The sequence below is a fragment of the Mchenga conophoros genome, linkage group LG15, assembly GCF_057382185.1.
Source record: "Mchenga conophoros isolate Kocher_MC1m ecotype Shallow Benthic linkage group LG15, M_conophoros_male_GT1.1, whole genome shotgun sequence".
Taxonomy (NCBI): Eukaryota; Metazoa; Chordata; class Actinopteri; order Cichliformes; family Cichlidae; genus Mchenga; species Mchenga conophoros.
This window is the reverse complement of record NC_140540.1, coordinates 38,391,838-38,517,721: the sequence shown is the minus strand read 5'-3', so window position 1 is coordinate 38,517,721 and position 125,884 is coordinate 38,391,838. Positions and strand designations below refer to the sequence as shown.

The 125,884-nt window shown below is 42.2% G+C and overlaps 4 protein-coding genes across 10 annotated transcripts in view; 3 read left to right on the top strand and 1 right to left on the bottom strand.

Annotated features, from left to right (window-relative positions):
* Nucleotides 1-5,849: 5,849 nt before the first annotated feature.
* On the top strand, nucleotides 5,850-47,379 carry rnf13 (ring finger protein 13). Its single transcript, XM_085245945.1, has 10 exons — nucleotides 5,850-6,064; nucleotides 11,284-11,523; nucleotides 11,666-11,746; nucleotides 19,833-19,955; nucleotides 35,617-35,704; nucleotides 37,463-37,553; nucleotides 38,277-38,382; nucleotides 39,187-39,280; nucleotides 45,834-45,914; nucleotides 46,106-47,379. Exons 2-10 carry the CDS (start codon nucleotides 11,410-11,412, stop codon nucleotides 46,471-46,473), a joined length of 1,146 nt encoding a protein of 381 aa, XP_085102071.1. The 5' UTR covers nucleotides 5,850-6,064; nucleotides 11,284-11,409; the 3' UTR covers nucleotides 46,474-47,379.
* A 3,098-nt stretch (nucleotides 47,380-50,477) lies between these two features.
* On the bottom strand, nucleotides 50,478-58,366 carry LOC146558855 (profilin-2-like). 2 transcript variants are annotated; one of them, XM_085246382.1, is made up of 3 exons: nucleotides 58,015-58,366; nucleotides 54,867-55,059; nucleotides 50,478-52,586 (listed from the first exon to the last, which is right to left on the bottom strand). In XM_085246382.1, exons 1-3 carry the CDS (start codon nucleotides 58,141-58,143, stop codon nucleotides 52,489-52,491), a joined length of 420 nt encoding a protein of 139 aa, XP_085102508.1. In that variant the 5' UTR covers nucleotides 58,144-58,366; the 3' UTR covers nucleotides 50,478-52,488. The 2 variants fall into 2 exon arrangements, with proteins under 2 accessions (XP_085102508.1, XP_085102510.1); XM_085246384.1 differs by lacking the exon at nucleotides 50,478-52,586 and adding an exon at nucleotides 52,821-53,014.
* Nucleotides 58,367-84,035: 25,669 nt separating this feature from the next.
* Nucleotides 84,036-117,653, top strand: tsc22d2 (TSC22 domain family 2). 4 transcript variants are annotated; one of them, XM_085246360.1, is made up of 5 exons: nucleotides 84,042-86,351; nucleotides 102,497-102,568; nucleotides 104,211-104,228; nucleotides 113,930-113,981; nucleotides 114,303-114,917. In XM_085246360.1, the coding sequence occupies exons 1-5, from the start codon at nucleotides 84,805-84,807 to the stop codon at nucleotides 114,591-114,593; spliced, it is 1,980 nt and encodes a 659-aa protein (XP_085102486.1). In that variant the 5' UTR covers nucleotides 84,042-84,804; the 3' UTR covers nucleotides 114,594-114,917. The 4 variants fall into 4 exon arrangements, with proteins under 4 accessions (XP_085102488.1, XP_085102489.1, XP_085102486.1 ...); XM_085246362.1 differs by lacking the exons at nucleotides 113,930-113,981; nucleotides 114,303-114,917 and adding an exon at nucleotides 104,453-104,889 and having other exon boundaries at nucleotides 84,036-86,351; XM_085246363.1 differs by lacking the exons at nucleotides 104,211-104,228; nucleotides 113,930-113,981; nucleotides 114,303-114,917 and adding an exon at nucleotides 117,602-117,653 and having other exon boundaries at nucleotides 84,037-86,351.
* A 6,166-nt stretch (nucleotides 117,654-123,819) lies between these two features.
* rubcn (rubicon autophagy regulator) overlaps nucleotides 123,820-125,884 on the top strand; it is a 24,365-nt gene continuing 22,300 nt past the window's right edge. Inside the window, exon 1 of one of the 3 annotated variants that reach the window (XM_085247389.1) lies at nucleotides 123,820-124,243. In XM_085247389.1, coding sequence (XP_085103515.1) covers nucleotides 124,206-124,243 — 38 coding nt within the window. In that variant the 5' untranslated portion in view covers nucleotides 123,820-124,205. The remainder of the gene's footprint in view (nucleotides 124,244-125,884) is intronic. The other 2 variants (XM_085247391.1, XM_085247390.1) reach the window with 2 other exon arrangements.

Sequence of the window (125,884 nt, the reverse complement as noted above, 5' to 3'; positions counted from 1 at the left end):
TGATCAAAAAGTGTGGTTTTTTTTGTCTTTGAGTGTGTTTCACTTTCATTAAAAGAAATGAAATCAAACAGACTACATTCTTAAATTTCATTGTGACTCAGAAGACACCCAGTAGTTGTTTTTCTTAGTTGATTTATGTGAACAGCGATATGCTAAATTTGCTCTTAATAGAAACCCTGTGACAGCCATATCAATGCAGTCTCCAGCCTTAAAGTAAAGTAATGATGGGTTGTCCAACTGCAGTTATATACAGCACCTTCAGTTACATAGCCTTGTTGCCTAAAACTATTTTACAGCTGCTTCCTTTTAAAAAAAAAGGCAACTACTGTCTTTAACCGTTACTGTAAGTGTGTTACAAAACTGTGCAATGGTGACATGTTGAGTTGTGTCATCCCTGATTCAAGGCCAGTCCTGACTTGGACTTTTGTCTCATAATATGTTGCATTCACAAACACATTTTCAGCTCTACAGGATAACTTTATATCCGTGACTTCAATCTTTCTGTCCTTCTTTTTAATAAAAGGCAGAGACACAGGGTGGCAGCCTCACTAAACCTGGGGGTAAAGTCTCTGTTTCAGTTCTTAGTTTGGTCTTAGGCTCCCTGGGTGGTTGAAGCCATCTACCAATAATTTACTCCCTAGCATGGCTCTGCAGGCAGCAGCAGTGTGCTGGGATCGATTGCAGGCTGCTTTGTTTTGCCCCAACTGCAGCAAGTGTTTGGATGCGATGGGAAGGCACATATTTCTAAGAAATACAAGTGAGCCCAGCTTGTCAGCTGCAAAGAGCGCACAGTCCTTGTGACCATGCTGAACTGCAATTTTCAAAGGTTTACAGCCTCCAGGGTCCCGAGAAGCCAAGCTCAAAATGCTTTTGGTGATAAAGAGTTCAAGGCTGAGGGTTTGGCTGCTCTCTGCAGCTGCTTGGATGAGACACTTTCCGGTGTCTTGGTGTGCTGTTGATTGGCACCACAGTCAGTAGGGACGAAGTCCCACTGGTTTCCCAGGATGTGTCCCCTTCTCAAGCAACCAACCCAGCAGATTCAGGTGGCTGGAAGTGGTGGCAACATACAGCGCCACCCACAGCTAAAACTAAAACTAATTACCTCTACAGCACTCACCATAAAACCACACACTTTACAGAGAAGCACAGAAGAAAAGCCTGACATACCTGTTTCAGTGCCATAGTCCAGCCAGTTGCATGGGTACAGTTGGACACCAGCAGGTGTGCAGAGTCTGCACAGATACCATTGTTTGCAGTTTGGTCACAGACGTACAAAGTCCTGCGACTGGTAACAATCCTCCTGTCACAGTATTGAAAAGGCACATCATAGGCCTTTGTTCACTCGGAAACAATGGCACAAAGACGTGGAAGTTGAGGCAAAAGCACAACAGCAGTCATAATCCTCGTCCTTCTATTAGTGGAAACGTTGCAATCTGTAATAGAAATGTCGACTAAACTAGCACAGATTGTAGTCAACGCCTTAAAGTGGCATGTTTTTTTTTTTGTTTTTTTTTAAAGGTTATTTTAAAAACTGAACACAGGGAGGACACAAAGTATCATTATAAAATGATTCAAGAGTTTGGTGCCACACAGTGGTTGTAATTATACAGTAACATGGAGAAAAGCGCCACCTTTTTTTGACTAAATGGACTGGATTATACTGAATGTACCTGAAAGGGTAAAGAACTGCTTTACTTAAAATGAATGCTTTTTATTTACTTACATTATAAACAGAGCTCTAATGTGGATGTTTGTTTGTTTTTTTCATATACTAAATGAGTTGTTAGATGTAAAACAACACGACAAAGTGAGCCGGACCGAGGCCGACACTATAAGATGCACACAGGTGTGTGTGTGTGTGTCACCTACTAAAAATAATGAGGACAAACTAGAGATTTTACACAGCTGTAACTGATTTTTCACTCACATTGTAACATCTTGATTTTTCTGTATTAGCGTAGCAGTCGGACATAAGATCTACTAATTTCAGCACCTGCATTTAAGTGAGATGATTAATGATAGTGTGCAGTGCAGGATCCTTCAATAAAGCTTCTGTGGTAGAAAGCATTAGACCATTAACAAGTTTTAAATCCTTTCCATCTTCTCCACACCAGCATACGTCATACCTTATCATCTGCAATCTGTTGGACACACCCAGCAGTCTATAGCACCACCCTACCTTTTAATTAACCAATTACCACACAGTGTAAAGGGATAGTTCATCACTTGAAATTCTATTTTATGTTACATTAAATCCTTGAATTGTTACCTATAAAGAATATGGAAATACTAAGAATATATAACATTCTAGACTGGTTACATTGAGATTACAATGTTAAGATTACATTGTGTACATTATAAAGTCTGGTGCAGTAGAAATCTGGGCTGCACGTGACAGTCCAAACTGGAATTTGATTGATGTCACCTACACAGCTGACCTGCTTCTGTTTTCACAGTGATGTCACCACATGTGACTCTTGGTCACAAAGTTCAGATGGAGTTAAATATTTGTTGTCTGACACTGCAGTATGAGCACAGTGTGGTCTACATCAGCATGTTGCTGTTCTAATTCTTGATTTTCTTTAACTTTAGGTCAGCAGTAAGCCTGACTTCATCACTCAGCCATTCTTTTGTTTTCAGCTAAAGTGCACAAGCGAACCAAGAAGGGGACGGCCGCGAGACAAAAGGTTGCGTGGGCTCGTTTGGAAACACGTCCCCGACCCCCAGCACTCTGATGTCAGCTCTTTGCTCTGCTATTTATTGAGAAACTAAAGAACAGCCCAAGTGTGTTCAAGGTTGGAGTAATGTGAAACGTTTTCTGGATTTTATAGTTCTGTGAGGTTTAACAAGAGGCCGCCCATTTACATTTGACCTTTCAAAGTCTAAAGGAGATCCTGGTTTTCCTTTTGTTCACTGCTGACCCAAATGAAACAGTTTAACGAGATTCTCGACCTACATTTTATAAATATTCCTGTTTATAGACACAAATCAGGACACACACATACTGTCTGAATGTGGAGACATACATATATCAAACAAAGAAAGCCACAGGATTGTAAAGGTGGATGCTTTTATGGACCACACATGCTCCTCTTAAATTTTTTTTAAAAGCCCATTTGTATTTCTTTTTAATTAAACCATGAAAACTTCAACCATTGCAGGTTTCAGTTTTTTCTTATGCGTTTTTAAAAATTACTTATTTAATAAATACTCTTATATTTCTAAGATATCCCCCAAAATATTTTAATTATATATTAATCCTTCCGTGCTGGTTGATAAAATGAGAAGGGAGCACTGTAGTTCCCCTATTTTACTGAGGAATAACTTAGATCTTAAAAAATATGTAAAAGCTGTTTTAACTGTTTTGTAATAAATACTTTTTACTTGCCGATTAAATTGTGACGTTAAGTAGACGAAAAAAAAGAAATGAAAAGTGTTCATTAGGAAAAGTATACCCTTTACTGGTGTGATACTTTAGGCCTGGGTAGTAATTTTGGAGGTGGTATTTGAGATGACAGGCTGAAGTTTCAGCTTGTTCGTGGCTTGGGGGGAAATTTTTCTACATGCTGGTGTTTGTGTGGATGGATTTCTGCGTATTGCTGTGAGCAGTTCTTGTATGCACCTCAGATGGAATTCATTTCCTAATGTTTATGATGCATGACACATACAAGCTATTACTAAATGATGCACACACTTTGCCTGTCCTATTGTTGCTTTAGACAAAGGCACATAATTGGCACATGGAAGAGGGCATCATTTTTTATTATCCTGGTTATAAAACAAAATTAAAACGCGTAACACAAACTTGAAACAGGCTTTGTTATTTAGTCATTAACATTTTCAAAGGGTCAGCAGGGAGCTCCATTTTTGATTTAGCAGAACTACACACTGGATGCCATTCATTTTGCATCCCCAAAGGTATTTGTGCACTAACTGGAGATCTTTTGCTTGTTAGCCAACTGTGTGAACCACTACATTATGGAGCCATTTACTAATATACTGACTTCATGTGATTCTATTCCTGTCAATAAACAGATTAACCTCTATTTAACAATTAATTGCACAATGGATTTTATGGAAGAATATGCCACCTGTAAAGATGCTGGTAGCAGAACTTCTTTGAGTAATGTGCCCCATCACTTACCCTGAAGATTCACTAAGATAAAAAACTGAAACAGGCATGCCTCCTTCAGTGCATCTATCAACACATGACTCTAACCTGTCCTTTATGGTTGGGCTTAGCTTGAGGCAGAAAGGAAACAATAACATAACTGTAGGTTTGGAAAGGCAAATAGGTGTAGAAAATGAAAGAGCAGTTTAAGATCTAGGTAATTACAATTTGGAGTCATGGTGCCCTCCTCCCTCTAGGTGCAGAACCACTGTCTTTCTTTTTTACAACTCTTTATATTCTACTCGTCTCTACCTCTCTCTCTCTCTCTTTCTCTCTGTGTGTGTGTGTGTGTGTGTTGTGACTTTTCCAGGACTAGGGTGTGGTCCCATCTCCACTTACTGCCCTCTGCACTTATTGGAAGACTGTTGTTCTGCTCCATGTGGCAGTATACCTCAGGGCCACGTTCTACTTTAAAACACTTACCTGTCAACTTGCTGACCTTGATCTTGGGACTTACTTGCTTGTTTTCTTCCTCCTTCCTGCCTGTTTAGAAACTTTCCTGAATATCTGCGTGACCCACTCTCTCTCAGTCTCAATTGGAGACTCACCTGTTCACTCTGGAACCACAACACTCCAGAAAAGATGCAGAATACTTACCTGAGTGAAGTCCTGGTCTTTGGAAAACCACCTTTGATTATTCTCTTGAAACTGATCATTTAAACCTGTTGAATCATTCACCTGTGTCCTGTCATTGCGTCCCCAGCAATCTTCCATCATGGTATGAAGAGTGACGAAGTTTGGCCACATAAAACAAAGTTGTGAACATGTAGTAAACGCTTTACCCCCAATATTAGGTTAAGGTAAAAGCATATTTCTGTGCCTCTGTTTTGACATCTGTGTCTAATATTTTTTTGATCTCTGTAACCATCCTAAAGCCCAATTAGCCCAATTAATGAGCTTCTCAGTCAGGAATGATTGCCTTCAAATTGTTTGGAAATACCTTTATAAATCCTTTCTAAGCTGATGGGCAGCAGCAATTGTTTCTTTCAGATCACTGTTCTTCTTTGGCATTGTGTTATCTGGATGAGAAAACAGCCAAAACATCTGCTTTACTAGAGGTGCTTGCCCTCGTTGACGATCAGTCTAATGAGATGGTGTAATTAATATGTCATGTGTTGTAGCTGTGGTTTATCAGAAGCGAGATAAGGTAAATAGAAAATATTACTTAAAGTGGCATTTCTCATTATAAATCGTTTATTGTTTTAGTCAGTGATGTATACAGTACTTTACTTTTAGTGACAACTATTTTCTATTTCACAACTATTTTCTGGCATGTGTATAAAAACGTACAAATAGATAAAAACTACAACCAATGATCCTTTGAAAAAAGAAAAGATGCACCCCTTTTTCTTTAGAGGGTGCTAGAGTTTTAAAAGTGAGTCCATTGTATTCTGAGGGGCGGATGCTAACTTCTGTGGCGATAAGAAGAACCGTTTGTTTCCCCGGTTTAAAATATATGGTTTCTTCCAATTTTGACTTCTGTTAGCAGGAAATCTTCTAAAATCTCTGAAGCCACTGCAGTGCAACTCTAAATGTAGCCTGGCAAGCCCCCCTCATCCGAACAAGGCTGTTAACGGCAAATGATTGTACCGTCACGTGGATCTGTTTACGTCTTGAGTCACTTCCGGAAAAACTGACGATTGACAGGTGCTTTATCCAATCAGAAGCTGGAAGTAGAGTAGCGGAAGTGTGCGCTATCGCTTGAAAGAAGAAGCTAGCTGAGGGATTAAACTGTTTACGGTCGGGTTTTTTAACCCTCCGCTCTAACGGAATGTAGTATATCAAAACCTTGAACTTGCATATGTATCTTTACACAGCTTACAGTAGAGGAAAGCTATGTCGCTGTCAGCAGCTCAGTTCCTGGACGAGATAAACGCGCAAGCAGAAATAAAGGTAAACACCCGGGAGAAGCGGACTAGCCACCCATGCTAACCTAATGCTAAGCATTGTAGAGGGACGCTCTGTTTTTGTAGCTAGCTGCACACCTTTTAGGGTGTCCTCCCTGATTTATTTATGTACACAGCTACATCCGCAAAAAGCGTTTCTATTTTAAAGTGCTTGACATTACCGCTGTCATTATCGTGGGAGGAACTGTCTTGTGTGTAAAGGGTATAATTATTCCCTGGGGGTTGGTTAAACTGTTTTCTGATGTGTCGCTGAAAAAATTGGGGAGTGTGTTTCCTCATGTCACTCATGTCAGGCACACTAATAATTAAATATGTCCACCTTGCTGTCATTGCACGAGGTTTTTCCGTAAAATGCTGCTGTCATTTGATGTTTAGTCATCATGTGCAGGTCCCCGCGATGTTGCTTTCACTTCCCCTTTGAGCTTTTTTTTAGTTATTAAGAAAGAAAACTACTATTTTACTCCAGTTTAGTCTTTTTTTTTCTGGCTATGCTGCCACAGTTTTCACCTTACTTGCTAATAATTTGTTGGATTTGGATCTAATAGTTGTAAGCAGCTGTTGTCGTTGAGAATGCAGACTGGTAAGAAAGCATGTTTGAACATTTTTTTCTTTGGATTAATCGATAGCTCTATCACGTTGTGCAAATAAACCTTAGTGTTGGGTTACAAGTTTATGTTGTACTGTATGTACCGCCATAGCTCATCTTTTCTATGCATCACTGAGATAGGCGGCTTTAAGTCTGTATGTCATGGATCATTAAATAATAATGCATAAAATTATTTACCTTGTGAATTCATTAGGTGTAATGGCTAATTTTAAAACACATCGTGTTGGGTGGAGTCCTCAGAGATCCAGGACTAGACCCAGGACCAGGGCACAGTGTGATGACAGCAAAAATATCATGTCATATTTTTATTTCATCTTGATGGATGAAATTCTTGGAGTGGATTTAAGCGACTTTTCTTCTGGCCAGCGAAAGCTGGCCACAAAGTTATGAGGCTTAGTATCTCTCTGCATCACACCACTTTATTGATAGAATATCCTCCACAAACCATGCTCTCAGTTATACCTAATACAGGTGACGGAAGTAGGATTTGACTTCAGTGTGCAGCTGTGGGTGTGTTTGGTCTTCACACATTCAACCTTGATTGCCATCTCCTCACCGTTGGCATGTTGGTGCGGATTCCCAACTCTCAACTCCATGGCTTCACCTTTGTCACCTGTGTTAGGTTTGTGTGAGAGCTCAGTTTGTGGAGGTTTCTCATGGGATGGTTGTCAGTCAGACAGAATGATGGAAGCGGATTCTGGCAGCTCTTGTAACCCCAGCTCTTAGCTCAGTCTTTAGTTGCATTCCTTGTTAATCCTTTAACACCCAAGTATCACACATGCTGCCTGGAGTTATTTTGTAAGTTTGGCTGTAAAATGAAAAAGTAATTCTCATCATTCAGGAACCATTTGAATTTCCTCTCTAGCCCAATGTGGTTGAGGGGTTATGATAGTGTGAAGTACACACGGTAAACTGCTGCAGAGCTGATTTTTCTGTGTGTAGACAGCAGTACCATGTGAATGCTTTGTGCTACCGTGACACAACGTAAACTAGTCTTCTCTTCACAAATGTTAACAGAGTTAAGTTACTTAAAGAGTGCTTGTAAATAGGGCTGTTCGATATAACAATATATATTGGATGACGATATAAAAAAGTCTATCATTTCATTTTACGCTATGGCAATATTTTTTTCATCGTTTTGATGGTCACTGTAGTGGCTATATTAATTTCTTAAAGTTCTCTCTTTCTCTTATATTTAATAATATACCACACTACAGACAGACAAGCGCTTGTTTCTATGTGTTTAGCAACAACAACGGTAACACCATCGCGTGTCCGCTTGTTTATGTTTCACGTAAACCTTTCACAATAAAGCTCAAGATCCTGTTGAGACTTTTCAAAATAAACTGAATCACTTGAAAGAGCAGATTATTTACGGATGAGAAGTAAAAAAGAGCCGCCAGGTGCTAAAAAATAAACCTTAGACTCAAACGTTAGAATAGGCTTTCTAACGTTTGAGAAAGAAAACGGAAGCCGTTAAAACTTATGTGTAAAAATGTATCGTTTCATGCATCGGTTAAAAAACTCGACTCCAGCTACATGACGCACAGCTGGAAACACTTCCCGCAAGTCGAGCTGCCCGAGATTCACAGAATTTACAGAAAATGTTACATTTTTGTGATTTATATCGTTATCGGACGATAGAATTCTTATATCGGGATATGAGATTTTGGTCATATCGCACAGCCCTACTTGTAAAGTGGGCTCACTGGTGGACCCACTGGTCCTGGGTGGCAGAGCAGAATATCTACCGAATGAAAGTCAGTGGATCGATCCCTGACTTCTTCAGTCCACATGCTGAAGTAACCTTGGGCGAGATGCTGAATCTCATGTTGCATCCACTGGAGCGTATGTGAATGTTAGAAAGCTCTTAGGCATAGATGTAAGTGGTGTATGAATGTGTGTGTGATTGGGTGAATGACAATTGTAGTAGAAACCTCTTTAGGTCCTCAGCTGGGTAGAAAGATGCTATGTAAGTACAGGTACATTCCTGATTTAATATTAAGTGGATAGAAGAAACTGAATTTTTAATTAATGTAAAATTTTAAATAGTTTTTTGCTTCTTTTCAAGACTTGCATAGTAAAGGGGATTTATTATGCCTCTTTCTAGCTCTATATACACATTTCATGGACTCCACTAGAGGAGCTCTGCAAGTCATCGTAAACTAGGTTTTCATGCAGGCTTTGAGTATTCAGAGCTTGCGCCTCACGGGGATTACTTTACTTATGCTAACCTCATTATTTGAAATAGTCTTTAAAGAAAACATCTCATATTATATCTGTCTATCTAGCTCTCTAAAAGAGAACAAGACAAACTCGTAATGAGTCCTGATTGGCTGGAAACAGTTACTTAAGTAAAGGCGAAGCCATAGAGAAAGTACCTAAAGTTTCAGATCTCTCTGATTAAAAGTACTTTTGTTTTGAGATTGTTTGACTTGGCTGAGGGCATCAGGCTCTGCCCTCACAAAGCAACATGCTGTACTTGAGGTGCTCAGTAAAACCTTGTTTTGTGGGAAACGGCAGCAGCATTAGCAGGACAGTAGGGAAAGTTACATAACAGCACTTTTGTTTCACACAGATGTGATCAGAGCTCAGAAGTAAACAATTTAAAGTGACTGTGCAGATTGGACGGCTAAGATGGGCGTGATTCATGATTAAATCCACAATAGTTTGTTTGTAGCTCAGATTGAAAGAAGATTCGCCTGTTATTTGTACAAGCAGATATTTTTATGTACATTTAAATCACTAATTTTAGGAAACGAAAAAGAGAACGTTGTTATTATTATTAAACTCACTTTGTATTTCCAGATTATAATGATTAAAAGAAGTTTACTTCGAGGCAAAAATGCTACAAGTCTCAAGTTTACATATAGTACCTTAATAATAAGTGAGAACTGGTGTTGCTAAAGCTGTTAGTGCCCATCTGTACCCAGCATCGCTACTACAGTAATCTAGATAAACTAGACATGTGGCATTAGTCTGTCAGTGCGTTACATCTTAAGCATACACGTAAGATCAAAAGTTCACATCGCATACACATCCTTCTGACTCACACGCTCTTCCTGTATTAATCTGATTAGAAAACATTTTCTCTGAAAGGCTCACAGTAAACTCGAAACTCCTCATGAACTGCTCTTCCAATTTGGCAATAACACCTAAGCTTGGAAGGCCTTCAGCTCTTAGTTTCTCCTGACCAAATCACATGCTCCCCTCCACTTTGCGACCTTGATCCCTTTTAGCTCTGATGTTTGGGATGAAGCTCACTAAAAGAAAACAACATGATATTCTAATATTGACTTGCAGCGATAATCTAATGAAAATTTGCTCCAGCAGCAACCTGAAAGTCATGCTTTTTGTCTTTGTTTGCCCCCCAATAAGGGTCCCTCCCAGCATCCAAAAGAAAAAAAAAAAAAGATTTTCTGATACTAAACCTGGGATTTATACCCTGCTCACACTTGTCTGTAAAGTTTATTAATAAGAGCAATGAAAGGAGACACAGGGGAGGTGCTACAGTTGATAAGTTGTCTTTTTTTCCTTGACAAAAACATTAAGTGTATGATTCTTCAAAATTAACAGATATTACACAAAATTACACTCAGATTCAAAATGAATGCTTTGTGTTTACCGGATGTACTAGAAATGGAGTAAGGCTACACTCAGGCAGAGGCTTATACATTATGCTTATGCATTGCTGCAGCAATCTCGAAGCATTAGAAAGCGTCATCAAACAGTCTAATATGTCGATGGATGAAACCTGACAGGCACTGTAGCTCATGTGTTTGACAAACCTGATACTTGGCCACTTTGAACTCTGCTGTGGACTAAATTATGGGGGGGAAAAAAGCATTTTGAAGTTAAGAAAGCAGCGTCTGGTTTAGTTGTTGGCTTTCAGTGTTATTAAAGGATTGACTTGTGAACATATATCAAAGACTTGTCTGCTGATCTGTCAGTTCTCTTCTAAGAGAACAACCTGATTCCTAGAAGGTCTTTGGACATTAAGAGGGTCTAGTTTCTACGAACTGTCTAAACCCTGGAATAAACTTTATTCCCCGCTTTATTTATTTATTTTGTCTTCTGGCTGTAAGCATTTTCAGATCCATATTTTTGTTCTATAGGCCTCTATAGACCTAGAGGCTTTTTATAAAGCTTCCTGTTGACCTAATAGAAGATTTCATCGTATTGGGGGAAGGGTGTAAAATTCAGAGAGATATAATAATCAACCAGCAATATTCTTACATCAGTCCACTGTGCTGTAGTTCATACAAAGGCTATCACCTCATTCAAATCATTACTTCTGAGTAGACCCGATTCACAAAGTTTCTTTAAAGACTGGGTGCTTATGATAATGTGGTGATACTGAGCTAAAATCACAAATATTTTTTGCTAAGTCCATTTAAAAAGTATAATTTAATTAGGTCATCTAATATTGGCATGGTGGACAGTAAACCTTATGTGTGAAGCGCTGAGTTTCCTTGACAAAAAAATGCCATTTTCCGAGTTATTCCTGGCAAATTTGCCATTTTTCTGAAATTTGCTATGAAGCTGTTGGTGTTTAGGCTTTTAAAATGGGTCTAAGTGTACACCAATGTCGTTTCCAGGTGTGACCACAACAGTTGGCGTTTCGGGGTCCAGCTACAGGCCAGCGTGCGTGGTCATTTGTGTGCCTGCTTCGTGTTGTTATAAGTGAGTGGCTTAGCAGCTGGGGGTTGCAAAGTGATGCCAAGATGCTGCTGTCCCTGGGAATGCTGATGCTGTCGGCCACACAGATTTACACCATCTTCACCGTTCAGCTCTTCGCCTTCCTCAACCTGCTGCCCGTGGAAGCCGACATCACTGCTGTAAGTAATCCTTTACACAAATGCATTTAGAAGACCAGTTATGCTTCTTAAAGGAAAACGTTAGATTAAGAAACTAAACCTGCCTCTTTATGTTTTCATAAGTGTCTTGCACTGCTGGTGAATTAGTTTTCCTTTCTTTCAGTTCTCATTTGACAACAAAACGGACACCTTTGATGATTTGCCCGCAAGGTTTGGCTACCGGCTCCCCAGCGATGGACTTAAGGTGAGTGCAAAGAGGCACCAGGTTTGTTTTTATGACTTCTGGCTTAGATGTTTGCTGGGAATTTTTCACTTTACAGCTCCATTGGATTAAAGTTTAAACAGCTAAGATGCAAAGTTCCCAAACTCGAGGAAAACTATTTTACATGTCCCGAAATCTGAGCAAAGTAAAGATTGTTACATGTACAGTCAGAACAAAACCTGGTTGTACAAAACGTGTTGATGCATGTGACAGAAAAAACCTTTTAAATGCGTGTAATCTTTAATGCTTCTAAAATTGCATTAACATGACTAAGTTTATGAAAACAGTGGAAATATCAATAGAAAACAAAATAGTTGCCAACATGAAAGGCTGATTTTTATAAAACGTGCAACTCTGCTACAGAGACGTACAGATCACACCCCAGATGGGCTCAAATGAAGAGCTGTTAAGATTTAATTATATGTGGTGAAGGTGCTGTTAACCATTGTTGCTTAGTGTTGTTGTGAGGCTTCTGTATGACACTGTGCAACCAGCAGTCCTCTCAGTGGCTCTCCTACCAAGCTCACAAACAGAAGGGGTGATTCATGTCTGCTGCCTAAGCGGGTTATTGTGGTGCTTCCCACAGTGAAGAGCTCGCTTGTTGTTATCGTACAAAGGCTTTTCACACCAGACCAAGCTGATATTGACATGCTTTGTGCCTTGTTTCGTATTTTCTGTTTAATGCCCGAGTTAAATGATCTCTACTCAGTCGTATGTATTGATCACACTTATCTGAATTTAAGAGCACCATAACATGAAATGATTCTTGTAGGATTGCAACAACTTGAATATGAACTTGGCTAGTTGGGCGAGGCATACAGCCACGTGTTTGTAATTTGGCTTTCTTTTACCACCACATCCTTCCTTTTAACACGCATACAGTGCACCTTTGCACTTGGTGTTTGGTGTAAAACTGTTAGAGCCATTTATATACAAGCCTGACCTGTATTAAGCAACTGGAAATTATTACTTATTAAAATTCTTGCAATGGGGTCGTAGACTGCAGTGTCACCTCCAAAGTTCCTTCTGAATGCATACTGCTGTTACTTGCAGTGTTTGTTAAGAACTTGTTAGACCGTAAGACTCTTGCTCCTCTGCAATGCCAATAAAAACCTTTGGCATCACAAGGCAACAGAAGCTTGTTTCCAGAGGATTCCCCCTTGGGGCTGGACGAGGCTTCAAACAGAGCCTTCGCTGTTTCCACTTGCACAGCGTGGGCTGTTTACAGTCTCGATGCAAAGCTACTGCAAACATAGCTGTACCCACCGTGCAGGGTGACATAGAGGTGGGGTTAATGTGCAGCACGACAGAAAAGTTCTGTGAGATTTGAGGATGCAGAAACTGGTGAAGGTTTGATTTTTCCTTTTAATGCTAGTGTAGTCAAAACATTTCATTCAATAATTCAATTCAATAAAACTTTATTGAGGGGTTTGAACAGCCGGTTCCGCTTCCTTAATTCTTCGATAAGCCAGGGCCAAGCCAGCTCGATCAGCAAGAACCTGTTATCATGGTTCTGAATAGGTAGATATCTTCAGCACTCAGGCTCACCCGAGCCCAGACTTCTCGTTGAGAAGGGGTGTCAATTGCATTCAGAGACCAGTTGATCAAATCCATAATTGTCTTTTAGGTTTTAGAGAACAGACTGTGAGAGAGTGTTCCAGGGAACAGTAATACAAAAAACACGAGACAAGACAAGGACATTAGAGGCTAAGCAGGGAAGCTAAGGGAGAGGAGGAGGAGAGGAGAAAAGTGCAACCGCCTTCGTCAAGAGCAAGAGCAGAGCACGTGTATACATTCAAAGGTAAATGTATACATGTTTTGCACAAATACTTTTTTACTTGGTGATTTTAAGTTGTTTTTATGCCTTTTCTGCTGTAGACAGTCGTCGGCAGAGGTTTATGTTGTCTGATTCTCCATCCGTCCCATACCAGTGAATATTATACATCGGGATCACTCTGAGGGAATTTTTTGAAATTTGGTTATATTGATTACACTGGTTAGATTTCAAGTTTAAGTTCATTCTGACACAATGAAACATGTTTTGTTTTGTTAGCAAAACTCAAATTTTTAAGTGAATTTGACAAAGTTTTCACAGATTAAAGAATTTTACACCGGGTACCTTGCTGATGCAACCGCCAAGAGCTTTATGTCTCCTCCTGGAATGTGTAAACACTCCACTGTCTGATTGGTTAAAATGATGGCAGACATTGTATAGAAGAACACCCACTGAAACAATTTTAGTTTTAAATCTTTGGGAGAACTTTGCAACAGCAGAAATGGAAATGAAAGAATTACTTCGAGGAACAGGAAGCTCGACAAACTTCTTCTTTTTTTTTTTTTCATCGGGTTTTGACACATTTGATTGAAGATTCTATATTTCCTCTTTTTTAATGTCCCGTGACAACAGAAAGTGCCCGAAGGCGTTTGGAAATTGCAGCTGGATGTTGAGATTTGATTCTGTCCGGTCTTTGGTGATGACATTTTATATCTGAGAGATCAACGTTCACGTCTGGTCAGACCTGGATTAGAAGTGCAAGGTGACTGGTTGGCAGCAGCTTACGATTAGTTGTGATATTATTGCCGACACAACTGCTTTTGCACCGATTTCTCTGCGTGACTTAGAGGAGTTGGTGCTACATGCTAAGCCCTGTGGCTCCCCAAATGATGTTGTTACTCCCCGCTTTCTCCAAAAAGTATTTCCCATCCTTGGACCTTATATCCTGAAAATTATCAATACTAGTCTGTTAACCGGTCAAGTTCCTAGTGGGTTTAAACATGCAGTCATACACCCCTTACTTAAGAAACCTGGCCTTGATAGTTCTACTATGTCAAATTTTAGACCTATCTCCAAACTTCCCTTTTTAAGCAAGATCTTGGAGAGGATTGTACATACCCAACTGTTGGATTATTTGAGCGACTCGCAATTGTCTGAAATTTTCCAATCTGGTTTTAAGCCCTTTCACAGTACGGAGACAGCTCTTGTTAAAGTTATGAATGACATTCTTGTTGCTACTGATCGTGGTAAATATGCTGTGCTTGTCTTATTGGATATGACAGCTGCATTTGACACAGTGGACCACGACCTGCTGATCTCCCGCTTACATCACTGTGTGGGAATTTCTGATCTGGCATTGTCATGGATAAAATCATATCTTTCCGAAAGGAGTTTTTGTGTCAAGCTGGGGTTGGCCGCTTCCTCTGTGGCCCCTCTGCTTTGGGGTGTGCCCCAGGGATCTATCCTTGGGCCATTACTTTTCTCGCTGTATTTACTCCCCCTTGGTGCGATTTTTCGTAAACACGGAGTGTCATTTCATTTGTATGCCGATGACTGTCAGCTTTACTTACCTTTTAGTCATTTGGATACCTCCCCATGTCAATCACTGCTTGACTGTCTTAGCGATATTAAATTATGGATGGCAAATAATTTTTTGAATTTTAATGGTCGCAAAACGGAAGCAATTTTATATGGCCCGCATCGTTCTACTGATTCTCCAGATGTTGATTTTGGTGATTTGACCTCTCATCTGAAAAGTTCAGTCACTAATCTTGGTGTTAAACTTGATTCTGCGCTTACTTTTGAAGGTCATGTAAGTGGGGTGGTAAAATCAGCTTTTTATCACCTCAGACGCCTGTCGAAGGTTAAGCCTTTCCTTTCCAAACCCAATTTGGAAACTCTTATTCATGCTTTTATCACCTCACGTCTGGACTATTGTAATTCCCTTTTAATAGGGGTCGGGTCGGGCACCTTGTCACGCCTGCAGTTAGTGCAAAACGCGGCAGCGCGATTTTTAACCGGTAGTAGGAAATTCGATCACATCACTCCGGTTCTGGCTTCCTTGCATTGGCTTCCCATTGATTTTAGGGTTCGTTTTAAGGTCCTTTTATTGGTTTTTAAATCTTTAAATGGTCTGGCTCCTGTGTACTTAACTGACTTGCTGAAGTCACATGTTCCTCCTCGCTCGCTCCGTTCAGCTGAGCAGCTGCTGCTGTCGGTCCCTAAGTCGCGGCTGAAATGCAGAGGAGACCGTGCCTTTTCAATTGCGGCTCCGATGCTCTGGAATAACCTTCCCCTCCAAATTAGACAAGCGTCATCAGTGCAGGTCTTTAAGTCCAGATTGAAAACCTATTTTTATTCCCTGGCTTTTAACTCTGTAGGAAACTGACACCTTCTTATTTATTTTATTGTTTGTAATGATTTTATGGTATTTTTAATTTGGTTGTTGTTTTGATCTGTGTTGTTCAGCACTTTGGTCTGCCTGGTGTGTTCTTAAAGTGCTATACAAATAAACGATGATGATGATGATGATGATGATGACACGAGCAATTACAATACCATTTGGCAACTTCATGTGATGTGAAGTGAAGTATTATACAAAGTTCACCATCATGGAAAGTTTTAGTCTTTATCAGCTCTGCAGGTGATTCTGGAAGGAATCATCTGGGTACTGCGACCTCCTATTTATTTATTTATTTATTTTTTAAGACAACAATAAATCCAACTTGAAATAACTGCCCCCCCTCCTCCCCCCTTTTTCCTTTATGCAGTTGAGTTATTTGCATACCACCGCAGTTTCAGATGTTTTGTTTTCATTCCTTTTTTCATTTTATTTTTTTTTTTTTCACCCACTTTCATTTCCCCAATCCGAGCCTGGTCAGTAGTCACAGTTTCACCTCGCTAAAGTTTACTCTGGAAAGTCCGCGGTTTGGCTCATGCAGCAGCAGATGGTGACCGACTACAACTACGCCTGGCGTTGTTGTTGCTAAATGATCCTCAGGCACCCGTTTAAAAATAAACAGCTTTCTATTATTTAAATGGGTCTAATGCTGCATTCAAAGACTAATTGGAAAAAAAAATAGTCAAAAACCTAAAAAAAACTTATCGGTATTTGTTTAGATTTCTTTTTTTAAACTACAAATACAGCGCAATATATCATTACTGTAGTACATGTAGCACATAGTGATTACTGTACTATAGCTCAGTTTGCTTGTTAAACCACAGTAGAGAGAAGGCAGGAAAGCCGAGAGGACAACCAGGGAATGATCTCAGGTCAGATTCAGACCTGAGCCTTACAGCACATGGGTTGCACCAGATAGTTCTAATTATTGTTTGTGTCTGGATGACTTAATCAAGTTTTATACTCTTTCTGTGTGTGATGAGTAACTTTGTGCCTATTGCCTAACCAGGCCATAAATGGATCTGACCAGTCAGACCACTGCGTTTGACAACGAGTGCGCTCATAGCTCAAAATACAGCCTGGTACTGAATATACAATGATATGGAAATAGGGTTATTTTACTATTTTACCTCAGTCGCAGCTAGAAGCTGCTCTGGGTTGATTTCTCTGCCTCCTCAGATGTGATCCCAACAAGATCTCAAGAAGTTAATGAACCCAGAATCTCTTCTGTTCTGTCTAATTCTGGGACATACACATTTCCTCAGTAAAATGTGACCCAGAAACATACCACTTTTTTTTTTTTTTTTTTAAACATATGTACACTGCAGCTGCACTGCGTCAGCGTTATTTCTGTACAGGATGAGTGCAATAAGTTTCAGTAAGATTGTCCCAAAACCAAAATGTAACACTAAACAGGGTGAAGTCAGTGTCTGTCTGAATAAAAGCAAGCTCTCACTCAGACAGCATGACAAGCTCGCTGGCCATGCATGAGGTCGGGTTTTGAAGTGCTTTATGCAGGTGAACTAATAATAATCATCATATCTGAGAGTGGAATCACACAGGTTTTAATCTGCTTACAGAAAGCCTCGGTCGAGCGAGTTATTAATTGCTTTGTTTCTATCTCTCTCAACCCCGAGCAAAGCTGCAAACAAGCCCTGTGGTGAGATTTACACTGACGGGATTAAGTGTAATCACTGTGCAATCATTTGAAAGAGTTGGCTTGGCTCTTGAATTCTGCAACAACACAAAGTCCCACAGTTTGTTGGCACTTAGGCACTCTGTTAGCACTCTCTGCAGTTGTTTGTACTCTAGTCAGTAGGAGAAGAAATTAAATCGTTTTCTGATCCTATTTAACGCTGACTCTCTTTAAATGTAATTATCAGTTTTATTTTGGAGAGCGCTACTCCACTAACAGGTTTTATTAATTATTAGCCTTTATTTGAAGCGAGATTTAAAGAAAATGCTTTGCTGGGTTAATTGCTACTACCGCAGCAGCTCTGCAGTCCCACCTCTTCTTTGTGTTCTTTGTGACATTCGCAGCTGGTTAGTTGTGCAAAAGTGCTTGTAAGAATATTTGAACCACTGCATTCTTTCCATCATAATCATGTTAAATGAGTTGTCCTCAGATGGTGCTTCTTCCACATGTGGTTTTCTTGCTATGATGAGCTAAAAAAAACTGTTACGGAATAAATTAGTGCTTTTTAAGAGTTACTTTTAAAATTTCTTTTATCTATAATGTGTTTACCCTTTTTTCACATCTCTGGAAGCATCACAGCTGAGGTGCACTGTGTTTATTATTATTATTTAAAAAAAATGCCTAGATGTTGATTTAGTTAGACTTTAAGGTGATATCGTCTACTGGTTAAGTGCGGTCTTGTTGCACAAGCTGAACATTTGTGTCATCTCGGTTTGTATTTTCAGGATCCACCCCCAGGTATTTCCTGTTTCCTCCCCGGCTCCTGTCTCTGCATTCTGCAGTACTTGCAGATGTTTTGGGGGTCTTTTTTAAATTGCTTTTTATGTACAACAGAGGGCGCTCTTGCCACTGGTTTCAGGAGTCAGGAGGAATGTGAGGCAGTAGCACAGTGATGTCATTTAACAGCAAGGCTGGGCTGCGCTGGAGGCACCCAGAGGTGACGACAATGTGGGAAGCGGGTGATTCCTCACGTTCCTCCGGTCTGTGATATATCAGAGAGCTCCCTGGTCTTTGAATTTGATCTTCCCATTAATGTTAAACTAAAACCAGACACTGCCTTTAGTCAGCATCTTTCTCTTCCGTGCTGTCGTTAACTTCCAGCTGATTTGTTGGCATTTCCCGTGTTGAGTTCAGCCGGTGTTCTGGAGGCACAGAGGTGTGGCAGCTGGCAAGATGTGCACAAAGAATATCAGTTTCCTGCTGGTTGAAACTGGCCTTATGTGTGTGGTAGAAAGTGCTGACTCTCTTTGATATACTGGGCTGGCTTTGTATATGTGAGAGAGAGAAACACAGAGCGATGGAAGTGAAGGCAGAGTCCCAAAGTCCCACAGCAGCTCACACTTCCTGTCTACCACCCTGCCTTAGACACACACACACACACACACACACACACACACACACACACACACACACACACTGGTGTTAGTTACACTTCCATTAAAGCGGCAGAGGTTTTTGAAATAGCTCTCCTCGTGTTGATTTCTTCTCCGTGCATCTCATCTGGTTCTTTGCTTAGTCACTTCTATTTTTGTCTCCATTCAAATTTTTTTTCTGGTTTTCCTATTTTGTCCGCAGCTATCTTTTGTGTCTTTTGCTGTCTGTGCTTTTGTACATCTTTTATCACTCCCAGGCTTTCTCTTTCTTCTCACTATCTTCTTCTCGTCCATCACTTCAAAGCTGTTGTTGGCTATGTCACTAAGGCAGGAAGCAGCAGCAGAGAAGAAGAAAGAGGATCAGATTTTTGAGACAGTCTGAGAACAACAGCATCCTTGATATGTAGCTGACTGTAATATGTATGTGTCTTCATTCCAGTGGAAAGTTCTGCATTCATTATACATGCATCACAATGTCACATGAATATGGTGCATGTAGGGGTTGCGAACCAATGTTGCAAACCAGCAATTTATTTTCTCCAGCTTTCTTGATGGATGCTGCTTATCTAGGAGGACAAAGGTTTAAAGCTTTAGATTAAGGAACGAAACTCTGTTGTTGACGCATGTTAACCACACGCAGGCACACGCAGATCCCAGAAATCTCGCCTACAATGTAAATCTTGGAAAGAACTGAAAAAAGGCACCTCAGATATGTTTGAAGTTTGAAAACGTGATCTAATTCTTGTTTAACTTGTGATATAAGTGAACCAAATAAAGATAAATTTGGATGGAAGTCACATTACCCCTTCATAATATCCCCACAGGGCTTCCTGATTGGCGCTCGACCAGAAAATGCCTGCGAGCCCATCGAACCCCCGCCGAAGGAAAACTTGACGGGCAACTTCATCGTCCTCATCAAGCGGTTTGAATGCAACTTTGACATCAAGGTACCATATTCACACCAACGATCACACACAGTATATTACCCCAGTTATTGTGTTTGAGTCCTTGTCTGAACATCTCTAGTCCTGTTGTTAAGGTGCATACCCGAGCAGATCCTGTGATATTCTAATTGCACTGAATGATTTTGACTGCTTCCTGTGTGAATGCTCATTTAAAGCACTGAGAGCAACAGAAAACGCACGCTATTTCAGCAGCTGTAGACTGGTCAGGGCCCTGCCACTGTGTGCTTCACAGCGCATTCGTGTCAGCAGGTGGTGTTTCTGAGTGGATTCTTACCAAAACTCCTAGATCAGCTCATCGGGGCAGAAAAACAGGAAGAGGCCATTTCCCTAAACACAGTTTCCTGCCTCTTTCTTTTCCTCCTGCAGCTTTGTGATACCTGATGTGTGGAGTTGAAAAATGTTGGTTCCCAAAAGAGGCCTGAGAGCCGATCCTCATCAGTCAAGTCAAGTGTGTTGGGAGCATAGTTGTTTCCCTCGAATGGTAAAGCAGAGTTAGAGTAATGTCAATCATGTTGTAATCCTGACCTGTCAGTTTAAAGAGGAGAGGGAGCTTCTAAACTCGGATAAATCCAGACTAATCTATGTAATAAAGCTGCCCCCCTGGAGTTTTCTAGTTGACTAGTAGCTGCTAATTCAATGGATTAGACTACGAGTCGATTAAATACATTTCTGGGGTTAAAGAGAATGTGATTAAGCTTCATGTCGCTGCACCGAGCATCCAACTGGCTATTTCATGTGGCCAGCTTTGGGATAATTTATTGTTTTTAAGCTCAAATTGGCTTGAGGGGGCTCTATGTCATCTTTTAGCTTTTGAAAAACCCACATTTGGGGTTTCCTGTCATGTGTAACTAGGAGCTGCTGATAACGTCGCTCTGCGACTGACTGGCTTGAGTGTCCATCAGTGAGGTCACTGTTCGTCCTGTGACCAACCGACCAATCAAAAGTCCCTCTGTCCTCATTGACTGTTTGGGTGACTGTCAGGGGGAAGAGTGGCCTACAGTGACTCTGGGTTTAAGCTCCTTTTAAATGGCTCAGGTTTCGAACACATTTTATTGATTTGCGCAGATGTGGAAAACTATTCACCAGACTTTATTCCCTCCCACATAAAATCCATCTGTAAGATGAGAGCCAAATACAAATCACAAACATTATGTGCCCTTTTTTTCCCCAGAGGTCTTGAGGACACATTTTTGCTATATGAGTTTCCATAAAGACGTTCGTCAGGAACAGCATCTATCCTGAATCTCTGCCAAAAACTTTACGGTTCCTCTCTGAATAAAAAAAAACATCAACCTTGACATTAGAATAGCCAAGAGTAGTCATTAGAATAATTTGGCATTTTACTATTGATGGGGCATCCTGACCTGACTATTTTGGATGATCTGTGCCCAAATTAAGTTTTTAAGTGTTAACTCTGATATGCCTCACACTGCCTGTTGCTCACAGATTTGGAGTAGCAGAGAGGAGAGAAAAGAGATGCAGCATTAAGATGAGTAATGGGCTAAAGGAGAGGAAGGCATGCAGCCTCTTGGCCTCTTGTTCCATTTATCTGTCTCATTTTCTTTTTTTCTTGTACTGTTACCTTTTCCATTCCCCCCTCCTCACCCTCCCCGCTCTGCCTTATACCGTCTGGGTTGTGCCTTTTTATTCATTCAGTCTCACATTTCCTGTTTTCTCCCCCCCCCCCCCCCCCCCTTTTAAACTCGTTTTATTTTCATTTGCCATCTCTCTCACTTTTTCTCGCCTGCTATTGAAACTGTTGAGCAGCCATCAGCCATGTAGCCTTATAAGGTCTTACTGCTACACACACATACACACACACACACACACACACACACACACACACACACACACACACACACATAGAAACATGTTGACAGACAGGGCAGTGAGGTGTTTCCTGAGCTGGATTGTAACCAGACTCCACATAGTTGTGTGTCAGACACACACACACACGATATATACACAATGCACATATTCTGCTCCATCATAAGCTGCCATTTAACCCTCTGTGACCCTCCTATGGAGCAGCTGAGATTTTTAAATTATGTTTTTTTTTAACCGTGTGTGTTTCTTGAGAGACTGAATCATCAGCCATTAGTCATAATTAATTTTTTTTTTTAATTTTTTTGGAGCTGCTGATATTTCACAGCTTCTTCTGATTAAAGTGAAATTATTATTGTGTTAAAGCTTCACTAATTCTTGCCATCTTACTTTAAGCCAGAATTTCCCTTGTCCTTCCTAGCTGCCAACTGTGCATCCCACCACGCTTGTGATGTCAAACAGCATCACAAACAAAAAAAAAAAAAACCCAGTGATGAGTACAAATACTAAAGCTGCTGTACTTGGTGTCCCTGATAACATAATAATGAGTATGCCACCAAAACACGTATGATTTGACTCATGCACATGTTGTAATCATGTTTGTTGACATCTGTTCCATAAAAAGGACAAAAATATACATATATGAAAAATATTCATAAGGAAAGCTGTGGATGGATGGAGGAAAGGAGTTCTGATTCTTGTTGCTATAACCACATACTTACTATTTATAATAGTTTTAAACTTTACAGCAACACCATAAAGATAAAGGCTAAAACTAGTGAAAACTAATAAAGCCCAATTTGATAATTATGAGAGTAAACAGACATTTGTCAGTAATCTCTGGGTGTGGGTGTCGGGGGAGGTCGTCTTTATGTCTACTACTCTTTCTTTATCACCTCTCCAATCTCCTTTCCCCCCCCTCAGTCTCGCTCTCCCTCTTTCTGTGAGGTCTCAATTCGACCTTAATGATTGGTCATCTACACCATCATCACTTGGAGACACACACAGACATGTGGCTTGCCCCCTCCCCTTAGCACTCTCTCAATCACCCTCCCAGTTGTTTCTCTTTCTTGCATCCCTCCCTCCCTATCTCACTCACACACACACACACACACACACACACACACACACACACACACACACACACAACCTTCCACCCTTCCTCCCTCTTAGCCGGGCTCAGTTCCCTCCAGAAGCTGCAGGGAAACAAAGGAATAATAGATTCCATCTTGACTGAAACCAGGCGCTCATCTGTGGGGGTGTGTGTCTGCATGTGTGGGGTGCAGGGGTGTCACCCCTGCATGCCTGCAGTTTCGTCCTATTGCCCTCTATTTCTTTGTCCTTCTGCAGCCTCCTGCAGCTATTACACCTAGCCATTAGCATCCAGTGATCAACAACGCAGAGTTGTAATGGATCCTGTGGCAGTAATGCCAATAAAACAGACACTCGAACACTTAACCCTTCGTCAAGCGTTAGCACCGTGTGTGTGTGTGTGTGTGTGTGTGTGTGTGTGTGTGTGAGAGAGAGAAAGGGAAGGTCGTAGGAGTCTGTATTGAAGCAGGATCGGAGATAGGGAGGGGTGAAGGGATGTTAACAGGCATGCTTGCTCATCGTGTGTGTGTAAGAGCAAAGCATTCCTCCATGGCCTTTTTTTTTCTCTTTCTTTTTTGTAAATAAATCTCCAGAGAGCGAGGGTTTGCACTTCCTGTGGACTGGGATTCTTTGAGGTGGTGTGGAGCCCCTCATTGGTGACCTTTCTGGGAGGAGGAGAGAGAACGGGACAGGAAACTCTATACCCTTTTCCTCCCCCTCTCATCCATGAGCATCCCCTCCTTTTTTCCCGCATTTCATCCTTTGCTGAATGACCATCCATTCCCCCCCCCCCCCATTTCCCCTTCAGTAACACACACACACAACAAGTCTGTATATGTTGCGATATAATATTCTAGTTATGTAATACAGACTCTTCTTTTACTCCTATAAGCTGTCCTTTTGAACAGTCAGTCCCTCTGCTGCCCTCTGTGTGATTGTTTTCTGGTTTAAACGGTTCCTACTGATCCAGTCTGTGAATGTTTTCGCTCTTATCTGGTTTTGGGTAATGTTTGTGCAACAACTGTGGCAGGTAGAGCTGACAGCTTTCTGTCTGGTGGAAAATTCCCAATCATTGACCTAAGTCGTGCTATGATTCATTCGAAAACTTACCGCTCAAAGTCAACCATTCAGTCTGGTGCAAAAGCTCTTTGTTCTGTCAGGAAGCTGCTAAATCCAGGCGATAAGATTACACATCAAACATTAAAAAGCCTCTTGCTACCAGAGTTTAGTTAAACATAGCCTGTAACCCTGTACTGATGTGATTCAAGAGCATGGTTGGAGAAAACTGGCATATAATTAGGGCTCACATTGTTACTTTACTAATTGTAACTTTGGTTTGTTGTTCATGAACTCAAAAGTCATTAAAGAGTATTTTTAAGAAATAAAGGAAATTGGCACTAAAGGTTTCCTCTGAACATATTACATCTTCCTGAATCAGGATGAGTTCCCAGAGCATGTTTTTGTTTTAACCCATATCCATGTAATTCTACTTTTCAATTTCTTACATGGTTACTTTTTTAACTAATGCAAAGTTTTTTTTCTTACTAGTCTGAATAGAAAACTCAAAATCAAAGCCAAAGTTGAGTCTAACAATCTTGTAACTCTCAACAGTGAAGTACTGTCTTGAATTCGGGCATGTTTACGCTATTAATCCCTATAATAAAAACATTTGTAATGGATTTGTCTTCCTGTTCACTGTCACATTAAAAGCTTACACTGATTTTGAGTGGAAATGGGTTGTACAGAGTAAATTCGGCAGATGTTTTTTATGTGATCTGTGTCGATGAGAAGTTACAAAGTGCTTATTCACCAAGTCAAAATGTTGCTGCAGAAATCCAGTGAAGGAAAAGCGCGATAAACGGGTGACCGGTTAAACTTCATCGCTTTAGGCACAGTCAGATCATCCTAAAGATGCTGACGGGCGACCCCCGGTACCACGATTGGTTTCTAGGGAAAAATGTGTATTCCCCAACAGTTTGGTGAGTGGTTTCTGTAACGACTTTCCAATAAGCTGGCACATTGGTGTCACATCACCTAAGCAGTTTCTGGTGCGTGCCCCACATCTGTACGCAAGTCCAAACATCTTTGTGTCTGCTAGTCTTTTTTTAAATTCTGTAACAGTCATAACACAGCTCTCATTCGACTTATGCACCCCAACTCCAGATTGTCACTGCCGGCATACCTGCTGCAGAAAACGCGGTCAAAAACTGTTGCGCTTCACTGAATGCATGAACCTCTTCCTGTATAACTGCAGTAACTCGAAAGATAACGGCTTCCTCCTGTCCAAATGCACAACAATAGAAACAAACAATTAAATGGCTCTTACACTTGCTGAAGGTTGCTGTCTGTTATTAGGTGAAAGTCAGTCGTAAAGATGGACTGGGGAACCTCCTTGCGATTTCTTTGGTTGATTGTTGCCATGGCTGCCCGTAGTTTGATTACAGATATTAAAGAGGCAAACTTTTCTGAAAACACTTGCTAGCTAACCATCGAGCTGCAATGACTTGGAAACATAAATGGAGAATGTTTGCCTTCAATAGGCACAACTTCCATACCGCCTCTTCTGTACAAACTACATCAGTCACAGGGAGGGTTTTAATGCAACACTGTATCCATGTGCCAGTCTCCATGTGACAAATCTCACCTTGTAACAGCAACCCATCTGCCAGCAGGTGAAGTCTCTCCTTAAAGACCCTCCCACTTGGTTACCAGGGGATTGCTGACTGATCTTTAGCCCTGTGTGGCTGTGTGTGGAATAACACAGTCCATGTATTCCTGGATATGAGTACAAATATAAATACATTGAAAAGTCACAGTTCCTGACTTTTCCTTCAACGCCACAGTCAAAGTTGGTTAGCACTGGTTCTGGTGGCTAGTAATTCCCCTCCTAACCTTGCTTCCCACATCTGCCTTACAGTAAATACTTTTCAGTGCACAGCCTGTTTGTGTTGCAGTGACCTCACAGCCCCCAAGCCCCCCCCCCCCCCCCCCCCCCCACACACACACACACACACAGAGTCTTCAGTCTTTATTTAAACAATGATCTAGCTTCCTGCACACACTCACTCAGTCTTATGACAGGGCATGACTATGGCTGACTGGATGTATGACTAGCTCGTGTGTGTGTGAGAGGGTCCTGGTTTTTTTTGTTTTTTGGAGCTTGTTTTATATCCATTGCAGTTTGTTGCGGCAGGAAGCTGCTTAAGCTGCAGATCTAGACACACATCCATTTATATTCACATATAAAGGAACTGTAATGCACTTAATTGCACACAAATGGACTAATTTAGAGAGCTGATTTGGCTCCATGTTTCAGTCATTGACCTTTGTTCTCCTTTTCCACCTTTCTAGTTACAGGTAAAACTCTACACACATTTGTACATATCTGTATTAATACAAGCAGCTATTTAAAAAAACAACAACAACAACAACATCCAAACATACGTGTAGTTACAGACAAACACACTTCAATACCTTCAGTTCAAACATAGTCTCTTTCAAACCCAGGCTTGGATTGCACAAATTAAAGCTGTAATGTGTTATCAGCGAAAACATGGCCCCACCCTGCAGTTTGCAGATTTATTGAACTCTTTATCTAATCGCTAGTCTGGACCTTGAAACTAAAACCCAGCTCTGCCCAGCATTCCTCTGAAAACCCGAGGGGAGGGAGGGAGAGTGAGATGAAGGAAACCTGAGGAGTTGAATGAGATGAGGGCAGGGAGGTATAATAAAGGCATGAGAGTGGAAATATCAGCAAAGGGGCTGGGCATTTCTGAAGAAGCTGGCCATCGGGGTGATATAACAAGGGTAATGAGGGGGGAGAGGAGGAGGTTAAATTTAGAGAAGAGAAAGTGATGGAAATGAAAAATGTGGTGTTTTGTAGGGAAGGGATGGGTGGGAGGAGAAAACGAGGAGCAGGAGGGGAGAAAATGGGAGAGAGGCAGTTAAGAGCAGAGAGGAAGAAGGCAGTTAAGACCTGATTTGGAGCTGCAGTAATGGGAAGCTCACATTTGCAAAAAACTTGCATTGTCCAGCTTTTAAAATCATTTAAGGCAAGAAATGTGAACAAGATGTCCTGTGCTGCTCAAACTCATTTACACAGAGCTGAGGTCAAGACTGCTCCATGCAAATTTAGCGGCTCCGAACAAGCTCCGCGCTGTCGTTGACTGCACGAGACACGAGAGTGGAAGTCAAATAGATAAAGAGGCAAAAAGCATGTCTTCAGTATAAGAGGAAAGACAAGTCAGTGTTGTTGCTGCAGGACCGCATGCAGTGCTGGCAGCAGATAGATAAGAGTGAAGATGCAGTAATTCTTCACACGCACACGCAGTGGTGATGCAGCAGTAGTTAGTGATGCTATCAGCAGTCTCTTTCCACACTACTGTGTTAGAGATCCCAGTATGTGAGCAGAAAGAAGGCCGGTGTAACTGCAGCACAGCGGTATATACTTGGCTGTATTTTCTTTTCTTGAATCCTGCAAAAAATATGAATAATTTTTTTAAATTCATTTTTTTGTGTATTCTGTGACATGCATGTAACAGAACACATTCCTGATAGCTTTGTAAGGCAGCACAGTTTGGTGTACTGTGTCTCTCTTAGTGTCCAAACAAGTCAAGTCCAGCTCTGGCCAGTGTTTGTGCACCTTCAGTCAGCTGAGAGCTAGAAGAGAGAGAGTGTGTGCTTTTACACACACTCTCTCTCTTCCGCAGTAATCGAAGGTGCAGTGACCTGTAGTAGCAAGCTACTTTGAAATACCTTTTCCACCATTTTACGGTTGACTGGAAACACGTTTCTTTTCCTTCCCTCACATTCACACAGTCGGATTCATTCACAGGAAGCAGCTCGATACGAGAGCAGAATTCGGCTGCTGTTGGCCTCCAGGTGGCTTCAGCCTTCCTGCTTGAAGGTCAAATAAACTCTTAAAGCTGATGAGTCCGGAAGAAAGAAGACATTTGCAGGGAAATTTAAATTGTTCAGCTTTATTTGCATTCATCTGCGTCATTTGTTTTGATTGCAATCATTGATTGGATAAACACTCAAACAATTAGGCGATCTATTAATTTATTCAGCAGTGTTGATGAGAGGAAAATACCAGTCATTTGCTGGTTTCAGGTCCTCAGCTTCGAGGATTTGTTGCTTTTCTCTCTTGGAGATATTTTTCAGTGACATCTTTGGACGGTAGTTGGTTGGACAAAAGGACCAGTCGAATCTTCTTATGGTCAGAATCTTATTAGATCTACTTTTAGAAAAGATTAAAGAAATAATGAAGGCCAATATAAAAACTTCAGTAATGATGAGAAATAAAGATGGGAATTCATTAGAATTTGGTGGTTCCATTGTGAATATCTCTTATTGATTCGATTCCTTATCGATTCTCAGTGGGTTCTCATCGGCTCTGCTCGCAGAAACACTACCATCGCTAAGAATCATATAAAAGACATTACATTTGTACAAATTCATTACACGCTGTGGGTCAAATGTTTGTGCATGTTGGAGGTATCTGGAGCGTCTGGCTGCTGGGCTGGGGTTAGCAGTCAGTCAGCTAACGTCACTCTGGGTTCTTGGCTAGTTTAGCGTTAGCATGCTGTTTGTCCAGGTACTTGCAAAGACTCAAAGTTGTGTTAGCAACAAAATGCAGCTGTTTCTGTCGTGGATGCAGTTTCCACGTTACCATTGTGCTCCTGTCCTTTATAAATTTCATTTATAAAGACAAGACTAAAGATTCCAAGGAATTAAACTACTAGAAATCAGTTCTCTACAAGAATCGGTTCTTAATTCCCTAATGCTCAATATATTGCTTTGTCTTTGATCTAATTATATTAGAATCCATCATCAGTTCATGTGCATGTTTCACATCTGCGCTCGTATGCCACATTGTATTTTAACCTCCTGGATCTTGTTAAGTTCACTCGCAGCGCTCCAAAAACAGCAGCCTCTTAAGTCGAGTTTAATCAGCCTTTTTTTTTAAAAAGCCATAATTAGTCAGTTTTACAAATAAACCTTCACCGTCTGCACTGCTGCCCAGTTTAGAATTGGTTCGATGTGCACCACGGGGTGCCGAGAAGAGAAAACATGCCGCGCTGCGCTTTGTTTGGAATCCAAAGTGTGCTGGTACAAGAAAAGAAAATGATGTGAAGGTTTTGGAAAGCAGAACCGGGGGAAAAAATGACCAGAGCTAGAAGTTTCTAGAGCCAAGTCATGCCGTCACATGACGACAAAAAAATGAAGCGATACCCTTCAGAATCTACACTTGCCCTCTCTCTGTTTAAGTTTGCAACTTTTCCTACATTCTAACCAAATTGGATGTTTTTTGGAGTGATTTGATGCTTAAGTATCATCGCACGAGGATACCTGCTGTTATGATCACCGTGATCCTCCACAGACGTTTGAAAAAGAACAGAAATCATCATTTATCTCTGTTTCTCATCACATTGACTTTTACTACGAATTTCTGTTTTTCTATTATTCCTAGAGGCTTCTTATTTTCTGCCTCCTGTCGTCACCTCGTCTCACACACACACACACACACACACACACACACACACACACACACACACACACACACACACCTCCCTGTTTCTCTCCTTCCTCTCTGGAATGCACTGAATGTCCTTATCTTTGCCCATGCAAACACAAGGGTGAGCCAGCAGCAGAGGTTGAATTCCTCTGCAGATCCCAGGCCGACTGGCTGCACCACAAACTGGCATCTAGACAGCCTACAAGTTAAATGACTCCCTACACGCACTGAAGAATGCTCCGTAAAGACGAGACGTAAAGCATGACCTACTTGTTTATCTTTTGGCCATATTTTTGGCGTCTGGCAGCTGTTGCACTTTCCCATTTATGCAACTTCATTTCCAGCAACCTTAACTTAACAACTGAACCAGAGACATCCTCATAATTTCTATCCTGCACATTAGTCTGCCCTGTTAAAACCCAGCGCTTTCATTATACATGATGCATCTTTGGCCCCACACAGTTTGGTTGGGAGATTCAGAAGTGTTATGCTGCTAACTGCTAATGTGGCATTAGAGCTGCTGGCCTCAAGTGAAGATGACGAACAAGCTACAGAAATCACTTCTTTCAGGCTAAACATATTTTTATGAGCACTTTGAGTGTAATGGTGGCTTTCAGTGATGTTTCCTGTTGATAAATTGGTCTTAAACGTGTCCAGAAGAAGTTAATCCATCACATAAGACTGAAAATCACAGCTTTGTGATATGAACCAAAGTCACACACACACCTAGATGCAGTGTCTTGTATTCCGCTTCTCCAGACAGCTTTCCTCCAGACGCTCGCACACAGGAGCCATTGATACCTCCACACAATGCAGCCTCAGAGGCAAACACATGGAATCACAATGCGGCGGCTGCCATACACGCAGCTTTTACGTATGCTTGTGCATAAAATTACTATGACAAGGAACACACAAAAGACAGAGCTGCTCAGTGTTGGTGTCCATGCAGGCCACAATAACACACACACACACACACACACACACACACACACACACACACACACACACACACACACACACACACACACACACACAGGTCTTAATGGATTTGCTTGCATCATAGCGGAGTACAATGCTTGTCTAAAGAGCCCTACTTGAACAGCGCAGCTGGCACAAATACTCACGACCAATCATCGCTCAGATTAGTATGAGCGGCCCACCCCGCCTCCTCACCCCACCCCTTACCCCACTCCAGACGACTTTCAGATATTTTACACTGTGGCCCAAAGTCCTCTCTTTCTGTTCTCCTTCATGTTTCAGGTCACATGCTCTGACTCATTATTCACATCAGCAGTTCTTCAGTGGCTTCAGGTTGCGAATCGTATTTAAGAAAAATAAACCTGCGTTCTTTGCTTTGCCAAATATATTGTCTCTGCTTAGGCTCCATCATCTGCCAAATCCTTAAGAATACTGAGGGGTGAGCTGGATAGCAGGGACTATTACTTTGTCCCACAGAGAAACTTTGTCTTGCCAGTCATCCTCTCACCCACCTAAATATTGCAAACCAAACCCCACCCTCCCCACACCACCATGGTAGTTGTGACTGCCCCCAGCAGGACAGCACAACCAAGAATTGCAGATAGATTTAGTTTTGTTCCACTCTGCTAAATGAGATTATAAATGTATTTCTTGAGGAGCGGCAGCGCTGTGGCTGCTTTAGCTTCCATGACTCCCTCAGGATGTTACGTCATCTGACGCATGTTTTTTCCCCTCTAACTTTCAGAGGAAGCATCTACTGTCCCACTATCTCTGACCGTGTCAGAATACCTAATGATTCACTCTAAGATTATATCGTCACATCCCGTTTCCTTCACCACATCAGCCACAACAATGGCCGTACAGGATACTGTAGCCCATAAAAGCTGCCTCACAGACGAAAGATCGCATTACATCAGTTTTCCCCACATCCCCTAATGCAGCACACATGACTGCTGCAGGAAGGTTCCCTATTTTACTCTGTCTATTCATGTTTTGTGTGTGTGTGTGTGTGTGTGTGCGCGCCTCACACCTGTTGCATCTAGCAACCAGAGGCATTATGCCTGCTCTTTCCAACCATGAAGCTGTGCTGATTGTTAAGATGTTCTGCTGTATTGAAAGCGTGCGGTTTTCAGAAAATTATTTGTCCGTGTTTGAAATGTTGTCTGCTGTGTAGACTCACAAGTTTGTTTTATCAGAATCGGCTTGTTTGGCCCAACGTAAGTCTGTCTTTTTACCTTTTGACCTTTTAATTAAATTCAAAGTCTTGACCAAATAATATAAGAGTCTGGACAGACATCATAGTGATAATCTACAGGAGGTTCTCATGTGGTTTGTATTTCTGATTTCACCAGACAATTAAAGTCTAGTTTACTTTCTCTTTTTTTCTTGTTTTAAGCTGATGTCTCATTTATAATTGTTAAACCATCTAAATAAGTAACCCTTTAGAGTTCTGGATTGTCAGACGGGAGACAACCCAGAGTTTTTGGGGTCGGCCTAAACGATGGAGACTATCTATTCTGTGTGTTTGACTAAATGCTAAAAATCTTTGTCCAAAGTAACTGCGCAAAGCTGGCAAGTTTTTGGAAAAACCCTGGCCTGGGACATTTCTAGATTATGAAGAGGGGAAAAAAAGGTTTCAGAGCATAGCTGCTGCACTGACCTACGCAGAAAACACGTTACACACTAGTGCAGGCGTCTGTTTTGTAGAAGAGGTGGGCGGGTACACATCTATGATTAATAAGAGTGTGATGAGGGTGGGATGTTTATGCAACACTTTAAAAAACATACAAACGCATGATAATAGTCTTTGGCTAAAGGAAATGGCCAGTACTGTCTCAGCCTGGCTTAAATTAAAGAATTGCATGATAACGAATATCTGTTTTCAAACTCACAATATTTTCAGGATATTTGTGACGATGCAGGAAAAATCTGAGTGACCTTTTATTGCAGTTTGCAGAGCTTTTTTTTTTTTTCTTCTTCTTTTTTTTGTTTTTAATTTAAAAAAAAAAGGTGCCAGCAGCAGGATTATAGTGTAGTAGGTAATAGCTAGTGTTTTCCCTGGAAACTTTAAGTAAAAGTATAAAACACCTGTTTTATTTGAACAAAATAAAACTTGGGGAAAAAAAAAAGCCACCCGTGGGTGGCACTTTCTAACCAGCTGGTTAAAGCCCTGCGTTTCCTCCATATTACTGCATCAGTGATTTCCATGCACTGTTTGCTTTTCCCGTCATATGGATTCTAACTTCTGAGTGATGCAGTCATGCTTGGTTGAGTCATTTGTGTACGTTTGCATCGCACATCAGCAGCTGCTAGCTGCCCGCCTGCATAGGCTGATTGTACTCAACTGTGTTTTTTGCCTCATGGTTTCCACCTTCAGCAGGAAAACCTTTCAAGTCCTGTGTTTTGATGGAGACTGTTGAAGTCGCTTCCCTTGTAGGGGGAAAAATAATCATCATTTGACGCTGAAACGCAGCTCTTACTGTCAGACATGCCCGGGTTTGACTCGTCGTTGCTCACACAATATCGCGACATGACAGTTTTGCATCATGTAAGTTTATATTGGTATTAACGCGGATTAGACGATAAAGATAAGATAAGATAACTCTTTATTGTCATTGCACAGTCATACATAGTACAGTAGTACAATGAAATTGGAAAAACTGTCCTACGTCGGCACTACATATAACACAACACGACACGATATGACACATCACAACGTAACAAACAACACAACACAGTATATTAACTTAGTATAAAAAAGAAGAATAAGTGTATGTGTATTGCACACTGTTATTATTGCACATTAATTATTATTGCACCTTGTTATAAATATAAATATTATTGTTATCGTTTTAAACATTGTTACCTCCCCCTAAAAAGTCCAGGGAGGTATCCAGTCAGGTCAGCTATTTCCATTGATCAGGGCTATTGCCCTGTTGTAAAAGCTGTCCTTGAGTCTATTTGTTCGGGACCTCAGCAGCCTGAACCTCCTGCCAGACGGCAGCAGCTTAAACACCCGGTGTCCTGGGTGTGTGCAGTCCCGTAGGATGCTGCGTGCCCTCTTGAGACAGCGAGTGCTGTACAGGTCCTTCAGGGAGGGAAGAGGATGTCCAATGATTTTTTGGGCCATGTTGATGACCCTCTGGAGTGCCTTTCTGTGTGCTGTGGTGCAGCTGGAGAACCACACACCGATGCAATATGTCAGCACACTTTCAATGGAGCAGCGGTAGAAGACGGTCAGCAGCTCCTTCTTCAGGTCCATTTTTCTGAGGATTCTCAGAAAGTGGAGACGCTGTTGGGCCTTCTTTAAGACCGCAGAGGTGTTAGAGCTCCATTGGAGGTCTGTGTCTATGTGCACACCCAGAAACTTGAAACTGGAGACCCTTTCCACGCACTCCCCGTTGATGCTGACAGGCTGCAGCTCGGACTTCCTCCTTCTGAAGTCAACTACCAGTTCTTTTGTTTTGGTGGTATTGAGGTCCAGGTTGTTGTCTGCACACCAATCTGACAGCCTCTGAACTTCAGCTCTGTATGCAGTCTCATCTCCCCCTGAGATGAGCCCCACCACAGTGGTATCATCTGCAAACTTGATGACTGTGTTGTCTGGGTGGGAACTAACACAGTCATGTGTGTACAGAGTGTACAGTAGGGGACTCAGTACACAGCCTTGTGGAGAGCCGGTGTTGAGGCTGAGGGCTGAGGAAAGATGAGGCCCCACTCTAACTCTCTGTACACGGTCTGAGAGGAAGTCTCTGATCCAGCGGCAGGTGGTGGAAGGAAGTCCAATTTCCAGCAGTTTATCTATTAGTCTGTCCGGGAGTATCGTATTGAAAGCAGAGCTAAAGTCAACAAAGAGCAGCCTGGCGTAACGGCCCTGCACTTCCAGGTGAGAGATGGTGGTGTGGAGCGTTGTAGCAATGGCATCTTCAGTTGATCTGTTAGCTCTGTATGCAAACTGGAGCGGGTCGAGTGTGGGTGGCAGGCAGGACATGATGTGACGTCGGACCAGTTTCTCAAAGCACTTCATTATAACAGGTGTTAGAGCAACTGGTCGGTAGTCGTTGAGGCTGCTAATGTTAGTACGCTTTGGCAGTGGGACAATTGTGGCTGACTTTAGGCACGGCGGGATGCAGGACTGGGACAGTGAAGTGTTGAAGATCTTAGTGAAGACCCCAGCCAGCTGGTCTGCACACTCTTTTAGGACCTTTGCGGTTACCCCATCTGGTCCGGTGGCCTTCCTGGGGTTCACTGCCCTCAGTGTGCGCCTCACCTCATATTCCTGCACTATGAGGCTTGGGCTGCTGCTGTCCGATGTTTTTGCTGCTGCTGCCTCTGGTCATGTACATGCCTCTGGTCATAGTACATGCCTAATGCAAATAGTTTTTAAAGATTTACATTGCAAAGTATTAATAAATTGTCCAATTAGAATTGAAATGCAAAGCTTGTGTTTGTTACTACATGTTGTGTTCTTACTTATTCTTGATGCCTGATAGTCATGGCTTGTTTTTGTTGTAGAGCACAGAAAAGCACCTGTAGGGTATCAGATTGAACCATGTTGGCTGTTTGTTATAAATAAAATAAGAAATTGTAGCACATTTGAAGCAGACCAGGCATCAGGACACAAAGCCATTCCAGTCTAAATATCTTTTCTTTTCTTTTTTTATTCGTGCTGTTCATCTGAGCCTTGGTTGAGAGGGCCGCAGGCAGAGCATTGAAGCCCAGACTCCTCTCTCTCCCTGTCCACTTACTCCTTCTCATCAATTCCTACCAAGACTTTCCCAAGCCAACTGAGAGATGCAATCTCTACTAATATATGTAATATGTTTTTGTAATTACTATTATGGGTATCTTCACATCATTGGACTCTCATATGGTCTTTAACCTGTAGCCATTACAAATACTTTGTGGCTTTCTCTGTGCCCCGTTTCCCATCGTTTCCTTGGAAGCTTCCTATTTTGTATCTTCAGTTAAAGCTCATTCAGTGTTTATGCTGCTTGTCTTTCTAGAGAGTGAGCCACAAAAATGTTGAGCGGTACCACATGCTTCATGCTGCTCTGTTAAATAATGAAAATCTAATTTGGTCACAGTATATGACAGAAACTGCTGTTATCACATATACTGCTGTCACTTTTATCCACCTGACCCCCACCACAAATTTTTTCAGATTGACAATCGGATGAAAACGGTTTTGCCTTTTGTTTGTTTGTTTGTTTGTTTGTTTGTTTGTTTCAGGTCCTCAATGCCCAAAAAGCCGGCTACAAGGCAGCCATTGTTCACAATGTGGAGTCGGATGACTTAATCGGCATGGGATCCAACGATGGTAAGATGCTCCTGTTATCTAGTTCAGTGCTTTAATGGGTGCTTGTTGGGTGGCCAAACAGTCTGAACCTCCTTTCCTTTTTGGATGTCTGTCCTGTGAAGCTAACAGCTCAGTAATGCTAAAATTTGGGATTAAGTGTCGAAGATCAAGGTCACGCAGATCGCTTTTGTATTACAATATCATAACATGTTACACAAATGTGTGATAGGACAGAAATAATGAATGGGTGAATTTTCATAGCAAGAAGATCAGCTTCACTCTGCACAAACACTTCTCTGGTCTTTGTTCAGCAGCATAACTCAGCAGCTGGTGAACCTTTAAAATCTTTCCTCACCACACTCCCTGCCGGTGGCTGATGCCCTCAGACGTCGGTGCGTTGGTGGTTCTTGGTGTCTGGGGCTGGGTGCTCATGTATGTACCGGCTCACTCCTGGTGGCCGTTTGGCGGGGCCTGGCGCCTGTGGCCCAGCTGGGCCCCGGCGCCTGTGGCCCAGCTGGGCCCCGCCAAGCGGCCACCAGGGGCGTGGGGCGCCCTCTGGGCCTGGGGCCCGGTCCTCTCTGGCACAGCTGGCTGCCGGCAGAGCCCGCGGGCACATCACTGCAACCCCCTCTGGCCTCGGCTCCGTGGCTGCTGGGTGACCTCTCGTTTGGGGCTCTCCTCAGTTCTTCCCAGGAGGGTGGCACAGTTGCCCCCCTGGTGGTCCTCCTTGGGTCCTCGTACTCTGGGACCTCTGGATTTCTGGGGCCTGGATCTCCTCCATACCTACTTCATGCCCTCGGGGACGGGGCTATGGCTCCCCACACTCCCTAGCAGATCATTACATGGAGAAACCTTTTGAATACAAGCGTGCTGATGCACACAGGTGTACACACAGGTGTTCACAGACACAAACTACACCTTTCTTGGCTGCTACCTCAAAGCACACTGTGCGCTGTCGATCTTGCGTGCTGCACAATAACATTTAAAATTTAGTATCTACTGTCAGCTAGTTTATTGTGATGGTGTTGTATTTATTATGTTGCTCTTTGTTGTTTGTTTTCTCCTGTTTTTTCTTCTTCTCTTGACAGGTGATCCAGGTGTTTTTTTTTTTTTTTTCTTTTTTGTTTGTTTGCTTTTCTTTCTTTTTTTTCTTCCCTCCTTTCTCACCATCTCTTCTCCCCCCTAATTTGTATTTCTCTCCCTCTCTTTCTTTCATTCTTTCTTTCTCCCTGTCCTATCGTCCAGTCATGTCTGTCCCGTTTGCAACAACTGAAAATAAAATAAATACATAAGTATAATAATGGTCAATCAAATGGACCAATATGGCAGGGCCATGATGATCCACTTGGTAAAGTAAATCCACTGGGCATCTTTTTTTGGCCTTCAGACAACAATTCTGACGGCTAAAGATCCAAATGGGACAGGCAGAAAAAAAAAATCTTTCAAAAGGATGCATCGATGTTTGCAAACGCTCAGGTGTAAAGTATTTGACTTATTGGGGAAGTTGTTTTCTAATCAGAAGGACAGTGGTTCAAACCCTGGCTCCGCCAACCTGCTTGTCTCAGTATCTTTGTGCAAAATGCCGATCACCACACGTGCCTTAGATGCATCTATCAGCGTGTGTGAACATGTGAAATGTGTGTGAATGGGTGAATGAGACTTGCAGTAAAAACGCACTTTGAGTGCTCAGAAAGGAGCTTTAAAAGCTGCAACTGAAAGTAACTGAGTAATTCTAGATGTATGTAACTTATCCATTTTGTTTGTTTTGGGTTTTTTTAGTGGATATCATGAAGCAGTTGGTTATCCCGTCTGTGTTTGTGGGCGAGGAGACTGCCAACACTCTGAAAGAGGACTACATGTATGACAAGGGGTAAGCTCAAACCCAAATCTCTCCATTTTCTTCTTCTTGTTTTTTTCTTTTCCTGCCCATCAGTATAAATAGAAGCAGCTTCCTGCTCGGCTCCTCTCACACTCCACTATGAACAATTCTTACTTTCAACACGTAGAGGAGAGCTGGCTGCTTTATAAAGCTGGATCACTCACCGGCCATTCTTTGCTTTCCAGCCAGGAGTTTAATTTGTTGTTACTGTAAAACAAAATGCGCAGCGTGAACTGTAATATATCAAGGGGAGGACTTGTCGCTGCCGATCACATGAGCTCAGAGGTCACAACATTAACGTTTCATTTCTCCACCTTAACTCGGTTGGTGTTTGTGTCAGATACACCCTAATACGTGAGGGTTATTCCCACATGCTGCGCAGCCAGGGAACGAACACCAAACATGGTATTGGCATATTTGCATCAGCGTGGGCCAGTTTGGTTGTTACATATTTGCCTGAAGCACAGATGGTCTGCTGCAGAGAGACTTCTGACTGAAATAAAATGTCATTATGTTGATAAGGGGACCTTTATGTGACTGTCACACAGCTGAAAAGCACTAAAGGGAATCTCCTTAATGTGGCAGCTCACAGCAATGAGCTATAACAGAGTGCTGTTGGTGTAGGTCACAGTCAGCAGCATAATGCGTGTCTGTGAAAAGGAAAGGTTAATGTTTACCTGTCCTGCACCTGACAGCGCTCTGCTTTTCTTTTAGCGGCCACGTGGTCCTCCTGCCAGACTTCAGTCTGCCTCTGGAATACTACCTGATCCCCTTCCTCATCATCGTGGGAATCTGCCTCATCCTCATTGTGGTCTTTATGGTTGGTAAATTTAAGATGTCTTCATTTTAACTCAGGGTTAAAGCATTTTACAAAGGAACAACTAAACTTGTGTAAAGATGGATAGTAATTTGTTGTTTTACTGCCATCGATTTGATGATTAAGAAGTAAAAACAGTCAAATCCACACTGGTCTGATACTGAAAGGGCTTTTTTCCTCGTAAGGACTCTTACTTGCTGTAAAAATAATTCTAAATTATTTTAGGAAAACCAAGTTTTAATCCCAAAACGTTGTTCTTCATCAGGCACCAGACTTCAGCCCAGGTTGAAGTCGTTTCATTTTTTATGTTCCTGTAATAATTAATCCACCAGTATTTGCAAGCTGTTTCATTGAAATGTTAGTTTTAATGCTGAATTGTAAATATTGTTGTTAATCATGAATTTTTGAATTGACAGTTTTACAGAAAAGCAGAAAAAATAGTAAAGTGCATTATTAATTTTAATTAAAATGCCAAATCACATTAATTTACTTCCATCCCTGAACAGAAAGACATTGTTTTCATGGTTGAATGTTATGCTTGATTCATTTTTTTGGCTTCTCAAAAATGTCCAGCGTGTTAGCTCAAATTTTGGTACGAAAATAATAATTCAGTTTATTTGCTTAATAAATAGCAATAACATTAAAAAGTTTTAAACGTGTTTTTGAGCAGTTTCTTGTCTTTATGACAGGTGGTCTAATAAATTTCTTATGCACTGTAAATTTAAGCTTCTTTGACTTTACTTGCACAAGATCTGTGTGTGGTTTGCGCTCATTTTGACAGTTTTGCTCTATTTGTGCTTCGACTAGATCACCAAGTTTGTCCAGGATCGACACAGAGCTCGGAGGAGCCGCCTGCGCAAAGATCAGCTGAAGAAGCTTCCCATCCACAAGTACAAGAAAGGTAGGAAAAGATCAGTGGTTAGCATCGAGGCTTCACAGGAAAATCTCAATAATTTCACTTCCTGGCTCAATAAAGGTTAATTTAAGAGTTCTAGGTGGCTCAGTTTTTTGCTAAAGCTACTGTGTAGCACAACATTATCATTATGCCCATTATGTGGAACAGTGCTACATGTCTGTTAGCAAGGTTTCATTAAGTTTGTTTTCCTTTAGCAAAAAATATTCCAGCATTGTGTTGACTCCCTGAAGCAACCAGGCGTTTACACATCTTTTAGTCTGACCTCTGACCTTCGCGATCTGTAGAGATGCTATCTTTGCTCTTTCGCTCCTTTCTCTCACATGATTCGGCCAAGAACAGAGATGTCATCGATGCATTGCGACACACCACCGCTCCCTGGAGCTCTGCACCTAATCGGATTAATATGGACTTGATATTTTTCCACAAAGGCAGATTAGAGCTCCTCTCTGTTGAAACTGGACACATGACTGATGGTTTGGAATGTAATCTCAGTCATGCTGGGGGCCGGCTGGGTCGAAAGCTAAGTGTAATTTGGATTTTACCTGTCAGGCAGATGTACAGTAGAGCATGTACCGCTTGTTTGTAATAGGAGAGAAAATGTGATGAAGTAAAAATAGATCTCTGCTTTTATTTTTGTGTAAATATTTGAGTGTTTCATCAAAAACCTCTGAAAGCTTTTTAAGTAAAACTCTGTGGCTTCTCCTTCTTTCTAAGTATAGGTGTCAGGCTGACTATAGCATTGTTTTGAAAGGCAAATCCTCGTTGTGTGTTGGGTAAATAAGTTTGTCTGTGTATTTAGATGTTTGCCGGCTGTGTTACCTCCAGCAGATGTATTTTGCGGGCTGGAAAGCCCCGGACTGCAGTCGTCTGTGCAGGGAAACACCGGGGAGCTTTTGTAGAGAATGGGTGGTGCATAATAAGTATCCCCCTTGCAAAGCTGCTAATTGAGGGGGGGTTGAGCTGCAGAGCTGCTCCTCCCTGCCTGGCAGTAATGGAAGCACGTGCAGCAGACCAGCTAAAAGCAGCATGTGCTGCTCTGGTCACTGTTTCTGTCACGTTAGGCTCTGTGGTTTGTGCGCTGTCACGGATGCGTCTGCGAGCAGTGCCCACTCTGACTCAGGGTTTCCACCAAGCACCGCTGCAGTCACCCTTTACTGCTCAGGCGAGTTCGGACGTTCAGGAAACAGCCTCCGGGGCGGCGTCTGCACGCCTGTCAGCTGAGTCAGAGCGTTTAACAACATGGGAAGGGGACACCAAATCTCCACCTAATCACCTTTTGAGCTCTGCTCTTTGGAGCAATGCTAACCTGGCAAGAAACAAAGTGTCAGGTTTGAGGATGGGAGGGCTGTCGCAGTGGGACAGCACCCCTGTTGTCTGATTTTGTGTTGTTAGGCGGTGCTTACCTCAGGTAAGAGGAAGGCCTCAAACAGGATTTGGCCTCTGGATTTGGAATGACTGCAGCACTATTTCTGATGTTTGTGTCACGTAAAGGGAAATGGGCTGTTTTTGTAAGTGTTGTGAGTTAGTGATATACTAAGTACATACACCAGTGAACCTCTATGGCTATATGGTTTCCACACAAACCCTCATCTAGAATGCAAAAGCTTGTCATTTATTGATCATTGTTTACAGCAGCTGGTTGTATGTGTGTGTGGGAGGGGTTTAAGCGCCACATTGTGACTTGTATTATTTTTAGCTGTAGCCTTGCTTTGGGACAACTCGACTCCACACAATTCAATGTGATGCTAAGAAAACTTGCTTCCTGCACCGTTGCTGAAGTTTTTGGCACCGTGCCTGAACTTCATCGCTGCAACGGTGCAGCTTCAGACTGGGAAAAATGTCTAATGTTGCCCTTCTTGGCCCAAGTTGCAGCGGATAATGCTGAGCTCGGACTCCGGGGTGCTTTGATCAGATGCAGCTTTAGTGAGTGGGAGTACTCTGATGCTGTGTGGCTGTTGATCTTGAAGCTGCAAATCTGAAACCCTGAACGGTTTTGCAGAATATTACATGTTCAGGTGCTTATTTTGAAATGCAGTGGAAGTTGCAGTGCAGAACGTTTTTCTGCAAAGGTTCAGTGGGCATGTTCTCGTGTTAAAGGTCTTGTAAAACATTTAATTCACTGATACCTTTTTGTACTTTGTTTAAAGTGCAGTTACCTCGATCATTTCAAAGCTATTAAGGTTTTCGTCTCTTGGCTGATGTATCATTTAGTGCTTCCCTGTCTCAGCTTGGCTACAATAATCACACCAATGTGGAAGCAGCCAGCAAGCCTAAATCGATAGCTTACCATTTACTTCAGGAGGCTTGTTAGTGGCAGTCTTGGTATACATCTAAATCTGTAATGGCTTTGCTGTGTGTTACTGTGAGTCATAGGTCAGGGGAGCTAAGAAATGTAGCATGGTGTGGAGTCACTTTGGGAAGTGGAAAGATGCTTGCCAGCTAATAATCGTCACCGCAGCCTGAGCTGCTGCTGTGCTGGCAGGATGTCTTTCTGCTGATGAGAGTATCTGCTCCCCATCTGACAGAGGAGCTCGCATCGGCAGATATCTGTCCATCACTTCAGCAAATACTTTAGTAGAAATTGATTTGCAGGTTGTAATTTATTTTCTTTACACCTTTGATGGCTACTAAGGGGGCCAGAGTGTGCCAAGAAAATATCCTCCCCACCGTTACACCACCACAGCCAGCCTGAAGTGTTGATGCAGGATTGGATCAATGCTTCAAATTCTGACCCGGCCATCCGAATGTCATCAGACAAGGCAACATTTTTCCAGTTTTCTATTGTCCAGTTTTGTTGAGCCTGTGCAAACTGCTAACAGGAGCGGACCCTGGTGCGGTCTTATGCTTTAAGGCTTGATATGTAGGTGATCTTCTGCATAGCTTGGTAGTAACGAGTGGTTATTTGAGTTACTGTTGCCTTCCTACCAGCTTGAAGAGGCCATTCTCTTCTGACATCAAGAAGGAATTTTCTCCCATTTTTTTCCAGCATCCGTTGTGTGGGGAAAATCCCAGTAGGTCAGCAGTTTCTGAAGTACTCGGACCAGCCCGTCTGGCACTAACAACCACATTTAGAGTCACTTAAATCACCTTTCTTTCCCATTCCCATGCTCAGTTTGAACTTCATATAACTGGCATATAATTGGTTGATTAGATACTTGCATTAAGAAACAGTTGAACAGTTACTCTTAATAAAGTGGCTGTCGAATGTATTTAGACAAAATTGAATATTACAGAGTTTGTCTGAGTGACTGTGACAGTGATTTCTTCTAGGATGCCCATTAAGAAGGCACAATGGTCTCGCTTGATGGTTCAAGCATGAAAATGAGGTGAATGTCACTCTGTGGCTTCACAGTCACTCAATGGAACATTTTGGACCAACACACAAAATGCCAATTTACCAAAACATCAAATTTACGAAGACAGAACTCCATTAGAGTTCCAGACAGTCGGTGAACTGATGCCATGGCACATTGAAGCTGTGATAGCAGCAGGTGGTTGTCGTGCCGAGAGATAAAATGATAACATGGTAACCTAAATAGCATTTTTTTTTCTCATACCCAGCAGAGGACGACTTCTCTAGTTGCAAAAAAAGTCTGAGGAAGTGACCCGAGCAAGCGCCAAACACTTTCCTGATGAGTTTATGGTCTCATTGAAGCTGGTTACTATGTAGCTCCTTCCTCCATAAAGACAACATTTGATGATTTCCTGTGTACCCTTCAGTGTATATATATATATCAATAAAGACGTAGTTTGATGACCATTAGAATGGTTGGTGTGTGCATAGGCAGGGACCACCCTCACTAACTTCTAATACAAACCCAGTCATTTTATTCTATAGGCAGGTCTGAAATATATGACCGAAACCGCTCAGTTCAGAAAAGAGCTTTAAGGGGTAAAGAGTGAGGGCAGGTCATGTGGTGTTACCACGTGAGCGTGCAGCGTCGTTCGCTTGCTCAGTCACATCCGCTGCTTATTCATCACTTCAAGGCACTGACACGGTACAACCTAAAATCTACAGCTCAAGGCTTTAAGACGGGCGGGGCCTCACTGACCGGTGTGTGATGTCACGCTGTTTGTCCATCTTGCACATACAGTCTGTGGGCCCGGCACCTTATTGAGACACATGATGTTTTCTTTTTGTAGTCTGCTGTCATGCAGGTCGTTCGGTTAGATAAGTTCGACTGTTGCAGTTGGCCAGCAGACAGTGCTCGTAAAGATATGGGTCAGAGGGGGTGATGGTGGATAACGTCACTTGTGTGCATGGAAATGGGATTCCTCAGACTGAAATGAATAGTAAGCGAGACAAGGAGTGTCTGCACAATGCCTTAATGAAAGCCACAATACCCGTGCAATCAGCGCACAATGCCAGTATGTAACATAAGACCTGTGCCGGCATACAGCATTATGTAATTGCAGCTGTGCGACTGCCGGCTAAGCACCACACTGCCATTAACATGACATATGCTCCAGTTTGCTTACAGAACCTTGCATCAGCTCCACTGACAGCCTGACATTTGAAAGCGAGCTTTGACGCCAGTTTTTGTCAGGAGCCGGCGTCTGACAGTTGTATGAGTCAGAAAGTGTGAATGCACACGTGCAGCAAACTGACTGGAAAAAACAATAAATGAAGGGATTGATTTTGACCCTTGGTTTTACTCCTCCTGTGATCTTTGACCTGCAGTCTGTTCCTCCCTGTGTATGATGAGTCACCCCACCCCTCCCTGCAGCTTTGCACATTCAAACCAAGGCGAGCACGCATGCGCGCGCGCGCACACACACACACACACACACACACTGACTGGACTGAGCAGCTGCAGTGTCTCAGCCGTCGGTGTGTGAAGCATGTTGATGTCAGTATAGAGGAGCCCTCTCTGTCTCTGAGCTCAGTGGCCTCCTTGCCAGCTGTCCTTGTCTGGTCGGCGGTGACAAACTGTAGATGCTTCCCCCCCCCCTCGTCCTTTTACCCAGTTTCTGTCAGCCTCTCTTTCATTCGCCTGCCCGCTCCAGCTCTGCTGCTTGTCTGAAGTTCAGTAGGACAGCGTGATTCCCTTGAGAGCCAGGAATGCTGGCAGGCTGGCCGATTAATGGGGAAAAATGGAGGGGAGAGGAGCTGCACCAGCTCTCAGAGCTTTTTAACGTGTGCTACTAGCCCCGAAACGTAATTGCGAGGGATTCCCAGCATCTGAAAAGTTGCCAGATGTGGCCTAGATGTTTTTCCAGGGTCCAACAGCCCAACTTTTAAACTAGGATGAGGAGAAACCACCATCCTGATGAAAACCACGCTACTCTAGATATGTTATGTACCCCACGTAGCCTGAATCTCAGCTCACAGAAATTGCGTTATTGTGGTGGAATATTCGAGAAACGTCCCCAGCAGTTTCTTTGATCAGCTCATGGGGGTAATTTGTTCTGTGACGGGTGTCGACTCGGTTAGACTGTGTTCTGCTGCAGTGCTGTGCAGAGCCCTGGGCCTTCCTGGAGGAATCTCTTAAGTTTTCGAGTGAACAGGCCATATTTGGCCGTTCTGAGCAGCCTTAATAAAGTGCTAACAGCTTTTGAAGTGTAGCAGAAAGCGATCCTCGATGGCATTTTTATTTATTTATTTTTAAATGTTATCTCCCCAGTGCGAGGCCTCAGAGTTCACAGAACAGAGTTCAGAAAGCCACTGAACGTTTTCTCTGCTCCTCAGAATAGCTCAGTTATTGCCACAGTTCAGCATTTCCTGAGTGGATACTGGATCCTGGATCTGTGCCTGCACAAACTCTCCCTCACCCTGCGACTGTTCAGCACTGGCAGCGAGGAGAGGAAAGGATGGAGGCCGCCCTGGAGTCGTGTCAGAGGAGTGTTGGGCGAAAAGAAAATTCGCGATGATTGTGGTTGTGTTGGTGTTTTGAGTTAAAAACAAAGCTGAAAGTGAAACGGCCGAGGCGGAGCCGCAGTCGGACACGCTGCCTCGAGTTGGAAGTCGATGATGGAGGGAAAGGAAGGAGGGGCGGTTGATGTGACTCCCCGTCCTTATACGGTCACATGCGGCTCTGGCGCGGACACAGAGAGCTCAGTCAGGGAAAACATGCTCATTTAGAGCTTACATAAACACACCGACCCACAGCCCCCTGCTCTCCCGGCCTCCCTCCAGCTCAGGCAAGGAAAGAGGAAGGGAAGGAAAAGGAGAAGAACGCTGTGGAATTTGAGAGGGAGTGCGCTGATGAATTCCTGAGCTTTCAGTGCGCACAGGGAATGAGATGCTGCTCTGCCCTGCAGGCTGAGGATGGGATGGGTGGTGCAGGGACAAAGAATCGAAGGAAATCGGACTCGCGAGGCAGCCGGACTTTGTGAACCTGCTCGACCTCAGTGACCTTCAGAAACATTAGCACTGTCAGAGATCACAGTGCATTCATTCTCTACTATTAAGCATGCGGCATCTTTATCAATGAGTCCCATCCCTATTAGAAATTATGACTCTCAGGTGCTCAGAAAGCCACTTTCTTTCAAATGTGTTCAGTTAAAGGGAGAATATGGTTTCTTTCTCCCCCCCCAGGTGATAACTACGATGTGTGTGCCATCTGCCTGGATGAATATGAAGAGGGAGATAAACTCAGAGTCCTGCCGTGCTCTCATGGTGAGTGACTACAAAATACCCACAGTTACACTGACAGAAGCCAGTTACTCTGATTTATTCCGTTTGGATCGTTATCATTTTATTAAGTAGATAACGAGGTTCCATCGTGATCTTATTCTCGTACTTTAACCTTTGCTGTGACAGCCATCAAAGGCTGGGTTGCATAAACAGGATGCCCTTTGTGTTCTCAGCCTACCACAGCAAGTGCGTGGACCCGTGGCTGACCAAGACTAAGAAGACGTGTCCGGTGTGCAAGCAGAAGGTGGTGCCCTCGCAGGGCGACTCGGACTCTGACTCTGAGGAGGGGGAGAGCGGCCCCGAGAACGAGGAGGTGTCTGAGAGCACCCCGCTGCTGCGCTCCCTGGCCTCCACCAGCGCCCACTCCTTCGGCACCATGTCTGGGGCGTCGCGCTCCGAGCACGACCAGGAATCCTCGGAGTACGAGGACGACGAGCTGGACAGCAGCGACACCGAGGAGGAGGTCACCGTGGAGACCGTGGTGGTGCAGATGCAGCAGCCGTGCTCCGAAGGCCACGAGCACGACCTGCCCCGAGCTTGACCGACGTGTCGCTTAGAAGCTCCTCGGCCTGCCCGACCTCACAGCTGCAGAGACTTTTGTTGTGGGCACAATGCAGAGTCATCCCAGTTCTTCTCTCACTGCTTACAAATCCATTGTAATTTCCTTCTCACAAAATACAAATCTTAAGTTTTTGTTTTTTATCATGATTATGGACGAAGCTCCAGTCTGCATACCTTTGGCATCGCTTTGGCCAGACTGATGCGTACAGTACACTGCCATACTGTACTCTTTATTTAGTCGTAAAAAGATGACACACAAGCAGACGAGTCCAAAGGTCCCGGACACACGATCAGTAAATGTACTGTGTATATAAATATAGATCACAATAAAGGACATCTTGCATTTATTGTATATACATGTTCATGCTACAGTGACACAGGTTGGACCACTATGCACCATTGGTTTTATAAAATTAACACTTTGAGCCACAGTGATGTGGTTTGCCAATTTATTTCTATCATTAACCTTTGTTTTGTTTAAGGAGCTCTTGTGTTTTGTGCCACAGTTTGTTACAGTGATTCACACCAAGAGAAGCTCTAGTTAAACTGGTCTGAGTGACACACTGGAAGAAGAGGGTGTGCTCTCCGTGTGGTGTCACATGAAGCTGTGGGTTACACCAGTTCAGATTGTGAGAACTGTCCGTCGCCTGTGGTGAACTTCATTTCGTTAAACTCGAGCAGTTGCTGTTCGGTAGGCCTCATGGTGCACGCTCAACTGACCCGATGTATTTTTAAGACTGTTTGTAGTAAATAATCAATTTTTTTTTTTCATAACACAGCTTGATTTTTTTCGTTCGTGAATCCTGTTGCCTTCTCATTTCATGTATTTTTTGTTTTCCTGCTCAAACATCTCTGTAAAACTTCAATAAAACGCCTGACGAAGAAACTTGACTGAGCTTCATTACTTGAGCTGAAAAACATCCTGCAATTATAGGTTTCTTGGTAACATTCAATAGTCGTCCAAAACGGCCTAAAACGTGGCAGATCTGGTCTTGGTTCTTCAACGCTTCCTCGTTTCCAGTGGAAGGGGGAAAAGAGCTTGGTTTTTTCTTCAAAAATAGTCTAATCTCAGCTGTTCTGTAGCCTTCTAATCATCTTTTCTTTTTTAATTCATATTGAAGTTTAATGTGCTTGTATAGACAGTAAATTTACAACATTTACAAAGAAATAAAATGCTTTGTTTGGTATCAAGCAATGCCACAATATTTTTTTTTTTTTTTCGAAGAAAAGAAAATACTTCCCAAAACTTTATTTTTTTTTTAAGAAAGAGGGAAAAGAAAAACAGCGGGGAAGAGGGACGAGGATAAAGGAGAAAAAAAACAAAAAAGCAGACAATACATATCAATCACCTGTTGAGAAAGAAAGAGAGAGAAAACAAGCAGAAGAGCAACATAATAAACAACATCATGATCTATGGGAATATAACAGTAAATATTAAACATTATGCAGCACGTAAGATCGACGGCGCACAGTGTGCTTTGAGGTAGGAGCCAAAAAGGGTGTAGTTTGAGTGTGTGAGCACCCGTGTGTACACCTGTGAGCATGAACGCGCTTGTAATGATCTGCTAGAGGGTGTGGGGGGCCACAGCCCCGTCCTCCAGGGCATGAAGCAGGTATGGAGGAGATCAAGACTCCAGACATCCAGAGGCCCCCAGAACACAAGAGACCAAGGAAGAAAAAGCTGCGCCACTATCCCAGAAAGAGCTGAGGAGAGTCCCAGATGAGGGGTCACCCAGCAGCCGCGGAGCAGAAGCCAGGGGGAGTTGCAGTGACGTGTCCGTGAGCTCCGCCGGCAGGCCCAGGCTCCAGGCCCCGACAAGCAGCCATCAAGGAGTGAGCCGGTGTGTACCTGGACGCCCATCTCCGGACACAAAGAACCACCAACGCACTGATGTCTGAGGGCATCTGCCACTGGCAGGGGAAGTGGAGGGGGGAGATAGACCTCCATACCTTAGAGGGCCTGAGATGTCCCCAGAGAGGTGGCGTCTGATACCCAACCTGACATATAGACACAGACATACAGGCACACACAGATACAAACATCCATTCCCACCCTCATGCTCTCATATGCACTTACTCCACACTCACCCAACGTGGAGACAGACATAAAGAGACGCTGTACACACGATCACACTCCCCAAGTGTACTCTAAGCCCCAGGTCTAGGTACCCTTGCCCCTGGAGGGGGGAACTGCACCCAGACCCAGGTAGTGTTACCCTTTTCCCTGCGGTGGGGAGAGGCAGACCGCCCCGACTCCGCAGCAGCAGGGAGGCCCCACACTCCAGACCCCAATCGGACAGCCAACTCCTCCTCCCAGACCCCCCGCTCCAACAGGCCACAGAGAATGGGGGTGTGAGGACTCCAAACCTCCCTCCACCCGCTCATTGTAGTGTTGATGCATGTGTGTTCTAAGGTGCATTTAAAACCCAGGAGGGCATGGAGCTACCTGCCAGAGAGCAGCAGGTAAGTGCATGGTCCCTCCTGCTAGCCCTCAATGTCTACGTGTATTTAAAATTGAGAGGTGGGCAACGACGCCAGGGGTGAGGTTGTACACCCTGATGGTCTTTTTGGAGTCCATGTAGCGTGCCCACCCCCAAGGTCCTATATGTATGTGTTATGAAAGTCTGAGTAACGTGAATGTCTAAGTTGTGGGATAAAATTGAGGCACAGGCAGCCAGAAGGGGACAGAGGGCAGGGGGGGGGGGGGGGGGGGTAGCCTCCCCTGCACCCTGGTGACACACCTTTACCCCAAGGCCCTGCATGTGTGGGTGGTTGTGGTGGAGCGGGAAGAGGGAGGCAGCTGGAGATGGGGAGAGAAGGAAGGGCGGGGCAAGTGACCCCCTCCCTGGGGCCAGCTCCCCCCGCTGACCCCAGTAGGCACCCCCATACTCTGCAACCCACCAGGGAAAGGGGGCCCAGGCCCATCCAGACCGGGGTCCAGTTCAGCAGCGCCGCCCGGCCCCACAGAGCCCGGGACAGTCCACCCGACCCCACCACAGAGAAAACTGCACCCACCCCGTCATCCACTCATCTTCCAGACTACACAAGACAATAGACGCCCAGGCTGAGATCTTCCTCCACCTCTCCTGTATCTCCCCCTCCTGCAGAGTGAGTTCCTGAAGAGAGGAGACCTCCTGCAAGATGTAACAGCCTCCCCCACCTGTTGAAGAGCCCCCCAGGTGGCTCGATGCACTGGCGGCACCCTGCGCCAGGGCTGGGCCCCCCTTACACCCACAACCCCGGCAACACACCAACCAGGGCCCCAGCCCAGAGACAGAGCACCCCCAGAACCCCACGCCTGTCCCGGACCCACCCAGGCTACCAGGTCAGTAACCCACGTCCATCAGCACAGACCCTCCCCTACCCCTGCTGCACGCAGCCACGAGGAAACCGTCACCTAAGAGCCAACAGAGCCCTTAATAGGCCATGACCGCAATCCCGGGTTGAGCCCTCCAAGGAAGGTGCTCCTGGGGAATCCCGACGCCCCCAAGCCTGTCCGTACCCCCACACCAATCACAACAGCAACCTTCTAATCATCTCCATTAACAGGAACTGTGGACTTGTGGTAAGGAAATGTCACATTATGGTCTTTTCTTAGCACTTTATGGACCTTAAACATCTGAGAGTAAAGATGAGATGCGTTTTGATGGACCTTGAATGTCTGTTAAAGTAATTAAAAGCCACCTTAAGTTCCTGAACAGCTGTAATGAAAGCAGTAATGTCTCATGCCTGGTGTGACATAAGAAAATAAATTAAACTTTTCTGTAGAGGAAAACTCATTTGAGAAGGACTTCACAATCTTACACTCAGATCTGAAGAAACACTTATGTTCTGGGACTAGCCTTAACCCGTGTCTGGGAGCTCAGGCACCTTAGATGAGGCCTAACCTGACGGTAACACCTGCAGTTAGCTCAGTCCAAACATTACCACAGATTCACTGAGAGTAAAGTGTTCAGATCAACAGAGAAGACAGTAAACTCACAATCTGGTTGGAATAAATTTATTTGATCTGTCTGTAAACAAGGTGATAAATCAATTTATGGCATTTCTTGGTTTTATGCATATGAAATCAAATGCATTAAAGAGACTGTATCCCAGATGTAAGAAGAAAAAAAAATAAAAAAAAAAGTGGTGAGGAAAGAAAATGAATAGACCGGCAAACAGGACTTTAAACAATTTTTTTTCCTTTTTTTTTTTTAATGAGTACACATATCCCACAAGGCCTAAACAGTGGAGCTGAAGCTAGAAAAATAAAGAAAAAAAAAGTGCCAATGAAATGACCCCTTCATGGACAGTGGGTAACAATCCGTTTTACAACAGCAACAGATCTCTCTACGTTATGGCACAGGATACACAGGTTCTGCAGTTAAAGTTTCGACAAAACAGCCATGAGCGTCTTTGTTCCAACTAATCCCATCTCCCATTAAGAGTCATTTCTACTGTTATTTTTTATTCCCCCCACTTGGACGTTGTTAGCAGTGCTGAGCGTGGACAGGCTGATTCCCCAGAGCTCAACTGACTAGAGAAAAGGCAATTTATTCCACAGTATTATAGTTGTCAACACAGCATGGGGCTGCTGAAATGCAGTTGTGTTTCTTCTAAGAGGAAAAACAAAACCTAATGATCATTTTCTTCATAAACTCCCACCCTTACCTCCACTGATACTTCACTTTTTTTTTTTTTTTTTAAACTTTAGTATTACTGTCTGGTTAGTGTTTCCTTCATCAGAAAGAATAAAAAGCAGCCATCCTTCACATGATTTAGAGCGAGTGTACAAATACCCGACCTTCAACTATACTTGGTCCTATATAAAGAAAAAGAAATTCAAACTGGACACACTCCAGAAGGTTATATGCTGGGATGTCTACTGTCCAAAAAAAAAAGAAAGAAAGAAAAAGGCAGCCTTTAAAAAGAAAACAAAAAGAAATTAAAGAATATACATTACAGGAGCTGGCAAACAAAAGTATTAAGTGCCTGAGCCGTTGTTATTGTGGAATGTCCGTGGGTTGTCATTTTTCGTGTAATAGGGGAGGGCTGCTATGCCAGGAGGAGAGTCCCACACCACCACCACATTTGGAAGGACAGAGGTGATCACAAAAGTCCTCAGTTGGATCCCTTCTTACAATCTACTGTGGGCTCAAGATGATCTACAGGGAGTGGAGAGGGGCTGATCTCGCCAGGATCAAATAGTGATGCCCCAGAGCATCCTTGCATTTTTTGTTCGTTTTAAAAAACAAAACAAAACAGACTAACGGGTGATATCTGACAGGATGGGAGCCGGAGTGGCGAGTAGTGTTTGAAGACTGCCCAGTGAGGTTTAGTGTTTACTTGATTTGAAAAGGAAGGGGAGGAGCAGGGAGGGAGGAAGTGAAAATTTGGCAAGAGGGACTTTCAAAGATTGGGGTGGATGTGTAGTGGTGGATCAGAGAGGGGAGTGACGGTGGTCCAAGATGCACGCAGTCTCCCCACCAGGACGTGGAGGGGTGGGTGGGGGCAACGACAGAGGAAGACGTGACGAGCTTTAGTGCTCCAAAGGCATCGGCTGCTCGGGGAGGGAGTGTGTGTGTGTGATTAAGTGATGGGCACTAATGTGGACGAAAAATAATAAAAGAATAAGCTTCAAATTAACCACTAAAGCCTTAACTGTGAGTGTTCAGCGAGAATTTTTTTTTTTGCTGGTCTTTAAGTACAAATTTGTCATGACATCCTGTTAGCAACATGCTCATCTTTGCTATGGATCAACTGAAGAGTGCTTAGAGGGGTATTAAAGAGTACACAGAGCAAGTGCTTTGAGGGGGGGGGGGGGGGGGGGGGGGGATGAGTGGGTTGGGGTAATGACAAAAAAAAAAAAAAAAAAAACCCACACAGCAAAGACAGATAACAAATGGGGAGAAGAGAAGGGAGAAAAACAAAAACTACAAACTAGGACTGGAAGTAGTGTGAAATGCAACAGGGTGGTAAGGGTGAGCTGCTAGGTAGCTGGGTACAGGCTGCTTTAGTATCCGGACTTCCTCAGGTACTCAGACATCTGAAATGCTTTCTTGTTGAGCTGCCCTCCATGGACACCTTCCTTCCCCATGACAATAACCAATGCTGGAGTACACAAAGGAAAAGAAACAAAATAAAATGAACAGGCATGTTGATTGCAGGGCTGGAAAAAGAATAACACTCAATGCCATCTCGGCCAAATATGGGGACAGAGCTCGAACCCTGTGCCGTTTAGAAATGCTCCTGGGGTTGTTTAAACGGGACCGTTCGGGGACGCGGGGGAAAACATGGGCTCAACATTAGATGGAACAGATTTTTTTTTTGCTTTGTTTTTCCCCCCCAAAATTTTATGCTTTTTTTTTTAATTTTCCTTTGTTTTGTTTTTTTTATTTGTTTTTTTTAACCCTACACCGCATAAGCTACATCAAAACTAAACTAAAACCCTGAATCCCTCAAGTATTTTGCCATCGAGTATGCCTTCTTATTCAATCCGCCTCCATGGACCCCTTCTTTGCCCATTACCAAGACCAAGACTGAAAGAAAAGAGACAGAGAAGGGACATTTAGAGAAGGTGCGGAGATCACACAATGAAAAGAAGAAGAGCACAGAGCTAAAGCGGCAAAGGCAGACGAGACGGCTACAAAAGGAAGACAATGGCACAGAAAGCAGAGCGGTGCCTTCAACTCTGAAGGCTGTGCAGAGCTCCAACATTCATTTTCTTATCGGTGCTGCTGGTGGCGACAGGTCACGTTACAGTTAGGAAGACAGTAAGTGCAACAGGAAAATAAACGTGAAGGATGCATGCAAAGCCTTGTCGTCAGATCTGTGATGCCCAAACAAGCAGAGACACAGAGCTGGAGTTAGCACAGAGTCCAGTGCAATAGCAAACTGCCACAAAGACTCAATGTATCGTTTATTATTTTATAAACTATTAAGAGGACACTGCTCTCCCAGCATGCTGTGGTTTAACATGAGCTAAAAGCCAGATCAAGGCTTTACTACACTTTAAACTGCTAAACGTAGACCACAGAACTCTGAAACTAGTCCAAAGTCCCTTTACAGTGATGAACAAATTCAATGCAGAGAGGCTGAAGTTTATCTAGTCAGTGTTTTAGCCACTGATGGGAGTCAGTCTTTGTTTACCAGGTCAAATGGCTGCAAGAGTAGCTTCTATGTCCATTTTAGTTACATGAGTAAAATATCCAAATAATACCTGCTGTTTGGCCAAGAGGGTGGGGCACAAAGCCTAGCATTTCATGGCTGTTTCTGCTCCTATCAGTCTGTTTAATGTGTCATTATGCGCCATGACAGCAGCAAAGAACAAGAAAGTGAAGTTAGGAACTATTAACCATCACTAATGCAGCAGCATGCTTGGCATACCTCTCCTCAATACATGTGTTTAAAAAAAAACAAAACACCCTCATGTGCCTCAAGTACTAGGACAGAGTGGAAGCAAGTGGGAAAAACAGGTGATGAATTTGAAAGGGGGGGGGGGGGGTGTTAAACCAGAAAGGAGGAAGATGCATGCATTCCAGAAAGGATTTCCCAGAAATCCTGATCCCAAAAGTGAGCCCAGAAACTGATGATTCAGTCTGTTAGCTAGAGTACCTTGTGGCATGAACTGGGCAGGACAGGACATCGGGGCCCACACAGGCAACATGAAAACTGACAACTCTCAGGCAAGTCCTTAAAGACTCAACTTCAGCTTACTGAAATATTATCAAGGTTGTGACCCATGACAAGAAATACATTTTAAAAAGCCTTTAATTTAACCTACTGATGGTCACATTTAAGACTGAAGCTTAACAATTTATCTACTTTATAACCATTTCCACAAAGAAATGATACCCTTTAATTGTTCCGATTCTTGGCAGCTGTAAGAAGTTCTGAATAAACTGGAGGCAAAATTATTAAATTCACATATCAAAAAAAAAGGTAAACATACAGACACTTTACTAAACCATAACTGATTATGATTTTCTCATTTGTAAGCTGCTTAGTCTTAAAGTGTTAAAGGTAAACCATACCAATTAAACTGCAATATAACTCTAGCGGGGAAATAAACTCACTCTTGGATAATAGTCATAGCAATAATCTCTGAATATGAACTTCCTGAGCTCAAACAACCTGAATATGCATTTCTACATGGAAGCAACTGCGGCCTGTTATCGACCGTCACTGAAAGTAATATCCAGACATTTTACACCCATCTGTCATATATTGAGGAAAGGTGCAGTCAACATCTACCCCACATGCTTGCACAAGACAATAATATCGTTTTAAAAGCAAAAATAAACAGCTAAACTAAAATGGTAAAACTCAAAGCAGGTTACTGTGTAACTACTCAAGATTTATGCTGCTAACAGCAGTATACCTGATGCTTACCTTTGGCTGCTCTGCCTACAGAAACATTGTATGTGGGCTCTCCTCCTTGACTCTTTGTTCGGATGTCCATTGTCCAGTCGTTGTCAATTTGGAGGCTGTCTCTGATTACGGAGCACTTTTTATTGCCCAGGGTCAGCCCACTGGTGAAGAATCCCTCTCGGTCCTTTCCTACTAACACATCAATTTCTTCAGGCTAGGAGGAAGCACAGAGATCAGGAGGTCAGGTACATCGTCGTTAAGATCAATGCAGAATATTGCTTATGTGGAGACACTTGAGGGTTTCTCCACAAACACAAGTATTGCTCCATAATGTGGGTGCTGTGAAGCCTCGAGATTGAGCAAGAGCCACACACACACACACACACACACACACACACACACACACACACACACACACCAAATTATTTGGCTGCATTGTCCAGTGTTAATCTGTTGTCTTCGATCAAATTTTGGCAGTTTTAAAAATTGGTGCAAGATGATGCTGATCAAGAGCTGAAAGACGCTCATTACAGGGAAGTTACTCATTTCCTGTGTTTCCCTGGCACAAGAAGATCAGCCAAACTTCTTTTACACATCAGCACCAGCCCAGATTTCACAACTGCTCCATCCTCAAGTTTAATTGCCCAGCCTCCTCTCAGCTCAGAATCTGCTGTCCCTCCACAACAAAAACATCATTGCTTAATATATAAATTGAGAAACATACTGAAATAATTTGGAATTTATTGTAGTAAAATAGTTCTAATGATAAATGCCCAACTCTAATCTGTGAAAGCCTTGTGCCCAGAGCTTGCATTCATGTTTAACCTGCAGCTTTTAAATTACAAGAGGGTAGAATTAGTATTTATTGCCACTACTGCACAACATTCAACTATGACTGAATTTATGCACAAGATGTCCAGAGCTGGCTGGACTGTCGTGTAATGATTTCCCTTAATCAATCTATCTATCTATCTATATATAGTTAATGGGGGTTTCAACATCTAACAGGAAGTATATCCTAAACTAATCTGTACATCTTACGAGTTTGTTCTGCACCAGGACCCATTTAAGGCACCAACATAAAAATGTATTTTACAGAAGACCTCCAGGCTAAATTTGCATTATCATGAAGTATTTGGTTTGACGGATTACTCTGCAAGAGGCCCAAAATATACCTATGGGATATTTTAATTAATATGGTTTACAATTCAGTCATTAAAATGTATGAGGTCATAGTTTCCATCTTTGACAGATTGCCCTTTCCCCCCTCAACCCCAGTCAACAAATTTCAAACCACACTGTATTATTGATGTTTCTCTTTAAAAGATTAAGTCTTGTTGAAAAGTGCCCCCCCCCCCTTTTTTTTTAAAGTGTGTAATGGTTTTTATTAGTCATCTTAGCACAGAGGGCAGTATTTAGACTGATACAGAGGACCATCCAGCCCAGGGCAGATGAAAGCACGTGGTCTGTTTCAAGGAGTCTCCTTTATGCTACCGGTGGAGAAGTCCTGAAATCTCGACCATACCGCAATGACGAAAACGTTAAGCTGCTAATATTTCACTTTTGGGGACAACTTATTTGTTTTCTTTGAAACTCATTACAGTAAAAAAAAATAAAAAATATATATATACACACACATATACACATTTTCTTGCTCAAACTACTTTATTTGGAGCGAACTGCAGAACAAAAGGCGTTGCCCCTTGAGTCCAGAAGTGCAGAGTCATGGCACACAGTCAGGAAGGGAAAACGGCAAACTCAAAGCACGTCGTAAGATAACGATAGCATGGCGGCTACCTACAAGCCCAGGCCAGGGTTGCTAATTTGGTCACTTCAACCGGGAATGAAAAGCCGCCATCCCCACATGAAAACGACTTCAGATCCCCTGAAAACCTTCTGTATTCATTAAAAGGGGATTCCTTTTACCAAATGCAACCACCGGGCATGCTGGTTGACAGCCGGTAAAAGCAAGCTTCTTTTACACGCTAAAAAGTCCATTAAGGAAACTGCTGTATTTCAAAAGGAAAACGCTGCCGTTCCATAGCTCCGAGTGGGCACTCCCAGTTAACCTCAGATAACGAAACCACAGTCCCCGCCACATGAGCGGGGTTTTTTATTTTATAATAGCCAGCTAGAACTGCTAAATCTTCGTTATATTCACGTTGGAACCGGAGGAGTCCCGATTAAAAACGTAGATGACTGGCAAAATAAATTTAACGGACAAAATGGAGGATGAAGGAAAACCCCGAATGTGTCTGTTAAACAAGTTAGCTTTACTTTCAGTCGACTGAGTTTTATTTGTTGTAAAATAGGAGCATCCGACGCATGCTGTCCATAACACGGGGTGGCATGCTAATGAGAAAAAAACCGAGATCCGAGCCCAGACGTCTCGGTTAGCTCCCATGGACAAAAATGAATAAGAAACTGGGAGCGTGTCCGCCATCTTGGAAAAATGATGGGCGGTAGCGGTGGAGAGATTCACAGAAGCCGAATAGGAAAATTGAAAAGGACCAACGGAACGCCAGCACGTAAGGAATGCGTGCGAGCGCCGCCAACCCTGCGCCGTTAGCGTTAGCTAGTAATGACTGAGGATGATGGTGGTGGGGAGGGAGATGACCGGCCCGATTTGAGCTAACCGTGTAGTTCGCTAATCACTGGTAACACTGACTTAGTCTGCATGGAAAAGCTTATGGTAGCCGAAACTACTAAGCAGTTTTTAAACATGCGAATGACTAATAGGATACAATAGTTTTATAGGACTGCCGTTTAATTTTCTTATATTACTGTAGCTTTTCCAATGCGGCTAGTTACTGTTAGCAGCCAAGTTAGCCGCTTTAGCTCGAGTTCGCGGCAACGATGATCTCTAGCTTGAGCGCTTCGGTGCTGCACAGTTATTTTAAAAGGGAAAATGGCTTAAGCGTTAAGATAGTAGACGTACAATAAAAGCGGGAAAAGAAAGGTGGGAATTGCAGGCGACAGGTTGAAAAGCAACGGCGCACACATGCCAGTGGATCCTATGTGTGACCACCGGATACCATGTGTACCCACACTGCTTCGCTTATCCCCCATTCAACAAGGCCTGGCATGCAGACAAACGTATAAGCGACATGCAAAAATGTGCATTATGCTCATACACAACTAGGAATACCGACGTACAGCACATACGTACCGTTATGTTGGCAAAGGTACCGCCGACAAAAGATGCCCAGACATATTTGGCGTCCGCATACCCAACAATGGCCGCGTCCTGGCAGCTGCCATCGGCCATCAGGTTGTCCACGTAGCTTTGCCAGGACATGTTTGTGAAATTAGTTTTAAGGTGAAAAAAGTAAGCTAAGTCACGATCGCCTCTTGAACGACGAAGAAACTGTGAGAAAGCTGTATTTATCGGTGGTTACACGGGCCTCCAGCAAGCAAAAACCCCCCCGGCACCGTTACGTCCCGGCTTTCTTCTGGTCTAGGCAACGAAGAGGAGCCGCTGCAACCGGACAGGCGCTTGGGTGTAGTCCTGACTAAATCACTCCGCCCGAGTCGTTGTTCGTCTCTCCTCCCATTGTATAATATAGGAAGCGGCGGAGGAATATCATGCTTTATCGCGACAGCAATAAGGAAAACGGTATTTTTCTCAAGTGCATTAAAGATTTAGCCAATCTTCCAGATTTTTTAAGGCCTTAAACTTGATTAAAAAACAAGTTTACATTTGCAAAGGAGAATTTTAATGGTTTAAGGCTCATGTAAAGCTTAGACTTCAGTAAGTTAAAGTTTAAAAAGGCATTTTGTTTTTACACAGTTTATTTTTTTCACTTTATATTGATCATTTAAGACACGCTGGCACCCATCTCTTTATTTAAACACTGAATTAGAGTTTTTTGTTAATATTAAAAATTACATTAAAAGTTTTATAGTTCTTGATTTAACATTCCAGTGATGGCTACGCAGTCCAGTTAAGCATCTGAGAAAATTCTTCCTGGACTCTGTTAACTACAATGGTCATTTGAGTTACTGTGTCATATACAGAATGACACCTGCCAGAAGAAGCACTCTCAAAAGATCACAGGTGAAAACAGAGAGAGGTAACTGAAAATTATTTCATTGTTTAAGCTCTCAGGATCATGAGAGAAAACCTGTTGTACCTGTTGGGTAGTGCATGTGTCAAACCTGTATCTTATAATCCCAAGAGAAAAATATGAATGTAATATAATGTGAGGCAGCCATCATTAGCACTGTGTCAAAGGGAAAAGTTTTTTTCCATATATGTGCCTAATGTTTACATGTTAAGCATGGTTTATGCTCGAGAATGCATTCCAGTGAATACGGAGCAATCATGTTTGTTTACTTTTTTATGGGAGTTGCTCATAATTTTATTCTGTGTTACTTCTCTAGAAGTGCTCTTACAGTGTGGCAGTATGACAGTTGTCACAAAGTATGTAAATTTAGGATTTTTATGGTGGCAGGCCTAAACTGTCCTTTAACCTTTTCCAAAACTATTTCTTTGTTGCAATTTCACTGTTTATTTGGTGTTGCTTTGCAAGTTTAGCTCAAAGAAAAGAAAAGAAAAGCCTCACAGCATCTCACACAATAACCGCACCCACTGAAAACAAAGGGGAAAAAAACCATAAATAAATAATAAACATAAAACAAGCTCGTTCTTTGGGAGGCAGTTGGAATAAAAGGAATAAACACAGCTGTGTTTTTTTAAGAGTTCAGAGTGCACATGTGTGCATCTGTCCAGCATGCTCTGATGACCACAAATATAAGGGTGATGAGGACGCTGAGCTTCTACAGGTGCAGCAGTTTGGTTAAGGACGCGCACCAGCCAGTCACACACCTACGGATGATGTCAGCCGTGCGTCAGATCTGTGACTACGAGGCTGCTGTGTTTTGTATTTCTATCTGTTTGTGTTTGCTCCATGGAAACCATTAATAATCAGGCCACTCTTGTGATCAGTGTTCTTAAATTAGAAGACTGCTCTGCTCCTCCTACTCTGGTGATATGTGTGTGATCTTCATTCAGAGAACCCTTCCCTGGGGTTTCTTCTTCTCTTCCAGCTCTACGCAAACTAGCTTAAACGTATGTGCTCAGGCACCTTGGGTGGCCACCTTTATTTGGCAGGTGTACAAAAACAAACAGAGGTCAGCCAGCGTGTTCAGTGACAAAGAGTGAAAGGAGAAAGTGGCATTTGCCGCCCAGATTAACGTGACTCTCAGTGAAATGACATGTGTTAGGAAGCTGGCGTGCCAAAAACTTCCCAGAGGGATTCAAGTGAAATGAACTGGGAACTTGGAACCATTGCAGGATTTGGATATCAAATTGAAAACACTAACTGGAGATAAATTGTTTAGACTCAAACTAATGTGAAAAAAGATTAAACAACTGTAGGTAAAATGGCTTTTCTTTACATTGTGGGCATTTTTTAAGTGTGCCATATACACAGGTTCCTCATTCTGAGTCTTTTCAGCACATGACAGTCTTGTCTCTTTCTAGAAACATCTACTTAATCCTTGTTCTCTCTTTCTTCGTGCAGAAGAATGGGCGCGAAGAAAGTTATTAATTGACCAAGGTACAGGACTTGAGCAGGGCAGAATGACTTGTCAGTCAGGCCACACCCATATCCTCATCTCCCATTGGATGCCGACAGTTTCCATGGCCACCTCTGTTTTGCACTTCTGCTTGGGCAAAATAGTACCACTCACAACCACACCACTCAGCTTCCACATGAGTCATGGAGATACAGAAAAGAGCTTACTTGTTTGCCTTAGAAAAGGTTTGCTTTTTTGGACAAGAGCATTGTCATCATAGCTTGATATCGCCGCCCACCTCAGCCACCCCACTCCTTTTCCTTTTTGCAAATGTATGCATTCCTTATTTTTCAAGCATGACAGAACTTAAAGTTCTCAAGGATCAGTGTTTGTAATGGTATGAAAGTTTTTCATATGCTCTGATGAAGTGAATAAAAGCAGGATAAAGTTGCTGCAGTTTGTTTTTTGTCTCACTTTCTCACTGAAATGAATAGACTGGATTGGAGAAAAAAAAGTTTTCAGTGTTTTCTTGTAGTGTAGCGCACGCCCCGATTTCAACAAATGTGTTGTGGTATCCTGTTAAACAGGCTGTGTCGAGGCATTTTGAAAAAAGCAGGACATGTTCAGAGTACAAGGAAGCAAACATTGATATGATTATATGTGCACCAAATTGCACTGCACAGCCTTTTTGCATTTATTTATTTATTACCTGGACTTTGCATCACAAGGAAGTTCATCGTCAATAACCCCTGTCATGGACTGCAAATGCAGGTTGAGGAAGAAGCCTTTAAAGAAATACGTTTTTATATTTGTGGAGTATTTCTTGATAAACTAATGGGACAAGACAAAAAAAACAACCTTTTTGGTTTAAAAAAAAACAGGTCAAACATGTTCACTCCTGCTTTATAAAAAAAGGCAATTATGCTTTCAGACAATGTAGGGTTTTATCAGATGTTTTGCACACCTGTTCAACTGCCCCTTAATGCAAATATCTTATCGGCCAATCACAAGGCAGAACTCAGTGCATTTAGGCATGTAGACATGCAGCAGAAGACCACACCAGGTGCCGTTCCTGTCAGCTAAGAACAGGAAACTGAGCTTACACTTCTCAAAGGCTCTCCTGAATTAGACACCAGATGATTGGAAAAACTTCACCTGGTCTGCTCCAACATTCAGATGGCAGGGTCAGAATTTGGCGTAAAGGACATGAAAACGTGGCTCTATCCTGCCTTTTATCAAGCGGCGTTGTGTCAAGGTGTTGAGATATGTTCTGGGCACACTGTGGGCCCTTAAGTACCAGCTGAGTATCTTTTCAACACCACAATCTACCTGAATATTCCCATCGTGTTCATCCCTTTATTAGTACAGTGCACTCATCTTCTGACGGATGATGCACCATGTCACAAAGCTCAGATCATCTCAATGTGGTTTCTTGAACACAACAATGAGCTCACTGTACTCAAACAGCCTGAAGATATTGTAAAAGAAAAAAATGCTGTTCTCTTTGTATTTTTATTGAAGAAAATATCCATGAATTGCTCCACTGCATGTTTTCAAGGCAGCTCTATGGCACTGAAAGATAAATGATAACAAGGCTCCATAAGCAATGCTGAAGACAAAGTTAGAGAGGCAAGGCTAAGATAGTTTGGATATTTTTAGAGGAGGGATAGTAGATATATTGTACAAATGGTGTTGACTATGGAGATACCAGGCAGGAAGAAAAGTGTAAGGCCTGAGAGAAGATTCATGGATGTAGTGAAGGAGAACATGCAGAGGGTTGGTGTGGCAGAGGAGGATACTAGGGATAGGGTGAGATGGAGGCAGACGATCTGCTGTGTCGCCCTTTAAAGGGAGCAGCCAAAAGAAGAAGAAATGTATGAACAGTGACCACCAGCATGTTTACGATGCAAAGAGCCGAGTTATTTTTAATGTAACATTATAAATACTAGAGCAGGAGGGTTAGAAGTTACCAACCTTTAGTCCTGCACGGCAGAATCGGCAGGTAGCTCTGCTTTGTCTTGAGAAGCCTGAACTGCACTCATTTCAGGACCTTTTTTCACCACAATTTAACAAAATTATTTATTCATGACCCCCAGTTCAGTCTTTGTCTTGTGTAGCAGCAGGAAAAAAAGGACCTATTTTTGACTCATACATATGAAAGTAGTAGAGTCCATCTGTTAGTCGAACCTCGGATGCAGGAGGAACAGTGTGGTTTTCATCCTGGTTGTGGAACACTGGACCAGCTCCTTATTCCCTTGAGGATACCTGAGGATGCATCAGAGTTTGCCCAACCAGTCTACATGTGTTTTGTGGACTTGGAGAAGGCATTCAAACGTGTCCCCCTGAGTATCCTATGGGAGGTGCTTCAAGTATGGGGTGTCTGGCCCGTTGATACAGGCCATTCGATCCTTATATAACTGCTGCAGGAGCTACGGTCTGCATAGCCGGCAATAAGTTGGACTTGTTTCCAGTGGGTGATGGACTCCGCCAGGGTTGCTGTTTGTTACAGATTCTGTTCATAATTTTTATGGACAGAATTTCTAGGTATGGCCAAGTGGCAGAAGGCTTCCACTTGGGTGGTCTTAGAATCGCAGATGATGTGGTTCTGTTGGCTTCATCGGGTGAAGGACTCCAACTTGCACTAGATTCGTTCGCAGTCAAGTGTGAAGCAGTGGGAATGAGAATCAGCACCTCCAAATCTGAGGTCATGGTCCTCAGCTGGAAAAGGGTGGAGTGCCCACTCCGGGTCAGGAACGAGTTCCTTCCCCAAGTGGAGGAGTTTAAGTATCTCAGGGTCTTGTTCATGAGTGACGGGAGAAGAGTGGGACAGACAGTTTGGTGTTGTGGCTGCAGTGATGTAGATGTTGTACCTGTCTGTCATGGTGAAGAGAGAGCTAAATGTAAAAGCGAAGCTCTCAATTTACTGATCGATCTACGTACCCTCACTTATGGTCACGAGCTGTGAGTAGTGACCGAAAAAACGAGATTGTGGATACAAGTGGTGGAAATTAGATTTCTTTTGAAGCGTGGCTGGCCTCTCCCTTAGAGGTAGGGTGAGGCGTTTGGGCATGCGGGAGGGGCTCAGTGTAGGGCCGCTGCTCCTACATATTGAAAGGAGCCTGTTGAGCTAGTTCGGGCATCTGACAAGGATGGTTCCTGGGCGTCTCTTAGATGACCTGTTCTGAGCATGTCCCACTGGGAGGAGGCCCCAGGGCAGACCCAGGACAGGACTTGCTGGAGAGATTATATCTCTCAGCTCGCCTTGGAATGCTTTGGTGTTCCCCCAGAGGAAGCTGGAGGAGGTGGCCGGGAAGAAGGAGATCTGGGCTTCTCTGCTTAGGCTGCTCCCCCCGCAACCTGGCCCGGATAAGCAGAAGATGGATGGATGGGACATGAAATTTCTCAAAGGTTAAGATTAGTGCTGTCAGCGTTAATCTTGTTAAAGTGACATTAACGTGGCAAATCTCCGATAGCGATAGGATCGCCCTGTGCATGGGGCTGCACGGCGTCAACGCGTTAGCGCGGTTAGCTCGTTAACGCATTAGCGCCGTGATTTGCGTTAACTCACTAATGGAGATTTGCTGCGTTAACACGGTTATGGCGTTAATGTCATTTTAACAATATTAACGCTGATAGCACTAGTTAAGATGTTTCAGAGTCACTGAATAAATCAGTGTTTTGGACAAAATTATTTCCCAAACTTTTTGTGCGCAATTCACACATTTTTAAAAATACAGTATGTTTGTCACTGGGTTGTTAAGCTGTAAAGAGTTATGCTGGGTGATTTAATGCTAAAGCGTGCTCTCTTTTGCATTTTTCCACACGCTCAGCAATGCGACTGCTTGTTTCATGAAACAAACCCCAACGTAACAACGTAACAGACATGGTTTAAAAAGGAAACTGTGCTTCTTTGTTTGTTTGTTTTTTAACTTGAATTCCTTCCTGGGGCAGCTTGGGTGCAGTGCATTAAATATTGAGCAGCAGCAGGTAGAGAAGATGGAGTGCTGGAGCAGCTCCTTTCCTAGAAAATGTCTCCTCTCTGCTCACCAGGTCCCGGCTGTCACAGACAATAGAAAATCAATAGCAGCCAAGACTGAGGAGGCGATGGATACTCACCAGTGGATGCACACATGCTCTCCATTTGAGAAAGCCCATGGACAGCTTTGACAGATGAGCCATCAGAAGCATTTTCATTGGTTCTTTAATAGATGCATGTGATGAATTTCCCTTCAAGAAATGTTTAAATATAAAGTATTTTTATCCAATAAGGTCAGGGCAGAGCTGGAGAATTAAAGTTTAAACATATTTATTGGTTAATTGAAATACAAAATTTCATGGCAACAGTAACATCTCCACACAGGTACCCACCCAGCTTGAGTGGACGTACACTGATCGTGACAGTAAGTGTGGACGGCACGCACACATGCAAATGGATTCTCAGCACACAAACGTTTTCTCATGTGAAGACACTTGTAAAATGTGGGCATGCAAATACGCGTGACCCGTAGTCCACGACACACGCGATAGCTACCTTGTGTAAACCCACCCCCAGGACGATGATGTGGCCAGAAGGACTGGCCTGCAGAGGTTAGAGGAAAAGAAAAACCTGGAGAAAGTAGAGATGAACTTCTTTGATTTCCTATTTGTTCTTAGGAATGACGATAAAGATTCGATAGACTCTTCTTCATATTCCAGCACCCATATTTTAGTCTTCTTGAAATAAAAAGGTAATAAAAAGACAAAGGAATGAATCTGATTTTATTTGTATTTATAATCCATCATTTTTGAGTGAAGCAGCCTTTCAGCAGCACGCTACTGTAAACGCAGCTCTGCATTCACTGGTGCTTCTGTGGTATGATGTACGGACTGGATATAAAGCACCAGTGTTCTGCTCAGATGAATAGTCATGATTCATAGTGAAGGATGAAGAGAATCTGAATCTCATTGTGGAGGGTTATTTTCATCCTCGGATCATTTTTTGTTCTGTGTTAGCTTCTTATGACAATTGTAGCTCCTTGTTCATTTTAGTATTGTTTTGAAGACATCTTCAGTCGTACGCAGGTCGCACAGAGTGAAGCGCACTCATGAGCAGTCAGATAGATAAACATACCTGTGGCAGGTTTATGTGAAAATAAACTGATGTTATAGAAACTGAATTTTCGAAAGTGTAACATAAGTAAGAAATATCATTTCATATATGGCGACTTAGACATGCTGTAGGTCTTGGGATGTACAAAGGCATGCATGATGCTCCTCGCTCTGTTTCCTTCAAGTCAAACCTCTTGGCTCTTTCTGCCCTGCACTATGAAAAAGTCACCTGTTCCTTATCCAAACTTTGTGGCCGTCTCTATGAATTTTCTCTCTGAGATTCTGTAGGTGGTGCTGTTATCTCTCTGTTTTACCTTCCTACTTGCTCAGATTGAAAATAGTGAGATTCTTGAGGGTTTTATTCACCAGTGGCACATTAGTGTTGTTGAAGACAGAATAGATCTTAATGTGAGGTAACTATGAAACATTATGAACACACAGATATCATTACCCACAGCGGTGTGCATTGCACATCGAAACATGCTGCTGCCATTGTAAAAGAGCAATGGGAAAGGAAATGATCTTCAAAGCCGATAAATGTGCAGTTTTTACAGCATCTTTGAAACAATCACAAAGACATATGTTTCTTTCTGTCAAAAAACAGAACAACACCAGCCGGTTTAAATTGGAGTTGTTATAATTTCTTTATTTTCTGTCAGATGAACAATGTTACAGTGGTGGATTTTGAATAATGAGCTCAGTGTGTGTGCAGGTGGGATGTAGTGTGGTTGTAAGGCCATGTGGTCAGCTCAGGCACAACATCTGTGTGTAAGGAGCAGATAATTAGAAGAAACTTGGCTTCATAAAAACCCAGTTTAAGGCAAATAAGCATCATCCTGAGATGAGCAGAAGAGGTCTATTTTGAAGATGGGAGCTCATTGACTGTCATTGTGTTGTTGTTGGTGTTGTTGGTGGAGAAGAAGCAGGTTCAAAACACTGCGAAACTCAAGTTGAGCTAAAAAAACTCCAGTTGATGCACTTCAGAGCAGCTCCTGAGTGGCTTTTTTAGAAGACCGAAACCACAAGGTAAAATCCTAGAGAGCAAAACTGAGTCACCACTTGTGGATGTTTTGTTTGCGTTATTTTCATGCTCATTTGATTAACACAGCAGTAAACATTTATGCACAAATGCCTTCGGTCAGGTGGACACACTCCTGAAGGTGTCCATTTATGACAGCTTGGCTCCTGGTGAGCTGCTGGACTGACCTTTATTTATTCAATTAACTATAAAGCTCTGAGGACACATTTGCGACACCTGGTTAACCCTTTGAAAACCCCACCCACTGTCGTATATGAATACAGTTACACATATCTGCACGGTACCCACCCGCAAACCACTAGCCACCCACTCACCCACACAACTCACAGCCACAATGCAAGTCTTCTTAAAAGAGCAGCTGTCATTTGCAAGTCAAAAGAATAGTAAATGGGGTGCGCCACTGCAGCATATATCGCTTTGTGTGTATGTCTGTGCGTGTGAGTGAGTTCATTTGACACCAGTGATCTTTGATTTTACTCTGCTGGATCTTTTAATTGCTTTTTGATTTATGGAGCCATAATGTTGCACACTCGGACCAAGTAATAGGATTTAACAAGACCTCCATTTCCCTTCATCATCTGTGGGTTGTGGGCTATATGTGTGAGCAGCATTCTTCTTTGTTTTTTTAATTTAATTTTTCTTAATCCATTTAGTTATTTTTCTCTTTTTAAATCTGATTTATCCTTTGTTTTATTGATGTATTTTTTATTTTATTATAATCTCTTAATAGCTTTTTTAAACCATCCCAGTTTATATATGAATAGATATTTAAATGCACACAGAGAAAGCGAGAGAGTGCTTTTACTGCCCAATGACGACACCTTGTGGTTGTAAGTGTTTATTGCAGCAGCCCAGGGGCGTCATGATGGCAGTCTGACACAGATGGTGCTGGAGAGCTGCTGGATGAGGGGAAATAAAAGACTTGGCATTGTCACCGCGAGAGGTCCTCGGCGAACAGGGAAGTTTATGTAGAATTACATCATAGCACTCTTCCAAATCGATGAAAGCTGGCAAGTAAGTACGGTGGGAAAAGTTGTTGAATAAGTTAAGCCAAAACTCTGTTGCTGTCCTCAGGTTTGTTTCGAGTATTAACAGATGACACAGACACACACATGCTGGCACTCGCCCGTGATTTACCCATATACCACCTTCTCATCTAAAGGCACAGGAACAGACTTCAACTGCTCAGGTCCTACAGCTTCACCACAGGTTTTCTGCAGGCTGTCTCTATAATGAGAGCTTTCTATGCTGTGTCACATTAAAATTCCAAAATGATTCATCTTTTGAAAATTCTGCAGGCATTTACCTGCCGTGAAGACCGCCCTCGCTTTAATCTGACAACAAACAAATAAAATAATAGGCGTAGCTGCTGTAGGGGAAACACATTAGTTTCTGCAGGATTATTGATCTGGTGTCAGTGTTAGCAAACAGCAAGAAGTCACACTTTTGTTTAAGCTGTTTTATCCGATTATTTAATGTTCTTTGTCTATTTTTTAATTTAAAGATACATAAAAATGAAACATTGGCGCAGTTTTGTCCTCCCAGGCAGCAGCTTTGTGCTGTTTCTCGTGCTCTTCACACATCAAGACATTTTCCTTTGAGAGATCATTTTTAGAAACACTGGAGCCAACTTCTGTAATTAGGAGCAAGAAGATTCACGACTAAAGATGTCTGTGAAGATTCTCAGTCATCCAAGTCATCGTAGTCTAAGGAGCTTGGAAAGAAAAGCGTCTGGACTTCTTTACGTTTCTTCAAGACCTTTCACCCAATGACTGTATAAAAGATTTTTTCTGCTGTTTTCTACAGTCATTGGTTTCACCTCTCATCCAAGAAGCTTCTTCAGTTCTAAGAGCAATTGGTGGAGAGTCCCAGATTCACGACTCAAGGTTTTTATCGTCATTCCAGCACATGTATTCACAGTGAAATCAAATGACCTGCACAGTTAACACCAACAATCTAATTTTTAATCAGACAATATTAAAACATCTGTAACAAAATGAATGCTGTTAATGCTCCAAAGGTAGTCGAACGTTAAAAGTCCGCTATGCCCCAGTAGCACACTCTGGTGCAGCTGTCATAGCTGATTCATTAAGTAGGCTTCAACGCAGTCACATTCTGATAGAAAATGTACATAGAAATTGCTTTTGCGATGCTCCTGCACAGCAGGGTGCACACTCATTCAAGGAAACATGTCATTCATCCTGGAAACCGCAGCAGATTTTCTGATTAAATGTGCCCCAGTTCTTGGTGGCACAGTATTGAACTGAGTCTTCCTGCAAGACCCTCTTTGCCTCCTACATGCTAACATCCTCAGCTTTTAAAAGCCAGATTCACAAAACCAACCAATGTCACCCCCTTTGAGCACAGGATCAGAACCTGCGTGGGCCTGACCATATTCATTTTGTTTATGGGTTTAGGTTGGGTTGAGAGGTGCGCGTGGGTGTCCTAATCTCCAGTGCTAGCTGGATAGATCGCTGGAGATTGGGACACCCATGCGCACCTCTCAACCCAACCTAAACCCTCCTGATGGCCCTCACTGTAATCTAGATCAAGTCTGGCAATTAAGAAAATAGGTTGTTCAGGACTTGGAACACAATGAGGAGATTAAGAGATGGAAGTACACCTGCTGGAAAAACAGTAGGGGAACATTATGGCCCGTCAGGCCAAAGGTCGCAAGACAGTGAGTCCTGTAAGGTTGGTGGGAGGAAGAGAGTAGGAAGGATAACACAATGAATGTTTGCAGATGTGCTGTTTGAAGAGTGAGAGGTTAAGTAGGCTGTCGGTAATCATTTAGTGTAATGCAATAAATCGTCATGCAGATTTTTGACTTGGGCAACTTTATCAAAATTGCCCAATTTTCCTTTAACGCTGCAGCGTAGCAATAGTCAACACCGCCCAGAAAGTACGTCTTGTTTTGAAATCTATCCTATAAAGAAACCATATATGTAATTTGCTCAGAGCAAAACTCGTTGAGTCATAGGGGGCAGGTGATGACCCAAATACTCTATCAAGTGTAGGCACATATATACAGTACAGTGCACTTTCCTTCTTTCCCTGTCCCATTTAACTCGATGTCTGACGTACGGTTAGCTCCATAATTTGTTGGACTTTTTCTTTTTTGCCTCTGTACAGCACAACAGTCACGTGTGACCCAAGTGCAGGCTTTTAGCTTTAATTGAAGTGTTTTTTTGTTGTTGTTTTTTCAAAGGTTCACAGAAGCTCTTTAGTAATTACAGCAATTTTGGAGTCTGGACAAACTAACCTCATTTTAAATATTCTATCAACACTCATGTCCTCGAGAAACACCAGTTACCCCGTTCCCCCGGCAGCCACACGTGCCCACACCGTAACACTGCCGCCTCCATCTTCGACAGTAATGTGGGATGCTTCAGACGACGCTGGCTTCCTGTTTGCACATTGTTGTACATCCTCTGATTTTAGACCTTGACAGCGACTCACCTGTCTCCTCGAGAGCATTCTTGGCCTGGTTAGATATTGTGAAGTTGTTTTTCTTGTCTTATTATAGACTTAAGTTGCTTTCTGTAGTCTTTCAGGCCTGTTGGACCAGACAGCTGATTAGGCAACTCTTAAAGTTTCTGCTATCTCTCTGAGAAGTTTGTTTGTTTTTCTGCTCAGTGATGGCCTCCGTCACTTGAACTGACTTCTCTTGGGGCCTCATATTTGAAATTAAAGTGAAAAGCTATAAAACACAAATTCAAAACTTTGTCACTTTCTTTTGAAGTACCAAGGGAACAGGCCTCACCAGTCATCAGTCAGTTGTCCAATTAATTAGGAGCCTCTGAAGAAGGGGACTGTGACTTAAACTAAACTGAATTAAAGCTGATGTCTGCACTTCAATCACATGCTGGTTCTTTGATTTAACAACATCTGTAGTGGTGTACAGAGGTAGAACTACAAACTTTGTATCTTTGCCTAACAAATTATAGTCCTAACTGTATAACTCTTTATTTTCATTGCACAGTCACAGTGTCAAACTGGAGAACCTTCCCACATCACCGCTACATGAAAGGCAATCAAATCACAATAAATAATTAAAGCTGCAAGCAGCGTTATGAGGGCCCTCGCACCCCGGCATGTCGAGCCATGCCCAACACATAAAACCAGCACGTCCGATCTGATGTCACATTGATGGAATTCATGCATTTAATCACCAGCTAACATTTCACCTTATTCAACCATGATTATAGTCGTCCCACTAGGTGGCGCTCTAACCATTACTGACAAATGGCATAACAAACATTTCCGAGCTCGAGTCTCATCAAGCCTGTGAAGTTTGGGAGAGATTGGACAAATTTTGTTTTCGAGTGACAGCAGATTACTGCTTTTTGGCAAGTGATTGAAACCAGGTGCCGCCATGACCACCCCGTTTCCCTGAACGTAAAAAGCTTCGCAATTTAACATCACAAAGGTCTTTAGATTCCACACAGAGGAAATCGCATCAATCTGATGAAATCCCTTGGAGGAGTTCGTCAAAGAACGGTGCCTGAAAAGAGGGGAAAATGTCGCCGAAATTACACATTCATTTTAAAATGGCTGACTTCCTGTTGGATTTGGGATATTACTCTAAGAGACTTTTTTGTACAACTTGATCTCTCCTATAAGCTTCCCAGATTTCAGACTCATACACAAAACACAGAGCAGGGGCTGATGATTTGAAAGTTTGTAGGGGGCGCTGTGGAGCCATTTTGTGCTATTCAAGGAAGGTGATCACATAACAACAAAGCCTTCGTCCCATTGGAGGTGTGCGCCAAATTTCAAGGCTTTTTAAACTTTCCAAGCCCCTCAAAAGCCACTTCATTGTTCATGGTGAACAGCGTTGCCACCAGGGTGCGCCGTTCAGTTTAAAGTCACAATTTTCGCACTGAAGCATCATGAAGGACTGATGGTGATATTCACCGCTTTTGAGGTGGCCACGATGAACCTGTGAAAATCAGTACAACAAAGTGTAAGACATGACATTTCCTGTTCCCACTAGGTGGCGCTCTGCGTATTCCTGACAATGGGCACATCAATTTGTTCAGGGTGGGTCTGACATCATGCCTGTAAAGTCTGGTACTGTTCAGACTGGATTTCATTGAGTTACACTAATTTGTTTCTTCATGGCGAGACATCAAAGTTCGCCATGCTGCTGGGGTCACACCCTTTTGCTAAAAGTCACAGTTTTCACTGTAACCCAAGACCAACTCCTTAAGGCTTTCCTGGAGAAATTTGAGGCTGCAGATGTCACCCATCACAATACTGTACCCCAAAGTATAAAACATGACATTTCCTGTTCCCACTAGGTGGCGCTGTCCTTGATGTCAAATATGGCAGTAGAAATATGTTCAGGGGTGGAGCCTTATCATATGTGTGCTCTTTGGTCAAGGTCAGGAAATGTATGACAAAATGAGAGGCAATAAGATTTTCATGGCGAGTCATCGAAATTCGCCATGGCGCCACGGCCTCATAGTATTGGGAAAACTCAAAAGCTCCGCAATTTAACATGGCACAAGGGTGTAGTTGACACTGTCCAAAGATGAAGCTTATACGACCAAATCCCAAGGAGGAGTTCGAAAAAGTTCGAGGCATGGAAACGGTAAAATTAGAGCCAAAATGTCACCTTCACTTCTAAATTGCGGACTTCCTGTTGGGTTTGCATCAATGGGCCCACAGACTTTTTTGTTCGACTCGGCATGATACACATGTGTGCCAGATTTCATACATGTAGCTCAAACTATGTGGTCGTAGGGCTGCATTTAACAAGGCATAGGTGGCGCTGTAGAGCCATTTCCCAGTGCTCATATGTAAAACCATTAAAATACAAAATTTTTCACCAGACCTGGCATGTGTGCAAAATTTCATGAGTTTTTGAGCATGTTTAGGCCCTCAAAAAGGCCCTTGTTTTGCCTGAATAATAGTAATAAGAAACGGAGCAGATACAATAGGGCCTTCGCACTCTCGGTGCTCGGGCCCTAATTACCATATGTATAGAATAAAATATAGACAACATGTGCAGAGTTAAAAAAGTATGTGTGCAACATCAGGTATTAGCACTGATCAGGGCTATAAAAGCTGTCCCTGAGTCTGTTTGTCTGTGACCTCACCGTCCCAAATCTCCTGGCTATCAGATACTCATCACTGCTTATCAGTGCTGATAATCACATTAAAATAGGCCGCTTTTATTAACCTATAAAAGTCTTGGGCACAGCAGAGATAGGTGTCAGCATGCTTGCCCTCATAAACATGAAGCAATCATTTTGCAATAGAAAAGCCGAGGTTTATGTGTTTAAATAATTAACGATTAAGGAAAATATGCTTGGTATAAACTGAATGTATACTAATCTAGTAAATTTTATTTTGACCAGATTCTATGAAATTTAATGTTTTAAAATGTAGCTAAATAACACGGATGTAATGAAATTATTTAGAGTTGGTCATTCTGGCGTAAATATTTTCCTCAGCTCCTGGTCTCAAGGGCCGGTGTCCTGCAGGTTTTAGATCTCACCCTGGATCAACGCACCTGAATCAAACGATTAGTTCATTACCAGCCTCTGGAGAACCTCTAGACATGTTGAGGAGGTCGTTTAGCCATTTAAATCAGCTGTGTTGGATCAAGGACACATCTCAAACCTGCAGAACACCGGCCCTGGAGGCCTCAGAGCATGCAAGGATGCAAGCTGCAGCCCTGAGAAGTTCTTCTGCATCAATGATGAATACTTCATAGATTTTAGCTTTAACGACTGCAGAAGGAGGCGGCTGGATGTTTTAAACATCGCTTCTTTTGATTTTACTTGAAATAACCCACATCTCATCATGCTGACATGCACGAGAGCCATCTGTAGCTTGAAATAAAAGGCTGGGATCAAAGAACAAGTTTGACTTTTCACCTCTAACACAACCACAAATGTAACTACAAAAATCTATAAACATGAAATATTGCGCTCAAACAGGCACCTTTTTAAAAACAAAAACTACATTTTGATATTTGTGTGCTAGTTATGTGTGTGCTGGAGACACAAAGACGCTTGCAATCCTCCGACTATGTAGGAGGTTTGTTTAGGAATAAAGACTCTGTTTCATCAGATAAATCATTTTCTGGGAACGAGATGTTTTTGTCAAAATGATTCAGCTGAACGATCGAGATAAACATCTGAAGGTAGAACAGAATATAATAACTGCAAATTTTCCACCAAAGACAGTTCTCCTTTCCCTCACAAATGCCTGTTTATGCTCGCTCTGCTTAGGCAACATGCGCCCCTGCATTACATCATACAGTAGCTTCGACGAAATAACCCAAAATCCCAAAAAAAGGGGAAACTGTTCGAGGGGATTGGAGATTTGCTCTGTTATTGTTTTGCTGCAGTTCTAAACTTTCCACATAAGCATGAAAAACATACAAGGTCGGCTCTAAGTGGGCGTGCACACTATTGTTTGCATGCTCAGCAACCTGTAGCTGGATTCATGAATCATCGAGTTTCTCTCTCTCAGACACTTGAGAGATAGTCCTTTAGGCCTAGTGGTTGGATAAAAGAGATTTCTACTGTTTTATTTGGTCGCTGCTGCGTTTTTTTTGCACAATGAAGCCATGAAGCCGTCTCGTTCAGGATTAGAGCTCAAAAATCTGCCCTCCCAAGGAATGTTCTCTCACTTCCCCTAACAGCGTTATTCAACGTGTTGCAAGGGTTTTAAACCTCCAAGACCTTTAACTGTGTGCTTCTAATTATTGGTGGCTTGGTATTTTCATAATTAGGCAAATTAAGCACTTCCGTCTTGAACTGTTATTAGAAAATTACCGGAACATAGGAACATATGCATTTCTATTTCAAGCAAAGACACATTCAGGCTTTAAATAGCACGTCACTACTCTGACTGAGCACTCAAAGTACTTTTTTTTAATCACAAGCTTCATTCACCCCATCACACATGAATTCATGCAGTGCTTTATAGTGGGAGTACGGTTGGAAAACTCCTTACATATTATATGCATGTCTGCGCTCTTATTGTTTATGTCTTGTTCAGGAGTGGGAGTTTGCAACACAGTGTAGGAGTAAAACACCCCCAAAAAGGCTTGTCCTTTGTCTCTAGTGCAACGCTGAGTAGCACTTGTATGAGATTTTAGACCAGTGTGCAAAAGATCACACTGCACCATCATCACCAGTTGGGGCGGCTGTAGCTCAGGAGGTAAAGTGGGCTCCTCCAGTCTGCATGGGGAAATATCCTTGGGTAAAATAAAAGAGAGAGATGCTGCTATGGCTCATAGAAACCATGCTTGCTCTGCATCTTTCCTGCACTGTAATTTTGTGGTTTTTCTGGAGAAATTAAGGTGGTGCAACAAAAAGGTGAGTCAAAGCACATATGACTGGTGCTCCCAGCAGTGACTGCTAATTAATTTTTACTGTAGTTTCTGTTCGTTTCAATAAATGAAAAACAAATGCAGACATCACTGTAAATCTCAGCACAACTAGAAAGCAGTTCCCTGAACTTGTGATTTGGCTCCCAGATCCAACATTAAATTAGCCTACATGTTCTAAGATGACATTGAAGTCTTAGTCCTCCAGCTATAATTAGATTTTGATAAATTGCATTACATGTATCATTATAGTGTATGTGCACTCATCTAAGTAATACTGACAAACCGCTCTGTTGCTCTGTAACGACATGAAGCCCTCTTCTCGGGGAAGAAGACAAAAGCAGGGCCTTCTCACTTCTTTGTCCCAGCTTAAAATTCTGAAGGGATTGCAGTGAAGATGATGAATGCAGCTGCGTAGGGACTCAACGCCTCTGATTCAGAGTTTGAAGGGAAAATCTTGTCCAAATTCCCTGGTAGTCTCCTGAAGCATGACATTGTATGCAACCTGCCTTTGGTTTTGAAGGAAATTAGAAGGAACAAAAACACATGTTACACAAGCAGGTTCAGCCGAAATGATTTCACATGCAACGCCGATGTTGCCTTCCTTGTGTGTTGATGTTCAACACACAAGGAAGTCAACTCTATTAGTCAGAGTTTTCACAGTTAGTGGAAAAAGCTCCAAAAGGAAAAAAACGATTATTCCGGTGAGTTTCGACGAGTTAGGTGACATATGCAGTACACTCAGTGTCAAAACAAGCCACCGAACATCACGTTATTTATGTATTGCAACATTACTTGAAAGCTCGGTTCAATACCATGTCCATATAGGGGAAATCTTTGCATTTTATGGATTACATCACATACTGTGTTATATAATGTCAGAATATTGTGCAACAACTCATCTGGGCTTCCAATAGGCTTCCCCTGAGAGGATTTATGAGGTAAAACTATGGAATGAGAGAAAACTATGAGCAGTAGCCTCCAAAAATATAGCAGACTTTAACTCTGAGGTGTTTCTGTGCATTGCTGGAACTCACAGCCGGCCTCATGTGGGGGGAACAGAGCTGCACCTTGAAAAGCATACTCATCATGGCAGTTTGACTTTATTTAACACTTACTTTTATTAGCAGTCAGACATGGAGAAGTAAATGCTCCCGGTCAGGACTAACAAGTCAAGGTGTGTTTTCTGTGGAAACGGAGCCCAGTAAACCTGAAACCGTGCACAAGGTTCACTTGGATGTGACTTTTTTTCACTTTCAGGCTGGTCAAGTTGCCCTGAACCAACCCCTTGTACACTTCTCTCTTGGGAATCTCTTTTTTTAGCGAGTCCTGATTGATGTTTGGTCAGGCTGTTTGTTAATCATGTACTCTCAAGGGCCACAATGCTTTGCTAAAGGCCAGAAGTTCCTCAGGTTGGGCTGCTGAAAGTGACCGCTGGCCTGGACCCCGGGCCCCAAAATACAGGCGGCACAAGGCCTGTCTTGTTCCTGTGGTGGCAAACTGAAAGTGGACCCAGCGTGCTGGACTGGGACACGCTTCGCAGCACAGCCTGGTAGTCTTCGCCCTCAGACCAGAGTAAATAAACACAACCAGCTACACAAACACTTTGGCTGGGGCTGGGAAAGCCCACGCACAGCCTGCTACTAAAGGAGAGCATCTAAGTATAGAGGGCTTGTTGCAACTGATGTTGCAATATTGTTTTTACAAGGAGTTGTTTCCAGGTCCATTTAGAGAGAAACACAAAGCGATGTTCAGCTAATAAAAACATATCTAACCGTGAAACAACATACCAGAGCTGTGTGCAACAGAAAAATTACATGTTTTTACTTCAACAGTGTGGCTTTTCCCTGCTGTGCTACCCAACGATTAAAAAGATTCTTTATATAGTTTTCAACACTTGCATTCTTGCTTCTGCTTTCATTAGATTTTAAATAAAATGAGGTCTATTGCTTTGACATTTAGTCATGAATTCTCATGTTGTGGGCTGTTTTCCATCTTTTCTGTCTTATCTAAGAACCAAATGAAATTGTTTTTGTCAAGCAGACCTTGTGAGTTGCCATCTGGACATTATGTAACTGTGTAATTTAATGAGAGCGAGTTGTGTTAGGGGAATAACATAGCAATGCTATTTTCAACCTGCGCTATTCATCATCCTTGAAAAAAAAGCTTTAATGAAAATGCAAAGAAGATCAGAGTGGAGGTAGAGGTCGTAGGGTTGAAATCTGGAGTCTCTGAGCTGAGTGAAGTGTCCTTGTGTTGCATTCAAACAGAATTCATTCGGCTTTTTAGTTTTACATCAAACAAAATATTTCCAATTTTGTTCTGAACACTTGCAGGAAGTGACCGAAGCAATAAAGTGCAACCTTGTCCTTCTCATACTTTGCTTGAGTGTTTCTTTTAAAATGAAACACTGACAGCAGCTTCCTTAACCTTTGTGTGGCATTGTGGGACTTCACACTGGCATCACACATTTATTTATACAGTAATTAATTTTAAACTCCAGCTCTCTACTATGTCCAATTATGTCAGAAGTTTCTTCCTGTTGAAGCAGAGTTTTTCTTTCCCACTCTCACCAGGAGCTTTAAGACAGCTGTAAGTCATCTGATTGTAGGGTCTTTACTGTATAATAGAAAATGTGTTGAGGCGACAGTAGTAATTTGGTGCTATAAGTAAAATTGATCTGAAATGAAAAATGTGTTGTTTGGGTCCACTGGACCCGTGGGTCATGAAAGTGTAGAGGTCACCAGCTGTAAATTGGGGTTGGGAATAAACAGCTTCTCCTGTGTTGAGCTGTTTATTTGATGAAGACACTTGAAGAAGATTCTCTGCTCAGGGATTTTAGACGAGAGAGAAGATTTGGAAGATGATGAAGAGGAAGAAGGGAGTCCTTTTGACTTTACTGGATAGTGTTAGGGTTCCTGAGTCCAGGACAGAGTGTTGAGTTTTGGGCCTTGTTGCAGTATTCAATGATGTTTCTTTGGTTTTAAGCCCCTGGCTCCTATCTTGGTTTTAGTTTACATCTCTTTCCTCTCTAATGTTCTTATGTCTGTTCATGTCTCTGTGTTCTGTTTTGCATTGCTTTGTCTTGATTTTGTCTTTGATTTCATGTTTAGTTACTAGCTGTTTTGTCGGTCCTTTGTCTGCACTGTCTAGTTTAACTTCCCTCTCCTCGGTATTCCTGATCTATCTCCCAGCTGTTTATCCCTCACCTCATTATCATGTGTATAAATGTCCTACCCTGGTCCTTCGTTGCCTGCTCAGTCATTGCTGCTTGTTTCCTCCATGTCAACACGCAGAAAACGGACTCCAACCCAGAACCTTACAACAAGGACTCCAACCTTCAGTAGACAGCCCACCGGCTCAACCAGGTGCTGTAGCAACAAAATCAATTCAGAGTGTAGTGAAAGTGAGTTTGAAGAAGCATCAGTGAACTCTGAGATGAGCCAACTTTTCAGAAATTCAAAACAGGAGATGCTCCCTGATTTAATCTAAATTCTGTTAGATTCAAAAAGAACAGCTGCATTGTGTGTGTGAAAGATTGGCAGGACGACACATCATCAAGTACAAGAAGCACTTACACAACACAGATATTTTTATAGGCTGGCACAAACAGACTATTCAACTGGGCTGAACTCTGCTTAAGATAAACATGTTTTTTTTTTCACCCATAATTTTCTGTTTGTGACAAAAATACAAAAAATGAATGGCACCTTTTTACCTAGGGTCAATTCTGAATATTAATTATGTGGTCTGCATTGTTTGGAACTGGAATAAAGTAAATATCTGTTAAGTATTTTTACTTAAATAATCATGGCTGTATTGACTTTAAAGACCCACAAATGCTGGATGAGTAACAAAAAAATGAACTCTACAAAAGAGTTAAATACATTTACTTGGAACATCTGTACTATATTTGACTAAATTAAAAGAGCATGAAGGGTGCTGACCTTAAAAACATAATTTTGTTTGTTTGTTTTATGTGGGGAAAAAACCCAAGAAACCTTCTTCCTTTGTGAAGGCAGATTAACATCTTTATTTCCCTCATGAAATAATAAATACAAATAATAAACAGAGAAATGAAGCAATACTTCTAACTACACTGTGCAAGTCTTTAAACATATTTATTCTGATGATAGAAACATGGAATTTTTCACTTGGACGTGGATGTCACTGTGCACATTTAGCTACAGCAAAGAAGAAAGTAAATAAATCAATTTATTTTCCTACATTTTAACCTTTGCAAACAATCACAGATGAGAAGTGACAGGAAATGAGAGGAAAGAGATGCAACAAAGGACCCTTGAAGGAAATTTAACTGCAGCTTTGTTCAAACCACCATGATGACTCCCCCCAGCCTGTCGCAACAGACGGCTGCCCCATCCTGAGCTGATGTCTTCCTGTTATAAGGGAGTTTTTCCTTCCTACTTTTGCCAAGTGCTTACTCATACAGGGTTGTTTGGGATTTTCTCTGCATTATTGTAGGGTCTACCTTACAATAACAAGCGCCTTAAAGTGACTGCTAATGTGATGTGGCGCTATATAAATTTAATTGTGTTGTAACCTATCATCACATTTCAATTTTTCAGATCCCTTGCAAGCTTTCACAACTTACCGCTACAAGCAAAAATAACAGAGAAATGTAAGCTTTGTGACAAGTCATGAAAAACAATCCTTCTTTACTGTAAAGCAACTGAAGCCTCTGAAATAATCAGCTATGACACATTTATTTTTCTTTGTGTCATGCACTGACCTTGTGACAAACTACCCAGCAGTTGAGCACAAGCCTTTGCTTTTTTCTGACGCAATAACCTCTAGCCATCAGGTCATTGGAAATAAGTCAATATCAGTTACTAGTGTGGATAAAATCTGGAAAAATAGGTTATGGTGTTGAAAACTAGACTAGATTAGACTTAGTTTAATGTCACTGAAAAAGTATAGAACTCAAACAATAAAGAGCAGTTTGCCATCTAATCCAAAGTGCAAGCAATATATGAACACATGCATATACAATATGTACACTCTGAGATAATACACAAGACTACACGCCCCCCATTTTGCCAAAGGTTTTATGAGCCCATATCATTAAATCTGTGTGATTCACATCTTGGGATTCGTATCTTGTGAGTAGCAATAGAGCCACTCATGCTGTCTGAGTCACTGCGGCCGCATGAATTCAAGTTTGCATTGTGAAATCACCTGGCCAGCAAACACATTACTCAGATATGAGATGTGTCACAACCGGGCTCCACCCTCCCGCTCCTCCTCCCCTTCTATTTTTAAACAGGTTTTACTTCTGTCCATAATGAAAATATTTCTGTCCCCAGAGGAGTGAGCGCTCAAGGCCACATGTGTTAATGCCCTCCAGTTTATGGGCCTTTACGTTGCTATAACAAAAGCTACTTTTTAAGAATATGTTTTTTTAAATGGTAAATGGCCTGTATTTGTTTATTTTCTAGTCCCTAAGGACCCCAAAGCGCTTTACACAATCTGTCATCCACCCATTCGCACACACATTCACACACTGGTGATGGCGGCTACATTGTAGCCACAGCCACCCTGGGGCGCACTGACAGAGGCGAGGCTGCTGGACACTGGCGCCACCGGGCCCTCTGACCACCACCAGTGGTCAGAGGGCCAGTTTATTTTAACAAACTTAGAGAAACAAAATGATAATCTGAGATAATAATGGAAATTACACAGCAAGAATGACAAACTAATGGGAATGACACAAAGGCCATGTTTGGAAAGCACTGACAGCAGCTCTTCGTGTCCGGTCATGCCGGATGATAACCCAGACAGTCTGAGTTTGTACCAGGATTAAAAGGCTTCATCGTGTGGGCAGTTTCAACAAATAAAAAGATATAAATGTGGATTTTGTTTCATTTTACATTTGTTTGAATTATAGTCCAAATTAAGCAGTTGAAAGCTTGTGAAACAAGTTTCCCACAGATATACTCACATATACAATTTACAGAATTATCTCTAACTCAAAAGACAAACAGCTTAACCCTGTGTGCACTGAATTTAACAAAAAACAAATACTGTGTGAACATATTCATAATAATAATAATAATAATAATAATGGATTGCATTTATATAGCACTTTTCGGGGCCATCAAAGCGCTTTACAATTCCACTATTCATTCACTCTCACATTCACACACTGGTGGAGGCAGCTACAGTTGTAGCCACAGCTGCCCTGGGGCACAGAGTGAGCACCATTTTTGCAGATATTGTATGAAAACGAATCGTTAGTTATGATCTGCTGCCTATCTTGGCCAGGTCTCCCTTGAAAAAGAGGTTTTTAATCTCAATGGGATCTTCCTGGTTAAATAAAGGTTAATAAATAAATAAATTAGTTTGAAACTGTGCAAAAGCTGCTTCATCCTGTGTGCAAGAATCAGAAGAAAAATACCTTATTAATCCTTAAGGAAACTCCAAGACAATAAGAACAGTAACAGTCTGAACTAAATTAAATAATACAATTTATTGCAAAGTTAAATGATATAATATATTTAAATGAATGTAATTATAAATATCCACAATATTACAGCGATTAAATATATGATATGATTGACATTTCACTCTAAACTATAAAACTTGTTATTTGTTATTTTCACTATAGAGGATGTGCAAAAGGGTGTAACTAATGTACTTGTGTACTGTACAACAAGATGAAGGAATTGTATGGAGAGAGAGAGACACAGGCAGGAATGATTTCCTGTGTCGTTCAGTGGTGCTTTTCGGTAATCTCAGTCTCTCACTGAACGTGCTCCTGTGACTGGCCAGCATGTCGTGGAGTGGGTGGGAGGTATTGTCTAGCAGGTATTATAAGGTATTGCCCTTATCTTGGACAACATCCGCCTCTACAACACCACCTTAAGGGAGTCCAGCTCCATCCCCAAACATTACTGGCCTCGAGGATCAGTTTATTGAGTCTGTTGGCATCTGAGACCCTCAACCTGCTGCCCCAGCATGCAGCAGCATAGAGGATGGCACTGGCCACAATAGACTCTGACAGCATTGACCGACAAATGTTGAAAGACCTCAGCCGCCCCAAGTGCAGAGGTGTTTTTAACAGAGCCCAGTTTATTGTCTATATGTACTCCGAGGTATTTATAGTCCTCCATTGTCCACACTGAACCGCTGGATTGAAACAGGGATCACCGGTTTCCTGGTCCCTGCCACGCTGCTTGGCCATGTGTACATTCTTCCACATGTTGACTATTGCAACCCCCCTCAACCCCCCCAGCTCCACCCCCAACAAAAAAACAAAAAACAAAAACACACACAGACAAAAAAACAAAAACACTAATTATTTGTTTCTCACAAACACTCTGTCATATAATTTGACCTCTGGTCAACCTGCCCATGAGCCAAGTGAATCATTTCCTGTCTCATGGACACAACTGGGAGTGACAATTGGCAGTCTTCCAACAACTGTGATGTATTGGAATTAATTGTTTTGACAAATGACACAACTGATCTGGACCCGTATTTTCTGTTAGGATGTGTGAGCTCACAGATTTCAGTGAGGGATAAAACTTTGAGACTGAGTGTAATTATCAGCTAGACGTTAATGGTGGTAAATTAATATTTTAAAAAAATTACAACCACAATCCCCCCAAAATTAGGACAGTGTGTAAAATGTAAAACAGAACACAGTGATTTTCAATTCTCATAAATCCAATGAAAAAGACACATCCAATGTTGAAACTTCCAAAACTTTAAGGAAACAATAAGGTCATTTTGAATTTGATGGCAGCAATACGTGTCAAAAAGGTTTGACAGGGCCATGTTTATCACCGTTATCACCTTTTAACAGCAGTCCATAAGCCCAAGGAGACCAGCTGATGGACTTGGATCGGAGCATATGTTGCTGTAGAACCTGTATAAGCCTTTCAGGATTGATGGGGCCTTTCCAGATGTGCGAGTTGTCAATGCCGTAGGCACTAACGCACTCCTATACCATCAGAGACACAGGCTTTTTAAAGGACTAATGATAAAATAATGAGCTTGATGGTCCCTCTTCTCTTTAGTCAGGAGGATGGAACGTCCATGTTTACTAAAATGAATTAAAAATTTTGATTCAACAGTTTTCCTTCTTTTTTGCATGATAGAGCTTTAACCTCGTTTGTGGATAGCATAACAAACACAGTGTTTCTGAAATTGTGTCCAAATTTGTGGAGGAGGATGTTTGCAGATTTGTGAAGTCTGCATCTGTAAGTTGCTCTTTTTATATTATGTTGCCAGATACCCTAACCTGCAGCATGGTCCTCCAGTTGTGTCTCTCAAATATCACTTTCTTTTCCAGCTTTTTGTTGCACCATCCAAAATTTTTTGAGATGTTTTGCTCCCCTTGAATTCACAATTCGCTCATATTTTCTATGAAATAGTTATATTAAATATTACATTATATGGTTTTTGAGATTAGAAAATGATTACATTGAGTTTCTATTTACATAGCACCCTTACTTTCTTTAGAATTGGGACTGTGTGATAAAAGCTTCATGTCAACGTTTTCCAGCAGCAACAGCCTAATGTGAGATCTTCTCATGTGTATGATCTGTTTTTCACTTTTAAGTTGTAGTAACTTTTAGTCACAGATATTAATACACAGCACTGAGTTACTTAAGCAAGCTTTGAATGATTATGATAGGCGCTCTAAGATTAATTAAATGATTCATCCATAAACAATTACCCGTCATGACTCACTGCCACGACTCTATAAAATATTAGGTATGGATCAAAAGTACATGTGTCACGCATTATTCCCGTATAGAAACCGATTCTTGTAAAAGAGGTCAGTTTAAAGGCGTACAGCTAAAAATAAACTGTTGCTTTTTTAACTAAGAAGATTTATGGGGGCGCTGTCGAATATGAAACGCTGTAATACATGGCAATACACAAAAGGTGGATTTAAAATCAGTTTGAAAACACAAAAAAACTCAAAACAGTTCAATCTATAAACGAAACACTGGCGGAATCGTTCCGCTTCCACTGCGTGTGTGACGTCAACCGGAACTGACGACGGCAATGAACGGAGTCGTTTTTAATGTAAAAGGTTTTAACGTAAAATAAACTATAGTTTTTTTTATTTTTGGCAGGTTTAAATTGAAAGATTTGATATATTTAAAAATGTGCCTTTAATTTGTGAAATTCACTTTTAAGATATCCGAAAAGTAGTTTGACCTCCATACCCAGGATGCACTTCGGCTTGCCATCTTGTCGCGTAAGGAGAGCGGCGGGCAGGAGTTAGCTGCCCGTTAGCTCACAGCCGCCGTAGTAAAGTGGTTATCTGTCAGCTAGTTGCTAGTAGCTGCTGCCAAAAGTGAGCTGTCCCCACGGCGAGAGCCAAACTTCGCCGACTTTGGGACGTTTTCTTCCCACACTGCTGGATTATATATTATTTTTTGACAAGCCGAGGAGTTGTTTACATCATGATGTCGCACATGCTGGTGCCGAGGTAGGGAAAAGTAGCTAACATCAGATAACTTGGCTAACTGCTCAGAAGTACATATATAGCTGAGAGAGGAGAGTGGTCTGAGACACCGGGCCCGCCTCAGACTAAAGTACCGGTGGCAGCTGCTCAGCAAGAACTTTGACAAGGGCCTGTTTACAACTCCGCTGCCGGGACACAAGGAAGGCCGACCGTGTGTGTATGTGTGTGAGGGACAGTGTGTGAGAGGGAGAGAGAGGCCGGGAGGAGGAGAAGAGCTTCGGCCCGTCTGCTGCGACCGGACACCGCGGAAACGTTGCGGGACTCCTGTCGTGGTCTGGCCTCGGTTGTGACACGTTTTTTTTCCTCGGACAGGAGGGAGAAGAAAGAGGAACGGTATGGAAATGTACTGTGACGGTACATGCCTGTGTCAAATCCTTTATCTGTGAACACTTAGCAAGAGCAGTAAGCACAGCTCTTGGTTTCATCTGGGAGCTGACAGAACTTGACGCAGTTAGTCAACATGTCGAAAATGCAGGCGAAGAAGAAAAGTTGTTTCCAGATCACGAGTGTAACGCAGGCTCAGGTGGCGGCGAACACCATCCCTGACGACGCCGAGAGCTTGGACGATCCGGACGAATCCCGGACGGAGGATGTGTCGTCGGAAATATTTGACGGCTCTCGGGGTGAACTGGGGGTGTGTGACAGGAGCTCATCCGAGGAAACCTTAAGCAATGCCGGGGAGTCTCAGGAGGGCCAGCTGCCTAACACGGGGCCTGTCAACGGGGGGCTCTCTCATAATATCAGTATGGTCTCTGGGCGTGCTACCCCACATAGTGTTGGAGGAAGTGTGGGCATGTCAGCTACAGCTCAGCCCTTTGTTTCAGGCTCAGCCACCACTGCGGTCCCTGGTTCCACTGTATCTAGCACTGCTGCTCAGACAGCTCCCGTGAGCACCAACTTTACTTCCCGTTTCAGAGTTATCAAACTTGACCATGGTACTGGAGAGCCCTTCAGACGGGGCAGGTGGACATGTACTGAGTACTATGAGAGAGATTCAGATTCAAATATTAATCGGAGTGACAGTATAAAGTCCACTTTGACTCATGACCTCAGTTTAGACCGGGACAGTGGATTAGGAGCCACTGGTAATTCTGTCTTCACTAGCAGTTCTCAGACTTTGGACACCACCACGGAGAGCGGCTACTCTGCCTCTGTTGGAAACCCCGCCCACCCACACCCTTCAGAGTCTTGGCAGCAAGGCTACAGCTTGGCTTCTCAGATAGGAAGCGGAGCAAGTGCCTTCCAACCCACGGGGTACACAACTTCATCATCACAGCAATCATATCAGGCTCAGGTTAATATGTTGCCTGTAGCTGCTCAGACCTTCCCCTCTAACAGCTTCAATGGTGTGCACCAATCTACAATGCAGCAGAATACTTCCATGCCTGCTGCCCCACAGGCCCAGCAGTTTCCTTACTCAACTCATCAGCCCCACTTTGGCTCGAGCGCTCAGAACCTTCCTGTGACTTCCATTGCTGTAGGACCCCCAACTAGACAAGTGTCCCCACCTGTAATGACCCCTACTGGTCCTGGATCAGTGGTGCCAGGTGGAGAAGCAGCTTCAGCCCAGGGCCTATCGCTGCAAGCTGGTGGCGCACCATCTATGGTAGCCCCCTGTCAGGCCGCTGGTCAGACTCAGCCTTCAGGAGGGTTAGGCATTGCTCCTGCACCTTCCACCACCACTACCTCTCACAGCGGTGGCCATAATGTGCCTTCCACAGTGCCCAGTATAACCAACACTTCTCCGGGTGTGCCAAGTCCCGGACACCCAGGAGGACATATCCAGCTCCAGGGGGCTCACGGAGGAGCCACAGTAGGCCTTCCCCCCGTCTTCAGTAACCAGCCAGATGATAGCGGACCGAATACTGATGCCCTACCTCAGCACACTGCCGGTGTGGTGCCAGAAAAAGATGGTGTGAATCCTCTCAGCGAGGGCCCCAACCCACCCTCTCCTGCTGTCAACAGCCTCTTTGGCATCCATATTACCATGGATATGGACGGGGACAGGTAAGAGAGTAAACAAATGCCTACAAGAAATTTTCATTTATTTATTTGTACTTAAAATCTAGCACTAATAGACTTCTACAGCTAGCGACTTTGTATCTGGAAGTGTGCCCTCACACTAAGCATTGTTGTTTCATTCTGGAGCAGTGTGGTCATACTCAACACTGTGTAGAACACCTCTTTCGTCATCACTGCCCAAATAAAGCATGTTGTGACTAAGTATTCAGTAGTACAAACACAAAGCAGTATTTAATTTTTTTTTTCCGAGTTATGTTTTTGAGGAAGTTTGGATTCGAGGAGTAGAGGGCAAATAAAAACGGGTGTAGATGGGAGCTAATTTCTGTCTTTGTCAGTAATGGGGCACTCACACTGGATCAAGTCCATACTGAATAGTTGTCTTTTCACCATCCCTTAAACTCCTGTTCAGCCACAGAATGTGTCTCTGCTTTTGACTGGACGATAACGGGCTCTCGAATAAGTTGCAACACAGACAGTAGGTGTTATGCAGCCACCTCCCCAAATGTGGCTTTAAAAAAAAAAAAAAATTCTCCTTTCTGTCGAGAGATGGTTAGCATACTCACCATGAGCAGTTTTCCCAGTCTTCCCAACCTTGTTAATGCAGACGCCTCACTTGCTTACACAGTGGGCTTCTAATGTACACGTGGTCTACTTTAGGGTCTGTCGAATGGCCTTTGCAGACCTTGAGCTGAAATGTTGCTGGTCTTTTCGACGCAGACAGTACTGCTGGAGAGGTGATGTCTGAGCCAAGAATAACCTGGATGGCGTACACACACACACACACACACACACACACACACACACACACACACACACACACACACACACACACACACACACACACACACACGTGTGTTGGTCTCTGTTTATTAATGTGCTTATTGTGCATGACATAGTTAGAGCAGTAGGGTGTGTGTGTTTGAGGAGAAGAGTCCTGATTTTTATTGCCTTTAGTCCAGATACTGATGAAGCAAGTCATATTTGCTGGAGATTTTTTGTCTTAGCAGCATTAAACAAGGCTGAATATAATGAGCGGATCGCAGTGTGCGTCATCATAAAGTGCCGATTTCTTGCTGTGCACGTGCGTGAGACTGAGTGAACGAAGGTGACATCAGTGATTGTGTAGATTGTGGCAACAGGACAGGACGTGTCAAGAAGGTGGTGTGGACAGACGGGAGACACACACCTACATGACAAACACCTGTGGAAATGATAGTAGGCACGTAAGCTGTTTGTGTGTCAGCAATGACACAGCTGACCAAGTCAGCTGAACGATAGCTACCTTCTGCTCTGTCTACTTTAAGGTCTGTTCTGAGTCGTCAATGTTGAAACATCAACTTCATTCAGTGTTGACTCATGATATTCTGATATATTGTCTTTGTGTGCACTCGCTCTGCTCTAACATTGTAGCAGTACTGTGTGCTGACATAGGTCCATCACAATTAGCATTACAGCAACATGGATAGTGTTACATTGATCTAATATCAAATGCCGCCCCTCTAAACCCAGGCTCAATAGGTTTAGTTAAAATTCCAGTTCAAAGATTCTTGGTCCTGCACATGACATGGGGCATATTCAACTGATGAAAAACTAGTTGAGCTCATTCGGCTACATGGGGTGACACTTTCTGATGCTTAGAAATGTTGTTTAAAAGCCTTTTTTTTTTTTTTTAATTTAAAAATTTTTTTTTTTTTTTTTTCCCCTGCCCCGAGGTCTGACCTGAAACTGTAAGAGATGCTGTGCCCTGTTACAAGCATACAGAGTAGATGTTGACCTTTTGGTTAAAGTTCATATGTCAGTACTTCAGTTTTTCACTTTTCCTCCTTTGTTGCTGCTCGTGGCTGCAAGTGCATGTTGCTATTTATGAAACAAATATAACATTTTATCTGTTTCACGTGCTCATTTTTCACAGACCTCAAAACCTTTGTGAGGAGAGGTTGTGGGGAAAAACGAGTTGGGCTGCCGGTGGCATCATTTTTATGCACATCTCTTAAAGTGTCATGTTAACTTGTAACTCATAACTCTTGTAAGTCTCAGATAGAAACGGATTGTAAAAAAGGAAAAGTTTTTAATGAAACACCCAGCTTGTCCTCTTCCCGTTGGGTGAACGACCGCTGTCTCGCTTAGGAATCTGTTCCAAGTTTCATTGTTCTGTTTTGAATTAGAGTGCATCACAAAAAGTGGAACAAAGCATTGTGGGGGTGGAGTTGTGAGATGACAATGATTTTCCTCCAGCTTGGAATGGTTAGTGTCTATGCTCAGCGGTCTTCGCCAAATAAAGTGATGAAGCTGCCCCGGGACAAATCGATTTCCATCAGTTGGAGCAGTTGGCTCTCAACTCTCCCATTCCTAACTGTTGTAACGCCTCAGTTAGGAATGTTAATTAATAATGTGTAATTGATGACATTGTTTCAAGCGGCCCAGCAGTGGAGGCTTAATTATGCAACAGGATAAAATGCAGTCTGCAGCTAATTCTGAGACTGTTTGCCATTTTGTTGTTTCATTTTCAGGAACTGAACATAAATCAGATTGATTATGTACCTGTAGGTCATGTGATTATGCTTTAAAAATGCCTTCTGTTTTCACGTGTTATTACTAAAAAATACTACTCCTGGTTTATTTATATCCCGGTACTTTGCCCCATGCCCTCCACTTCTTACTAGAGCCTTTTTCCTTACATCTGACTTTTCTCAGCTGCTCCCGCACAGCGTCCACCTTTCCCTGCCCGATACCGTTGCCATTTTTCTTGAGGAAGTTCAGGCAGGTCCTGTTTGTTTTCTGTTTGTCTTTTTGAAATACTGTTTTGACTCATTTTCTGTGCTAAAGTGTAGGTTTGGCTGAGATGAAGCTTCCAAAATGGTGAAAATGAAAGATTAATTACAGCTTCTGTATATTGTTGCAAGTGATTATCTTGTATGGGTGGTGATCATGTAGATTATATGGCTTTGAGACCTTTACAGAAGCAGATTGGTGGTGAGAAAGCCCACGTCCGAATCAGTCTTTACCTCAACAGACCAACAGTACAAAGTCCATGTTTTTTTTGTTTTGTTTTTAAAAGGGAAGAGAAGCAGTGTCATGTGTCTGACATGTTTTGCTCAGACACCTACTCTCACCAACAACATGAAAGAGCGTTTCTGTAGTGAGGACCCATCCGATCTGCAGAATCTGCCATCATGTGGTGACAGAGAGGGCAGTGCCGTAAACTGATTGTCATGACGTTGTCAGAGGTTTACATGTGGAAATGGCTTGTTTACCTTTCCTCACCTTTGTGCATATAAGCACCTTCATATTTGAGAGCTCCACACTGAGTTGTATGCGAAGAATATGAATGGCAGTAACCCAAGTGAAGGGAAATTTCCGGTCATTCTGCATGTTTGAAACAGCTACCATATAATCACACGCTTTGGTTTATAAACTTTAGGTTTCCACCAGATTAAAAGACTGCTGCTCTTATCTGCAAAGCAAGCTGATCTACATGTGCCAACCAAAAGAGGGCAAGACAGCTGCCAGACTTTCTCAACTTCCCTGACAGTCCACTAATGTCAGCACAGTAAAGTTGCGGAAACTCAAATATTACGCTGTGAATTTCTCCTCATTCACATTGAATGTCACACAAAGCTTTGTGAAAGGTCAGACGCACAGTGAGTTCAGTTTTAGGGGAAACTGTGATTGATCTGCCTCCAGAGGAGTTACACTCCTGCAGCATTTTAGGGGAAGAGTGATACTCAGTTAGTGGAGAGTCATTTTACTGTAAGGGGGGCAACATTTAATGCAGATGGCATTCTTTAAAGCAGCTGCCAGCAAGAATGTGTTAACAGTGGATTGACTTAAAGCTGAGTAAGAGCTTAGCGAGTAGCTCAACGGTTAGCCTGTAATGGTTCTCAGCTGACTATTTTGTCACAAATGAGTTGTTTTGGATCTCATCTAAAGAAGAATACTTAAGCCACCTTTTCCACAGTTTCTCTCTTCCATGCCTATAATATATATTGGTAACTAGGGCTGCCACAAACGATCATTTTGATAGTCGACTAGTCACCGATTATTTTTGCGATTAGTCGACTAATCAGATCATCATCCACTGGACGTAAAACTACAGCTTATTGCACCAGCATACATCTGCTCTTATATAACTATCATTAGCTGACAGCTTTAAGTGTTTACGGTATGTGCTAACTAAAAATAAAGACAAGATGATCGTTTATTAAATTTTAATGAAATTTGCAGATTGTTTCGGTGAATTTTAATAAACTCCTTGCTATCTAAAATATAACAGGACACCGGAGTATATTCTTGAGCATCTCACACTTCTGATAATCAGTTGTTTATTCAGCTGTGTAAAAACTATAACTTTAATCTCAGGATTTTCTCAGGAACAAATAAAATACTAAAAAAGCCAAACAATAACATTTTGAAGTTATCTAAGTGACTTATATATATTAACCTGAGTAGCGAAAGACGGCAGTGGGTTTGAAAACGATTTGCCGGTAAGCCTTGCCCCCGGCTAGCTATCGAGCTAGTGGGTAACAGACTTTTGAAAATATGTGGTGTCTTGATAAACTGAGCAGATATTTGAGGTTTCCACAGCTACATTCTCGCCTGAAAATATGTGAAACGTTTATTTTGTGATCCAGAAAGAATAATAAGAGTAACATTAAAACTAACTAGCTGTCGCCATTGTTGGAAACTGAGCTGGGCCGCGCTATGAATTCTGGGACACAGCTTCTTCTTCTTCGGGGTTTAACGGCAGCTGGCATCCTTGTACATGCAGTGCTGCCATCTTCTGTTTCAGTCCGTTATTACACTCCTAAATCCTGCTACTTATTCCTGCGTCTTTTGTGATCTTACAAAGCTTCAAACGACGCGTCGACTATTAAATCAGTCGTGGACGATTTTGATAGTCGACGTAATCGTGACTAGTCGACAAATCGTGGCAGCCCTATTGGTAACTTTTGGTAATATTTTTCCTTAAGAAAGCATGTCTACTTTCAGTTTTGATAGTCTGAATGTGCATGTGTTGTAGTGCCTTACCCCCTTTGACTTGTAGTTGGAAAAGATTGAGAACAGTGTGGGATGAACAGGCAGGTTTGGGGATGGTGTCTGTGTGTGTGTGTGTTGGTTGGTTTGGTTTCTATAGTGCCTGGAGACAAGGCAGCAGCTATTTTCCACAGATAGCTGACCTGCCTGAACTTCGAGGGGACATATTCCAGGACTGCTGAATGGCTGTGATTGTGGGATGCCCCGGGCTGGAGACTGAGCAAGCGGGTCTGCAACAGCTCCGTTTTTGGGCGAGACCTCTCAGCTTGCCCTCCTGTCTGTCTCCGTCTAGCGTGCCGGCTCTGTTTCTTGAAACGGAGCTGGTAACACACTCTGTCTGTTTCTAAACTGCTGATGCAGTTTTTTTGTTTGCCATAACTGTCTTTTCTGGTTTAATTAAATAACAGTGCTGTTCTTTCATCAGAAGCCTCAGGTCATACTTGGGCTTCCCTCTGCTTTAAATTTGTGCTGGAAGTTTAGGGGTTGAGCAATCACCAGCATTTTTTACATGCTTAATAACCGACCAAATCTGGCTTTTAATCGTGCCTCCTCAAACTACCCTTACAGTGCTGATTACTGGTTTCACTAACTTGGCCAAAAATGGCCCTCTTCATGTGATGGCACAGTAAATTGATTTTAAGATTTTTTTCTTAGGTTTTTTTATTTTATTTTATTTTTATAAATAAAGACTCACAGAGGTCAGTGGTGTGAGGTAAAGTGGCGGAAAAAGTTAGCATAGCAGGACCCACCCTGTTATCGCAGCAATATGTGGTCAGGGGATCACTTCCAAATAGGACGGGTCTGCCAAGGCAAGTAAACAGCCAAGAGCCTGGCGGGCCACTGTAGCTAACTCAGTTTGTGCTGGAAGCAAAGCAATTAAATCAACCTGAGTACGTTCCAGGAATGAGGACAATGTCTGTAAACCGATGGTGTTTTTTCAAATCTGAGTATAAAACAGGTTCGACTGAGTGGTTACAGTATGATAGTTATGCTTCAGCTCTTTTCAAAGGGTGGCCTCCCAGGTGAGGGACTAGCTGTTGACAGGTCCTCGTTGCCAGTTTGTACTTCCTACATGTGACTGATGTGTAATGTTCCAGTCCATGTTAGCGATGTCACCAGAAGCAATACTTCTGCTGTACCAATCGATACCTAAATTCTGAAAACGCAGTGTTATTTGTTTTTTATTTGGAAACTGTTGACAGCGGATGTACAGAGGCAGTGAGGGACAGCATATGGCTACACGTTTTAAAGTCTAGCCTTATCATGCTGTAAGAAGAAGCAAACCCACAAACGAAGGAAAAACTACATGTGGAAGACGTACACTGGTGCAGCCTGATACTGAAAAAGCAAAAAAGCTGGATTGAATGTTGGCAACAATGAACTGATCCATGGTTTGATCCATTCAGTCCTGTAGTGTCGTGTGTTGACTGTGCGATAGCTTAGCTGCTAGCAGCAAAACTAAGCTTAGCGATGTGGCTGCAGGTTGGAGATATTTCACAGCTGCAACACTCACACATTCTGTTTGTGTGTTTGCAAAAGTGTTTTCTTAGCTACAAACGCTGAACATGAATCGACATGATCAGAAAGACTTCACCACAGCGATGCTTTCTCTCGACGCTTGTTATTTGGTTTATATATTATATTTGGTTTAACAGTTGTTGGGAAGTTTTTAGTAACATAATGAATTCTCCCCAATTCGATTATATGACACTTTACTCCAGCTGTTTGGCAGCTCCCCATGCAAAAAGCCTATGAGAAGGAAAAGTAAATAAATTCGATTAATAGCGCCTTTTCATTTTAAAACAATTTTCATTTAATTCACACAATCCTCACAGTTAGGATTACAGCTTATTAATTTAAAACTGGTATCGGATTGGTAGCTGTAGATGCCCACACCCAAGGTATTCGATTGGATTGGAAACTGCTGGATCGTTGCATCTCTGCTTAGTAATGCATGCAGAAGGTTGGCTGACCTGTTGCTGGCTGTGAATTTACCTGATATTACACGTGCTATTTGCACATCGGTGCAGGTGGATACCATGTGGACGTTTCACCAGTCAACTTATTAGTGCAACAGCATTTGATGTGCCGATCAAACTCCGTCAGTGAAAAGCTTGTCACGTGTACAATTGTTATGTAGCAGATGATAAAATGCTTACCAGCGGTATCTGTGATTACCAGGAAACTGTATCATGGTTTGTTTTCTTGAGGTTTCTTTATTTAAAGTCTAAATGTAGTTTTGTTTTTTCTCTTTGCGACTGCTAGTGCTTTCAGTTTTAGGAAGTGAGTTTAGGCTAAGGGCCAAGAAAATCCTTTTTCCACTTTCACTGGCCGGTTCAGACCAAAATTGCATGCAACTCGGTGACCATTAGGGCACTTTTGCATGTTTAAAACGGTACTCTTTTTGACGACTGTGGCGCTTCAGTGTCTTCTTCCTCAGAAGTCACCTCACTTATGTCCGACTTTGTTATCTCCATCTGTTGGGTTACGGTAAAGTAAGATATTCTGATACAAAATAGAGGAAGTGAAAGAGAGAAAAGCTTGTCAAAGTTTATTCGTGGACTGTTTCTTTGCAAGTGTCAGATGCTACGATTTTAGGGCAACTGGGCAGAACTGGTCACACAACCAAGTTTCACTTTCTTATTCTCCTTTTGATTAATTCTAAAAAAAAAAAATGCTTAAAATGAGAAATCAAAAGAGGGCAGAAGGAGAAGGAGCTTGTAATGGGGAAGGGCAGGAAGAACGAGAACATTCAAATAATTTGGGGTTAATGCAGTGGAGAGGTGATTCAGCAGTTCTGGGATAATGTCTTTTTGTGGTTCAAGGCTTTCAAGGCTGACCGCAGATCAGAGCTGTTCACGAATAGAAGCCAGTCGGCTGCAAGTCTGTGGGATATAAAAGTCTTCTGCTCAGCAACAACCAGTTGCTTTAGAAAATGCGGAGCTGTGTGTCGAGCCATTCAGTCTTCTTAGAGAGAAGCAATGGCTGAACAACGAGGTTTTAGAGCCTCGGGCCCCGCAGAGCCCAAGATGTCTACATAGTGAGTAATGAGGATGTGTGGAAAGCATGGCAGGCAGCTGCATTTGAGTCATCCATCCTCTCAGAGCTCTCTCCTGCTTTCAGTGGGTTTAGTCTGGCTCACTGGTGCCTGTGACTCTTCACTGCTTTCTGGTCCTCCTCTGTGTATGTTGCAGTATGGGAGCGTGGGACTGACTGAAAGAGTGAAGTTGAGACTTTAGGACGGTGCTCATGTTTGGCTGCCTCTGTGATTGTCCTTTTCAGTAACCAATCACTGCCAGTTTTTTTTCCCTCTCCTTAAGTCCGTCTTCTTCCCATTGAGGTATTTCGAGTGTGTAGCTATGCAGTTAGACAAATCAGTTTAAAATCTGCACCTCATTTGACCTGGACAATTTTGGCAAAGAAAATAAAACGCGTTACAGTGGCTTCCTTTATTTTTTTTGCATTTTTTCCCCCTCAAAAACACAGTTTAATCTGGTTATGTGGGTGCAGCACTGCAGTCAGTTTTGAATGATTTAGTCACAAGTTCTCTACAAGTAAGGAAGACGAGCACAACCTGCTCGAAAAGGTCAGCCGAGATCATATTTCTTTTGCAAGATGAATCTTGCATCCATTTCTGTCATCAACTGAGAAATGTGCAAATTCTGTAAGAACTTCCGTTTCCTTTCATACTTTGATGTACACTTTCATATTCAGTGGCCCGCTTCCTCTGCCGTCTTCCCCCTTTTCCTTTTCTGAAGTTGAGTTTGTCTCGAGTGTCTCCTCTTGTCTGCACTATGCCGCAGTTTAAGTTTGCCCCCAACACCGAAACACCTTCTCTGATGTCTTACAATGAGCAGACTTCTGCAAGGAAACGGACGTGAGTCATTGTGGCTGGGTAGTCTGATAACCATACAGTCGCTCATTCAAACCAACATCTGAACAGATGGCACCTTGGCTTATCACTGCATCAGGATGGATCTGTCATAAGTGCCTAAACTTGTTGTCTTTACTTAGGGAGCCTTTGCAGATTTAAATCCCAGCTTCTAACAAATAACTTCCTCTAATTATCTTCAAGTATCTGCGGGTGTAGCTCAATGAAATATTTATTCTTTTCATAACGCTTTGTTGAACCTGTTGTGTCATCCCCTTATGAATCAGACTTGATTTCTTCAGGGGGGAAAATGCAGAAATTTGTAGAAGCACTAATCACGCCCATGTTGTTTCCCCCCCCCTTTTATACTCTTTAATTGCGAGCACTAATACTTTGTTGTTTTTCTTTCTTTTTTTGAAAAACATTAATCAGTGTGAGACAAGTTGACCTCTCGGACATCACCGTGGTGAGATGGGATGACTGGTTCCTTCTGAGCTTTCACACCGTCGTGCCTTTCTACTTTACGTCTGAGTCAGCCTCTATGTTTAACATGTTAAAATATTTCACCCACATTCTTATCAGCTGCTGCAGAGCTGTGAAACATGAACACAGCTGACACAGCGCTGCGCTTCAAGAATCCATATTTATAGTTTCTGCACTTAAGGGCTAATCATCCTTAAAAAAGCACTGTTGTTTTCTGTGCACCAATCATCCAATTCATCACTTTGCCACCCTCCTTGCTCTAGCTCAGAGCGAGGTTAGCCAAAAAAACTCAGTACCAAACAATGGAAAATATTCAGCTACCACTTCCGTGTTGTCAGTGGAGTGTACCACATGAAGCAAGGCAGCAGTTAAGGCCAAGAAGGGTAGTGCGTTGGGATTTTATCGCTGAACTAGTTGCTGCGAGAGACCACGAGAAGCACTGAAGGGTAGTTGTTTGATAGATCCTGCTGTATGCAGTCTGAAAAAGTAGCTTATAATGAGCATTGGCACAGTGGCAGGGGTGATCTGAAAGCTCTCTGTGTTGCAGTGCAGTCTGCAACAATTAAGTCTTTTTTTTCATCCAGCTTTCCAGGCATTGTGAATTGCAAAAGTGCATTTTAATGTAACTGACTTTTCACTAACAAACATGATAACTTTGCACTATATTTGACATCATTGCAAAGAAGTAAAATGAACCTTTGCATTGTACCCTCCCTGTAGGAGATAAAGATCTATATCAGGTTAGGTTTACCTCAGGGCAGTAAGTGAAATGCCCACGAGACACACCCAGTGTGTGGTATTTTAAAGGAGTTGGCTGTGATTTGTCACAGGAATCTGCTACTGCTTCATCTGCATGAGGGTATGAATGCACAGACAGCTGGGAGGGTCTTGAAGAACAGGCCTTAAATCAAAGCAGCTGCACTTGCATTGGAAGTTGCTACGTGTGAGTTATTTTATTTATTTTCGGAAACAATAAAGGGAATCAACTGCTCCCAACCCAGCTTTTATAGTCACTAAACTAAACTCAGGGAGCACTTGTCAGATAACGGTGCTCCCTGAGTCGCCCTGCTTTCCTGCTTGACCTCAGAGTTACGTGTGAGTGACAGGCCACTGTTGGTACAGAACAGCTGACGAGTCAAGACAGAAACAGAGCTGACGGCCAGTGTGGCAGAGTTCAGTAGGCCAGTGTCATGCTTCAGGAACCGATTCTACACTTTATTTAACCGGCAAAGTCAGTGAACACGAACGCAGCAAAGTGAAATTGAGCAGAAATGGTGGCTTTGTAGCTCCAGGCTGAAGCTATCGGTTGCCACCCAACTGAATAAGCCACCGCAGATTGTGAATTAGACTGACTCATCGGTGCTCATGGTAACAATTATGTGTAACTCGAGCAGAAATTAACACCCAGTGCTTACGAGAATGCTCATATCAGCGTGACATATTTTCACTAGGTTTTCTCTGACTTTTACATGTTTGCTTTGCTGAAGTGTTTTGCTGCCTGTTTTAACATTGCTAAAACCTGAACTGTGATGTTGTTCATTGAGGTTTTTCTAAGTTGAGCCACAGATGCCCCAACAAACCTCTTTTATTTCCTGCTTTCTGTAGCCTCCCATAAGAGAGTGGGCGGGGTCGTGCCGTCACTGCTGGGATTTTGTCGGCTACGGACGCGGGCTCGACCCCATGAAAAGGGTTACATCCCCGTTGGCCGATGAGCCGTTTGCGCTCACCGTGTTACGAGGAAAAATTCATACAACTGCTCGGTCCGCCGTCCACTTTCCAGTATATTTGGCCCACCATCAGGTCACACCCACACAAATGTAGTTTTTGGTGACCATAAATGGGGAGATGGCGCTCCAGAGGTGGGCTCAAAGAAAAATAAGTAGCATTTCAAAACTGGGTTGCAATCCCAAGTTAGGTTTATAGAGTCTGGTTTTGTCCCTAAATTTGTATTTTTTTTTTTAAAGTTATTTAAGAAAAAAATGCATTATTAAAATAAAAAATTGCGAGGCATTCATGTTTTCCTGTCACACCAGAGATTATGTCACTGAAGTTAACAGAACACGTAATGTAAACTGTTCTCAGAATGTTATCATTACCAAAGTATCTAAAGTCATAAATGGTGGTTACTGCTCCAAATGGTTCTTGCGTGTTTGATTTGGCAGGTCCTTTTTTCCACATGTGATAAATGGCTGTGACAGCGACCCTCCTTTATTGACAAAAGCACCGGCTGTTAAATCCCTCGTCAAGCATACATCATGAGACCAGGGAACAGCCTCTCAGATGTGACAGTATGGCGACTTTATGTCAGACTGCACAGCCAACAGGAGGCATCTTTTTTTTTTTTTTTTTGGTAATCTTTTTGTAGAGTATTTTCTTTATTGCAGTAGACAGTTGATGGTGCTTTTGTTCAGTGTACCTGAGTGTACAATGGGACATAAGGTGTATCTGCTCCAAAAAGTTGTGAGAAAAACCTAAAGTAATTACATTTTTATTGTATTATAAAATGGATACATCATTCTTTCTTTTCTGCTTGCCTAGGTTTATGTAAAATGTACAAGTTAATAAGGAAAGGTGAAGTGTATGGTTTTTTGTTTTTTTTTTTTTTTCCCCGACTGGCAGCAGTCAGTTGGTGTTTCTGTGACCTGATTAAGTTTGTCATTTTTGTTCACTGTTTTGAGTCAGGTAAATAAATCCAGGACAACCTGTTCTTTGACAGCATGGATCATAAATTACCTCTCCTTAAATCTCAGGGCCTGTGATATTCTTTGAGGAGTCACGCAAGCAGTTGCTCGAGCTGGAGGCACTCTATGGCTTTTCACAACAGCTAATGCAGGAACAATGAGTAAACTGTAACTCTGATTGACAGAGTCAGAATAAGATCAAGTGTAGTCATGTGCACTTGTGATAAGTGACTTCCAAATTGATGCCTTAAGGCTGCGCAAGAGTCTTTTCGCGTTTTCTAACCAAAGTCCCCAGCAGCTGAAGGTCAAATGGGCAAGAAGCTGTTTTCAGTGCTCTTTAATATTCACCTTCAGCAGCAATGCAAGTGGCAGCAGGTGAAGTAAAGCAGCGGTCCCCAACCTTTTTTGCACCACGGACCGCTTTATGCCCGACAATATTTTCACGGACCGGCCTTTAAGGTGTCGCGGATAAATACAACAAAATAAAACTAGTACCGGTACCAAAAAAAAGAAGATTTATTCATTAATACACGTGAAAAGACCCAGGAAAACCAGGTTAACGATAAAAACGATAACAAAATAATGCTGAAAACCGATAAAACTCCTGAAAACTATACATTTCACACCTGAGCCTCAACTCTCGCGGCCCGGTACCAAACGACTCACGTACCGGTCCGAGGCCCGGGGGTTGGGACCGCTGAAGTCAAGTACAAAAACGTCATTAATTTTTGATTATTCTGCAAATTGCCAAAAGATAAATTGAATTGTGAACTATGTTTCGTAAAGCCGAAAGTGACTTATTCATAGAGAACTCTTTTTTTGATACACCAGAACGATTCACTGTTACCTTGGTCATTTACATGACTAATAACGGCTTCAGTTCCTCACATTAACTTTCAGTTTACTTGTCAAATGCAGCTCAGCAACAGCAACATGTATCCATTCTGCATGTGTGACTGTGACTTCAAGCACAAGAAGATTCTTTAAGGTTAAGAGAATGAAGCTGCGAGCAGTCTTCGTTTCTTCTGCAGCAGTGCTGTGATGTTAACAGTGGACTGCATCACCGCTTTGGTTGTTTTTTGATTGTCACACACACAAACTGTGATGTCACCTCTGCCCCGAACCAACACCATACTCCGTATTAGTCAGCGGGCTGCAAAAATTGAGGTGCACAACTGACTGAAAGAAAACTGAACCATTCATGATGGCGACAACGGCAAACCAAAACTAAGAGGAAACAACAAATATAAAACTAGGTAATGATTCGATCCCTCCAACTGGGGCTGGGCAATATAGCCTAAAATCCATAATGCGGTAAAATTTGAAGCATGTGCGGTAACGATATATATCGCAATATATAATTTTTCTTCTGTATAACGTATTTTCCACACTAATACGGCACACTTGAAATCCTTTAATTTTCTCAAAAATTGAGAGTGAACCTTATAATCCGGTGCGCCTTATGTATGTATCCTGGTTGTGCTTACTGACCTTGAAGCGGTTTTGGATTGTTGGAGCATTACGGCTGCCGTAGTCAGGAGCCTCGCAGAGTAATCTGGGTCCAAAACTTCTCCTTTTGCAGTCTCTGCAATGCTTTTGACCAAAACTGGTGCAGCTTGATGACACCATCATTATGCGCTATCCCGGTATAGTCAAAACCTCTACCGCTGGCCAAATTCATATCGTTTCTACCGTATACCATTTATACGGCCCACCCCTACCTAAACCTGCATGTCTAATAAATAAAATGGCAAATTCTTTTTGTAAAACAATAAAAAAAAACATTTTACACTTTACTGGAGGCACTGTGGCAAATTTAAAAATGGACAGCTTTATATTCTTATCCAATAATTACAATATTTCAGTTTCTTAAGCTCTTAATATGCTCTGCTTCACTGTGAGGCGTCAGTGAAGGGTGTAACGTGGCTGTCACAACATCTAACTAAACCTGAAATGTGAAATTAAATTGAGTTTAATAAAAGGAGGAGAACAATAATTGTTATTTTAGTTTTCGGCATCAGGGAGAAATCCCAGAGAAACAAATAAAATGTTTGACAGAGTGGATTCATATACCAGTATATACACATGTTGCCATTGGTGGTGTTCAGGCTTGGTGCTTCCTCTATTTTGTGATAAAGGCTCCTTTTAAACTGTCACAAACTTAAATTATGACAACCTGTTGCTTTGGTGTCTCATCTCTGAGCTGGATTACCTTCTCCCTGTGGGTGAGGCTCCTGACTACCATATCTACCTCACCTGCGCTTCTTTACTATTGTTCCTTTTTTAGGGGGGAACAGAAGTGCTATGTTCACACACCATCTCTTACCAGTTGCTGACAGTGCGGAGCCTTGTAACTGGTGTACATTTTCTTTCACTTTTACTTGCTCTTCCTCCCACAAAGGCGAGTGCCAAGTAGTCTAAAGTAGACCTGCTTTATTGAGAGAGGACCTAAAGGAGCTTGCTAGCCTTCTGCCCACTTTAAAAGAAAACAAAGTCTGTTTATTTCCTTGAAATGAGATCTAAAACAGAGTGAATGCAAAGGCAAACAAAGTCTCTATAGTCCTGTGCACTGTAATATAGTGTGTGGTATGAAAAACCAACCTTTTGCTCAGGGTAATGCTGAGAGGTGTGTGGTGACACGGTGGTTCCATATTTCCTTATAACTGCTTTCCCCCCCCCCCTTATTTTTCCCCTCTTTCTCTACTTCCTTGATTTTTGAATGACTCCCCTTCACTCATCTTCTCTTCATACCTGGCGGCCCTCTTCTTTCATACAATGACCTCATTTTGCATGCAAAATTTTCCCCATCCCAATAAAACCAGGTATTTTGGCTCTGTCAGAGTTGATGTGACAGCTGCTGTCATGAAGTCTGTTGTTTGGGAGCTCTATAAACTGACAGTGTCTAAATACCGAAGCAGAGATGCAGAAAACTTGGGTTTACTGAGCTGCTGTTGGCTGGGAGTGGCACATATAAATCTATCAAGGGTTCGCATATGAAAACTCAGTGGTAGATCAGGCTCGACAGTCACTAGTACAGTATACAGTAGTGGATGGTTAACCCCACTCTTCTAGTTTTGGAACTGAATTCCTAAGCCACGCCGGATTTTGTTTTTAGGTCCTCCAGGGTGTTGTATATATTTAACCTGCGTAGTTTGTGATTTTGGTCGACCACCCCTGCAGACACTGTAGGAGGAGGCTCCATAGAAAGTTTTATATTGAAGATGCAGACGTGGCATATTAACCAGCACGAACCTTATAATAATTATTTTTCTCCCAATGTGTAGTCTCGTCTGTCCAGGATATTTTTAAAAAAATTTTTTTTTTTAGAAATAGTGCTGATTATAGTAAGACAGTTTCTCAGACATGGATTAAAGCAAGTCCTCAACTACAAAAACATTCAATGATCTCCAATGGAAACAAGTTTCAGTCTAAGACTATGCTTAATCCATGTCTGGGGAAATGAGCCACAAAGTTTGGAGTGGACATGTCAAAGCTTTAAGTTGGCTGTTCATACAAATGACATGATTCTTGTTTTCCACCTCAGTACCCTGCAGACTTACCTTTAGCCTCCTTGACTCACTGCTCAAACCCAAAAAGGGAAAGACCATCTCTGAATCGAGGAGGGAACCTAATCTCTCACCATCTTACAATCATGTGATTGCAGCCATTCCCCAACTCTCTGTGAATTGTACTCGTGGTAATCAATGGTCATGGCAATTCGCAAATTAATGATCATTCATTTCATTTCATTTCATTTTTATTTATTTCACACTTGGTACTACAAATCAAACAAAACAACCACATCTTCTCATGAAACTGATCTCACAGCCCTTTGTTAATCAGTGGTTCTAGTTTCGGTCATTATGAAAATTTACTGTTTTTAAGTTGGAAACTGCAGTCAGCTGAGACTGAAGAAGTCACTCGGATGACTGACAAAATGTTTCTCTCCTCAGTTTTACCTCATTGTGGTTCAAGTTCTTGCTCTACTTCCTCACTATGCACATTTCTGTTTTTTCACTCATGCTTCTACTTTCTTTTTTCCCTTCCTAATTAAAATGCAGGAACCCGTCCACTGCTTTCTACCAGGCTTTCCGGCCTAGCCGATTACGAGGGTCAAAGCCCATCAACGATAGGTATGAGCTCGGGTGTTTTAACTTGTGTGTGGCCTTGACTTGGCTGGCTGGCTTAACCGGACCCTGTACCGCTTTCACCTTGTGCACCCTAAAGGAAAATGTCCATCTTCAGCAGCCTGTAATCTATTTATGGAGTCCTGAAGTAATTAATTGATTTTACTAATTTCAGTGTGAGCATCTGTCACAAATTTCCAGAAACAATTGGAGGATGATTGTTATGTCAGGGGTGGAGGAACACCAGGCCTCAAGGGCCGGTGTCCTGCTGGTTCTAGATGTGTCCTTGATCCAACACAGCTGATTTAAATGGCTTGACTTTCTCCAGAGGCCTGGTAATGAACTAATCATTTTATTCTGGTGTGTTGACCCAGGGTGAGATCTAAAACCTGCAGGACACCGGCCCTCGAGGCCTGGAGTTCCCCACCCCTGATTTATATAGTTTACAAGTGACTACAGCTGTACTTTAAATTTATTGTAGAAAACGATGACCTGTTCTGGATAAGATTTTATTTCCTTTTCTGATAGATGTATCTATGGATCTATTTCCATATATACTTATATTATTTAAACAGCAATTTTTCAGCCAGAATTAAACCAAAGAATAATTGGCTCCTTATGTGTCGTACAGATTTTATCGTTGAGAGGAAAAGACTGAATGTATCGAATGATTACCAGATTATTAAAGAAGTCTAGACTTTTCTCCTTTATTGAAATAAAGAAACATCACTTTGGGACTCATTACTTAAACGGCTGGTCAAACTGGACATTTCAGCAGGTGTGAGTGTGTACAGCACGCAGAAAGCATGGCAGTGGAAGAAGCACTAGAGCTGATCTGGCAGCGTTTCACATCTCTGTGACACTCAGCGTATCTGTGGTCTGCCAGTCACGAGGATCTGGGGCTCAGGTTTCCCTTGTCCCTGCGATGTGTGGAGCTAAGTGCTGAAGAGGTTTAGTACTGAGTATTGCAGATCCAAATGTAATAACATGACCAATGTTTTTGTAAGCCTGTCATTGGTATGATCAGATGAGAAGTTGGTGATTTTTAAAAGTGTTTTTAAGCTTAAGCTTAATTCTCAACCTTTAAAAGCTCATCCTTAAAAAAAAAAAAAGAGTCCATGTCAGAGCTGTGGCATTGTGCTTGTTACTAACATGCCTTGGCTTTCAGCTGATTTATATTAACCCATAATGGATGGGATTATGTGTAAATTTGAGAACTGTTTTTTAGTTTTTAAATTAAAAAAAAAAAAAAAAAGTATTAAATCCCCTGTTCCAGCTCCAACAAATGTCTCTTCAGGGAGAGCTCGATTTTTCTTGTTACCTTTCATAGACTACAAGATGACAGTAGTCAAAAATTACTTTGACAGGTCTAATAAAAGAAGAGGCGATATCTTTCATTCAAAAACGGCTACACAAAGGTAGCTGTCCAGATTGACTCAAACAAAAAAATTGTAACATTAAATTATTTTAATATCTTAAAAGTTATGTTAGACATTTGTGTATACATTTCTTGCATGTGGCCAGATCCATTTATTTTATTCTTTTATTAAATGTTTAAGTCCTCTAAATGCTTTTACTTGCATACTACCGGTGATAATTTAATTCATTTATTTTTTTTCTTCATTATTCCCATTGTTCCACCACCAAGACAAGAGCTGAAGCACAGGTATGTGCTCTTTCTCAAAGATTACAGTAAAACTCCCAAGCTGAATTTTATGAAATTGCATAACTATGGATTTGCTTTGAGTTGCTAATGAAATCAATCAATCAACAAATGCTGTAATCATCATATTGTACGTATATATCTGTATGCTTACTTTGCACGAACACTGTCACACACACAGCGATTATTAATATCTATGTTTTGAAAAAACAATCCTTGGATTTCAGGATGTCTATTACGTTCATTTCATCGCCTCCCTGTTAATGTGATGCTAACTTAATCCGTTTCACTCGGGGCTAAATACGGGATGAAGAATTTGAAAAAGTGCCACGAGCCTGGTGTTTGCTAGTATGTATAATGCATTTGACAATCTTGCTTTATTTAGCGTTTAGGCTTCATTTTCTGTGCTTAATGATTTATTTTTTTATAAGCTATTTGTTTCGTTGCATAGGTACCTGTCAATAACGCAGACAAATGAATGGCACTTGTTTTGACTTGGGAATCCATGGTTTGCATTTACCATAAACAGTTTCTGTTCCCATGTGCTCTCATGGAAGCTGCCAACAGATACCGGCAAACAAACTTTGAAGTTGAGGTGTATTTATCGTTTAAGTCCTTAAACATGCGGTTGACTTATGTCATGAAGTGACGTGCAGAAAATTCTGGGGAGTCTTGGGAAGCAAGAAAATAAATATGACTTAATAATGTCATATATTAACATTTATCCTGTGATATATATGTGACAGAATGAAATAAGAAGTAGAGTTTACAATTATTGAGCTTTAAATGATTCTTGTTTCAAAATGTCATTCTTGGGGATATTGACTAAAATTGCACATATCATCAAGGGTTGGTGGACTTTTGGAGTAGTTTATCAATGCTTGTGACTTTAAACCTCTGTTGCCAAGTGACAGTAAGACATTGTGTGTGATATTATAATAATAATAATAATAATAATAATAATGGATTGCTTTTCGGGGCCCTCAAAGCGCTTTACAATTCCACTATTCAGTCACTCTCACATTCACACACTGGTGGAGGCAGCTACAGTTGTAGCCACAGCTGCCCTGGGGCAGACTGACAGAAGCGAGGCTGCCATATCGCGCCATCGGCCCTTCTGGCCATCACCAGTATGCGGCAGGTGAAGTGTCTTGCCCAAGGACACAACGACCGAGACTATCCGAGCCGGGGCTCGAACTGGCAACCTTCCGGTTACAAGCCGAACTGCCAACTCTTTGAGCCACGATCGCCCCGTAATACTGCATTAAGCACGAGATCGTCCATATGACCTAAATAAGGGTCCTTGTTTACTTGACAACAGTAGCAGTTGAGCAACAGTGCGTCGTCACAGCTGGCAAAAGACTCTGTGCTTCTGTTTGTTCCTCATCCAGCTTGGCTTTGCCTGTGGGCTCTGAGAGTAACAGAGCAGCTTTATTCAGAACTTTTCAACTAACCCCAGGTAAACCTGAAGGAGACGCCTCATTCCACCTCCCTTTGTCCCGAGCCAGCTCTCCTGCAAGGTCGGACTTGTTGGAAATGAAGAGGGGAATTGCACACAAACAGTTTTGAGGGCCCTTTAAAGCATTCCTCAAAATGAGTGGGTTTATGGAAAAATGTAAAACCTCAGTTGAGCACAGTGCCCGCTCATCTTCTCATTTTTAGACAAGTTTCTGATTGGCTTTTGGGATCAAAACGTATTGGTGCCAAATCTTCTGCTGCTCTATCAGCAATGCAGAGCTTGTAGCTTTACAACCCAAATTAGTTTTAAAACCACAGGTTGCTGAAAGCCTTTTTGGACACGTGTGGAAAAATGCTGCATTAGAAATTTTTGCTTGTGACTAAAATAAAACACGCAAATGTTATTTTAATTTTGAAAACACAAAACTCGAAAAACACTCGAAGGCACGCATTATAGCTTTTTCTTTCTTTTTTTTCTTTTTTTTTTACATCAAGATACAGATTAAAATTTGGACTGTTTGGTAAACTGAACATAATTTTTAATATTCACCCATAAAAACAGTGGCAGTGAGTTTGTACTTCATATTTGTATAATTGTACTAAAAATGTGCATTCATGTGTAACTTTTTTCTCTTTGACATTCAATTCAGTTCAATTTTATTTGTATAGCGCCATATCACAACGTTGCCTCACAGCACTTTATATTTTAATGTAGACCCTACAATAATACATACAAAGAAAAACACCCAACAATCATATTACCACCCTATGAGCAAGCACTCTGGCGACAGTGGGAAGGAAAAACTCCCTTTTAACAGGAAGAAACCTCCAGCAGAACCAGGCTCAGGGAGGGGCGGGGCCATTTGCTGCAGTTGGGGTGAGAGAAGAAAGACGGGATAAAGACATGCTGTGGAAGAGAGACAGAGATTAATAACAAGTGATTCAGCAGAGAGGTCTATTAATACATGTCATCTAAGACATTCAGTCTTAGGTTTCCCATGCAGTGATTTTAGTTATTTTTTTTCAGTTTTCTAACTGCTAATAAGAAGTATAACCACAGGATGCAGAGTTGTTTCTGGACATCATTTCACAAACTCAAAGTCTCACTGGTCTGTAGTTGATCCCCCACAGCTCTGCTTTAGTCTTCCCTTGTAAAAAAACTCTGCACATTTATTTTTTTAACCTAACAAGATTACAACTTGAACTCTGCTTTTGTAAACATAGCAGGAAAGCAATCTGTTGTCTGTGTTGAATGGATTTATTATAAGGCTGTGATTAGTTCCACGTAACCCACAGGCAGCAACCCTTTTACAGTCCTCTGTCCACAAAGATCAACTCGATGATTATGGATAATAAAGAATAGACAGATTTATATTTGGTCAGAGAACACCTGATTGGTGGCCTCAGGCCCAGCCAAGGCTCAGCCAGCGGGGACTTATTTAAACCAGATCAGATATGTTAGCACTGTTTATGACTCAGAAACGAGCAGTCATTGTTGGGGAGAGGATTAAAGTTTAACTCTTGAATGCTGAAGTTTCACTTCTGATGTGCTGATTGGACAACACTGTCATGGTAAACTTCTTCATCAACTTAGCTGCAGTTGTCTTCAAAATAGAACTGAGAAATATAACTTTTATAAACTGTCACCATTTATTGCACCTTTGTTATTTAGAAAGGAAAAAAAAGTGTACTTTACTGTAGGGCTGTATTTCTTGGACTTACTTCAGATTGTAATTGCCGAAAGCCTGGGGGCGGGTCTTATCCTCATCAGATCCATCCCAATACATTTGCAGTGTCTTATCTGTTAAGGAAGTACAGTTATTTTTAAAAAATTTAAAGTTTACCCAACAGCTGTGTGGGAGCCAGGACAGGACAGGACTGGACGTGCACAGAGCACTGATCTCATATGGGACACCTTTTTTTTTTTTTAGATTCATGGAGAATTTGATGGATGGCAGTCATATCCATGAAAGATCTTAAAGCTTGCATAACACACCACTTGTCACAAAGATTGTACTGTTTTAGTGGCAGCATTTTCATTCTGGCTACTTTATCTTTGGAAGCTGCTGACATTTGATCTGTTTTTATCCAGAAAGGGTTTGCTGAGCACACACAGGCCTTTCCAACATCGTGTCTCCTAGAGCTCGAACAGTTAAAGACATTCACACTTAGTTATATATCAGGGTATCTCCTATAGCCACTGACTGACCATTAAATTACCAGCTGAACCACCATGAGGTCAGACTGATATATGATTTACAGTAGACGATGGACATTGGCAGTTATTGGTCAGAAAACACTAAAAATGGCTGTTTTATTTTGTCTGACCAAATCTGCAAAGTCACCAAATTAAAAGCCAGTATCCTGTTTTTTGAGGAGGAGATTAATTTTTGTCTTTGCTGGTGTTAATCATTTATTTAAAGCACAGCGATTTAGTTGGTGTTAAGTAGTCAGATTGTCTTGTGGTTGCTTTTAAAATGCAATGTTTAGAACATTAAACATCAGCGTTTCCCAAAAGTCCCCTTGAAGTGCCACTGATAAAGACACTGACATGTGTATTAGGGGTAATTAGACTGTACTACCTAACGACATTAGTCTGACCCACACCCTTTGCTTCAGAGAGTAAACCCAAATGAGGCTGAGTCATTGATCCTGTGATAAATGCTCCCCTGAATGCAGAGGCCCGTTAACGCTGAGGTGCCGGGATTTTTCCATTAAAGCCTCAGGAACAAAACTATTACGTATGCACATTCCAGCGGGGGTCTTAATCCAGATTGAGACAAACAAGTGGCGAAGCTCAAGTCTCTCAGGCGTTGAAAAAGTGTAATTTGATCTTGCAGCACATTGTGTTTAGGTAATTATGGTCAGAGGACCCTTGAGCTGCATTCTCACTGTTTGCATATGGGTTTTGATGGATTTCTGTAGGAGCTGTCGAGGTCGAGTACAGTCGCCATTAACAAAAAAAAAAATGTAACCAGCAGGGTTGCTGGTTACATTTTTTTTTTTTCTTTTTTTTTTTTTTCTGCTGGTCCGTTTGCTTCTTACCGCCTGCCCCTTCTCCTGCAGCAACACAAAACGTCAGCTTCACTAGCAGTAGTTAGTTGTAGATGGGGAACAGATTGCAGATGTTGCTTTGGTGAGCTTGTCCCCTAAACCAGCAGCTTTTGTCTAGTTGAATTGTGGCCTACATGTACGCGACTGGTCTCTTGATATGTTTTCATGCTTGTTGGTAGGTATGGACATCACGTCTAAGACTGTGCTATGAAAAAAAAAAAAAAAGGCCTTCTGTGGACTGCTTAAATTAACAGTGATGGACGAAGTTCATCTGCCGTCTGAAGAATTCAGATTTTATCCTCGCTTTATAAGCCCCGAGGGACTTGACTGCTTCTCATGCTCCCCGGTCATCCGGTTTTGTTTACCAAGATGTCTGCTGGAGCTGTCCATGTGGTGGAAGGACGGGCCGGTTCCCTTCCAGTCACATCGCGTATGTTAGACGAGGAGCTGCTTGTGCAGCAGTGTAGCGATATTGCGCAACAGATGAGGTTGCAGTGGGGCAACTCCTCCGGCCTGTTTACGAGGAAGCTCGGTGGCAGCAGACACGCCCACTTGTGACTTGGATTTAGTGCTGGAGAAATAAAACTTCCCCGTGGTCTCTCTTATTTTGTTTAGACTCTATTGTGTCAATATGGACCACCCCTTATATAGACATGCTCCCAACAATACAGCATCCAAATATGTGCCACGTTCACAGACTCGTATTAACATACTTGTCGCATCCTGCAATTGTCACAGTTGTTTGAAGCTTTGCTGCCCATGGAGGACAGAAGTAGTTTGTCGAGATTGTTGTCTTTGGGGGATTATTTTAGTTCAGTATGCAAATATATGTGCTTGCAGGAAACATAAACTGCAGTAAACCACAAGAATTCCCTGTGGGATGTGTAACCTGTTTCTCCCCTTTTTAATATTCCAGTTTCAGGTTATTTTCATGAAAAGCATTGAGGCTGTGTTGACTCACACGTTTCACACACATTAGAAGGTAAATTGTGCCCTTCCTGATAACTGATTTCAATATAGAACATTTTGACTAACGAGTTTCTAATTGCGGTTTTGCTAGTGAATAAAAAGTTTTATTTGTGTGGCAGGAAATAATCTGAAACTGTTTCTTCAGCTTCACATGTGAGGATTTGATTGATTTATTAGGCTGATGTGATCAGAAACTGAAAATCTAAATATAACATATTTCTAAAAAAATCTGTTCATGTCGGCAGACATTGCATTGACTGAAATCCAAGTTTCCTCTTCTTTTTGTTTTTCTGTTTTTAGTACTTGTTTCTGTGGAAAAACTGGATATGATCTGATTGATTTAAGCAGATGGGTAAACATGAGGGGCTCACAGGTCTGCTGCCGAGAACGCCCTGTTGCAAAAATACTGGTTTCTTTGTTTTCAGAGTGAGTGATCGTTTAGTTGAGCAGAGTGTTGTGGAGCCTGCTTGGTTGTTTGCTGGGTCACGCAGCACTTTTGACCCCTTTCAGACAGATAAAAAGAGAATTGGTCCCCTGTAGCTCCGATGGAGCAAAAACATTCTTTGTTTTTTATTTTAAAATTAATTTTACAGCTGCGTCATGATTAAACGTAAATTTCAAGCTGATTTGTGCCATAATAATGAAGTCATAGCTAAACTGCTGTCTTCCTGAAGCTGCTGAACTTTTGAATCGCAGCTAATCGGGGGCATCTGCTGACGCCAACTGGCGCAGCGGCAGAACTACACCCTCCTGTCTTTTCAAACAAGCGGCCGGCTGCAGCCAGCGTTTGCATCGGTACAAGAGCCACAGTGAGTTGTCAGCGAGCACACTCATCTGTTGTTGCAGCCCCCACCCTCCAGCTATTGTTTTGAAATATGATCGTTGAGGGGGGTTATTACTGTAAGACAAAGGTTTCATTTATTCAGCTGCCTTCCCCCACAGAGAGTGTTTATGTGCTTTGGGACGGGGACGAGTGCCGGTGCATTTGTGACCCTAATGGAGAACACATTGGCGTTCTGGTGCTGTAAAACAGTGTGTGATGATTTAGGGAGTTTGTTTGGCTCCTGCACGTGTCTGCTGTGATGTACACGGATCCAGGTGGAGGATGGGTACACCGTGCAGTGTAAGAGGAGATGGGCTCGGTGTCAAAAGGGAGGCACGCGTGGTAGAAACTCTGCAGCCAGCCCTGGTGGCTGTGACACAGATGTCTGGGTTTGAATGCATTGGCCTCGGGGCCGGAGGTGGCCAGAACTGGAATGTGCTGCCTATGGTCCCGGAGACTTTGTTTGGGGGTGGTGGGGGGTGGTGAGTACATTTGTACTCTGCTGCAGTCTGCGGGGAAGGCCCGTGTTGAGGTTAACACAGCCAGTGGTCCTTACATAAACCACCACATGTCTTCTTCCTTGAATAAAATATACAGTTTGCTTTGTTTTCCTTGAACATGGAATGACAACAACATGTTTCTTCCTTTCTAGCTTTTTCTTTAACTCTTCAAGTACAGATTGCAAAGCCAAACTTTTCTCTTTTTTTTTTTTTTTTTGTATTTTTAATTCAACCTGCATGCCTCTTGTCTTTTGCTATTGATAACAACACATTCCAGCCAAAGCTCGTGGACATATCTCTTTCACTGTCCCAGATGTGGAAGTGCTCAGTTCAAAGGGTGGAATGTGTTCTGTTGCTGCTGCCGTCATCTATCGACTTTAAAATCACATATCTGAATGAGATTTGTGCTGGAATGCAACTCATTTACCTCACCGTCATTACACATCTCTGACGTCCGTCCATCCCTTCGCTTCCGCTTGTCCAATTCAGGATTACGGGCAGTGGAGACGCTTGAGCCTCTCCCAGCAGTCAAACGAGCCGGAATGTGGGGGTACACCCTGGCTGCCATTCTTATCGCAGACTAATCTCAGACGTTTAGTTAAACCATTTTAGGTGCTTGGTAAACCACTGAGTGAGTGGAAAAATAAGCGGGCAGTTTGAAGTCATCTCATGTTTTAATCTTGGTGTTTTTACTGGAAATGACAGAGGAGGAAGGGACTGCTTTGCTAATATAATTAGCCGAAAAGGACATGAATTTATTCCTGTGATGTTTTAATGCAGTCTTAATGTGATCAATAAAACCACCAAATTCTTTTTAAAACAACTGTTGTTTACCGCTCCTTGTTGTGTTTTATGCACAATTTATATGCCAAACTCCGCAAAGTTTGACTCAAAATTTCAAGGAAAGACAGAATAAACGTGGAGAAACAGGCCTGCAGAAGCCTTGTAATGGTGCAGATGGAGTTTAAGGCACTAACTCAAGATATAGGGTACATACAGAGCTGTGCCTCTCCTTGAATTAAAGCTGAGCCTTTAAATATGTTCCCGTGTGCCTCTGGAGTGGCTGTTCCGCACGTACGTTTCGGCTCTGAATAATGTAACTTGTGAAAGAAGCTTCTCGGAGTAAATGAATGGTGAGGGGAGGGAGGAGGCGGCGAAGGCTGAACTCCGCCTCACCATGTGACCAAGCAGTGGTTTTAAGAAACCGTGAGCCTCCACTCAAACAGGACAGTTGTTTGTGTTTGTTACTCAGTAAGAAACGTGTAGCCGCGAGAAAACTTCAGGAACCATGCGCTGCAAAATGAGCTACAGCCTGCCCTGCTCGCCGGGAACATCCCCGCCACATTCAGGGCGTTTGGTGGCCTACAGAGCGCGATGCGTCAGGTAAACACCTTTAAAAGCTGTTTCTGTGTCCGCGCGTGTGGGCTTATTTTACGCGTGCATATGGAGACCGCGTTTGGAGTTTTTACGGCATCTTTGCGTTACTAACTGAAAACATTTACATACCTGCATCCTTTTTTATAAACTCTTATTTACGAACTGCAGACATTTGGCTCCTTGTCAATGTTTTTACACGTGCTTTGAGTGTTGCTCGGTGGCCATTTGCGCTCGTTTTGTCCCCCGCATAGTTTGAGGTGTTTTGCCAGCAGCTGTTCCGAGTGTTGACCACTCTCTTCCCGAACATATGGCATCAGTTTGATCTGTGTTTATACCACGTGTCCCCCCACGAGATGTCCACGGAGCCGTACACTACGTGCGCTCTAGCACGCGGAGTGTAAATGATGGATAGACTGGTACCAGGCTGATGTTAGCGCAATGTGCGATTTCCACGTTCTTTTTTTAATTTTAATTTTTATCTAATTACGTTTAAAAAAGATGTAAACATAACGTAACAAATGTTTTTTTCTTAACTTAAGCTCCTTACAACCCCCAACCTCGGTACACAATAATTGCGTCTGTATTTAATTCAAAGGAAACTGTTTCACATCTACTTTTATCACATTCTTATAACGTTAACCAATTTTTAACATCGTGGACGCTCTAAAAACAATAATTAGAGGCAGTCTGCACATTGTGTTCCGTCTGCTGCTCCAGTTCCCAGTCAGAGCGCCGTCCAGCGGCTCCAGAACACATCGATTGCCTTTGTTTTCGCTCCACAGCGGAGCAGGGCGGTGATCGTTCGAAAACAAAGGCGCTTTTTGTGGAGGAGGTTAAAGGGCAAACGGTGAAAAGTCGGCGTCGTTTGGTTTCATGAGGATTTGTAGCACGGACTCGTAAGTTAATCGTCGTGTTTTAATTAAACGCTTAATCGTCGCTTTCTGGTGAAGAAATGGTGAGATGTAAACTACAGGGTTGAGCTCCTCTGAGGCCACATCAAGATGTTTTTATAACGATGTAAGAGGCAGAGAGGAGCTAAGTGGGTGCTTGGTATTTTATGCAGATACAATTTAGAAAAGAGAGCGTGCACTGATGATGTAATCTGATTACCGAACACGTTTTGCAAGACTGACCAGACTCCCTGTCTGCCATGCATAGATGCAGTCTGACCTGGATATATGTGCAGATAGTTGAATTTTGATTTAGCTGTTATAACAAGTGGAACTTTGTCTTGGTTTCTGTGGGTTGCTGCTATGCTCTGATTCACTGGTGGCACATTTGAAAGTAGAGTCTGACAGCTGTTTATACTGAACAGATAGTGTGAGCGATGAAAGCCAACTTCACTTAATGCAGGCGTGTAGAGCAAAGGCTTCAAGTCCGGGTTATAAAGCTGTTGCTGAAACAGAGTTTGGTGTGTATAACAAGACATGTCTTCACCTTCCACCTCAATCTTTCCCGTGCTTCTGGTCTCTGATGGGCATAAGCAAGATTGATATCTAAACTTCCTCCTCTTCCGTCCACAGTGCCTCGGGAGCCAGCGTCGTTGCCATCGATAACAAGATTGAGCAGGCAATGGTGAGTTTTTCCGCATATTTAAGTCATATCAGAATGAATCCTGTGATATGGATTCCTTGCCAGTCTGTACAATTACACATTTCACAATAACTTTTACCTTGCTGATGTTAAGATAAGTGCTTGAAAGAGGATGAACGTGAAACGTCTTGTAGAAGGAAAGAGGAAAAATTAGCCTCAAATCTGCCCAAACATTTGGTTTCTGTGCTGCTGGTCCCTTTTGATTGACCGGGGATTTGTTAAAAAGCAACTGCAGCAGTGACGCCTCGGTACAAAGACCACATTTATTTTTCTGTGCTAATTTTAGTTTGTCCTCCCTGTCAGGATCTGGTTAAGAGTCACCTGATGTACGCTGTTCGTGAGGAGGTGGAGGTGCTGAAGGAGCACATCAAGGAGCTGTACGAGAGAAACTCTATGCTGGAGCGCGAGAACGCCGTGCTGAAGTCACTGGCCAACTCGGAGCAGCTCAGCCATCTGACCAATCAGCTCACCCATGGCAGCAGATCGCCGCCGCTGCAGCAGCAACACCCGCTCGTCACAAACAGCACCCCCTCTCTGGTTCACCACGAGGGAAGCCAGAGCGTCCCTCATCAGCCCGACATCACCTCAGCGTGATTCCCTCTTTATAAACTGTCAGAAACACACGTCCCATGGACAGGAGTCTGTTGGCAAAGGCAACAACTAACTACTACCGTCCCCTTAACCCCAAACAGCAAATGGACTCGGCTCTGTGTTCAAAGTGCTCCACTTGAGGACAAATCAACAAAGCAACATCTGTGTTTGTCACTAAGAGCTGTGTCAGCGTGTGCTGATGTCATCAGGCCTTCACATTGTTTAAGACATTTACCATCCTGTGCAAAGTCTTATTCGGGCCTTATGTTTGGCTGCAACAGAGCTGAAAAAGGAGAAGATGGGGGGGGGCAAATGGGTGGGGGGTGAGGGGGAGCAGGGCAGCCAGTGTGCATTTAAAAAAAATAAAATAAACAAAAACCAGCAACTGCATGTTGATGTTGTGTAGGGGATGGCGGGGGTCAGAGGGCACAGAGAGCTGGATTTGTGGGGCAACAAATGGGGGGAAGACAGCAGTGTGTACCTGCGAGGGACCGGAGGGGTGATGTGGATCCTTGGAAACATCCAGCAGGGGCTGACCTCCCAGTGTCTGCACCCAACGTCATTGCAGGGCTGGAAGAGGCCAAGAGTGCAGAGAGGGTGATGGAGAGGTGGTTTGGAGGATACGTCCTTCCTGAGCGCAAGAGGACGCCGCCGGCAGGCGGCTCAGCTCGAGCGGATCGAGCCGACAGCCTCGGCTTGTTATATGCTGCATCGAAAAATCTTGTGTTGTTCTCAGAGCCACCATACGTTTGACATGAATCATAATAAATTTTCATTAGTTCAGTTTTAGTATTTGCGTTTATTTATTTCAGGGCTGCTATTTTCATAATGTAAATGAACAATGTCATGGAGATGCTTATTAAAAAACAAAAAAGAAACTTCTTTTTTTTCTTTTTGGTATTTTAGAATCTGTCGGGTATTAAATTTGATAGATTCTTGCAACTCGTAGTTCTCAACAGGTAGGCAATAAGTTTCCAAAAAAGAAACTTTTTTTTGGCCTCTTCATGAAATAGTGCTAACACTAAAGCTGCGCTTACATTAGATGAAATCCAGGTTGAATGTATATTTTGTAAAGTGTAAAGTATTAAGAGCATGGGCAGTTTGTACGGGAGAACACCTGTTGTTTAAGATAAATATATGTGATGGGATGTTTTGATAAAGAAAACTGTTGATTAACTTTTTCTAGACTTTCTTTGTCAAAACGGAAATGAATTTGCTGGGTTTGGCTTTGGGGTGATGAAAAGCTGTGAAAATTGTTTGACCTACTTTATAACCAAAGACACAAAGCTGTGTAAGTCTTTCTTTTCCTTTTTTATTTTAAACCGCGCACTTATATATTTTTTTTCTACTCTTTCCTTCCTTGTGCTTCTTTGTCGCCATTTTGCATATTCTGCGTGATCTGTTATCAAACCACTTCGGTACCTCATGGTTTTTATCCAGAACTCTTGTTTTTCTGTTGAATGAAAATCTGAAAGTTTCCGAGAGAGAAAATTGATAGGAGGTTGGAGTAAGTAGCTGATGGTGTGAGTTAGAAGAAGAAGAATGGAAGGAAAAGTCTTGTGCATGAGGCGAGAAAAAGGAGCAGTCTTTGTTTTCATCTAAATGCTGTTAAATTTCATATGCATAGAGAAGGGTTTGTTACATTGCAGATTTTGATGAATGCACCATTTAATTGTAATGAATAACAGTTTGCTTACAGTGGAAAAAAACAAAAACTAAACAGCAATACTCAAAACAAAACAATCCAAACTATTAAACATTTCTCACTTTCAAGCTGGAACTCAGTCAGCTGCGTATGAGCATATTATGGGATGTCCTGTCTGCAATTGCATCTTTTGTGCCTCCTCTGCCGACGCTTGCTGTCAGCAGGCCATCGGCATCTCTCTCTGTGGCTTAGAACCAAATTGCTTGGTAATTGTACAATCAGTCATCTTTCTTTTCTTTTTTGGCAAATGGGCTTCTCTTTTTTTCTGTTCTTTCATTTGAAGGAGATACCGTGTACATGCCAAATGTACTGTATGAAAGTGATCACTGAGCCTTGGAGAAAATATCTTAACGATGCCCTTGTAATGTGCTGTTCAGACAATTCTAGTTTTCAGTCAATGACAACAACAAAAAAAAAGATAATAAATTACTGTTTTATTATGAGAATGTCTTCATGTGTCTTTATTCTTCCTTTCGCAACACACGGGGGATATGTAAAGTGTCATCCTGCCAGCATTACCAAGATTTATTTTCTTGTAAGCAGCAAAATTACAAAATAAAATTTGTCACATCCTGTGATTTCACCTTTAAATCATATACTTACTGTTTTTTTTTTTTTTTCTTTTGCCTAAATCTGGCTTTTTGTCTCCCAGAGTGTCAAACAGGCAAATAAACAATACTGTAAAATAAAAAAGTTGCTGTAGGTTACAGGGGTCCTGCATGGGAACAAATACAGAAGTGAAGTCGATGATGGCAGAAAAACGGGGTCAACCTGAGAGTTGGCTCATTAACGTTTAGTAATTGTGTGTGAGGTGGTTTTGTCTGAAGAGGCACAGAAAACATTCGTGACTTCAATTTTCCTGTGAAATGAATATAACAAACATGAGAAACTACATTCACTGGCCACTTCATTAGGTACACCTGTTCACAATAAACTTTATATGGGTGAAAAGTAACACAAAAAGAAAAAGGGATCTGGAGAATCAGATATACACACAAAGCACTACTACTGACAAGTACTTGCATGCTAACCTGGCACCACGCTGCAGTTATATAACACCACGCACACTGGAATGCCACATCCCTTCATCCCCCCGAGGTTTGCCTCCTAGGAGACTTATCAACAATACAATTACAAACCTCTACTGCTAGAATTCTCTGCACTACTATTGCCAAGGTCTTGTGTATGTATAAAACCTGTCATTACTGGATTATCTATATCTATGTGTTAGTAATGAATTAATAATACTGTATTATAATGATACTGATTAATTGAATACCTTATTTACTCTCCACCCTGTTCACAGTAGCTGGAGCTTGAGTTCAAGGACTTGGTCAACTTGAAGAGTGGGCTGCTTTGGAGGGGCTCCAGCTCACTTTCATCATCATTCCTGTGAGCAACACAGAATTCAGTTTAATATTATCGACAGCCTGCTTATGGGCTCATCTGGGTCTTCGGGACTGTTAAAGAGGGTCAGGTCTAGGGTCGACTCAGCTCTGTAGCAGCGAACTTGTCTCCAAATTGACGTGTCCCATTGAAAGACAGTAAGACAGAGGAGAATTTTCACTCCATGAATCATAAAACAGAATTGCTGTTGACCTGGGTAACCTCTTCCAGCAAAGCTACCCTCTGTTTATAGTCTGTGAGTCGGCTCTCCATCATTCCAGTGGTGCTGACTTGGGGACTGTTAGTTATTCCATATATTCTTCACCAATATCTTTCTTAATTTTACTATTCTTTTTCTTCCTAATTCAATATTGTTATTACAAATATTATTATTTTATCTTCCCCTCCCTTTTCCCCAGACTGATATGAGGAGCCTCACGCTCACCACTTAGCATCGCTGCCAAATTCGTCAGCAGTGTCTTATCATGTTGGTGTCTAATCATGAGGACATGGTTGAGAGGACTTGCTTTAGCTCTAACTGAGCAACAGAATGAGGAAGAAAGGTGATTTAAATGACTTTGGATGTGGCATGGTTGCTGGGAACTGACAGGTTAGTTTGAATGCATCAGAAACTAATCTGGGTTTTCCCACACAACCAGAATTAAAAAAACAAACAGACTGAAAATAAGTAAGCAGCAGCTCTCTGGGTAAGAATGACTTGTTACCTGAGGTCAGGGGAAAATGACCAGACTGCTTCAAGCTGATAGGAAGGCAGCGGCAACTGAGATAACCACTTGTAGGAACAAAGGTATGCAGAGGAGCAGCTTAGAACACACATCTTTGAAGCAGATGAGCCACAGCAGCAGAAGACCACACCGGGTGGCCTTCCAGTCAGCTTTGAACAGGAAAGCCAGACTACAGTTTGCATGGACTCCTCCAATGGTGGATTGAAAATAGTTGGCAAGTGACAAGTCATGATTTCTGCAGCAACATTTGGATGGTATGGCCAGAATTTGGCATCAGCCACAATGAAAGCATGGATCCATCCCACCTTATACCACTAGCTCAGGCTGGTGTAATGGATATGTGCTTGACATATTTTGCTTCCACCACCTTTGAATCTAACCCACGAAGAATTAAGTCCATCTCGAAGGAAAAAGGGAGTCTAGCAAGACTTAACTAGCAAAGTGACTGATGAATGATTGTAATTAAAATAATTCACAATGAAAACAAAGCTCTGACCAAAAATAGCTGTTTACATGTGTAACGAAGCATGCAGCCCACTATGACCTCATTATATCACCGTAACAATCATCTGTCCTCTTCCAAAATTCCTCACAGACTGATAGAGCTCTGAGGAAAAACATATCTCATTCTGAGTAATTCGTTTTTCCAAGGAGGAAGTAACTCTGCCTGCTTGCCTCAACGTCTCCTGAAGGAGGACGGAAACTGACACCAGCTCATATGAAGGCATCACTCATCGCCTGCCTGACATCTCAGGCATAAATTTGAACAAAGGTAGTTATTTTCAAACCAACACAGCTACAACACCTGAAACTGAAAGGTCTTTATTCAGCTTATTCGGAATACCGTGCTTTTCATTTCCAAGTATCCCTCTGGCCTGAGTCTCTCAGTTAGCTGAGTTTGTGGTCACATGTAAACCAATTTAACTCTAAGTTGTTTTTCTGGGACACTCTTATGTAATAAATCCTTTTCATTTATTAAAACGGACCCTCGGCTGTCATAACCTCTTCGGTACTGGCTCAATTTGATTTTTGGCAAGGACCGAACAGGCAATAAACCGAATGCCCTTCCCCATCAGCAAAATATGTGATTTATGACTTCTCTGGAAATATATGCTACATGCAAATATCTGTCGGTGTGATTATGTGAGGATAAATTAAGGAAACTGCTCTGTACGAAACTGAATAAGCATGAAATCATGTTTGCACTTCAGTTAACATTTACTTATAAAAAGTGGGAAATTTTCTAAACCCATGTGAGCTTCTTCACAGCCACCTTTTGCCTCTTTGAACTGCAAAACATCAGTCGACACATACAGCTAATGCTGTTTGCACTGGGCTGTAAGAGTCTTTCTTAAGCTTCCCTTTCTTTCAAACCTCTTTCTCTTGAAAACTGTGAATGCTTTCAACATTTATACCTAAAATCTGGAATAACATGTATCAGGAGTTGGCCTTGTCTGAGTCAAACAGCAGGTTGATCAGCCCTTACTTGCACTTTTCTGCAGAAAACAGCGACTTCCTTGGAACGCCGTTCTCTGTGTTTACAGGTGGCGTCATGTGGATCCAGTTTCCTTGTCTGAGCTTTACAGAGTTGCATCTAATCTCATCAAGGTTAATTCAAGTCAGATTAAAAAGAGAATGAAGATTTCACCCTGTTTTATTTACCCCTTAACTTTTAGACAGCTTTATTTGAAGTTTTTGGTTTTTATGTCATTGCATTCATAATTTTTTCATTGCTCTGCCAGGAATAATGAAAGATGATCTGCATTTTGCACAAAATGGCAAAATTCATACTTTAGTTTTCTCAGTTTTTCTTCTATCTGCTGAAATTTAAAGGGCATGTATTTGTGGCTACGCTACAACACAAAGGATGCAAACTGCACGTTGCTACAAAACTAAAGAACTGGATGGACCAGGTTTTTGTGTCAGCGTGACAGGTCTTCCCAACCACATACTTTCCACCAGAGGTGTGGACTCGAGTCACATGACTTGGACTCGAGTCAGACTCGAGTCATTAATTTTATGACTTTAGACTTGACTTGAAAAAATGTTCTAAGACTTGTGACTTGACTTGGACTTTTACACCAATGACTTGGGACTTGAATTGGACTTGAACCGGTTTACTTGAAAAGACTTGATATTTCACCCCAAATATAAAATTTAACACGCATATTATATAGAGATTGAAAATGTGACGTCATTCAGGGGTAAAACCGCAAAGGATTCTGGGAACTCGTGGCAAGAGGTACTAGCACACGCAGGCTTTCAATTGAAATCAGTCACACAGCGATAAAAAGAAACACAAAAATGTCAAGAAGCTGTTGTATTATTAACTGCAATAGCCGGTCGCATGACAGCCACGGGAAGCCGACGGGTAAAGAGATCGGTTGTTATCGGATTACGTCGTTGAAGAGAAATTGTTCGAGCCATGTTTCCGAAGTAACAAAGAGGCGACTGGATTGCAGCCATTCAAAGACCAAATATAACGTCCCAGAACACTCCAGCTCATAGGTTAGTCTGCTCCAAGCATTTCCACAAAGGTCAGTCTGCTGTTGTAGTTAATGCGTCATTTTTCTTAACATAATTGGTGATATAGGTTACAAGCAAGTCTGGCGCTGAACAGAAATTGTCGCGCTATGCTCCTTTGTTTATTGTGCATAAATAGTGAATTGTCCTGACACAATATTGCGTTTCGCTTCTGTTATTATGGTACATTGACAAAAACATATACTTTTATTCACAGGATAAAACAGGTTTTTTGTATCACTAATTGCCCAGTACGATTACATCATACAGTATTATTGTCACTGCTACATTTCTGTAACGCGTACCAGAAATTATTTCCACTGCTAATTAATTACCCTTGAGCTCAAAGGTCCTATTAATAAACGGTTAAGGAATGTGTATTTATGAAGACAATTTGTGAGACTGGTAAACTTATGATACGTACGATGGTCTTTACTTTCTACACGGTGCATTTCAAGGTCCTGTACCCATCCGTCGGTAAACTGTACCTGGGCTTGTTGCAGTGACCTGAAGTTACTAAACTTCATGAGTGTATGCACTCACTCCAAGAACCGTATGATTATAAATATGCATATAAATATGCTAAGATGAGATAGCTGACTTCATCTAACTAGCAAATGTTGTCCAGGCTACGTTGGTGATGCAGTTTTTTTAATGTGTATGATATTTTTGTCATGCGATTTTAAAGCTGGTCCTACAACCGCATCCAAGAATAACATGCAGCTTATCTCAGAACTGTCGGTGAAAATTATTCTTGGAGCTAGGTTTAATTGAGCTGCATTTTAAAGAGGTGCAATTTCACAATTTGTGTATATTTTCTAAGTTCACTATTTTGTCATGTGTTGAGAAAAACACAGATTTTAAAATTACATGGTCTAATATTTACATTTAGCATAACTGCAACATTATTTTTTCATTTTTTTTTTTTAAAGACTCGAAAGGACTTGAAATTCAAAAACTGAAAATTGAAAATTTCAGACTTGTGACTTTACTCGGACTTTTACACCAGTGACTTGAGACTCGACTCTGACTTGCCTGACATTACTTGAGACTTGACTTGAGACTTGAGGATAAAGACTTGAGACTTACTTGAGACTTGCAAAACAATGACTTGGTCCCACCTCTGCTTTCCACACATTATAACATGCGGTCATGCGGCAGCATGTTCACCCCGTATTTGCTCAAAACTGGGAGTGTTTCAAACGTCACTGTGAGCAAATACAGTTCAGCAAATGCAACACTATGAATGAAGGAAGAACGCTAAAATCAACATTTCCGCTCCTTGATTTGACTTCGATCTTGTCACCTGACATGTTCTGACTCATGAACATGTCAGGTGACAGGTAAAATGTGTGTCAAAGGTCAAGATGGGTCATATTAAATATGTTGAGCGCAACTTAATGGTTTATTAAACCCTGTTGGAAAGCTGCTGGTACAAAGTTACATCACTCCATTCTCCTGCTTCATATAAATCAGATTAGCTCTGATGAGCCAAGCAGGACACCTTATTCTTTAAAGAACATTTGATTACACAAAAATATCACATGAAAGCATTTACCCCGTCTAATACCAAAATTAAACTGTTATTTCGAGTTGGTTAAAGTAAATCCAATAAATATGTTGACAGTGGTACTTTTTTCTGGAGGTACATTCTACTTTGAAACTGAACATTGTTGATATTTCCAGAGAGTACGGAAATAAGGTCGGACGTCTCTGTTACGGTCAAAGTGTTCCTTACGTCTGACTCAGCTAAGAATGTCTAACGTTGTATAACACAGACACGCACTGTCAAATAGCACAGAGGAAGGAAGTCTTATTTAATCACAGGGGTGATTTGTACATGGCGAGGGACTGTCCACGTTATACATGTCCATGTGCGTTATGCAAGGGCAATTACTCACCATTCAGTCATTTGTAACCACGCCTGGCAGTTACTGAGGATGAAAGTTTGCTGTTACAGGGAAACACTGTACTCCGCTGACTCTCCACTGCCATCAGGCGTCACAGCAGAGTCCTACGGCCTCGTGCAGACACACAGTGTAAGACTGTGGCGCCATCATGTGGGGAGGGCAGAAAAGTAGCTTCGCCGGCCACTTTATTAGGTACACCTGCACAACCGCTCATCGACACTCATATTTAACTCCGTTAACAGCTGGCTGTAACCAAGGTCTGTGCCATTTCTGAAGGGAAAATGGGGGGTTCAAGCCGGTAGTACCCAATAAAGTGGTCTGAAAGTGAAAAAATGTCATTTCTGCACTATAATCCTTTCGACTGACTCTTCTGGTTGCTATTTATTCTTTCTATTCTATTCTTGTCTCGTTGTGAACACATTTTTAACTAAAGTAAAAAGATCTTTCTACGGGACAGAATTGAAACCGGAAGAGATTCTTCTATTCTTATTATTGTGCATACTGGTCAAGTGGGACCACTGCCACAGGGATAAGTAATAATAATAATTAATATTATTTGTATTTTTTCACGCTATATATCTATCTATAGATATAGATAGATGTATTGAAGGCATAGATACGACTCTTTAAACAGCGTGAAAAAATACAAATAATAATAATAATTATTATTTGTATAAAGAGAGAGAGAGTCCACTGTAGTTACAAGTAGATTTTCAGATTAATTCCCTCATTTATTATATCAGGCTGTCCTTTGTAATCATAATAATTTCTTTTTTGAGTAAATGTTTCAGTCTACTGCAGTGTAAAATTATAACGGTCAGTGGTAATTCCCTTGCTGTGGTTATGGGTTTAATCTTTGCTAATATTTTAAAGTTTCAGCTTGAAAATACAGACCTGCAGTACTACTCTGTAACAACAGGTGGCGACATGGACCGGGTTTCTATCTAGTCTTCTAGAAAGCTCTTTCCTCACCCGCCGCCTAAAAGCCATAACTCTTTATAAACTTATTTATAAAACACAACTGAGCCTTTTATTTTCAAATTATTTGCAAGTTACTGAGGGCGGTATTATCTGGTGTTATTTTAAAGTAAGCACTGTTACGTTAAATAGTGGGCAGAGCTACGCAGAACACCACCGCCCACTGATGATTGTAGCAGGTCATGCGGCCTCCTCTGTTTTGATCCACGGCTTTGACAGACAGGGTAGAGATGGCGGAAGACTTTAAGTCCGGGTGACTCTTTCAAGCAACTCTGCTACTGCGATACATCTCTATTGTACCTAACAGGACGGGATATTCTCCGAGAAGCTGGCGGCTTTGTACGGCACTCGGTTCCTCCCTGAGGACATGGAGATCAGGGCAGAGGGAGAATCTGAGGAGCGCAGGTGAGTGACAGGTTAGGCAGCGTTGGTATACGGCTAACACCCATGGTTTCATAAACAAGGCAACTAAAGAGTTATGTCACTGGTTACCTGTGATCTTTGTTTAAAAAGATGACCAGCAGTGAACGCATTTAAGCTGAGTCAACTGTAAAAAAATGCGAGCCTAAGTAGGTTTGAACACTAGTGAAGAACTAATACCAGTATTACCCGTTAAGCTAGGCTAGGCTAACCTGACATGCCAAGGTTTGACAGGCTGGAGCTAATGGCTCTATCCCAAAGGTCTCCTGGTTTATTATTTACTGTGTTGTAAAAAAAATATGGCGTTGTTAGACTGCACATTTAGAAGATGACGGAAAGGCTTGTATTCGTTAGCGTTATTAGAGCTGTTAGCTGTCATACAGTGAGATGGTGCTAACAGCTAAACTGACCACATAAAGTACCTGTTGTCTAATAAGATTAAAATATGGGTTATATCAGCAAACTAAGCAGGTGGTTATTTTTATGAAGGTTTACTGAAGATCAGCAGAATTACTGACAGTGCAAGTACTGGAAGACTTTTGGGAAGTTCAAGGATTTCCAAGTGTTTTCCCTAGCAGATTAGAAGGATACATGTTTGCCGATCCTCTTAGTTTGCACAGCCCGGGGTTTCTCGTACATGAACACGCACAGATAAGAGTGGAAGGTAATCCTTAAAACCTCAATCTCTCCGAGTCTAGAGGAATTTTACCCCTGGATGTGGAGGGGCTAATTACATAACTTTACCCCTCTCACAGATGCACCACGCTCCGCAGTATGTGCAGAATGCTCGCTAACCTCCGGCCTCGTCCCCCTTACACTCCTGTGTTACACATATTATGTGATTTGATTAGTTGGCTCTGTGTCTTAACTCGTGATGCTGCTGCTGCTCAGAAATTCTGCTGATGCCTAAGAAAAGACCTTGTGCTCACTGTTGTGCTTCTTCCAGGTTTTATTGACTTTTCTAGCTGGCCGTTCTACTTTCACACACCGTCTCTGCCTGAGATACTGTTTTTGATCTATTAGGAAAATAAATTGTTGTGTTTGTCTTTGGCCATGTCAGCCTAGATCAAAGAACTCTTTAGTCTGGTTTCACAGCCTTACAACACATAATCTTCTCTATTTTGTTGCAGTTGTGTTTTTATATTATCTACTGGATTTATTTAACACCATGGAGCACATGTCCAGTTAAGTTCTCCTATAATCAAGGAGTTCACCCTCAGTTGTTAACGTGAAGGTTTCTTTGTTTAATTTTTTTCATTTGTGTGCTGCTGGTGAAGTCTGACTTGCTGAGCTGAGGGGGAATGAGGAAGTCCTGTGAGCCAGCAATTTATGGCTCTTGGGGAGTGTCTAATATCTAGTATCTGACTTTTTTTTTTTCTTTCTTCCACTGCTGACTGTATCCTAAAGATAAGGGTTGACTCAGTACTCAGTGGGTACATGTCAATGACTGAATTTGTTTTGCAGTATACTTCATGAAGGTACTTGTAGAATTCAAGTGGGCTCTCACTAGGTTCAAGACCTGCCTTTTATTTACATTTGTACACAAAATATTGATGTTCATGATAGAACGTCATGAACATCAATAATGGGTTCAAACGTACTGACCTTTCCTGATAGGCAGACTCT

Bases quoted from the DNA above. Each gene is read 5' to 3' on its own strand.
- rnf13 (XM_085245945.1), top strand. From the start codon at position 11,410: ATGCTGCTGTCCCTGGGAATGCTGATGCTGTCGGCCACACAGATTTAC. The intron at 11,747-19,832 runs GTGAGTGCAAAG...ATATCCCCACAG, and splicing joins TCCCCAGCGATGGACTTAAG to GGCTTCCTGATTGGCGCTCG. The intron at 38,383-39,186 runs GTTGGTAAATTT...TGCTTCGACTAG, and splicing joins TCCTCATTGTGGTCTTTATG to ATCACCAAGTTTGTCCAGGA.
- LOC146558855 (XM_085246382.1), bottom strand. From the start codon at position 58,143: ATGTCCTGGCAAAGCTACGTGGACAACCTGATGGCCGATGGCAGCTGC. The intron at 55,060-58,014 runs GTACGTATGTGC...GCTTCCTCCTAG, and splicing joins GTACCTTTGCCAACATAACG to CCTGAAGAAATTGATGTGTT. The intron at 52,587-54,866 runs GTAAGCATCAGG...TGTGTACTCCAG, and splicing joins TGTAGGCAGAGCAGCCAAAG to CATTGGTTATTGTCATGGGG.
- tsc22d2 (XM_085246360.1), top strand. From the start codon at position 84,805: ATGTCGAAAATGCAGGCGAAGAAGAAAAGTTGTTTCCAGATCACGAGT. The intron at 86,352-102,496 runs GTAAGAGAGTAA...ATTAAAATGCAG, and splicing joins ATGGATATGGACGGGGACAG to GAACCCGTCCACTGCTTTCT. The intron at 113,982-114,302 runs GTGAGTTTTTCC...CCTCCCTGTCAG, and splicing joins ACAAGATTGAGCAGGCAATG to GATCTGGTTAAGAGTCACCT.